Genomic DNA, 124,893 nt, shown 5'->3' on the forward strand with positions numbered 1-124,893 from the left:
CTCATGAGATTTCTAGTGGCCCAATCCTCCAATTTGTCTAAGTCACTCTGGATCCTATCTCTGCCCTTAAGCGTATCTACCTCTCCCCCCAGCTTAGTGTCATCTGCAAACTTGCTGAGGGTGCAATCTATCCCCTCATCCAGGTCATTGTCTACACTCTTCCCTTGACTTCCCTTACTCCTCATACAATGAGGTTTACAATACTTGGAGTACGAAGCCTGTTATTTTGAATTTATTGCTTTATAGATGTGCCCCATGTTATTTCAGAATAACTAACGTTATTCGGAGATAACACTGCTTTGTAGACACACCCTATCACTCTAATATGGTAGAGGAGGCTTGAACTGATGGAGATGTATGATACGGTTGTAACAAGTTCAGAGAGATTTTCTGGTTTAGGGAAAAGCTGCTCCATTGCTTTTTGTTCATTTTAATGAGAGAAAATATTGTTATAAACGTTTAAAAAGTTCTAAAAGGGCATTCTGCAATGAACAATGACTCTCCTGAAGTACTTGCATTATATAAAACACTGCCCATTTGTGTATCCAGGACTTTCACTGTAAATCTGACATTTTACAATTATCAAATGCCATAACCATATTCAAGACTAATCAGACATTACATACAGGGGGACTGACAGCTTCCATGGACCTGTGGGCAAAGTGTGTGTGGAGGGGCCGGCTCCACACCCTGGAAGGTGTAAGGCGTCTGGGAGAAGGAGTGGGGCTGGGGCAGCCAGCCCTCAGAGCTGCCTGGAATGCAGCACTGGACACCTTGCCCACCCACCCTTCCTTCAGTGCTGTACTCTGGCAGCAATTTAAAGGGTCCTGAGGCTCCAGTTGCCACAGCAGCAGTGGTGACAACTGAGAGGCCCAGTCCCTTTTGAATGGTCAGGTCCACAGCAACTGTACCTTTTCCCCGCTCCCACCTTCCCTAGCTGGCCCTCCAAACAATTTCCTTACCCAATGTGGCCCTCAGGCCAAAAAGTTTGCCTACCCTTACTTTAGCAACTCCAAGTGTAGTTGACTCATCACAGATTTTAGTTACAAAATGGCAAGATTGGAAATCTGCAGACTCACAAGTACAGAGTCAGTTGAAGGGGTCCTGGGACTAGGGATGCAGTAGCATCCCCTGGCTTGAAGTGTCTTCTATTATATACAGACATATTTGCAGGGTTTTTTTCAATGGTTTTCGCACCCTCGTTATGGAAATTATTCCATTGCTGCTGATCAGTGGACCCAGTTTCAATTATAAAGGTTAAAGAGGATTCTGTAATTGCATTTCCCTCTGTGTTTTAATGAGATTTCTTTACTCTCCATTCACAGAATGACTTATGGTCCTTTTTGGTGGTCTCTCCTATGCCATTTATGCAAGGCCAAACAGCAAGAATCAAGAACTGCATATACAAAATAAATGAAGCCCTTTTTCTGAAGCTATACTACTCTCAAGCCTTACAGGACTTTGCCTTGCAAGCATAACCTGACAAAGTCCTGTGTGTCCTCACTTCGGCAGGAGATACACTCAATATCTTGAAGGCTCAGACCTGCAGTATTTTGCTCCCACATCTATCCTTTTTGCCTCAGCCTCCAACTCAACATTTTCTCCTCTTGCTCTGAAAGTGCTGCCCAACTGGGGCTCTCATTACTTCTTGTGATTTTGCTTTTTTTAAACTTTCTTTCTCTTTAAAAAATATTATCCCAAGACTCTGTAATGATTAGAATTTAGCTACTTAAAGCTGGAGTTGGGGGGCAGTAAAGGTTCAAAGCTAGCATGACACTAGTGAAGTCCTTTGGGAAACTATAGCTGATGGGCCCTTTTAAAACAAAACAAAACAAAACAAAAAAACCATTTCCCCCTTCACCATGCAATGCTGTTTATTATTATCATGTTCGTCCTGCGTGGTGCGACAGACTCTTTGTGAAGAAACTCAGCCACAATCTGAAGGGGAACGAGAGGGTGTCAGGCAAGAATTGAAGTAGGGAACAACTTCCTGAAATGTCCCACAGGAAGGCAGGGAAACAGCTGCCTCTGGCTGGGTAGCCCATGTTCTGACAGCCGCGAGCTTCTTACAGTCCTTGCTTATTGTGGTCAGGATAGTCTTTAACTTTCATTTTCTATTCAGCCATTTTAAAACATATATAGCAGGTGCAGGAGGAGGAAGGATATGGGCCTTTCTAAATTGTTCTATGCAATGCAAAGTTCAGAGGATGGAACAGCTATGAGTGAGTGAAAGCCATGACTTAAACAGGGCCTAATTCAGGTGGCTTCAGGCCTTTTCCTGTGAGGTGCTGAGCACACTTAACTCCCTTTGACTTAAAGGAGTTGAGGGTGCCCAGCACCTTGCTAATGGTACTCACCACATGGGAAAGAGAGTGAGAATGTTTTGAGGACATGGGCATATACCTGATGCCCCACACAGAGAAGTAGCTGCTATTTTGGATGTCAAAAACACATCCTAAAACCTTAGCTCTCCTTCTGAGTCAGAGTCCTACCCCTGCTGAGTTCACAGTGCTGTAAATAATGGGCCCAGCAGTGGGTAATGGGATATACAGATGGGAAACTACAATTTCACAAGCAGAGCTCCTGCTCTCCTGCCACACCAATCTCTTCTGGTGGATTTTGTGGGGTTTATAGCCTTTTCATCAGTGAGTACTGGATATAGATTGTAAGCAAACTGGGGCAAGGCTTAGGCTGTTTGCTCTGTGTGTGGGACTCCTGAACCCTTCCTGAGGCCTTAAGTACAAATCAGGGATATTAAAATGTATTCAATAAATGTGCAACTGCTGAAAATTTCAGCAGTTACACATGTGTGTGTATGTGTGTACGTGTGGGAGGGGAGAGGCAGTTCCCCGGGACCTGGTGTGCATTGGGAGCCAGCTTTCAAATGGGATCCTCAGGCATACCAGGAGCCTGCATGTAACCATGAAGGTTAATCAATGAGCCCAGGCTCATCAGTGAACTGTGTATACAGTTACACTTTCACATCCCTAGTACAAATAATAACTAATCACCGTCATCACATTCAGTGTAAAGGGAGATGTGGGAGGAATTTTTATAACCCTACCTATTGTCTGTTTGCACTCAGCCCACAGTCAGACTCCTGTTGGGGTAACTGGTGATTTGTTACATCTTGGAAGCAAGGTAGAGCCAGGAAACTTTCATGTCAGCAGGATTTTCTCTTTTTACAGCAGTAATCCCGGATTACTTCTCAAAGCTCAGAATGAGGGTCAACACTTCCCTTTGACTTTCTCTCAGTCAAAGGTCTCAGTTCTGGATTTGGCTTTTTTATGTCATAGTGGTGATCTTTTATTTTCACTTTGCATTTTCTCTGCACTCTGTACTACTGTACAGTAAAATGACCATACAAAAGCTCATGGCGTCTTAAGTAGTCTGTTACAGTAATCACTAATCTGTAACTTATTCTCTAGTTTTCTGTGTTGTGCTGCTTAAATGTGCTTTGTAAGGTATAAATGTGGAACTTTGGAACTGTTACTTCATACTTGTTGCTTGCTTACACTACTTAAATTGCAGATGTACTCAGTTGACGTTTCTTGAAAGAGACTGACTAGGTGGCTATATCTTCCATAGAAATTAATTTTTAAAAAGTGAAGCTATCAGAAAAACAAAGTATTCAATATAACCAACAGCAGACACAAACTCTTTCTGGCACCTTTACCTTCAAGTGAAGAAACTCACTGAACTGTTATTCGCTAATCCACACAAGTGGCTGTTAATACTTCCTCCTTATTTCAGCAAAGATTTAAAAGCTGAATTTTCATAGGTGTGAAGTCTCATATTGACAAAACTTCATTACTTTTCCAAAATACTATAAAACACATTGAGTAGATTCTTTAAGTGTATCAGAAGTTGTGAGAGAATTGGTGAGTGCAAAAGGAAGGTAAGTGAGAAATTAAGAAGGGTAGAGATATTAGAAATTGTAATTGATTTCTTTGTCAGTGTTCACAGTCTTCTTAGTACTCTCTTCAAGCACAAAGAGGATATACTGTCAAGTTGGGGTGGGTTTTATATATATATATATATATATATATATATATATATATATATATATATATATATATATATATATATAGGGAAGGTACTGGAATGAATAAATAAAGAGCCCCAAGTCATCTAGATTGTGCAGTAATATTTCCAAGTGTTCTGAAGGAACTTTGGTGTGCCTGAGCTTCTAACAAATATATGCAATCTGTTAGTGAAATCAGTATTGGAGGGTAGCACAACATAGTATCTATGTTTATAAAAGGTACTAGTATGAGTCTGGAAATTTCAGAATAGTGAATCCTACTTCAGTGCAAGGAAAACTGAGAAAAAGATTTAAAAGAGTATTATAAAACATGAAGAGGAACAGATTGTTAGAAACAAACCTGCAAATGGTTCCAACAAGTAAAATTGTGCTTTTCTAATATGTTAGAAGTCATTGGGCATGGTTAAGAGCTGGTTGACATTAGTTGGACTTTCAAAAAGCTTTTACAGCTTTCTTGTTACAGGGCCAGCTGCACTTCAGCCTCCCTTCACTCCCTCTTGCCTGAACCTTCACCTCAAGTGACAGATTGGCTTCCTGCCACTCTCCAAGAGTGAAATCCTTCAGTCCAAACACTTGTTCTCTGGGCTGAAACTTCCCCATTTCCCATGTTAATATAACATATCTGGTACCTCTAAGTCTTTTTCCTACAAGGTCTTTTGACCAGCAAGCTGATAAAAATAAAAAAGCTTCTTCAAAACAAACCACTGATCAGTTTCCTCACAGGACTATAATATAGCACAAAGCAACAGCCTTGTATGCATATTTCCTCTTACCTAAACTTTAATCTTTTCCTGCAATCATTGGTAAATCCCGTTCCACTCAGTTATTTCTATCTCTAGGTTGAGAGAAGCAAAGTGCACTGCTGCATTCTCTCCCTCCTTTCCTGCCAGTGTTTCCCTCCTGGACAGTTGCTGACAGTGTGAGCTTCTTCCCTAGGCTAATATCTTCAAGGTTTTAACAGTCCTTTTGATTCTAGGTTCTGCCTGGGAAGAATAAATTTTTGCAAGGCGGGAAGGGGAGGGGGGGGGGGTCTTTGATGGTGGTGGGGGTGTGTGTGTGTGGCCAATGACTAGCTTTCTCATTTTTCCTTAAAGACCATTGATATTTTCTGGGACTCTACCTAATCTTTACCATTGTGCTGTTACCTGTTGGTTTCCTCCTTGCAGCCTCCTTTAATTTCTATGCAGCCAGCCAGGACAATATCACACAAGTAAACTGAGATGCAAATGGTATTTATAAACAATAACATTAGTATTTCCTTCATTCTCCATGCTGTGTCTCTCCCAAGAGGAAACACATTGTCTTTGGGAGACTGGTAGAATGTTGTCATTTATTAGAAATTATCTAGGAGTAGAATAGTGATAGAAATGTAGGAAGTGGGTCTGGCCCACGAAAGCTCATCATCTAATAAACCATCTTGTTAGTCTTTAAAGTGCTACATTGTCCTGCATTTTGCTTATCTAGGAGTAAATGGTCAAGTTCTCAACCCAGCAAAAGGCAGAGCAGGTACCCCACAGTTCCCTGGTATAGCCAATATTCTCTAATGTATTTATTAATGATTTGAGAATGTAGGGACTGATGAAGGAGGCACATTTTGCAGACAGCACAATTATTTAGGTTGACTAGAATATTAGCCTAATTAAATCTAACCTGCAATTGTAAAATTAAGGCATCACAGAATGTAATTGATCATTGTATTTATGCTTGCTAATGTAGCCACTCATTCACAAAATTCAGCCATCTTCAGAGCCTCCTGCAGCCATTTGTGCACAAGCCTCACTTAATTCTTAACTACAAAGTGTCAGATTCATCCCTGCTCAGGGACTGAGCTGAATAAGTTTGTGCCCCCTCTGTTCATGAGCTTTTCAGATTCAGGGAACCCCTTCTGTTTCTTCTATATCTTTTAAAAATAGAGTGGCCTTTAGTTTTGCTAACTCATACCCCGATCGCCATGACCAGCTATGGACCACTGCAGGAAAGCAGAGCAGCTGAGGGCAGGTTTGTCTTGGCCAGGCCCCCATGTCCTCTGAGCCAGAACTTCCACCCCTTTCTTCCATCAGATCTTGGAATGCATCTTGTCCCATGGAGAGGAGTCAGAAACAGAGCGATTCCCATGCCGGTCTAAAGGGATGACAGGGCAATAAGGTATTAGGTCTAAAGGAGACAAACAAAACTGGGGAAATGTTAAGAATTTGTGTGACAGGAAAGTTTTAATGTAAGGGAGGCACAGAGCTTAAATAATGAGTTATAGTTACCTCTTTTAACACATTAACTAAAAGAGATGAATAAAAACCTTGTGTTCTGCAGGAGCTGATCCTTTCAGCATTACACCACCTACTACATGTTCATGTCAAAACTGGGCTCTAACTTGTATCTGGATCTCTCTGATTCTAGGTGTTTTTTTACTCACTGCTCCAGGATAATTTTTTTCTTGCTAGTACCTCTGGACTTAGCAAGATTCCTTTGATTTGACACTAAACTTATGTGGATCCAGTTTCCACAAATTCTGAGTTGTTAAAAAAAACTTTTTATGCTAGAATTTTTCTGCCAGCTGTCTGAAGTTAGGATTTCCCAATCACTGACATTTTCCATTATCTGACTTCACTTCTCTTGGGCTATGTCTAGACTGCAAGCCTCTTTCGAAAGAGGCTCTTTCGAAAGATACTTTCGAAAGAGCCTCTTTCAAAAGAGAGCGTCTAGACTGCATGCGGAACTTTCGAAAGAGCAAGCCGCTTTTTTGAAAGAAAGCACCCAGTGAGTCTGGATGCTCTCTTTCGAAGAAGCCCTATTTACATTCAAGAACGCCTTCTTTCGAAAGAAGCACTTTCGAAAGAAGGCGTTCTTCCTCGTGAAATGAGGTTTACCGCCGTCGAAAGAAAAGCCGCGTTCTTTCGATTGAATTTCGAAAGAACGCGGCTGCAGTCTAGACGCAGGCGAAGTTTTTTCGGAAAAAGGCTACTTTTCCCAAAAAAAACCCTGAGTCTGGACACAGCCTTGATGTTTACCATCATAGACTGCTTTTATCTCTGTTAATCCTTCACTGCATGGAGCCTCAGTAGCAGAGACCCCACACAAGCATGGCCTTTGTGTCAGTTAAAAATAAAAACTAATTACCCTATCAAGGTCATACTTGTGAAAATTTTCAAAGCTGGCCAAGAATAATATAAGTGATGAGAGAGAAAAATATCCAAAAGCCAGACTGAACTTCCTAAAAAAAACCAGCTTAAAATAAATTACAACTAATTATGCTAAACAGGAGCTGGGCTAAAAATTTATATTAAGTAAATTAAAATGATGAAAACAGTGCTAATAGATGAAGGTGTAATTTTCCTTTTGTCTCTGAAGCTGATGCTGCTAAAGTGATCCTTCCTCTAGAACTTTAAAGAGCTTTAAATTGAGATGATCAGGTTAAAAATGATCAATTGTTTAAATAGCAAAGGGGCTAAGTATGAGGGATGTAATAGAATAACCGTTTAAATGGTTAACCAATAAGCATGAGCATCGGTTACTGTAATGGTTACATGTTGACCCCAGGCCCTGCACCTGGGAAGTCTGCTGCCATTCCACACTGCTGGCTCTGTATCAGATGCAGCAGCATGGGGCGGCATCCAACTACCCAAGAGCGGGGCTGCAGGTGGGAGCCAACTGCCCCCGTGCTGTGGACTCCGCTGTATAAAGCTTATACTGCAGAGCCTTCACTGTGTAACCATGCACTACTAAGATTTTCAGCCATTACACCGTTACTTAGTTAATCGCTTTTTAACATCCCTAAATACTCAGGCTCAACTGGATCATAAAACCTCCCTAATCAGGCAGCTGGAGCTCCCTAACAGGACAGCACCCCATTCCAGCTTCCCCAGTGAAAGGGTATTATGGTGGAGGTGGGAAGGGATAGTGCCAGAGAGCACTGTACCTGTTTGGAAACCCCATGAATGTAACAGTTTTTATGGGCTGCCACCAATCACTGCAAATTATTGCCGACCTTGGAAGTTCCATGGATGGAGGGGAGGACAAAGTGGTTTAAATCTGTCTTGTGATCCCTTCCTTCAGCTCTCCAGGTACCATGATAAGTGCTGCATGGATGAACTAACCAAAGGAAAGTTACCAAAATAATCAGATCAAGTTTGCAAATCATCCTTTAGATTATTAAAACAGAAAGGATTTTAACATTCTAATGTATTTTACACAATTTGTGGTTTAAGTTTCCTATTGCATTCCATCTACGTTGAATCATTTGGAGGGTTGACTACTTCCCTAGACCTGGATGGACCCAACACCATTTGCCGCAATGGTATAAGATTGGGAAGGCTGGCAGTGTTTCCTGCACACAGACTGTTTGGTTTTATTTTGTTTATACATGTTTTGCTGTTGTTTTTAGTACTCAAGATCTACTACAATGTTTGGGTTGTTAAACCTGCAGGAAACATTCAACTCCAAACCAAAATTACGTTTCCACTGAAATTATGTTTTTAAAGGTTACATTATTTTAAAGATTTTCTTTTCAAAACATAAATATGCCGGGGTGTGATAGCTGTGACTGTCTCTCTAATATCCTTGGACAATATGGGTGAGGAAATATCTTCTACTTGACTAACTTCCATGGTTTAATCTTTTATTATTTTCCTGTGAGAGCTTATCCAGACAACAGTTGGAGGTTCGTTTCATCCACATGACTGCTGGGACATTTAATGCAGTGAATGAGGTCCACTACATCCCTAATGGGCAAATACTTTTCATAAGCAATCACTCTATCCCAGACCTATAAGTCTTCACCCTCAAAGGAAGCCTACCCCGCACAGTCAAAAGATGAACCTGGGATCTTATATTAATAACTTGCTAGCTAGACACTAAAAATCAGGGTCCTAATTCATTACTCTAGATTAGTATCTTATTACAACAAATTTAACTTCTTAACCTCCCTCCCCTTTTTGGCCTATGACTACAAGAGTGTTAATGGGTCATTTCACTTCACCTTGAATAGTCCCTTAGGTTTGTGCTAACTGCTTATGCTAAATTATCAGTTTGACCTTGTATTTTATTAGCTGTGACCCTCTGAGTATCTTTCCCAGACCTGAGGAAGAGTTCCTTGAAGTTCAAAAGCTTGTCTCTCTCCCCTCAGCTGGAAACTGAACCACTAAAAGATATTACCTAACTCACCTTATCTCTCCACAACCAGAATAGCCAGCTTAAATTGCCTTCCGTGTCTCTTCAGATACTCACTGATTCCCTTAACCCCCTATTTTATATACCCTCTGCTCCCTGTCTCCCACCCCCCTCCTTTTTTTCCTTCCCCCCCCTTCTCTCCCATTTATTTTGAGTCTGCACATCCTAAACTCAGAACTCCAGTCATCTGAAGAAGTGGGCTGTGCCCACAAAAGCTCATGATACCATCTACACGTTTTGTTAATCTATAAAGTACTGTTGGACCATTTGTTGTTTTTTTCTGTACAGACTAACTCGGCTACCTAAAGCTTCTTTAAAGAAGGAACCTTTAAGTTCTAAATGTTTGAAGGGTAAAGATACAATTGACTTTCCAGGTATGGGGAACCTACGGCCTGTGGGCTGGATTCAGCCCATGGGCTCTGCCTGGGGGAGCGGGGGTGGAGGGGGGAAGCCTCTCTGTGCACTGCCAATTCCCCTAGCCTCCTAGCTGGGGTAAACCACAGTGCAGGGAAGCTCCATCCCTGTGCTGCTTGCAAGCTTGACCCCTGTTGCTCCCATTGGTGGGGAATCACAGACAATGGGAGCGGTGGGGGCCATGCCTGCAAGTGTAGGGTAGCGCAGCGCAACTTCCCCCTCCCCAAGGAGCTGTGTCAAGTAGGCACACCTTCAGCCTAATCCTGCATCCTATCACCTGCCCAGAGCCTGCACCCTCATCCCTACCCTGCTCCCTGGCAGCCCCCTCCGATACACTGAACCACTCGTTTTTGGCCTCATGCCAGAGACTAGGGGGAACTACAAAATCTACTAGCCCCATACCCCCACCTGGGAGGAAGCCGTGACCCTCAATTTCTCCACCCCTGGGTTGGAGTCCTGGAGCATCAGGGGAACCCTGCTCTCTCCCCCCCCCCCCCCCCCAGTTGCATGAATGAGGTGTTGTTCTCTTTTTTTCTATCAGAGGGGTAGCCGTGTTAGTCTGAATCTGCAAAAGCGGCGAGGAGTCCTGTGGCACCTTATAGACTAACTGAAGTGTAGGAGCATAAGCTTTCGTGGGCAAAGACCCACTTTGTCAGACGATGCATCTGACGAAGTGGGTCTTTGCCCACGAAAGCTTATGCTCCTACACTTCAGTTAGTCTATAAGGTGCCACAGGACTCCTTGCCGCTCTTTTTTTCTGTTTATCAATTGGGGGCCACACTTGTGAGGTGTTTTTTGTTTGTTTGCTTATTTGCGTGTGGCCCCTGGCTGATTTTTTTCCTGTGGATCAGTGGTCCTGACCCAAGAAAGGTTCCCAAGCCCTGACTTATAGAAAGAAATTTAGTTTAAAAAAAGCTTCATAAGTATAGGCCTCAGTTGTGTAAACATTTATGAACACTTAATTTTAGGCATGAGTCAATTATATTTTTTTGAATGGGACTATTAAAAACCTGAAGGACAGGGAACAGAGTTCTCAGACCACTGAGATCCTTGCCACGTTCTTATAATAAAACCATAAGGAATTGGGTGTCTGTGTAAGGTCTGCCAGGCCTTTGTAGAATCCAAACTGCTTTGCTGTGTGTCCTATACCTCATACTGCTAAAGGTCCTTAGTTAAAGCCCTGCCTGCGGTTTTGGAACAGAGCATCCTCTGTACGGCCAGGCAGCCCGGCGTGGCTAAGAGGTTTAGCACAGTGACCACTTAGTGGTCACGGGACGGCTGAGACCTCGCCCTTCCCTGTGGGCTCCTCTAAGCTTTACCCTTCCCTGCCGCTCTCCGTTTGTGCGCAGGTTCGGAGCCAGCCAGAGGCATTACCCTGCCCAAAGCCCGGGCTGTCAGAAGCGGGGGGCAGGCGCGGTGAGGCTGGCGCGGCAGCAAGCAGAAGCCCTACACGCAGCCCGCAACGGGCGGGAAACACCCGGGGCCCAGCCTATTGCTCTCTTCCCGCCCCGGCCCCCGCCCCGGAGGTTGGCACCTGCTGCAACTCCCAGCCCCGAAGCACCTGAGCGCTGGCAGCGCAGGGGTGCCGCGCCGCGGGGAGGGGACTGACGGTCACATGGGCGCCGCCGCGGGGGCCATTGGCTGCGCCCTCAGCCGCGGTGGGCTGGCCCCGGGCTGGGGCTGCGGAGCCCTGGGTGCCGGGTCGGAGCATGTGCTGCGGCGCTGGTAGCCGCCAGGAGCCCCGCGGCTGCCGCCCCTCCCCCCCATGGCTCTCCCGCCGGAGTGACGCGCCTTGCGGCTGCCCGGCGCGCCGCGCCTCTGCCCAGGTTTGTTCCTGCAGCGCGCGGTGGGGGGTGCAGGCCCCCGGAGGGGAGGCTGCTGCAGGCTAGGGCGGGGGGCGAGCCAGAGGGGATGCCCCCCCTCCCCCGGGGAGCTTCTTGGGGTTAATGGGAGGCTGGTGGGGGCGCGCCCCTCGCCTCCTTACTGCGCCCTGCGCACGTGCACGGGGTTCCCCCGCCGCTGTAGGTCCGGCAAGATAAAACCAGCCCAGGGCTCTTCCCTAGGCAACAAACAGTCGCGAACAGGAAATGCTAAGAATAACAATGGTGTCCGTGTCTCCCAGTGAGGGAGCATGTCTGTGTAAGCGGGGGAATGGTCCCGCTATTGTGGGGAACTTTCCTGGCTTCTATACACCCCGGTGAAATGAACCAGCGAAAGGATCTGAGTCCCCGCTCCCACTTCCTTTACCCCACGGCTCCCTGATCCTGAGGGCTCCCCCTCCACTCTCCTGAGTAGCAGAGCCCTTGAAACCCCAACAAGGCTGGGCCCAGGTTTCCTGGGGCTTAATCCCTGACCTTGTAGTCACTAGGGGCAGGAGTTAGGGTGTCCCCACTCCGAGGTGCTCTCTTTACACTGCAGGCCTTCTTGGCCCAGTGATCACTTCATAAGGTTCAAAGCAAATACAATTTATTAAACAACAACGGATTAAAGAGAAAAGAATAAGAAAAAAATGAGAATGGTTACATGAGAACACACAGCTCTGCTCTGTAGCACAGGAACATCAAAACAGCAGCCTGCAGAGTATAAGGACAGTCCACAGTCTCTTTCTTAGAGGCCCTGGATATGCTGCAGGGGGGGCTACAGGCTGGACACGCTAGCTCTGGTAGTGACCACACAGTCTCAAGCTCGAAGTGGCCAGACCCCTCTCCCAGTCCAGAGCCTCTCCCCACACTTTGCTGGTCCCAGGTGCTCACCACATCCAGCTGCAGGCTGTGCTGCTTGGCCAGTTCCAGCTCCTTGTGTTGCTTCTCTGTTCCTTTTGGCTCTCTGAGCCCTGCCAGTCTGCTGCTCAACACAGGGTCTGCATTCCTTGTGCTCTGTATGCCTGGCTCTGCTGCTGCAAAAACTGCCCCTCAGCACAGCTTGCACTCCTCTTAGCAGTGTCTCAGCTCTCTGTTCCTTTTGCAGGACTTCTTCATACAGCTTGCACTGCTCTTTTCAGCTCTCTGTCTTTGCAGGACCTCTTCTGCACACAGCTTGTTTTTTCAGAGAGCGGGAGAGCCAGAACAATCCCAGCTCACAGGGAGGACGGGGCTTGGCCTCTCCCCTCCCTCACTGGCCTGTCCAACCTGTCAATCAGGCTGAGCTGGAGTGTTGGCTGCTTTCCATTGTCTCTGGGGTCAGTCAGTCTCATGAACTCTTCCCCTTCAGATACTGCGAGCTGGCAAACCAAAAACTCCCACAGAGTTTTAGTAAGGGGTAACAGTCCCCTTACATTTGCTTGGACTGACCCGGCACTAAGGACACGGACATGGCGTCCAGCAGATCAATACCCCTGCACCGAAAACTGAACATCTCTTGTCAGCCCTCGTGTCTTCAGATAATGACACAAAATCCCTGTTTGTCTTGGCTGGGAGACCCTTCTAGAGGAGAGCTTGGAATTCATCCAGTACTAGCAGAGCAGGCAGGAATACTGTCCCCAGATTAACACTCAGACATCCCCTCATAAAAGTAGTTCTGTCTTGCCCTGGCAACAGGAGCATCCATGACCACAAGCAATGCCAGCTAGTAGAAACCAGAAAGGTAACTGGTTTTGCAGTTGACTGGAAAAAGTATTATGATTCATCCAGAGATATTTTCCCTTTAAAAATTTTCGTTTTATATATGTGTGTACGTGTGGAGCATTGAATGTCAGTGTACGATACTGAAACAAGTTTTGGGAATGCAAGTTACTTGGGTTTATCTCACTGGGGAATGCATCCAGCTTAAAAAAGCAGTCTCTTTCTGGATCCTTCTTTCTTGCCTTATGAAATTGGTGTGGTTTTTCAATGGTGTCAAATTTTTCTTAGTCATTGACTATGCATAGATAAAGAACTTTAACCTATATGTATTGTAAGTCTCTTAAGCAATACTTATATTTGTAGATAATTCAAGCATGACACCTAGATGTACAGAAACTCTAAAATGTGTCGTATGTACATTTTAAAAATATTAGCTTGTATAAAAACTTTACATGTGCTGCGTAAGTTTATTATAACATTTACTAAATCAGCACAGACAGATTTCTGGTCAATGAACCATTTTAATTCACAGCAGACCCTTACCATTCAGTGGCAGTACTATAGCATGTCTGTAGTGTCTGTTGTCTGGGAATCTCAGAACATTGTGTATTAATTGTTGTAGCCAGACTTCAACCCAAAGAAATTGTATTATTCCTACTTACCAATGTGTTAACTGAAGTGCAAGGTCACTGTGACAGAGCCAGTAATTGTCTCTAGATTAAAGTCTTCTTTAGGTGGTTGACCTTATGGCTTGATAAAATTTAATGTTTTTTTTATAATGCTGTTGAAGATGTTTTTTTCCTGTCTATAGCCACAGCTAAACTACCTTCGGTACTGGTTTGTGATACATATTAATGATTATGGTCAGCAATGGCTTTCTTTCTCTCTCTCAAAATGTATATAGAGAAGGCTTAATTTCTGTGCCACACTTGGTTATAACCATCTGCTCTGAAAGCATTAAAGATAGAAAAAAATCTATACAGCGTAATGATATACAACTATTAAAAAGTGGACAGGGGTGCTAACCTTCTAAAAAGTCTAATCCAGGGTTTCCCAACCTATGCGTTGAGACCCAAATATGGGTCACTATTACATTTCGAAAGGGTCGCCAAGAGTCTCCCCAGGTGGCTCTACCCCCTTTTCTCTCCCCGTTTTTGAATTGGCTTGGGTCACCAAGTCTTCCTGAATTGTCAAAATGGGTCCTCATCTGGAAAAGGTTGGGAACCACTGGTCTAATCTAATGGGACTCTGCCCAGGTGATGGTTTCCCTGCGTGACCTATTAAATACAGGCAGTCCCCGAGTTACGCGGATCCGACATACGTCGGATCCGCAGTTACGAATGGGGCCCTTCCTCTCCCTGGTCTCCAGCAGACCAGGGAGAGGAAGCAAAGCGGCGGAACATGCGGGCAGCGGACAGGGCTGTCCGCTGCCCACGTGCTCCGCGGCTTGGCTCTGCTTTGCCCGCCCCCCCGTCCCCCTGGTCTGCAGACCAGGTGGGGGGGGGACCAAAGCAGAGCCAAGCCGCGGAGCACGCGGCCAGCTGACAGCCCAGACGCCTCTGGGCTGTCAGCTGACCGCGCGCTCCGCGACTTGGCTTTGCTTTGCTCTGCTTTGCCCCCCCGTCCCCCTGCTCTGCAGACCAGGGGGGCAGGGGGGCAAAGCAGAGCAAAGCAGAGCCAAGCCGCGGAGCACGCGGCCAGCTGACAGCCCAGATGCGTCTGGGCTGTCTGCTGCCCGCGTGTTCCGCCGCTTTGCTCCCCGTCCCCCTGGTCTGCAGACCAGAGGGACGGGGAGCAAAGCAGAGCAAAGCCAGCAGGACAGCCACGGCGAGTCTGGGCTGTCCCGCTGCCCCCGTGCTCCGCGGCTTTGCTCCGGACACCTGTGGTACAGCAGCTGGGGCGCTGCCAGTTGGTCCCATAGCGCCGCTCTGGGCGCTACTGGACCAACTGGGCAGCACCCCAGCTGCTCTGCCCCTGGCATCCTGATTCAGCCACTGCTGGTCAGTTTCAGCAGCGGCTGAATCAGGATGCCTGGGGCAGAGCAACTTGGGTGCTGCTGGGTTGGTCCAGTAGCACCGAGGAGCGGCGGCGCTACTGGAGCAACCCAGCAGCACCCCAGCTGCTCTGCCCCAGGCGTTCCCAAGTCAGCCGCTGCTGAAACTGACCAGTGGCTGACTACAGGAAGCGCCTGCCCCGGGCTTCCTGGAATCAGCCGCTGATCAGTTTCAGCAGCAGCTGACTTGGAGATGTCTGGGGTTCTTAAGTTGAATCTGTATGTAAGTCAGAACTGGCGTCCAGATTCAGCCGCTGTTGAAACTGATCAGTTTCAGCAGCGGCTGAATCTGGACACCAGTTCCGACTTACATACAGATTCAACTTAAGAACAAACCTACAGTCCCTATCTTGTACGTAACCCGGGGACTGCCTGTACATGTCATAGAATCATAGAATACTAGAACTAGAAGGGATCTTGAGAGATCACAAGTCCAGTCCCCTGCCCTCATGGCAGGACTACGTTATGGTCTGTATCATCCCTGATAGATGTCTGTCTAACCTGCTCTTAAATATCTCCAGTGATGGAGATTCCACAACTTCCCTTGGTAATTTATTCCAGTGTTTAACCACCCTGACAAGAAGTTTTTCCTAATGTCTAACCTAAACTTCCCTTGCAGCAGTTTAAGCCCATTGCTTCTTGTCCTATCATCAGAGACCAAGGAAAATAATTTGCCCCCCCCTCCTTCCTGTGACATCCTTTTAATTACCTGAAAATATTTTTTAGCTCACTTTACTTCACAAGCTAAAGGTGCATTAGTTTCAAATCTGTTAACTATCTTTCTGCTATTCCAGTCTGTCTACACTCATTTTCTTCATTACTAAATTAAGGGCTTCAACAGTGAACAGCAATTATTACTTTATTTATTCACCATTGCTTCTTGGATCAGTACGCCAAGTCTTACTTTGAGGCCAGCCATAAGATGCTGTGAATAAAATCCATTCTCAGAGATTGATAATTTGTCTGTACACCTCTGATGAAACTTTACTTATGAGGTCTTAGTTTGCGAGTAAGTTATTTTGTTGATATTTTATGTGCCTTTGTGAAGTGTACCAGCAGAGTCACTGTACACAAAATTGGTATTAATATTAAAATAATACAGTAGGGTTAGAGTCTTGGACTCTTCGATCTTGACTTCTAGATCTTGGACATATTGCATGTAGCCATCTTCTACATGGCATGTAACAAACAAGGAATGTCTTGATGATACTGTTGTCTGTTGTCAAGATTGCCTCATCAAAGCAAAGGTTGTATTGACTATGGAAGGTGGGATGAAGGATGGCAAAATAAAAAAAAACATGATTTTTAAAACACCTTGTTGTTAATATGAAGGGAATTCTAAAACCCTTTTAGAAGTGGGATCACTGTCTGTGCAATGTTTTGACAAATCTCCTGGATTTGAAAACAGCAACACTAACAATAACATAAGGAAGATTTGCATGTTGCTACCACATGAAAGTGATATTAATAGAAACAAGCTTGTGAAATGACCACATTAAAAGCTTGATACATTAAAGCAGTCAGACATGCACCCCCCCCCAATCTAACATAGCACTTTTATAACTCATAGGAACATGCAAAATCTGGTTCCTCCATGGTATTCCATTGTTTAGTCTTGCTAAACATTTTACTTCTGTATGACACATGCAGCTTTGCTGGAGGCATCACCTTTACTGAGGCGGCATCCAGCTCACTTTCCTCTGACTACTGAAAAATGACTTTCTTTCCATTAGAAGTCAGAAATAGCTAGGAGATGTGCCAATTGAACATCTTCTTTCTGGGCATCTTTCCTACTTCCATTTCTGGTGCGTCACAAAAAACTAATGCTGTTGCTGGAAGTGCTTGCAGTGCAGGAGAATGAGAAATGGAAAGCATGGCAGCAGTCAGAGAAAACTAGACAGAGGCATAAGCAGACTAAGCAATTGCTTAGGGCTCCAAGCATCTCAACTTCCTCCCCTCCTCCCATCCATTAATTTTTTGGGGGGGGGAAGGGAGAGGAGAGGGAGATATTCCTGTTTAGGGCCACAAGTGTGCTAGCACTGGCTCAGAAACTAGACATTTTTCTGTGGTCAGAAGCACTTGTAATTATAGGAAAAAAATGTAACTGGTTGTTTTAATCCAATAATGTGTCCTGAAAATTCTCAACTGAAATGTGTTCTTTCTGTATATGCCCGCCCAAATTGCCTTATTGGTTCCCGCTGCTTTATTATTGGGCTAATTCAAAGCCTTCTGAATTTAGTGGGCCTTGACTTCAGAGGGCTTTGGATCAGGCCCTGGGTCACTAGCTGGTTCTTTCTCCCTTTCCTGATCCCATCTGTTGCTGTGTCATTTCCTCCTCTTGCAGCCTGACTGGGTGGATGACCAAAAATTTAGTGAGTGCTTCATTCCCATGCTCGCAATTGGTCCCTCTTCCTGTTACTGCACCTCTATCAACTGCACTGGAATTGGCTAGTTTTAATCCAAGGAATTTTAGCTAATCTCTAAGGATTAGACAATGTTTTGAGGATTAAAGTTTTTAATTAGAGCCTAGTGCTGGAGACAGACATCTTGTGGCATACTTTGTGATGCAAGCAGTTTAGGAGCCTAGAGAAATAGACTGTAAATCAGTTTCCAAGATGCATCCCAACAAAAGAACATTTGTGATCATCAGAGATGCTGGGACAATTTGTATATTGAGGATACTGAGAGCTGTTCAACTAAATTATAAGCCTTGTGTATGATGGAAAACATTTGAACTCATGAAGATAATGGAGCAAGTAATTAAGGAAATCATCCGCAAACACTTGGAAGGTGGCAAGGTGATAGGGAACAGCCAGCATGGATTTGTAAAGAATAAATCATGTCAAACCAATCTGATAGCTTTCTGTGATAGGATAACAAGTCTTGTGGATAAGGGAGAAGCGGTGGATGTGGTATACCTAGACTTTAGTAAAGCATTTGATACGGTCTCGCATGATATTCTTATCCATAAACTAGGCAAATACAACTTAGATGGAGCTAATATAAGGTGGGTGCATAACTGGCTGGATAACCATACTCAGAGTAGTTATTAATGGTTCACAATCCTGCTGGAAAATGGAGTTCCGCAGGGGTCTGTTTTGGGACCGGCTCTGGTCAATATCTTCATCAATGATTTAGATATTGGCATAGAAAGTACGCTTATTAAGTCTGCAGATGATACCAAGCTGGGAGGGGTTGTGACTGCTCTGGAGGATAGGGTCATAATTCAAAATGATCTGGACAAATTGGAGAAATGGTCAGAGGTAAACAGAATGAAGTTTAATAAAGACAAATGTAAAGTGCTCCACTTAGGAAGGAACAATCAGTTTCACACATACAGAATGGGAAGCGACCGTCTAGGAAGGAGTACGGCAGAAAGGGATCTAGGGGTTATAATGGACCACAAGCTGAATATGAGTCAGCAGTGTGATGCTGTTTCAAAAAAAGCAAACATGATTCTGGGATGCGTTAACAGGTGTGTTGTGAGCAAGACACGAGAAGTCATTCTTCCGCTCTACTCTGTGCTGGTTAGGCCTCAGTTGGAGTATTGTGTCCAGTTTTGGGCACCGCATTTCAAGAAAGATGTGGAGAAATTGGAGAGGGTCCAGAGAAGAGCAACAAGAATGATTAAAGGTCTAGAGAACATGACCTATGAAGGGAGGCTGAAAGAATTGGGCTTGTTTAGTTTAGAAAAGAGAAGACTGAGAGGGGACATCATAGCCGTTTTCTAAAAGGGTGTCATAAGGACGAGGGAGAAAACTTGTTCATCTTGGCCTCTGAGGATAGAACAAGAAGCAATGGGCTTAAACTGCAGCAAGAGAGGTTTAGGTTGGACTTTAGGAAAAAGTTCCTACCTGTCAGGGTAGTTAAACACTGGAATAAATTGCCCAGGGAGGTTATGGGAATCCCCATCTCTGGAGGTATTTAAGAGTAGGTTAGATAACTGTCTATCAGGGATGGTCTAGACTCTAGAGCAGTGGTCCCCAACCATTTGAGCCTGCTGGGCGCCAGGGGACGTGGCCGGGCGCCAGAGGGTGGGGACTCTTGCGCGCCCGGGGGCGGGGCCTCCCCCCAAGTGCCGCGCGCCTGGGGGCGGTGCTCCCCTCATGCGCCATGCGGGTGGCCAATTCACGGCGCTCCTGGGGCCGGCGCTCACCGTGCGCCCGGGGCTGGCTCCGGCACCATGCATGTGCCACATGCCTGGAGCTAGGCCAGCCCCGAGCACTTGGCGGGCGCACACAAATGCCCCCGTGGGCACCGTGTTGGGGACCACTGGTCTAGAGACAGTAATGGGTCCTGCCATAAGGGCAGGGGACTGGACTCAATGACCTCTCGAGGTCCCTTCCAGTCCTAATATTCTATGAAGTGCTACAGCACTCGCAGGATCTCTAGTTTGAGTACCGAAGTAGATTATTCAATTAAAATGTTTTTTATATTCTTAGTATTTTTTTATCTAAGGTTTTCTTCTGCCTGTTAAGAGACCATTGACCGTGACAAATGACTTTAAGTTCCTTGTCTTCATGCAGTTGCTTCATGTTTCCATGTAGTTTTACAATTTCTAGCATATCTAATAATGAATAGTAATATATTTTAAAGAGTTTTTCACAGTATTTTTGTATTTCTTTCAATAATGAAACTAAAATACTCAGTTTGTGTTTCTTTTAATTTCTATTTACTTGATTCTGCTTTATCGCAATACCAAACATCACAGGCAGAGGCTTATATCAAAATGCCTTTTTCCCCACTGAATTTAGAACCATGGTGTCCAATATGCTAGCTGCTAGCCACGTGTAGTTATTTGGCCAGTTGAGTGTGGCTAGTTCGCTACTTCAGAACTGGTCAGACAGCCTGGGTTTAGAAAATAGAAAAGATAACCACACACCCCTACGTTCCTGGTTATTATTAAGACTTATAAACACATTTATACATGTTAAACTATATGAAAGTGTTTCTTTGGCAAAGAAAACTAAAAACTGGTTTACATGGTTATGACCCAATCCTGCGAAAAGTTACGCACATAATTTTCCATACATGTAGTCTCATGGGTTTGCTTCCATGTAGAGTCTTTGGAGTCTTAGAGTCTTAAGGCTGGATCTGCAAAAAAATTTACTGTTGGCTATATTAGTTGGCTTCCATGGATTCTTGATTGTTGGTGAGTGGTTGCAGGAGTGAGCTCTTCAATTATGTTTGATCGCTGCATTGACATTTTCCAGCATGATAGCTGTCTCTAGCACTAGGCTCAGGAAAGCCAGTTGTAGTTAGTTGTTTTAAATAGATACAGCACAGTTTATTCATGATCACAAGTGCTTCTTACCTTGAGAGAGGCAGTGAGTAAAGTAACACCTTTTATTGAACCAACTTGTATCCTGAGAACATTTTGGGCCCCATTTTCACAGCTGCAACTCTTTTGACTCTATCAGAAGTATATTAGGGATGGATTTTGCTCAGAATCTCATGGGCTGAGTAAAATGGGTGCAGTGTTTCTTTATCCACTTATCAAAGAATAGACACTGATTGCCAGACAAAACCTTTCAGAGATTCCATAGATATTTACTGAAGAACAAAGCCAGCATTCTCAACTTTCAACTTCTTGAGAATTATCATGTTTTTTTTTTTTAAATGATGATGATGATTAAAAAGCAAAGTACATCACAAGCCAGGTTGGCACTTTCTAACACAGTCAGTAAAGTTAATTTCCACATTGTTAATTTTAAAGAACACTACCTCACTCTTTCCTTTCATAAAAGAAAGTTTCAGCAACAATCAATACTCTTTTGAAGTATCTCTGTATTTTTAACAACTGTATTCTTCCAATCTTGCTAACTGGTTTCCCATCTTTTTGAAACAAACAGAGAAGATTGTCTTAGAGCAGAGGTTTTCAAACTATGGGTTGCGACCAAGTACTGGATCATGGAATGTTCGGTACTGGGTCTCATTGCTGCAGGGGGAGAAGATGACCAATGGGAATGCTAAGGCAGGCTTGGAGTTGCCAGATAGTTTCACAAAAAATACTGAACATGGTGGGGGGGGAAATTGGTTGAGCAAAAAAACACACACGGGGACCAAAAAAAAAAAAAAAAAAAGAGTCACGGCCCCATCTGCCCCCACTACACGTGGCAGGGGAAGAATGTAAGAATGTCCCAGGTGACCTTCCATCTGAGAAAAACAGAAAATACCAGCCATTTTACATGTCTGGTGTATTCTGTTTTTTTTTTTTTTTTTTTTTTTTTTACTGTACAGAAGCAGAAAATACCAGACTGTCCGGGCCAATTCCCCTGGCCTCCTATGCAGTGAGGGTGTGTGTGTGGGGGGGGAGCACACAGGACTAGGACTCTGCCCCTGCCCTGAGCACTCCCATTGGCTGGGAACCTGCTGCTGGCTGCTTCTGGGGACAATGGGAGTGCTCAGGGCAGGGGCAGAGTCCTGTGTGCTCCCCCGCCCCCCCACACACCTAGAAGCCAGGCCTGCTATGCAGTCTTTCCCAGCCCCCACTGCTGAGAGTCAGCTGCCTTGCACAGGGGGAAAAGGGTTGCTGAGCCGGCTGTCTTCCTATTCCCTCCCCCGTGTGAGGCTGCCAATTCCCAGCCCATATGGGCTGGGAGCCAGCAGTCCTGGGGGGCTGGAGCAGCTGAAGGCAGAGGGCTGCTCCCAATTAACAGTTAACCGTTACCCAGACAGCATCCCCTGTTAAGGGTGATGCTGACTGGGTAACTGGTTACACGTTCACATCCCTAATATATACTATGACTGTCAAGCAACTAAAAAATTAATCACACTGTTAAACAATAATAAATGATATTCTATTTTAAATATGTTTGGATGTTTTCTACATTTTCAATTTGATTTCAGTTACAACAGTAAAGAGTGTACAGTGCTCATTTTATATTTTTTATTTTTATTACAAATATTTGCACTGTAAAAATTGCATTTTTCAGTTCACCTCAGACAAGTACTGTAATGCAATCTTTATATCATGAAAGTTGAACTTACAAATGTAGAATTATGTACAAAAAATAACTGCATTTCAAAGTAAAACACTGTAAAACTTGAGCTTATAAGTCCATTCAGTACTTTGTCTTGTTCAGCCAATCACTCAAGCAAACAAGTTTGGTTACAATTTGCAGATAATGCTGTCTGCTTCTTGTTTCCAGTGTAACATGAAAGTAAGAACAGGCATTTGCATGGCACTGTTGTAGCTGGCATTGCAAGATATTTGTGATAGATGTGCAAAAGATTCATATGTTCCTTCATGCTTCAACCACCATTCCAGAGAACATGTGTGTCTGCTGCTGTTGCTGGATTCTGCTTGTTAACAATCGAAAGCAGTATGGACTGATGCATGTTCATTTTCATCATCTGAATCAAATGCCATCAGCAGAAAGTTGATTTTGTTTTTTGATGGTTTGGGTTCTATAGTTTCTGCATCACTGTGTTGCTCTCTTAAGACTTCTGAAAGCATGCTCCATACCTCCTCTTCCCAGATTTTTGCCAGTAGTTCAGATTCTTAAACCTTGGGTTGAGCGTTATAGCTGTTTTTTTGAATCTTACGTTGGTACCACCTTTGCATTTCGTCAAATCTCTGGTGAAAGCATTCTTAAATCAAACATCAGCTGGGTCATCATCCAAAACTGCTACAATATGAGATATATGGCAGAATGCAGGTAAAACAGATCTGCATTTAGTCACAAATTTAATTAACACATGGTTTTTTAAATGAGCGTCATCAATATGGAAGCACGTCCTCTGGAATGGTGGCTGAATAATGAAGGGGCATATGTTTGTTTAACATAACTGGCACGTAAATACCTTGCAATTCCGATCATAGAAGTGCCATGCAACCAACCACATCTTTTCACTTTCTGATGACACTGTAAATAAAAATCAGGCAGCAGTATTGCCCATCAGGCTGCACTTATTTGTCTTAGCAATTGGCAGAACAAGAATTAGGACTGAGTGGACTTGTAGGTGCTAAAGTTTTACATTATTTTGCTTTTGAGTGCAGTTACGTAACCAGAAAAGTTACATTTGTAAGATACACTTTTTACGGTAAAGAGATTACATTGCAATACTTGTATGAGGTGAACTGAAAAATACTGTTTCCTTTATCATTTTTACAGTGCATATATTTGTAGTCAAAAGTAATAATATCAAGAGAACATTGTATACTTTCTATTCAGTGTTGTAATTGAAATAATGAAAATGTAGAAAAATACCAACATTTTTAAACATTTCTATTGGTATTGTTTATCAGTGTGATTCATCACAATTAATTTGAATTACAATTAATTTTTTGAGTTAATTATGTGAGTTCACTGTGATTGAGACATCCCTAATGTGTACATTTCAGAATGACATCAATCACTAGTGTGTCACAGGCTGTCAGAAAAGACCTTACTCAGTATGCTTTTATATAATATAGCTCTTTTGTATATAATCAGGTAATCAATTCCCTATCATAAGGCTTAGATCCCCTCTTTATATATCAGGAAACCTTTGAAATTTATATTCAGTTAAAGTTCCTTTTCTCCTGATGGGAAGAGACAGCAGTGGTCTGATGAAGACTTAAAGTAGGTTCCTTCCCATGTTAGGTTGTTGGCTTTGTTTACCTTTTATGTAAATACATCTCCAGTGATTCTCAATTTACCTTCAAGACGTGTTCAGACAGGGAGAACCACATTCCTTTGTCTAGTGTGGGGTACTTTATGCCCTCCCTGCCCTTCATTTTGAGAACGTCAGCCTAACCCTAACATAGTTTTGCCTATGTCATCATTCATACACTACAAAATAACATTAATGGTCAGTGAGTTATGTGTTTTCCAATGGTACATTATATGTCACCTTTTAATGACAACCGTGTTAGATGTACTGCGTATATCAGGCCTAAGAATTGATGACACAGAGTAGTGAACCATTATTGGGCTTCTGGGTCACAAGTATAAAACCCTGGTTATAAGTAGAAAACTAATCCAACATATCACATGCATTTTTTTAGGTTGGCTGTAGATACCCAAGTTGGGGATGAAGGCGAACTTTTACTATTAGCCATTGATGAGAGTCAGAACCAGGGTAAAGCATATGAATAATCTCTTGTGAAGAATCACTGAAGGGAGATGTCTCAGAGGGGTAGCTCTACTAGTCTGTAACTTTTTTTAAAAAAAAAAAAGTCCTGTAGCATATTAGAGACTAACATATATAGTATCATGAGCTTTCATGGGCAAAACCCACTTCCTCAGATGAGAAGTGAGATGGATATGTGTGTGAGAGAGGATCAAAAGAATGATTCTGTAATCTTGCATTGCTTTTAAGTTCGAAGGGAGCTGATAACTGAATTGACATTTAATGTAACTGGTATGTATATTTAAAGTTGTATCTCTTAAATGTTATTTCTAATACAATCAGGCTATAGACAGTTTATCTGTCAAATCTGATTTTATCAGTCAACATCCAGTACACTGTTCAGCAAATAATGCATAAACAGATTATTGTAAATCAAGCTTTCAGGTCAAAGGTATGATATGGGGCATCAGAATTTAATGCAGTAATATTGTTTATACAATAATCATCTGGCTCTACTTACAGTGTCTTGCATTGATGCAACTTTTGACACTGCAGCTTTTGATGTTGCCTTCCTGTATCTGGTTATTGATTAATGAATCTCCGTACTGTATTAATGCAAGCCTCCATGAATGATTAAACAAATATCCACCAACTTACACATTGTAGACAAACAGTGCTTTTTGCAACAAGTTGCCTAAGGAAGTCGAGAACCTTTTTAGTCTGCTATATTGTATATTGACCTGTCACTTGTTGGTTCAGACCAGTGAAAGGAATTATATTCTCTTGCCTTCACTTCTGCTGCTGCCCCCACAAGCACCAGTATGGCTACAGACACTTTTTTTGCATAAATTAGCAATTGTCTCAATCAAAGAGGCAGAGAGAAACTAGACTTCATGCTTAATCTAACTGAGATTTAAAAATGCAAAACCAGAAGCCCACAGAGTTTCTAACAAATAATGACTACTATCCAGAAATGTATATATGCATGCTCCTTTTTTTCATTTTTATAATACAGGCAGTAATTCGTAAAACTTCTCAAACTGAAAGACAGCTAAAGAAAGAAACATGAAAACTTTTGATGCATTTTTTTTCTCTCTAAAGTTTTATTTTAGGTACTTGTTCTATATTCTGTACCTATCCTATTAAGTATTTTATCTTGCCTTACATATAGTAGTGGAAGATGGAGAACAGGTTTGATAATCCTGTTTCTTCAAAAATACCCAAATCTGTTGTACTACAAACACATCTTTCTCTCTGAATATATCTTTCATTACTTCAAAGGTTGTGATTCTAGTAATTTATTCTACCTTTAATCACAGTGAAAAGGGAGTAAGGATGGATTGTACAAAATAACAGAAAAAAGCAATACAGTAATTCCTCAGTTAACACGGTACAGTAAAACTCTATTCAATGCTCCGGGACTCCTGATGGTCCGGCACCATCAGGAACCCGGAAGTGCTGGGGCAGCCAGACAGGCTTCCCCCATTCAGCTGCTGCTGAAACTGTCCAGCAGCTGAATGGGGAAGCCGGGAGGAGAGCAGCTGGGGTGCTGCCAGGTTGGTCTCGTAGCGCTGCCCCTCGGGGCTGCGGGACCAACCCGGCAGCACCCCAGCTGCTCTTGGGGACGCCTGGGGCAGAGCAGCTGGAGAGCTGCCGGGTTGGTCCCGCAGCGCCAAAGGACGGCGCTGCGGGACCAACACGGCACGACCCCAGCTGCTCTGCCCCAGGGGTCCCCAATTCAGCCGCTGCTGAAACAGATCAGCGGCTGATTCCAGGAAGCCCGGGGCAGAGCTGCTCTGCCCGAGGAATCAACCCCGCAGCACCCCAGCTGCTTTGCCCCTGGCATCGGGATTCAGCCGCTGCTGAAACTGACCAGCAGCGTCAGTTTCACCAGCAGGCTGAATCCCAACGCCTGGGGCAGAGCAGCTGGGGTACTGCAGGGTTGGTCTCCTAGCGCCGCCCCTCGGCGCTGCGGGACCAACTCGGCAGCACCCCAGCTGCTCTATTTCAGGCATCCCCGATTCAGCAGAGCCGGACTATCGTAAGGGGGGCTATGAGGGGTCTGGGGTGGCATCCCCTCCCACCGCACTCCAGACCCCTCATAGCCCCCCTTTCTGATAGTCTGGCATATCTGATAATCCGGCACCCCGTGGGTCCTAAAGGTGCCGGATTATCAGAAGTTTACTGTACATACGTTTCAGAGAATGATTGTGTTACGTGAAAACGTGTTATGCGGGGTCAATTTTCCCATTGAAAATAATGGAAAAGGTGGGGTTTGTGTTTCAAGCAGTGGTGTCAAAGTCAATTTTCTGTTGGTGCTGAGTCGACAACGTCAACATTAGATGATGTAGATGGAACAGGGCTATCTTGTTCATCAGATGATCTTTTTTTAGGTTGAACATGAAGAAAACTTTTGATAGAGAGCTGCTTTGCTGTTTTTTGTTTTTCATTGTAAAGTTGCTGGTAGCAAGATATCGCGCTTTCTAAGCTTTTTGCTACTTTTGAGCTCCGTTCGCGATCAGGATCATTCTCATCAAAAATGTTTATTGCATCACTTATAAGCTTAAATGCTTCAGCCATAACTTTCATTGATAATGTTCGAATAACTGGCTCAGTATATTCAGGCTCATTTTCCAGCCGCTGCTCATCCAGAAGCTTTAACTCGTCGATAGACAACTCCTCCCCATGAGAGTCGAGCAACTCTTGCACATCATTAGCATCCACCTCCTCTAATCCTGCTTCATGGGCTAGGGCTACAATCTGCTTTTTAGCTTCAGCTATTTCAGTGTCAAACTCCCTAAACTCGTGAACACATGCAGGCCATATACGGCGCCAAACTGCGTTAAGGCAACTCGATGAAACTTCTGCCCAAGCCTCTGCTATAATATCTATAGCATCTTTAATGTTAAATTTTCTCCAGAATTCCTTGATTGTAGGCTTATTCTCCCCATCTGTCTCTCTTATAAGCCTAGCAAACATACGGCGCAAGTAATACGCCTTGAAAGCAGCTATTACTCCTTGATCAAGAGGTTGAATTAATGGGGTTGTATTGGGGGGTAAAAATAACACACGAATGTTTTCTGACAGATCAGTAAGGCAAGGAGGATGCCCTGGTGCATTATCTAGAAGAAGTAAAATTTTGAAAGCAAGATTTTCTTGCAAACAGTAGTCTTTCAACTCAGCAGTTAGGCGATTGCAGAAATAGTCTGTGAAGATGCTTGCAGTTACCCATGCTTTTGCATTAGATCTCCAAACAACAGGAAGATGATCCTTTGAATACCCAGCTAAAGCTCTAGGGTTGGCGGAACGGTAAACTACTACCGGCTTGAGCTTGCAATCCCCATTGGCATTGGTGCATAGCATCACAGTGATATGATCCTTTGCAGCCTTAAAACCAGGTGCATAAGCCTCATCATGAGAGAGATATGTGCGTGCTGGCATGCGCTTCCAGAAGAGTCCTGTTTTGTCCAGGTTAAACACCTGTTTAGATGAATAGCCACCTTCCTTTATAATAGCTTCAAATATCGCTGGGAATGATTCAGCAGCCTCCATGTCAGCAGCAGCAGCCTCTCCAGTTATTTTTATATTATGTAAGTTTGAACGCTTTTTAAAGCGTTCGAACCAACCATGACTTGCATTAAATGGCTTGGCATCAGTTTCATTCAATTCTATTTTAACGGCATCATATAAAGCTTTGGCTTTCTCCTGAATAACAGCCAAACTCATTGGCATCTTTCGTTGTGTTTGGTCTTCAATCCACATAGACAATAGCCTCTCCATATTTTCCATTAGGTTAGATCGCGTACGAACAACTTTCTTCACGCTTACTGGTGTTGCATTTTTACAACTTTCCTTAATTTTCTCAGCTTGGGCACGGATTGTGCGCACACTAGACTCATGCATATTCAAAGTGCGGGAGATGTCACAATTGCGTTCACCTTTTTCAATTCGCTTAATCACCTCAAGTTTCTCTTCTAATGTAAACGATTTTCTATGCTTCTTGCTTGCAGAAGCAGATGTATCACTTTCCTTACGCTTTCCACTCATGATAAGGGATACAGTAATAGACAGCAAGATACAGTATCTAATGTCGCGGTATGTTAGCACAAGATAAAACACGTGAGTGAGCAGAGGAGCACTGTTACCAGATGTACAGTGTACTCATCTGCTCATGAGTACAGTACAGTAAAACTCCCAATAAGGCATCAGCTGGAACCCAGAAGTACTCTGGTCAGCTGCGCTCTCAGCGGGGCTGCTGAGAGCTGCATGTGCGCTTGTGGCTCCAGCCTGCACTTGTTAGCAGCCGGGACCAGGACATAAGGTTGCGGGAGAAAGGGGACTGAGTTACATCAGGGAGGGGAGGTATTTGGCTCTGGGGAAGGGAAGGGGAGGAGAGGGGACGGGGGCTTAGGTTGGGAGTACAGTATGCTCCTGTGACGGGTCTACCGGGATCTGCGCTGCATCCGACAAGGGTGGGTCACCGGGGAACAGTGCGGCGAGAGGCAAACCCTCCACCGCTTTGCAGGGAGGTGGGGAAAGCCCTGCACGGCCGCCAGCGACAGGCCGGTCGGGGAAACCTAGCTGCTGGCCTGCAAGCAGGGGCAGAGGAGAGGGAGCGAGGCGTCCGGTGGGGGTGAGGAGGAAGTCTCCAGGGAATGGCGTGGCAAGTGGCGAACCCTCCGCCACTGCAGGGAGGCAGGGCAAGCCCTGCGCAGCCGCCAGTGACAGGCCAGCTGGGGAAACCGTGTTATTTTGGGGATGGTTGTGTTATTCAAAAAATGTCCCCCCCCCCCCAAAAAAAATCGTGCTATCGCAAAAACATGTTAAGCGGGCACATGTTGAATGAGTAAAAAGCATTCAAGGCTGTTGGAATGGCACATCTCCGACTTATTGCCCACCCCTGGGCTAGATCATACCATTCTGCAAGTGGAGGGTGTGGGGATTCTGTTTTTTTAGATCTAACCTAATTTCATAATTGGAAATAAGGTCTCCATGTCTAAGACACCATCCAAACATGCGAGTTGCACCAGTTCAACTAAAATCAATTTTAAACAATCCTAATGTAATTAAACTCATGCAAATACCTTGTGTAGATGCACACCACATCATTTTGACCAATATTGACATAGCTTGTATCTACATTTCCTGATGCAAAGTAAATCAATATAAATAAGGTTTAAACCAAACACAATGTCACTAGAGTATTTTGCACCATTTAATTATATCACTTTAAAATTGCCTGTTCAGTTAAACTGGCACTATGGATGCAGAGACCAGGCTAGAGAAACACTGCTTGGGCAGTCTTCAGGGATGCCACCCTCTCTGGATTTCTGTGGATAAAGAGAGAATTGATGGTTTCAACACTTTCATTTGCCACTTCTCCCAAGCATTCTGTTCATATATTTCATGCACCCCTTTTAAAGGCTTCATCAAAGGCAATCACATTTGTCTGACCATATTTTTACCTGCCAGATGACCAAGTTTGCATAGCCTTGCATTGAACTACTCAGTCTGGGGTATAATGTGGTAACAACCCCAAAGGAGGCAGGGAACATGGACTCATTGGTACCTGATTAACTGCAGGTAATTACAGAAGCTGCTAAAAGAACTAGCTAATGGTAACCATTTAAAGCCTTCCAAACCATTCTCTCCCAATACCTTTTAAAATAGTGATGCTCTGAATGTCTTATTTGCCAGAAACAGAGTAAATAAGAATGAGGGATCATGGGGACCCTCTGTAGGGAATGGAGGAACTCACAGATCCCCTAGTGTATTTGACAACACTCTGTATATATAGTCACTTTCCCTGTTTCCTCTTACATCTGTATTCAGTGAGTTTTCCCTGGCAGGAGGAAACCAGCCTTTTTTTTTTTTTTTTTTTTTTTTTTAAAGTGGTAGTAGAACCACAAGCATTGGTGGGTGAATGAGACCGATGGAAGAGCTTGAGCTATTTTTAACATGTTGAAATTTGCTTACAAAATATTTTTGGAAGCTTCATACCTTCCCCACAAAAATGAAATGTTCTTTCCCCCTGCATAAATTACTTCATCAGTGTTTGAAAAATCAGTAGCTATACTTGTACAGTGATTGCTATAAAAATAAGTAGTATTAGCAAACCTAACAAATAGAAAGATTTGATGACAAATGGAAAAATGAATGGCTGTATATATAAAAATCTGAGGACAGGTGTATATATTCCACATGCAGGCAGTGTTATAAAGGAATATATAATAGTTGAGTAACCGATAAGAATTAATGAGGTTACTAGACTATTCAATTAACTGATATTTTAGCATCCCTATAACTCAGTGTATGTTTTAGGTACAGATCAGGGTTATGCCAGTGTAGCCTGGTAGGTATGTGAGTACACCTCCTCCCACCTGCTCTGTTTAATGGTTAAATGAAGTTTAACCGGCTAACTGATTAAATGGGATTTTACATCCCTAATAGCTAGTAGTCTCCATAGTGTAGTAGACATACCTTTAATGGTAGGAACTGCAGAGAAGGCTCTTGCCCTTATCTTGACAATTATGGAAAAAGGAAGATTATTTTTATCGTGAGATTTCTAGTATTTTTCTTAAAGCCTCATGTCCTGCTTACATGAGGCTTTCATTTTAAAATAAAAGATGTTTCTAGCTATGGTGGTTGTGGTCAAACGTTTGATCATGTGACTGAAGAGAACCCTAAAGCCTCAAACACCTGATCACAAATAAAAGAAGCCAAAATGTATTTTAAAAAAAAAAAGCTCATGATATTTTGGGGGCTGTCTTTCATGGCTTTTGAATGTTGGGATTGGCAATACTGGGGGAGGTTTTAGATAAATGTGGGATTAATAAGCCTGGAGCAAGATCATTATTATATTTTTTAAAATAAAGATAAAATAAGGAAGACACTTTTGAACTGGTACCCAAGATTCCTGGGATTATTTGCAGATGGTGATGTGGTCCTGCTTCTTGTTGCATGCTTGATTATTTTGTTAGTTATGTATATTGTAATGGCCCAGTGTAGACACTTATTCTGGAATAGCTACTTTTGGAATACTTCCAAGTGTAGACAAGCTGTGGGGGAAGGGGAGGAGAATGCAGCTGATGACAGCACAAAGGAGGGTTTAGGCAGGAGGGGAAGAGGTCCTAGGGCCTACTCAATGAGGTTGCCTTTTCTACCACAGCTGCAATCTCCCTCCTTCCTACAGTGAGCAGTTGATGCAGCATAACAGGATGTAAAAGGCGTGGATTTAACTGTCACAACAGATTAACGGGCCGTGTTACAGCATTCTCTAAAGAGCTGGGCAGCTCATAAACATGCATCATCTTGCATCTTCCCAGTTCCTGATTTTTTTTTTTTTCATTCTTCAGAGTTCGCGCCTTCTACAAAGCGGTTAACCTATTGCTCGGTCTAGCTTGGCTGCCCTCCTGGGCATGCCAGACCCCTTCAAGTAGAGCGTCTACCACCACTCGCGCCTTAAGCCTGGCCATGCGCTAGCGAGGGCTCCACCGTGCCCCTATGCCCCCGCGAGCTTTGCCAGCGCCGCTCCCGCGCATGCTTGGGCTAGCCCCGGCTGTGTTTTTACAAGCCGCGGCGAGGTGTCCCTGCTTTAGTGTGCGAGTGAGCGTGACTGATGGGTCGGGGAGCGCCCGCGAGCCTGCCCGCGTGCAGCAGCTACGCCTCGCTGTCTGGTGCATGTCTCGGCAGAGCCGGGACCGCTCGCGTGGCACAGGCAGCCTTTGTCTCCGGGGAGCAATTACTGCAGCCCGCTCTGGCGGCCAGCGCCTCGGGGCCGTGACAGCCCCGGCCAAGGCGCTTTGCAGGGTGCAGACGTCCGCTGTTTCCTACCCTCCGGCTCCGGCTGCGCTCCAGACGCGGCGGCTGCAAACTTTAGGGACGGCGCGAGGCGGCGGGGTTCCGTGGCGGGGGTGGGCGCGAGCCCGCGCAGCGCCGGGCGGAGGTAGCGCGGGCAGCGGGAGGACCATGGCACCGCGGGCTTCCTCTCGCTCTCTTGTCGCGCAGGGAGCGCCAGGCTGGCGGAGATGAGGGCGTGACTCGCCGCCGCTGGCCTGCCGGCAGCCCGAGCCGGGGCCGGTTGCAGCAGGCGGCAGGAGCAGCGCAGCCGGATCAGGTGAGGGGGGAGAGAGGGAGGAGCGGTAGATGCAGCCGCTGCCAGCCCCCCGCTCTTTGCGGCCATTCCCGTATTGCTCGGCAGCGGGAGGTCCGTGCCCTTGGCCGCTGCCTTGGGCAGCTGGCGCTGGCAGCGCGCAAGGGGCTGCGCTGGGGGCGGGCGGGCACCTTGTTTTCCTGGCGCAGGACCTCGCACTGAGCATGCTTCTGCCTGCGGCCCGCTCGCTCCAGCCTCTGATCGCCGCCGCAGCTCCCAGCCCTTTGTTCCCGCAGCCTCCCGGAGTAGCTTCTCGCCAGCGGGCCGGCGGCTTCAGGACAATAGGGGGGCGAAGGGGGAGGGGGGCGCTGCGGAGGGAAGAGACACTTACGTGTGACTTTGTTCAGTTTGCAGATGACTGAGCACGGCGCGAGCCCCGGGCTGTCATGTGTTGTTCAGGCAGCCATCTGAGCTAGGGCTGAGCTAGCCGGCCTCGGCTGCCTGTGTGGAAGCAGTAAGTTACCTTTAGTCTTACCCAGGCAGAGCCCAGTGCTTCTGCCTTTCTCAGCTGTCAGCCGCAACGAACTGGGAGTTACAGCCGCGGATCTAGACTTCTCTGGGTTAAGCCGCTGGGTGATTGATGCTCTTTGACCATGCCCTGTTGGGTGCAGTTCTTGTGATGGGCAAGCGACACAGGCCTGTAGGCTCTGCTGTCATCTCCCTTCCACCTGCAGGCTCCCAAGCAGACTTCCCATTCCTTCAGCTGCATGAGGTGGGACCCTGCTTCCCCATCTACATCTTGCCAAAGGCAAAAGTGAGCAGCTTCTCTCTAGAAATAAATTGGAAATAACGATATTTGGCGAGCAGGTTGTGCTGTCCTTTGAAAATCCAGCGTTAGAATAATGGTGATAATGAGTGTGAATAATATGGGGAGGGAGGGTGTTGTAAGAGTTATTCTGAGTGGTGGGAATAAATACATCAGTAGAATGGTGATTACTCTATATGCTCTAAGCAGCATTTGTTATAAACAGGATTGTTATTGCATGGAGTAGGCAATAAAAGGGCATGTAAAATGTGTGGGATTATTCTCTGTACTTTATGGAAAGCCCTATTTAGCATTTTGTTATACAGCATGTATATGGCAGCTTGCCATGTGTTTGGAGGATATTGCAGAAAATATGCTTTATTTATAGTGAAATACATTTAATAAACAGAAGTAAGCACAATGGATGTCAAATAAGCATGCCTATATATTCTTTTCGCTGACTCATTACTTTTCAGAAGTACTGCTTGCTCTGTCTCCTAAATGACACGGAAATGTAACTAATGCAAGGCATGACCAGTGTAAGCGTTAGGAAATGGCTTTGATGGGCACAGGTTTGGTGTACCCTACCAATTTGCATTGGTATACCTACATCAGAGGGTGTGGAAAACCCAGACTTCTGAGCGATGTAGTTATAGCAACCTAACTTCTCGTATAGACGGTGTTATGATGGTGAAAGAGCCTCTCCCATCAATATAGTTACTGCCTTTTAGGGCAATAGTGTACCCTATGCTATTGACAGCATAGGTATTGTCTTCAGTAAGCACTACAGCAGTGCTATGAGAGTAGACAAGCCCATAGGTACCTTTTAAATCTTTTTTCATTCCTTTGTTTGATAGCAGGTATAGCTGTTTCACCAAATTTACTCCTTGGTGTCCAAGCGCTAGATATTCTGTGATAAGCATTTCAGCCATATAAAGCGTTGTGCAATGATTGGAATACTCGTGGGGCATGAAAATGAGAAGAGAATGTAACGTCCATGAAAATGCAATTTGTTGCTGATGTAATCATGATTTACATCTCTTTTAGCTTGGATACAGTTGGATTGCTGAGTGCAGGAGAAGACAGGCTCTTGGCGTAGGTAAAGCAGAGTGAACTGGCAAATAAAAGGAGATGGGTACTCTGTATTGAAGAGTATATAGGGACTGTATATTAAAGATTACATAGCAGGCTTGTGGTAGTGACATAAGGGCAATTCAGTATTATTGCAAGATCTCAAATGTTTGAGTATAGGAGGAACCTAGAGTATTTGACAGCATTATTAAAATTGAGGTATGCTCACCCTTCCATGCCCCAACTTAATTCTGCCATAAAGTTGTTTCTAGGCAATAGGCACTGTTTGCAGCATCTTCAACTCCCAGATTTGCATGATTTTATGATATAGAACCTTCAGTTATTCTTGATTTTTAGGGGGAGCTGTATGATTTTTAGGGGGAGCTCCCAAAAATGAAGTCCATAACATCTAATTTTTTAAGCAACTTGGCTACATTGTCTGCTTGATATGCCCACAGCAGACACAGCTATGATTCCTTTGGTGTACTATATGTTCTGGTGGTGACCTGATGACATGGCCATAACTGCAGAAAGTCCTTTTTGCTGCATCATTGGTGTGTGTTACATCAGTAGGGCCCTGGCCCCCAACTTACAGCATCCCCATGTTCTGTAGCTAGACTTAAACATCAGGGAACACAACTTACATTGGCCACCTCCTTTCATGTCTAATTGACACCTGGATTATGGTAATGCAGTTCACTAGCTGTTTGGATGGCAAAATCTGAATCAAGGCTCTGTTGTCAAATTGTAAGTACAAATTATAAGTTTCAGTACACTTTCATTTGAGAGCTGTTTAAATATTGAAGAGTGGTTTTCTATTTTGTCAGAATTATTTTATTCTGTATGTAATGGGAAATGTACAGCACAAACTTCAGCGATATAATGTTACTGGAGAGTTAAGGAATGTGAAATATAAGAGCTAGAGTGGTGCTTGGCAGTTACAGATCTTTTAGTTTTAATTAAAACGTTTTAGGACAAGAAAAAATGTGTTGTGACTATAAACTAAGAATGTGTGCTTACAAACAAAAGTTTCACATTGCCAGGAAACTTTGTTGGGTTTATCTATGTAGCTGTGTAAACATGATAATCTTGCAGCATAATCCAATTTCTGAAGAAAAAAATTACAAAATAGCTGGATGGTCTCAATTATTTTTGACAGTTGCTATCCCTTTAATTTAAAAAAATCAGATATAATAGTGGCAAGGCTACAGATGCTTTGGCTTAATAGGAACTAGTATGCTTAGGTCCCCATTCTGCAAAGGCTAAGATATGCACTTAATTTGATGCCCATGAAAAGTCCCAAGTGTGTCAATGGGGGGGCTACTAATATATATATATGTGTGTGTGTGTGTGTGTGTGTGTGTGTGTGAAATCTGAGCATAAGTCTTTGCAGGATCACAGCCTTAGTGTACATCTAAGCATAAAAATTTGCAAGAAAATTATCAAGGCACAATGTTTATGGTTTATATACTGTGGGGGGCCCGTTCTCAGTCACATTTTTTGGTCAGACATCCCACAGCATTTTATCTGTTCACTGGATTTGAATTTATTTAATGTTAATTTGGTTCACATGTATATATGTATTTACAGAGATGGTTCATTTAAATGGTCTGTTGCAAAACTTAAGAGCAGTCTACACTAGAGAGATGCCTGATGAATGTGTTCTGTGCTGATGGGAGGGAGCTCTCCCATTGGCATCATAAAACCACCTCTAGGAGAGGTGGTAGTTATGTTGGCAGGAGAAACTTGCTCACATATAATAAGCACATACACAACTCTTAAACATTATGGGGCTAGTTGAAGCATGAGTGAGACAAATTTAACCAACATAAGTGGTAGTGTCTACAAGCCTGTAGCCTTTGCATTTTCAATTAAATTTGCAATTGAGGCCATGTCTACTTATGTCAGCAAAACTTATGTTGCTCTGGGGTGTGAATAAGTCATCTCCCCCTAACCTGACGTAAGTTTTGCCTGCATAAATGGTGCTGTGCACAGTGTTGTGTTGGCAAGAGAGCTGTTGGCATAGAGAAGTTACACGAGTGCTCTTACAGTGCCACAGTTGCATGGCATGGGTACCACTGTGCTGCTGTAAGCTCACTAGTGTAGATATGGTCTCAGTCTCACAGAAGCCCAGTATGGTTAAGGAAAGGCAAGCTCATTTCTGGTACGCACAAAGAAGGCTTGATAGTGGAAGGAAATGGAGAATGCTCTGTAACTGGGGGGAACACAAACTAACATTCTTTTCATTCAGTGACTGGATTCCTGCCCTACAGGGAAGAGGTAGTGGCTCATTTACTTGGAAACATCTGTCCAAGTGACATGGTGGTGTGTCTTAGTCACAGAGTTTGAAGGCAGCGAGAAGGTGTAAGTAAAATAACTGCATAATAGGATGAGGGGATTATTGAATCATTACTAGAACCTATATGTCTATATGCAAGATCTCACGTACTCCACATGCAAGCTGACCTAAATCCTGCAAGTAGGCCCTTTAGCTACTGCATCGGTTTGATGTTGCAGACTGGAAATTCTGCAGCAGAACTTGGATACAAATTGGAGATATTTATTTAAATAAAAATGAATAATGCAGCTAGTTTGTTATACCTTGAGCGAGTTTCTTTGCTTGCTTGCTTTTTTTAAATATGAAAGTCAATGTTATTCTGCCTTTATACAATCTGTATTAAAACTGGCAAGTCAGTTCTGTTGTTGTAAAGCTGTCATGGGAAAAGTGGCAGATTTTTGCTGCTGGGTAGGATACATTTTGGTCATCTTGCACCAGATAAAGCATGAGAGGCAGTTTCAATTTGAGAGAACTACATAGCACATTTTGTTTGCTAAAATGATCAGCAGTGAAAATAAACACTGATATTTAAATAATCACTGTAGGGTTTCAGGATTAACAACCCATTGAGGTACATGGAGCAGTTACATGTATGAGCGAGTGTTTTTCAAACAATCTGCAGATGTGGGAAGACTCCTCTTGGATGGTCTGTTCTGGAAATTTATGTCGACATAGGATGTGATGTGATGTGATCCTTCAGGGATGTGAAAAGTCTGCATTCTTGAGAAATGTAGCTAAGCAGATCTAACTCCCAGTGGAAACAGTGCTAGGTAGACAGAAAAATTCTTCCATCAATCTAGCTGGTGCATCTCAGGGAAGAGGATTACTTATGCTGGCAGGAGAAAGCTCCTGTTGGCGTAGATGGTGTCTACACTGAAGGAGCACAACTCAGTGTTGCAGTTGCACTACTGGAGCATTTTAAATGTAGATGTAACCTAAGGGTGTCCATAGCCGCAGTGATGAGTGTGATTATAAGAATCCAAACAGAAACCAAAAAACAGTGTCAAGTTACATTCTGCTTGTGTGTGTGTGGAGAGAGATTGTCAGTATTGTTATATCAGTTAACTGTGTGACTCTTGTATAACTCTAGTGTTGATGCAGTTATACCACTGTACCATATTTCCCTTCCTGTATCAAAATAAAGTATATTACAATACTGATACAAGTGCATCCACAAATGGGAATTATACTGATTGTAACTATATTGTATATTTGCAGCAATGGAACTTTTTATGTAGAGGAGGCTTTGGAAGGTTTTCTTTGCAACTATATAATTATTAGAAATTTATATTTTAAAACTTATAAAAATGGGCTGCTTCTGTGACTGCAGAATAGTGGCTTTGGAAGTTATCATCAAACTTAAAAAAATCAGTGACCAAATTTCATGTGCTGAAATCTCAGTGGTGGTGGGCTGAGGAAGGTAATAAGAACAAAATGGCCTGTGGATAAAAAGCAATTCTGTCTGTCTTCTGTCACCCTGCACAATGTAAGCTTTCTGCACCTTGTGAGTCTAGGATTGCACAATACAGAATATTGGTATTCCCATGCGAGAGCGAAATAAATCTGATGGTTTGCTTGGTAAATGCATCAATAGCAAAGTCAATGTATATTTGGTGTCCTGAGTCAGCCTTCTGTAATTTGCTTATGTAACACCAATTTTAGTCTGTATTGATGGGCTATTTTATTTCATGTGTCTAAGCCATGTGAAACTTTGTCTGCAAGGAATAGTGAAAATGGAAGGAGATTGTAGTCTGCTAAAACAACAGCTACAGTCATTTGTGCTGTTAACACCAGTTTCCAGAAGAAGGAAAAGTGGTGGAAGTACCGGTACCAAAGATGTATTTAATAGGGCTGTCAAACAATTAAAAATTAATTGCGATTAATCACAGGATTTAAAAAATAATTCACAATTATTTGCAGTTCACGCTGTTAAAGAATGATTATAAATATTTTTTGATGTTTTCTGCACTTTCATATATATTGACTTCAGTTACCACGTAGAATACAAATTATATAGTGTTCATTTTATATTTTTTCATTATGGATATTAATGAAAGATAAACATTCAGTTCACTTAATACAAATGCTGTAATGCAGTATATTTATTGTGAAAGTGTAATTTATAAATGTAGAATTATTATTTTTCTATCACTGCACTCAAAAACAAAACGTATAGCCTGCAAGTCCGGCTCAATCCTTCTTGATTATCAAATCAGGAAAACAAACAAGTTTGTTTACATTTATAGACGATAATTATCAGAGGGGTAGCCGTGTTAGTCTGAATCTGCAAAAGCGACGAGGAGTCCTGTGGCACCTTATAGACTAACTGAAGTGTAGGAGCATAAGCTTTCGTGGGCAAAGACCCACTTCGTCAGATGCAACTGACGAAGTGGGTCTTTGCCCACGAAAGCTTATGCTCCTACACTTCAGTTAGTCTATAAGGTGCCACAGGACTCCTCGTCGCTTTTATAGGCGATAATGTTTCTTATTAACAATGCTAAATGGGGACTGCATCTTATCAGAGCCCACAGCCATCCATTAGCGCTCTGACCACTCCTGGCTCACCAGGGGCTGTATATCAGGTTTTGGTTTGGTGTGAGTGTGTATATATATTGGGGAGAAAATGTGTGTCCATGTTGGGGGGGGTGCAATCTAAGCAGGGCACTCGGAAGCCTGAATACTTTTTCATTCAGTAGCAGTTGTTGGCAGCACTTTCTTCTGAACCAGAAGCAGCAGCAGACAGGCTCTGCCTGTTCCCCAGCCCCAGCTCAGTGGTGACCCTGACATCAGCACCCCCCCCACCCCCATTTTGCACAGCTGATAGGAGTCAAACTCCCAGTTCAGAGTAGCTTGGTTTTGGCAGCTCTGTGGTGGGGGAGCTGGGGGTGGAAGTAGCAGTGGAAGCAGGGTGATGAGAGAAGGGGCACCCTTGTCCATAGCAGGAATGAGACAGCGTAACCATTTACACAGTTAACGTGTACAATTACACGCAGTCCCCTTCTATCCCAGTGTAACTGCTGAATTTTTTTCAGCAGTTACACATTTACTTTAATAAACATTTTAACATCCCTAATCTGTAGGCTTGAAGCAGCACCCTCTCTTCTCTCCCCCCTCGCCCTCCAAGCATGGTGCTTGCTCTGTGTGCTGGCTCTCCACTCCACTATAAGGCTGGCCCTGTCCAGTTGGGAAGGGATGGTACAGGTGAAGGGAGAGGTGGCTGGGCTCCCCTTTTCTCCTGGAAAGTGTTCAGCCAGCTCTCTCAAATCTAAGAGGTGTAGATTCCCAGCTTAGTGTCCAGAGTTTTCAGTTTGGTTAGTTTCTTCACCTTGACTTGTAAGTCACCTGATATTTTGAACTCCCTGATCTGAAGAAGGTGAGGCCAGTGCTGGAGTGTTTTGATAAAGGATTTGTGATTCCTACAACAACGTTCGGAGGGGCTTGCGTCCTGGTGGTGTACTTCTTAAATTCAGTTCGCGGATAGTGAAATATGGACAGTAGTCAACAGTAGTACTTCAGAGGCATGAGCCAGCTGGTAAGTGCCAGCTATAGCTAGTGCCTTGCTTCCTACCCAGCTGCCATCGAATCCTGTCTCCAGAAATGTGCAATTAATTCGGCTTCCATGTAAAATTTTAGTGGTGCGAAGGCAGGTAGATTTTACCTCATTGTAGTGAGTAAAGGTGAACCCCCTCACCTGAAGTTTACTTCATGTCACCATGTCAAGATAAAAACTACCTGTACCTTGTCTTCTCTAGGATTTCACACCAAGATAGCTATCAGTATAAAAATACTCAGTTTTTGCACTGCATTCATAGCCATGTTTCAGATAATAGAGATTTAATTGATCTGTGTTGATTTTGTGTAATGGAGAATGACAGTGGCCTTATTCGCCTGCTAGTCATTGTTTTCATGTTGATCCTTTCCTCCACAGCCAAGAGTTTGATTGTTAATAACAAAGATAGCCGCTCTCCCTCCTAAAGGAGCTAGATGTAACCACCACCACTTCCTCTGGCAATTTATCCAGGCTATCAGCAGAACCAGTTTTATCCGGGTTGAACTTCAGCCAGCCAATTAGATCTTCAAGGCAAGTTCTGGGTCAGTCACTGGGAAGTGTTTGGTACAATAAATGGGTGAGATGAGACTATACAAAAAATGAAGTGTCATTATCAAACTGGTGGTGTCATGTCAAAATGGCAGTTCACTGGCTTCATTTTTAGCAGTGTAATGTATGGCTGCATATTTTGACGGGTATGGAGATGTCATCAAAATGGGTTTACACCAACTCAGTATTCACCCCTTCCCTGAAGGCCCATTTTTATGGGTGACAGTCGAAATAGGGTCTTCCACCAGCTTTCATCCTGGTCCTAAGAAGGGCACACTTCATCAAGTATGGGCTCATGTACTAAGCTGCAGAGGTCCTAGGTTTGGTTCTGCTTGTCGGTGTTACATAGGCACTTGCGACAGTAGCAGAAGGATTTCTTCCTTCACTGTAGTAAATCCACCACTCTGAGAGATGTTCATTAAGAGCTTGTGCCCTTTAGCATTTTAAATGAAGACAACTGGACTCCTGTAACACTTCACTGTAGGTGTAAATGCTATGTATGTTGTATAGGAGACTCTTCTGTTGGCATATATAATCCTTCTCCCTGAGAAATGGTAGCAAGGTCAATGGAAGAATTCTGATGTAGCATACATTGTATGAGCATTAAGGGTATTCTGCTAATCAGCTGGGTATCATTTGGATCTCTCCTGGGTGGACACCTAGTTTAGACCAGCCCTGATCCGCAATGAAGGATTCTTTTTGCTGTATGTGATTTAGTCAACCTCTAAAAGATGTAGGCTGGCCCCACTGAAGTTAATGGCAAAAGTCTAATAGACTTCACTGGGAGTTTTGCAGTTGACTTCAGTGGGCCCGGGATTTCACCTCCAGATTTTTTGCAGAATCTCAATTATGCAGAGAATAGGGCAGTGATGAGAAGAGTAACTAGAGTCAGTGTCCTTTTCAGCAATTGGTGGTAAATGCTGAAATGGATTTCCAGTGCTTTTGCCTAATGATAATAGTATGACACATTTTGCTTTAAAACAGATATACTAATTAATGGGGGAAATGCAGAACTTTTCTTTCAGGGACAGGATCGTAATATTTTGTATGTACTGTATACTGCTGTGTAAATGATAGCTATAATAATAAAAAGAATCAGCTGTCTGATGCTTTGTGTGTGTGTGTATAGGAGTAAAATTTGTGGAAGAGGGAAGAGACCATTTAAAAAAAAAATTAAATGTATTGCTTGCTGCACTGCAACCTAAGGGTAATTCTCTTCAGCGAGTTCTATGCAACCTTTACCCATGTACAGGTCAGCAAGGGTAGACGCGGATCTGCTAGGAACATAAAATCCTATTTAAAATGTTAACCGGTTAAACTGTATGTTTAACTGGCTTGCTGCATCACACCATGGGCGGGCGGGGGGGGGGGGGGGCGGGGGGGGGAGCACTGGAGTAGCTCCTTGTAGTGCAGTGCAGTGGTCCAGGCTGGGCAGGGCCCACTGGACTGCATTGTGGGCAGAGGGCTGGCCCAGCCTAGCAGAGCTGTCCACAACATTGCATGGTGGGCCACTCCAGCCAGGCTAGGCAGCACCCATTGGACTATGGCATGGTAGGTCTGTCCAGGACAAGAGCAGCCCACCGCACTGTGGGCAGGGGTCTGCCCCTGCCTGACCGGTCATGGCCTGCAACATTGCACCACGGGTGGGGGAGCTGGTCTGGCTGGGCTGGAGTGCCCCCCACCTGTGGTGTAGTGCAGTGGACCCAGTTGGGCTGGAGCACCCCCCGCCTGTGGCACGGTATAGTGGACCTGTCCAGGCTGCTTCAGCTGGACACTGGTTAACCTGTTACCTTGGTGAGCATGTTAGTAAGGCAATGCCCACATAGAGAGCTCATTGCAGAACTAGCTCAGTACATCTTTACTTGACTCCTCTTTTGCTGCCCTCATGATTTTGAGAATTTTATATCACAAGTTTGCTTTTTGAAACACTTATTTTGCCAAGGTAAAGTAAAATGCTCATTTACATATTTAAAGGATGAGAATTGACTCGTTTTACAATGATTGATTGTGAATCTCTCAACAATAGTGGAAATTCTTAGATGAGCACTGGGCTCTTTTTTTTTTTTTTTTTTTTTTTTAAATGGGCATCCTTTGTTAGTAATGTAGCATTCTAACCTGTGCAGTCACACAACCTTTCACACTCTTTCTTTGTGTGCTACCCACTTACAGCTCTGATGAGTAGGCATTTTTTTCTGGTATGTCTACTCTAGCTCAAACTGAAGGGAAGTTTAAATAAAAAAGGCATAGTACATATGAGTGGAAAGACAGGAAAAGGAGAACTCTTATTGTTAAACATTTCAGAGCTGACTTCAGCTGCTATTTTTGCTGTTTTCTATTACAGTGTCATCTTGAAAAAGAATTATAGTTCTGCCTGGATATTTTTACCTAATCTTGTTAAAGAAACACTTAAACTTATGTAACTGAAAGAGGTGGTAGAAAGAATACTTCTCATTCCTGATGCATTTGACAACACTTTGTATCTGATTGAACTGTCTCTGCATGATTGTTCAATTTTATTTTTGTTTTTGTTTTGTTTTGATGAAGCTCTTCTACTCAGGAGGTAGGCGAAAGGACCCATTCACATAGTGAAATATGATGAGGCAGGGACTGTCATTTATGGTGTGTTTATTCTGTGCCTGACACAATAAAGCTCTGACCTTTTTGGGGCCTCTAGCTATGCATGAAATATGAATATTTTTATTATTATTATTAATAAAAATCGTACATTAATAAACCACTCAAACTTGCTGAGAGACTCAATAAGCAAGTGTACAGCAGAAACTACTTCATTTGCTTTTGAAATTGACTAGATTTCATTGTGATGGGGTCCCCTTTTTTAGACAAGAGGTTCCCATTCAAAATGTACTGTCAGTAAAATACCATTTTGTGCTAATATATATGTTGATAAAGAACCAACAGCTGCTGCTATTTATTTATTGGAAAGAAAAGAGGCATATTGTGGCTGGTTTGTCTCCTCTGACCTACTTTTCTCTATAGTAACAATATTGCAGTAATTGTTTTGTCTGTTTTTCTTGTTATATCAATGTTTATTGCAAAAATCTACCCACACTGCTATTAGCAAATTTATAGTTATGACTGAAAACAAAACCACAACCCCCTCCCAGACTGTTGTGTGGTCAAGGACAGAGAGCTGTCAGTAACCAAGGACTTGTAAATATTGTGAGAGAAGGTTATGAAAACTAACTTGACAGTAACTTTAATCTTTAGACAGATAATAAATGTGGATGGTGCTGTGTAACAAAATGTCTCCTGTCTTTCCTATGAATAGTAGTAGTTGTATTTTTACTCAAAAATTTTGAATAGTTGAAATTAACATGGTTCTTCACAGGAAGAGGCATTGAGGCTTACTCTTGATTTTTTGATTGTTCTAATAGGTTGATGGAACTTAGGTGGAGTATGAGGTCATGGCATTTAAAAAAAAGGAACCTATTGGATATAATCTATAATCTTCAGTTGGAGAAGTTCTTCAGATAAATCATTTTGGGTCATCTGCTGCCAAGAAGACCAATTATTAGATGGGAAGAATGTAGCTGGATTGATGTATCTAGGATTAAAATATTGTGCATATATTCTGGTTGAAAAGGCTGTACAAAATTGGAATGATTGGTAAACATTTGCTACCAGTGTTTCGTTTGTATCTTTTTTCCATCTGTTTATCTACTGTATCAGAACACACTTGGGATTTACTTCATTTTTAGCATTGTGTAAGGCTCATAAGAAGTACACATTTTGTTTTCAAAGCAGTCAACCAGTCTGCAGTAGCTGACTCACTGCTGTTTTGTAAGACTTGCCTTCTCTTTCATGTTGTTCTGTTTTTTCTTTTATTGGTCCATGTTAACTTGAATTGTCTTTGTGGTGTATAATGCTTTGGTATCAAAGCTGGCGTGTTGAGGTAATATCTAATCTTTTCTACTCAGACTAATTTAATACAGCCACAAACGTGTTAATTTTTGGCTACTTTGTTCCTTTCCAATTGTGCCACTGTTTATAACATGAGGCATGGTGTATAGATAGTTTTATACAGCTATTTATTCTGAAAAGTATATCATGTTGGGGTTTTATTGGCTGGTATTGATGGCTTTATTTTATTTTTGGAAGTTTGACTCTTCTGGGCTTGTTTTCAGCTTTGTTTTGTACAAATTGCAAAATATTTGATAATCACTTGAGTCACAGACTAATTGGCTTAATCAGGTTTCATCTGTATGTCTGAGCTGCGGTGTTTCAGGGATGCTGCAGAGTCGTGCTGGAGCTTGGACTGTGGTGTGAGGGGAGGAGGAAGGACTAGAAGAGAAAAATAAGAGCAGGGAGGTGACTCTGAATGGCTCCCTTCCCTTGTGCCCATTCTTAATAAAGCATACCTTAAATTATGTAACTAGCATTCCAACACTGGGTTATAAAATCACTTAAATGTACTTTCACAGTTTGATAACAGCTGATTCCCTGAGTAAAATGTTGGATACTTGTGAGTGGCAGTCAAAACCTGTAATTTTAATCTTTAAATTTTAATACAAAGCTTGAAAACTCTGTTTTCTTTCTCTTGGGCCAACTGGGGAGTTTGTCATGGTGAGTGAGGGAGGGGACCTACACAGTCACTTTTGGCAGAAGTTAAATATATGTATAAAAAGCCCTTGCATCTGTGGTCGTGAACAGAATTTTCCAAATGTCCACTGAAATGCAAGATCCTGCAGTGCTGGCTCTCTGATGAGTCTTCAGATGGTTCCAGTATTTCTGCTGCTTCTCATACCTTGCCAGGAAATAATGGAGGAAGAAATAGCTTGACTGATTAATTTCACCAATGTGAGTTAGAACCTTGTCCTCCTAGTTATGAATCTGTCAAAAAATGGGTGATTTCCCCACTTGGGCTGCTGCTTATGAAGCGGAGGTAGGGAGTAGAATTGTTCACAGGGAACTCATAAACCAGAGCCTGGAAGAGGAGTATGGCAGGGACTTTTTTTCACTTTTCCAAACTCTGTTTACTGCAACAAGGATTTGGGGGTGGGGTGTGTGACCCTGGCACATGAGTTGTCATCTCATGCTAAGGCCCCTGGGCACCACTGAACACTGACAAATGCAATTGTGTAGTTAAAACCAATATTAGTGGTGTATGAATGTGTTTAGACTTTATGGAATGTTTGTAGGATGCTGCATGTATTAATGTCACTTATGTCTGTATCTGATATAAGGTTTGCTTTGTAACTGTAAAATGTTTGTTCTGAAAACACTCACTAGACAGAAAAAAAATCACCTAATGCAAAATGCTGGATTCCTATCAAAAGTGTTATCTACTGCCCAGTTGAATGGATTGTTGAATCCAAATGAGCCATTGTGGAACAGACTTTCTTGGTAGCTTCCCTGACCCACCCTAAAATAAATTATATGTGGGAGCACTTGTCCCATCAGCATGGACTAGGGGTAAGGTGACAAAAATTCTGACCAGAGGAATTAGGGTCTCTTTATTAGGAATGTTTACACAAATATCCAATAGTTAACAAGTCACCACTTGAATTTTTAGCAGTTAAATGATTATGCTCAGGGGTGCAGGCTCTGTGGGAGGTAGCAAGCGAGGGGTGGGGGCAGGTGGGATCTGGCACTTGCAGGGAGCTGGATTAAAAGCCAGCTCTCCAATCATGCTGGCTCTGTGGAGCCGCCTGCTCCCTGTCCCTTACTGCCTATGTATCAGAGGAAGTGAGGGGCAATGGTAGCGGGGAGTGCTTGTAGTTGATAGGATTACCCGATAAGCTCAGGCTTTATCGGTTAATTGTGTAGTCAACTACATGTTGACATCCCTACCCTTTACGCAGTCTGGACTCTGAGGGGGAAAGATTTCCAACCATAAGCAAGAGATCACCATGCTGATTGGCATAGGTTAGCCCTAAAGGACATATAGACTAGCTTATAATAGGGGCTTATATTGCCTTGTTACATTTCAGACTGTAACTTATTTGTGCCTATATGTTTCCTGTTTTAACCTTGTAAATAATTCTAATTTATTTTCTTAGATAATAAATCTGTAGTTTATTACAGGATTGGTTACAGACATTGTCTTTAGTTGAGATCTGAGTATAAATGACCTAGGGTAAATGATTTGGTCTTTTGGGACTGGAGTAACCTGAAGGTTTTTGTGTCAAGTGACCATCTGTCACACAGTCCAGCTTGTCTGGGTGGCAAGATAAGCCTGGAATGCCCAAGGGTGAGTACCTGCATGGTAAGGCACAGTTACGGTGCTTAGGAGTTCACATTTGTTAGTGGGATGGTGAAATCTAATTATAGAATGTACAGTTAGTTTGGGTTTGCCCATTTTTTTGACAGTTTGCCATGAGTTTGATGCTCACAATTGTGAGCCTTGCCAAAAGGTGTGGCAAAAGGAGAAACAGAGAATAGTGAGACAATAGAGAGGGGAGAAGGCTCTTTATTTCCAGGATGTAGTTTCATATTTTAGACAACTAAAAAGCTGGGGGCTAGGAAAGATGACTATGTGCTGGTAGAAATTGCAGCTGCCTCCCAGCAGCTGTTAGCAGCAGTAGGTGGACTACAATCTGGGTGTTTCCTCTAGGGCTTATTGGTGGAGACCTCCATCCTCTTCTTTCCTGTCTACCTCTGGTTGTAGGTGTTTCATATGGTTTTCTGTCGCTGTTGACAAAATAAGAAAAGAGTGTGGGTGGGAGATATGCAAATGTGTCCCATCATTCTGAAATAATGTTAGTGCAGGAAAGGAGTAAACGGCTTTTGTAGGAATCCAAAATTAGGCTCCAGTTCTGTGGCATAATTCAAGCAAATACTCCTGTAGACTGTGAATAGTCTGTTCACATAAGTATGGGCTGCAGTTTCAGACTGTTCATTTTTCAGGATCTGTAAAGTTTGTAAACAAAGGATTTTACTTCAGGCATGCACTCCTGGAAGTTAATAAGAATTGTCTGTGAGAGGATAACAGGAATTATACCTTTTCATTGCATGTCAATTTGAGGCTATAATTAAGAAGATCTGGTGACATGAACAAAAACAGTTTTCCTTGTGACCCATAGTATCATCATAAAAAATACAACTATCTACCTTATGGCTGGTTTATTATGAGTGACTGCTAGAGATGGAAGTTTTATCTCCTCTTGCTGCTATTAAAAATGTATAGATCCCAAGCATTCCTTTGATATATAGCTAATTCTAATTTCTCTTAGAATTCACTGTTAAAACAGAATTTTATTAAGAAGAACATTTAAGCAGCCTTTGTCATAGCCTGGGTTAAATATTACAGATTACATGGCAGTGTGCTAGTTGAACTATACATACCCCTTTTATGCAACTTTAACTTTGGCAGTGAGAGCGAATGACTCATCACAGGAGGTAGGGTGGATGAAAAGATGCATTAATAATTAATGTATAAAACAAGAAATCCTTCCGCTATGACATGTCCCAAACTGAAGCATTCAAATTATCCTCGGATCCTCACATAGTTTACTCCTTGAGTGACAGTGACAAACACGGCTACATCTCTATGTTTATTTTGATGTCTCTCCCTAAACTGCAGATTTTGCTTCCTCTCTGCATTTGTTCAGGTGCTATTTATAGGGACATAAATGTTGGGCACAATGTTTTCCGTGCTTTGAAGACATTATAGCTCACTCAAACAGCTGAGTATTACCATTGTTTTCATTTTATTTTAGGGCTGAAATTAGATGAAGATTTCTAACTATGGGAGGAGTAGCAGTCTGGAACAGTCTTACACGGGGGCGGGAGAGAACCTAACTGGATTCAAGACTTAGCTTGATAAGTTTATGGAGGAGTTGGTATGATGAGATTGCCTGCCAGGGCACATGGGCCACCTGTTACTGCTAGTTGCAAATATCTTAACTCTGGCAAAGATGGGACACTAGATAGGAAGAGCTTTGAGGGCTGGTCTACTCTACCATGATAAATCTATCTAACTTACACAGCTTCAGTTACCTGAATAATGTAACTGAAGTCGACATTGTTAGATCTACTTACTACAGTAGCTATACCACACTGTTGATGGAAGAACATCTCCCATTGGTTTCCCTTATGCTTCTCGGGGAGGCAGAGTAAACAATTGGTGTGATGAGAGAGTGTTCAACACTCCATCCATTGACTGCAGCAGTGCCAATACTGACAATTGATAACATACCCTGAGTTATTACAGTGAATTCTTTGCCAGGTGTCTGGCTCATGGGTCTTGTTGATATGCTCAGGGTATAACTACTTGCCATTAGGAAGTAATTTCCCCCCAGGTCAGATTGGCATATATCCTGGATGGGGATGTTTCATCATCTTCTACACAGTATGGGGTACAGGTCACTTGCTAGTTTGACCTAGAATAAATGGTGGATTCTCTGTAACTTGGAGTTTTTAAACCATGATTTGACATCTGTGATGGAAGTGGGTGGGGGTGTTAAGAAGCACACAGAATCTTTTTCACTGTGTTTATTGAGAATACAGTAGAGAAGCAGTTAGCATATGCTTTAGACAGACAGACAGACACACCTACCCACATCCTTCCCCCCCCCCCCCCCGCCTCTCCCGCAGATAGTGCGTAGTTATCAGTGCATAGTGGCTCAAGCCAGTCCTACTGGCCAGGCAGGGCTGACTGAGCAAGGAGTCAGGGTTCCTCTGAGACTCTGCGGAGGAGAGGCTTGGCTTGCTGGACTGAAACCAGAGTCCTATGGCAAGAGCTTCCCCCCCATATCCATGTCAGTTCCTATTGGAGTCTGGTTTTGCAGTATCATGCTGCTGTCATCTCCCTTTTGGAGGTGTTCATTTGTGTTCTCTTGATGGTGATTGTCAGGGTTCCCATAATTGTTTTTCACTCTTGGTGAGGTCTCTCTCTGTCTCCAGGGTTCATCAATGCTGCTAATTCAATTCAGCCTCAAGACACAATGGATGTTTCAAAGTTTCCTGTTCTTCTTGATCACCTGGGTATCTGTGATGGCTTTCACTCACACACCCTCCATTCATACCAAACAATGGTATAGAGTTTCAGACAAGATCAATGGTTACTAGGGGTACAACTTAATTTGCAATACTATCAGAGAGCAAGCAAAATGCAGGACTATGTAGCACTTTAAAGACTAACAAGATGGTTTATTAGATGATGAGCTTTCGTGGGCCAGACCCACTTCCTCAGATCAAAAAGTGATCTGGCAAATACTGACAGTATTTTAGAAAATAATTGTTGCCATTTTTAGTTTTCACAAGGACGCACTTCCAATTCTTGTATTTTAGCTGTAATGGAGGTTGGTTGGTTTGCCAGAACCTCTGTCTGAAGCACCCAGCACTTGAACTCCCAATTCACTCATGCCCACAGCAATGTCCATTACACAGATTGGGAGCCCTTTCCTCAGGCTATCTACTCCTTCGGGCAGCCAAGCAAATTCTTTAGTAGCAGCTGTACCCTCATGGGGTCTTGACAGTACTGCCCCTTACAGTAATCACAGAGGGTACGTCTAGACTACATGCCTCTGTCGCCACTTCATTTAAATGGCTGCCGCACTGTGCCGATCAGCTGTTTGTCGGCACAGCGCAGTAGTCTGGACATGCAGGGGTCGACATCAAAGGCATTTGTTGACCTCCCAGGTATGCCTCCTGGGATGAGGTTTACCTGGGAGGTTGACAAATACCTTTGATGTCGACCCCTGCGTGTCCAGACTACCGCGCTGTGCTGACAAACAGCTGATCGGCACAGTGTGGCAGCCATTTAAATTTAAATTAAGCAGCGATTATTTAAATTGCCGCTTCATTTTCCTATGTCGGGTAGCCTAATCTACATGCCTCTGACGACAGAGGCATGTAGTCTAGACATACCCAGAAGGTGTTACAATTGAAAGCTTAAGGACATTGTATGCAATATCCAGGTGCATTCTGCTGGGCTTGCAAGCAAACATTCCAATTAACACTGAATTATTATTATTATTGTTTATAATCTTATAACCAATATTAAAATATACATTTTTGCTACAGGGGAGGGTCTTTTCCCTTCAACATGCGGAAGATCAGACCAGAGGATCACGGTGGTCCCTCCAGGCCTTAAAATCTGAGTCTTTTGTTTTCATATGATCTAGATTGGGGTGGGGAACTTAAGGCCTAGGGGCTGGATGCAGCCCCCAGCTTAGCTGGATCCAGCCCTTGAGGCTTGGAGCAGTCCCCTCAGCACTGGGGAGCCTATGCTAGGGCTCTAGCGCTCCATCATCCTTTCATGGGCTGGCGCACACAAAATCTAGTAGTGCCCAGGTTCTGGTGTGTGAGGGGAATGTGGAGAATGTCCTTCTCAGTGAGGGGCCTCCTCAATGAGGATTTTTTCCCTCACTTGTGTGCGGATCCCGACTAGTCTCTGCTAGCTTCATGATAAAAGGAGATGGTTCTCAGTTATTTGGCACTGGGATGTAGTTACGGCCTTGTGGTGTTTGTATTTATCTTATCCCATTTAGCTGTTTGGACAGAGGTGCATCACCCCAGCCTTGTAAGGAGTTACCTAAATAGTCTGTCTGAGACAAAGGTACATGTGGCCTACTTTAACCATGAACTTTAATTTACCTTATAACACAATTTTAGATTTAGCTGCAGTGCAGAATAAATTCTAGCTATAGCACAGGCGATGTTAACAGACAGGGAAAGCATTCAGGATCATTGTAAATCTATTGTCATAATCAGGCTGGTGGTGTGAAAGCCAGAGTATGGCTCCTTAAATAAAATATAAAATTAATGTTGGTGGCTCCTTTTTAATTTTGTGGGTTTTTTTGTTTGTTTGTTTGTTTGTTTTTAAGCTGAGGACAGCAAATGTGTGTCTCGCTTTTTGTACAGTCAAATTTTACCATTGGGGAACTGGTCTTCTTTGTTCTTGAACTCAGACTTAGGGATCACGGAAGTCTGTTCCATCATAACTCTGTCAGGTAAACAGTGCTTGCTGGGTGCTCAGTAAGTAGAGCTTTCAGGGAAAGGAATGAAACCTCTCCCAAAGTCCCCATTGTTAGATGGGGAAATAGACTTGTTTGATGGAAGAGATGGCCAGCCTACTACCCCAAGAAGCCAGACTTCCTTGGTGAAAGAACAGACCGTGAGATATTCACCTGTGGAAATCAGCTTGACGGGAGGGGGGGGGGGGGGAGGGGTGATCAGTGTGGCAGAGTAATTTTCCCCCGATGGAAAAAGGGAATTAGGCCTGCAGTGGGAGGTTGGTATATCAGAGTACATAGGCAAACTGAAACAGGCTGCTGGGGTGAGATGGGTGAGGATGATTTTCCCCTAATTCACTTGATCTGTGTAGGTATGGGCAGGAGAATGGGGCTGCATTGCTTCCATGCTTCCCCCCCCCCCCACACACACTTTTTTGCCAGGAATGATCCTGTTCCCTTGCCCTCCTCTTTCCTCCCCTTCTGGCCAGGCCAGTGGGGAGCCCATGCACTTATGGGAGCTACACAGACCCTCCACTTTGCTATGTGGAGAGCAAAGAGCAGCCCCTGGCCTGTGTCCCTGTCTGTTCCAGGGCAGGGGGAGGGTCTATGAATCAGTGCTAGCTGTCCATATGGCTCCCCTGACCTGGCTCCAGCCAGAGGGGTGGAGAGGGGTTTCCAAGTTACAGCTCTGGCTGTGGTGAATCCTGATTGAGCAGCTGCAGACCTTTCACCTGTTTGGGGGCTGTTCTTGGCAGACCCCCCTGCATCATGGGGAGATGGAGGGTTTGCATCAGTTCCCTAAAGCTGCCTAGGTTGGTTTTTATCATGGCTGGGCTGCGACTCAGGTCGTGCCCTTCAGCCAGCAGTGAGACGCCTGGATCCCTCCACCTGCCCTGGGTGAGGGGATCCAGGACTGGGGAGACAGGCAGGGGCTACTTTTGTGCTCACCACCACCCCAGGTCGGGGGACAGGGCTCCCTGGCCCTGATCCAGATGCCAGGTTGGTTGGGGGTGGTGCCATAGGGGAGGTGAAATTTGGCCCCGGGCCTCCCACTTTTGAGAAGGCTCAAATGTCCTTGCATTGCACCCTAGCTGTGAAGATCTGTGGGGGTTTCCTGTAGAGGTGGAAATGCCATCAGGAAGCCCTATGCTATGGCTACTCATGCCTGACAGTGTGCCTAAAGAGGGGCTTCATCATGCAGAGGTCTCTGAGCAAAAGTAAATGCAGCTCAAGGCAGTATTTATCTTTTGCTTTTGGAAATCCTCATGGGATTCCTGGTGAGTCCAAAGAGGGATTATTTATGTCTCTCCCTGCCAGCCATTTATTCTCCCTGTTCATGAAAAAATGAGTAGGTCCACAGGTGGAATACCCTTTTTGTGCGCAGCTCTCAGTGAGATAACTTACTTGGCCCCTGTTGTGTTGGGTAGGCAGTGGAGGGAGAGTGTGTTTTTATATATATATATATATATATATATATATATATATATATATATATATATATATATAAAAGCTCTTTGGGGATTCTGTGCACCATTCACACCTCTGAGTATGTGACAACTGCTTAAGCTTCACTTCTTAAAAATGTCAGTGGAACTGAAGCAAAATGCAGGACAATGTAGCACTTTAAAGACTAACAAGATGGTTTATTAGATAATGAGCTTTCGTGGGCCAGACCCACTTCCTCAGATCAAATAGTGGAAGAAAATAGTCACAACCATATATACCAAAGGATACAATTAAAAAAATGAACACATATGAAAAGGACAAATCACATTGCAGAACAGGAGGGGGATGCAGGGAGGGGGAAGGAAGGGAGGTAAGTGTCTGTGAATTGATGATATTAGAGGTGGGGCGAGTGGGATGTTTGTGAGTTAATGGTATTAGAGGTGATAATTGGGGAAACTGGCCCACGAAAGCTCATCATCTAATAAACCATCTTGTTAGTCTTTAAAGTGCTACATTGTCCTGCATTTTGCTTCAGCTACCCCAGACTAACACGGCTACATTTCTATCACTAGTGGAACTGAAAACAGTTTACATTGACTTCCAGGCCTTGGCATGACTTGGTATGCTCAGGGGGGCCAACAGACTTGTCAGGCCCTCAGGCAAGGTGGAGGGATGGCTCCATGCTCCTGGAAGGGGTGGGGCCTCAGGCCAAAGGGGAGGGACTGAGGCAGCCTGCCCCCCAGTAGGGATGTGAATGGTTGACTGGTTAACATCACCCTTGCCAGATAATGCTTACCAGTTATGGTTAACCAGCAGGGCTTCTGCTGGTAGGGGGAGCTCCAGGTTGCCTGCCTGCCCCTGTTTAAGCGTTTAACTAGTTACGTGATTAAATGGGATTTTACATCCGGAATCCCCTGTCAGCCCTCAGAGCTGCCCAGAGTGTACCATGTGGCATTCCAGCAGCAATTTAAAGCTGTCACCACTCCTGCAGTAGTGGTAGTAATAGCCAAGAGCCCTGGGCCCTCTGGAATTGCTGGGGCAACTGCTCTCCTTCCTCCTCCCATCAGCAGGCCTGAGTGTGTTGCTACCATGGTGGTGCTCCATGAGCCAAAAAGTCTGAGATTTCACTGAGTCTGACCTAATTTCTAATAATTACTTCCCCCACTGTAAAAACTAACATTGTTGCAATAGTAAAAACTTAAAAAACAACAAATAGTCTAGTAGCACCTTAAAGACTAACAAAACATGTAGATGCAATCATGAGCTTTCATTGGCACAACCCACTTGTTCAGATGTGGAAGTCCAGATCCAAGAATAAATAGGCGGAAGGGGGAGAGAAAAAAGAGACAGTGAGTAGATAAGCTTCAGAGGGATAGCGGAGTTAGTCTGTAATAGGAAAGACTTAAAAACAACAAATAGTCTAGTAGCACCTTAAAGACCAAACAGTTACAAGAGGCTGATAAGAACCATTAGTTCTTGGAAAGAAAGGTGACCAACACCAGATTCTACACAGACATCAAGAACCATTAGCATCTTCATTGTTTGGTTGGTTGATAATGTGCAAGCCAGCCCATATGATTCATATAATTTGCATGAGAATTAAACTTGTGAATTAAGTTAAGTTCTAATCCTCTTCTGTGTATTTGGCTTGTGGAATTGGTCTGAAACAAAACAGCGATTTGGAGATCTACTGAGTGCCCAGGAAGAGTAAAGTGTTCTCCAACAGGTTTTTGTGTGTTGCCTTTTCGGGTATCTGGTTTGTGTCCATTAATTCTTTCCTGTAGAGACTGTCCAGTTTGGCCAATATACATTGCAGTGGGGCATTGCTGGCATTTGATGGCATAGATCTTATTAGTGGATGTGCAGTTAAATGAGCCTTTGATTTGGTGGCTGATGTCATTGGATCCAGTGATGAAATTGCGGGCATAGATGTGTGTGCAGAGTTGGTACCAGGGCTGATTGCAGGGGTGGGTTCCAAGATGCTTATGATGGAGGTGTGTTGTGTGGTTACCAGAAATAATTTGTTTGAGGCTAGTCTGTAAGCGAGAATTGGCCTTTCCCCCAAGGCCTCTGAGAGTGAGGGGTCATTTTCTACGATAGGTTGTTGGTTGTTGATGATATGTTGGAGGGGTTTAAGTTGTGGACTATAGGTGATGGGTGGAATTCTGTTGTGTTCTCTTCTGGGCCTGTCTTGAAGTAGTTCATGGTTGAACAGTGTGGTAGTTTCCCTAATGATACCCGTAAAGCCAAATGAAAAATTAGTTCTGATTGTTTTTATAGCAGTTTCCCTTCAGCATTTCTGAGTTCACTTCTTGTAATACTGTTTGCTTCTCTTGTTAATAGCAGTTGATTTGCAGTTGAAATTGATTATTGGATAATAGTTCCCTTTGTGATGCAGCTTTCATTGACTATCCTGGACTTGATTTGTGCATACTCTGGAGTTGTTTACATGTTCAGAATATGCTTGGAGCAAGAGGAAGTGAAAAAGCATCACCGGTTTGGGGCAGCTAGTCACTGTAGTGAAGGAGGCCTCACGCTTTGTCATAATACAGACCTGATTTTAGTTGTCTCATGGAATTCTTTTCCCCCCTTACACTCATTCTCTGTCCATCCATGTTCCTGTGAATGCCATGGCAGTTGCACTAATCACAGCGTCTTTTGTTGTATGGCAGTGATCTGTAGCAGAGGCAATGGCACAAGTTGCTGCTTCTTGGTTCCAGCTGCTTTTACAAGCCTTCAGGCTTTCTTTGCAATGAAACAAAGTGGAGGAGTCCTCACGATATAAGTAGCCTGTTCTCTCTGCCCTCTGGGAAGTTTTCTGTTGATCATAACTTTAGATTTCAAGGAGAAGACATTAAATATTTGTGAAAGCCAATAGAAAATTCTTGTTTCCATATCCCTTTTGATATCATTGCTGGTGTTGCTAAAAAATCTCAACTGTTTAATTTTTTCTGTAGCTGTAAACTAGGATTAATATCCAGTGTCAACTTGTGGTCAAATAAATTGCCTTCTAATTGTACATAATTAAAATTGCTCAGTTACTCACCAGAATTTAGGTTTTTGCTTAGGATTTTTTTGTTTTGTTTTAAATTCTAACCTTTTATGGTTGTGAAGAAAACCTTTTGGAATAGTCAGTGTTGATGAGCCAATGTGCGGATATCTGCCTAAGGCATCAGACAGCCTTGAAATAGTAGCTCTGAGAATGGTGTGAAGTGACCTGTTTGTCCCAGTGAGTTGATTCTGAACAATAAATGTCAGCATTAACTATGCCACTACTGGTCATTTTAGCACAAACATCAAATTAATATGCTTAAACTTTCATAGTTGGATATAGGGCAAACATTAGGATGGTGTGCAGTAGGTCAATTCATTGCTTTCAAAGTCTGCTGGAGTAGGAATAAGGAATTCAGACTCCAAGGACTTGTCTTCACTACATGGTGGATCGACGCTTCAGTGATCAATCCACTGGAAGTCAATTTATTGTATCTGCTCTTCTGTTGACTCTGGTATTCTACCAGGATAAGAAGAGTAGCTGGAGTTGACAGGAGAGCAGCCCCTCCAGCCTTACTTCATGGAAGACACCATGGTAAGTATGTCAACTTCAGCTACATTATTTGCGTAGCTGAAGTTGCATATCTTAGATTGACCAGGGACATGGGGTAGGGAAGAGAAGGTGTACTGTAGACAAGGCCTAAGTAACTTCTCTTCCTAAAGGCGATTCTTCCCATCCTGTACTGAGCCTTCTAGATATATTGAAAAAAACTAACCTGCTAAACAACACCTCCCTTGATTCCTCAGTCCTAATGGCTTTAGCTACCCACCTCTGTCCTGATAACTTCTGAAGTTCTTTTTTTATTATAAGAACATAAGAACGGCCGAACTGGGTCAGACCAAAGGTCCATCTAGCCCAGTAGCCTGTCTGCCCACAGTGGCCAGCACCAGGTGCCCCAGAGAGGGTGGACCAAAGACAATGATCAAGCGATTTGTCTCCTGCCATCCCTCTCCAGCCTCTGACAAACAGAGGCCAAGGAAACCATTTTGTCCCCTGGTTAATAACCTTTCATGATCTAACCTCCATGAAATTATCTAGCTTCTCTTTAAACTCTATTATAGTCCTAGCCTTCACAGCCTCCTCTGGCAAGGAGTTCCACAGGTTGACTACACGCGGTGTGAAGAAGAACTTTCGCTTATTAGTTTTAAACCTGCTACCCATTCATTTCATTTGGCGTCCTCTAGTTCTTCTATTTAGGGAACTAATAAATAACTTTTCTTTATCGGCCCTCTCCACGCCACTCATGATTTTATATACCTCTATCATATCCCCCCTCAGTCTCCTCTTTTCTAAACTGAAAAGTCCCAGTCGCTTTAACCTCTCCTCATATGGGACCTGTTCCAAACCCCTAATCATTTTAGTTGCCCTTTTCTGAACCCTTTCCAAGGCCAAAATATCTTTTTTGAGGTGAGGAGACCACATCTGTACACAGTATTCAAGATGTGGGCGTACCATAGTTTTATACAGGGGCAGTAAGATATTCTGGGTCTTATTTTCTATCCCTTTCTTAATAATTCCTAGCATTCTATTTGCCTTTTTGACTGCCGCTGCACACTGTGTGGAAGTTTTCAGAGAACTGTCCATGATAACTTCAAGATCTCTTTCCTGATTTGTCCTAGCCAAATTAGCCCCCATCATACTGTACATATAGTTGGGGTTGTTATTCCCGATGTGCATTAGTTTACACTTATCCACATTAAATTTCATTTGCCATTTTGTTGCCCAATCACTCAGTTTGGTGAGATCTTCTTGGAGTCCCTCACACTCTGTTTCTTTCTTGACCGTCCTAAACAGTTTGCTATCATCCGCAAACTTTATCACCTCACTGCTTACCCCTTTCTCCAGATCATTTATGAATAAGCTGAAAAGGATTGGTCCCAGGACTGACCCTTGGGGGACACCACTAGTTACCCCTCTCCAATCTGAAAATTTACCATTTATTCCTACCCTTTGTTTCCTGTCTTTTAACCAGTTCTCAATCCAAGAAAGGACCTTCCCTCTTATCCCATGGCCATGTAATTTACAGAAGAGGCTTTGGTGAGGGACCTTGTCAAAGGCTTTCTGAAAATCCAAGTAAACTATATCTACTGGATCCCCCTTGTCTGCATGTTTGTTAACCCCTTCAAAGAACTCTAATAGATTAGTAAGACAGGATTTCCCTTTACAGAAACCATGTTGACTTTTGTCCAACAAATTATGTTCTTCTACATGCTTCACTATTTTATTCTTTACTATTGTTTAGACTAATTTGCCCGGTACTGAAGTTAGACTTACCGGTCTGTAATTGCCAGGATTGCATCTAGAGCCCTTCTAAAATATTTAAAAATTTTAAATATTATTATTAAGCACTTATCACTACGTGTGGCACTTGAAAAGGAGGGACAATGTAAAATTAGTCAAGGAGCACAAGGACCAGAAGTAGGCAAGTAGATTAATCATTCTGGATCCTAGCCTCATAAGTTAGGTATAATGCACTGTATAAGACACAGGAGATGTAAATTCACTCATAATGTACTGAAAGAAATTGGACTCTTTGCCCTTCTCTCGTCTGATGTTTTTTAGAGAAAGAACTGAATGGCTAAAATACTGTATTTTGATTTTATTAATTTCTTTAATCATGTAAGAATGTGCTGCCCTCAAAACGTTGCAGAGTTCTTGATGAACAAGTGCCTCACTGTGTTGACTTGAGCCAATGCTTTTTTTTTTTTTTTTTTAAGTTCACTGAAGTTCAATAAAAAGTGACTACCTTGTACAACATTCTTCTGGCTCTGGTCCTGCAACTGAGTGTCCTCTGAGTTCAGAGTTTACATAGATAGAAGGTCCACCCTGGTGTAGGTTCAGTAGCAAGGTGAGCCTGTGCATGTATGGACGTATTTTTAGCTATTGTATATTAATGGCTACCTAGTTGGCTTACACTTGTTAAATTACTTACAAAGGCCCCACACTTTTATGAAGTTGTGTGTTACAGTTTTCTTAACTGCAGTGTAGAATTATGTTTGAGTGTATTGCTCCTTGAAAGATATACTCTTAGATACTGAAGGCTTGTAACTCTATTTTTATGTACATAGCAATGAAAGGACGTGTACAAAGCATCTCATCTGATCAGTCTCAAAGACTGAGATGCTTTAGTGTAAAGCGGGACAGCCAAGACTGGATATAATAGGCATGTGTGACAGACTGAAATATCCTGACCAACCCTCATGAAATTAAGTTAAATGTTATTGACGTAATTTAAAACCTTGTTGAATCATGGTTAATATTTTTGGGGGTTCACTGTATTAAAAATGTAATTATATGTGTTACTATGGCATTGTATGCACCTTCTTTAGTAGGGAAGGGATTGCTAATGTATTCCTCTGTTATAAACTCTGTGAAGCCACCCTCTTGGACAGCTATATGTGTACCAATTCAGACTGGATTCGCCAAGGACAAACAGGAAAAAAAAATGGTTTTAGATGAATTAGCCTGGTTTTAAGCTGACTCAGGTGCTTCTTCCTGATCCAGCAAATGAACAGGATCCCTGGTCCATAGTTCCTCACAGTCCTTCAGTTGGAGAGGAACTAATCCTGCCAGACTTCATGTTAGGGTTGGGGTTAATTCTGGTACCTTTATTAGCATGCATGTAGATATTTTTTTGTATTGCTTTTGAATAATTTTTCTTTGTATTGCTTTTGTATCTTATGAATAAAACAGGCCTGCATTGGAAGTATTGTGTGATTGGTATGCTACAGTTGTAAGCAGTTACACTTACTGTTTCTGAAAAAAAAAAAAAAAAAAGCAAGCAGGCATCCTTGGGCAACCAGTCAGTACTGGGAAATACACAATGAAGCAGGGAGCAGTGCAGCCTGGAAATACACTAGCTTGAACAGGGAGATATGCGGGTCTCTGCCTGAGAGAGGTGACGTCTGGAGAGCTGGAAGCCAAGAGTGAGTTTCCTAGCTAGCTCATTGAGAGGAAATAGAGGTGCACTTGCTCTGAATTGTGGTACAGAGAAGGTAAATCAGAGGTTCTCTTTTGCCACAGGTCCTCCTCCAAATATGGATCCAGGGTGTATATTAGCTGCTCTGGCAGAATAATCTTTTCTTGGACTGGCATTAGCACCAGCATCGCTTCCCTAACTTCATCCAGCAGTTGCTGGCTCTTCTCCAATGGAGATTGTGACTGTGGGGTTATCAGGGTGCTATCCCTGCTCTGCTGATTGTTCTGTGCCCCGTGGGCTCAGTGCTTGCCAAGTTCCTATCACCTGTTGAATGTCTTGTAAAAAGAGACAGGCAAATGGGGAGCTCTCAACAGTGGTGTAGTGAGGGGGGGGGGGAAGGGTGCCAATTTAGTCCCCCTCCGTTCCCCCTATCATCTCTCGGCTCGCCTGCTCCTCTTCCACCCACTGCTGACTGCTGGAACCTCCTCCCTGCCTCTCCGCCCCCAGCCTGACCGTCCTTCATCTTTGCCAGTGGGTTAGTGCATGTGGGGGCCTGGCCCCAAACTGGAGGCGTGGGGGAAGATGCAGTACAAGCTCCCCCACCCCAGGTCGGGCTCAGCTGAGAGCCAGGTTTGGGGCCCTGTTGCATAGCGGTGGGGATGGGGCAAAAATTTGGCCTTTGCCCCCAGGCGCATAACACCTGTGCTACGCCTCTGGCTCTCGATGCACTGTTAACATCTTTGATTTTGTTGTAGCCAGTCTTGAGCTGCTTGGTTCACTCTTTGCATTGATCTCCAGTATGGTTGGTCCCTGACATCACCAGCTGCTTGTTGTGATCATATCTACAAATCTATTTCTTATGCTCTTGCTAAAGTCAAATGTCTTGCTGTGTTCTAGTGGCCAGCCAGTAGCACTTTTGATTGTAGGATTTCTTATTAGTGCTGGCCATAGCTAACACACATGAGGATTAACTGTGTTTCCAGTTGAGCAGTCTGTGTAAAAGAGATGGGAGAAATGCTGAACAGGAAGTTGATTCACATCACTGGGAACTGAGTGGGATGCTTTTGGATGGATGGGCTCAGAAAGAGAGGCTTAAAGGAGTGTTGGTTTGCATTTAGTAGATTGTTTGGACATGAGGCAGGTGACTGAGGATTGAGCTCCACCATACTGCAAATGCCCGAGCTTGAATCTGTGTCACAGCAGGACTTGTGCTTGGACCTATATGTCCCCTGGTGGGTCTGTGGGACCGAGTCAGATGTGTGTGTTGATGTAGCGGGATTTTGGCTTCAATCAGAGTCTGAGCCCTGGTTTGCAATGCTATATAGATGTATCTTGAAAAGCAACCAACATATTTTTTTTAACATAATGTAAAACTAACCTCAGGAGATCTGAGATAACATTGAGGTCAAGAGCTTTAGTAGGGTTCAGAAAAGGATTAGACGGTTAAATGGATGAGAAATTCTGCAGCTGTGTTAGTATAAAACAGGGATATTAAGATCTTTGCGCTTTCAAGCTTACAATCCCTTGTCGGGTTGGGAAGAAACTGACCCTGTTGGGAAGGTTTTTCTATAATTGTCTACTACAGAGCTTCTTGCACATTCCTCTGAAACATCTGGTACAAGCTAATGTTAAGGAAGGCTACAGTAACAGATGGTTTACTAGTCTGAGCCAGTATGAAAATAACTTTAGAAATTTAATATTAAAAAAACCTCTATTCCTGATACTTATTTGTCCTAATAAAACCACTCCATTTTCCCTTTGTAATTTTTCTTTTAATTTGAAAACATTCTCACTATGACAAAGCAAACAAGAAATCTATAATATAATGTATTTAATTCCTATTCTCCAGTGAGATAAGGAATAAAGTTAAATAGACATGGTTAACTAGACAAGAAAATTGTTAAGGAGTCATATCTGTTTGGCAGTAGTTTTGTTGAAGCAACAAACATGTAGATTGGAAAACAAAAGATTTAGTTCTAGCTTTGTGGCAATAACTGAAAATAACTATATATGGATTTTCATGTATCTGCCTTCTGCTGAGAGAATTGATAGTGGAAATTAACATTTAGTACCCATTAGTAACATCAGAGAGACCAAAGAACATCATGGTCATCTGAAGAAGTGGGCTGTGCCCACGAAAGCTCATGATACCATCTACATGTTTTGTTAGTCTTTAAAGTGCAACCAGACTATTTGTTGTTTTTTAAGTTTATCCTGTACAGATTAACTTAGCTCCCCTCTGAAGCTTCTGCTACTTAATTACTTTTTGTCTTTGCTTTAGTGAAAGTCATAGTAATCTTTGGCATCATTTTATAAAACTAATAAGGAAAGTTTTACACCAAGAGTAACTTGCTGTGGCGCTCTGTATATCAAAACAGCACTCTGGAACCCCATGTTTATCCTGTCATATAATTATTATCTAATTCATGCAAAGCATGTCATATGAGATCTATGGAAGATCATGGTGTGCTGAAACCCATTGTTCTGTCAAAATATGTATACCGTTAAGGAGCATCTAGTTATGAGATTTTGCTATATGGTTGTTACTGAAGTATGTTGTAAGTTTGCTAGTGGCAGCAAAGGAGGTGATCCAACCCAAGAGGGTGCTAAATAACTGTTAATCAGCAGGGGAGTTGTAAATAAAGGGATTTACAATGCTGTACAGAGGGCTGACTCTCAGCAAAGGCCATCAGGACATGTGTGGGCTGGTATCTTTTTTTTTTTTTTTTTTTTTTTGGGAGATAAAAATCCTTTATTTGTAGATTCAGCATAAGGATAATACGACATTAGCAAATAATCCTACTGAAGTTGCTTAAATTAATGTCTAGGACTATTCATTAGGGAGCACTTAACTTAATCTAAACTCATATCTTCCTCTTCATCTTTCTTGTCCTTTGATTCTCCATCCTTTTGATCTGACTTGACATTGTTCTGCATTGCTTTGGCAAATGCTTCTACATCACCTTTATTTGCTGCATCTACTGCCTCAGCTGGTAAGCCAAACTGACTCATTAGTGGACCAAGTTGTCCAGAAGCTAACGCAGCACTGAACATGCTCAATGCCTGTTGGAACTGGGGAGATGTCAGAGTGTTCTGAATCTCTTCTGCTGTCTGCGGCAGCGATTCCCCAGATGGAAGATAAGGCAGCAACCGTTCTTGAACTTCAGCATTTGCCAAAATGCTGGTATCTTTCAGGCACATGGACTGAGGATTTAAAATAGGGGACAGTGGCATTGTGCTTTAGCCTTTCTCCTCTCCCACCTGTGCTGGAAACAATAAGAACACTGGTAAAACAAAGACTTGAATGGAGGAGACTGGTCCCACACTTAAAGGGAAGGCTGTGTGTTAAGAACTGTAACTTACCTGTAGCATCCAATGGGGTAAGAAAAACTGCTTGATGCAAATACCACCTAGTCTAATCGGGGGCTAACTGATTATCCAGTAAGCATTAGACCAGTATGCTTAACCTGTAACTGGAAGTCCCCTCCTGCAGTGGCCTGGGTGGCCAGAGCAGCCCTCCGCACTCATGGTGTGGCAGGACTCCAGCCAGCTGTAGCCCTCCTGTGATGCAGCGCACCCTGTCCAGCTTGAGCAGCACTGTGAGGTAGGACCCCTGCTGGCTGGAGGAGCTGCCCACCCACTGTTGGCTATCCAAACCCTGGTTAACTGGTTAAACTATTAAAATTATATCGTTTAACTGGTTAACTTTTTAAAGAGGTGTTTATATTCCTACTTGTCATGTGGGGACATATCTGTTCAGTTCTCTCTGTTATTTTATTCTCAGTTTAGCTACCGCTAATCTTGGTACAGTCCCATGTCAAACTTGGGATGTGAATGATTAACCGATATATATCACCCTTTATGTGTGATGATTACTGGTTCTGATTAACAGTTGAGGGCTGGAGCAGCTCCCTGCCCACCACGGGCAAGGGAGCTGGTGCAGCCCAGCAGGGCCCACTGCAGATGGGGGCTGTTCTGGCTGTCCAGAGTAGCCCTTGCCTGGGCACCCCCCCTTAATTGGTTAACCAATTAAACATTACATTTAGCTGGTTAACCAGTTAAATGGATTTTTACATCCCTGTGTCAAACCCGTTCCTGTTAGGTATTGTGGTATTAAATAAACAAACCCCCTTGATTGACAGTCTTTTAGAGTGTATCAGAGAGAACAATAACTGTCCTTTGGGGGGGAGGGGGAATTAGTAGAGGTGGGCTGGAAATGTTATTGCTACTGTGAATGTCTAATGCCATTTTCTAAGGCAACTAAAGAAGACAAACACACAGAAAAGAGAAAAGAATAATAAACGCAGCTTCTGTCTCTAACTTTTTCACTTGCAACCTCACTGATAGAAAAGCAGAAGTTTGTCACTCTGAGCCTGTCACACTTGTACTAGCAACCAGCTGTTTAAGTCAGTGCTTGTAGTTTCCTCTCTGGTCACGGACTCGTGAGAATGTTACCAAATGGGTAGCCTTGCATGGCTAAGCCAGACACTTATTACACAAAAGGCTAAAGGAGAGAGATAGGGAGGGGGGGAAAAGAAAGAAAGAAACGGGGAGAGGAAGGAAAAGACAGTTTCACATCCTATGTAATGTTTGGGATTTAGCCAAAGCCGATGAAGGTGGTGGTGCCATCTGGCTCCCTTTCACTGGCCTGGTCTGGTCAGGATGTCTTTCAAGATTAGGATGAAGAAGGTCTGAGGTTCCAGGAGGTGGTGGGGGTAGCAGCTCTTGAGGATGAAGCTTGCTCCTTTCCCCTTCTTTCGGTCAGTCAATGTCACATAGCCAACCTTCCCCTCCAGAATCTTTTTTAAGGACCCCAAAATAATGATAGGTGGAATAGTGCATTCCTTCATCATTTTATCCACCAGCGAGGCCAAATTTCCATCACACCAAGTTCATTGACTTCTAGTTTCACACTTCTCGTATTTATTAAGCATGATCTTAAGACACACAGGTATGCAACCCCACAGATATCCACAAACTAGTTTTGTGGATCAGATGCGGATACTAATTTTGGAGTAACTGAGTTTGTTGAGCTGAGCAGTGGTGTAGCTTTCTGTAACAGCTTTGTTTTTTACAGGAGCAAGTCATTCACTCACTGCTAACTCCCTACCAGGAGGATTGGTGGGCTGGTTTTGGTTTGGCTCCTGCCCTTCGACCTATTTGGCCTGCATGGTCCTACCAGTTTTATGTGCCCCACCTCTGCTCCATCCCCACATAACTGTCATGGGAGCACACAAGCCTTCTCACCACTGTCCCTGGGAAGGATTCTTTGAAGGGTAGAACAGTATTTCTAGCTTAACTGAAGGGCATGGATTTAGTGGTTAGTTGCTTTTTAAAAAAAATTTGTTGTCAAAAGCACATTTTATATTTTATCTTGTCAACTCTTTTGTACGGAAGAGCAGAGACTGGAACTCATGCATTCTTGGCTCCCAAGCCACGGCTCTAAATCTTATTTCAAAGATTTATTGGAACAATAAGAGTCATTTTGGGTTTGTCTCTTATGGAGTTCAAGCTCTGTGTGGTAAGCTTGGAAATGATGCTGGAGATTCACTCAGTGCTGGGTGTATGTTTATGTGTTGGGGCAAGAGTCTGAACCTTAATAGAGTTATTCACTGTTGCGCTGATTCCACAGAGTACATGCAGATGGTGTGTTTCAGTGGCTTACAACATAGCCAAATCACAGGGAGAGTGAAAAGCCCTTTTGTGACTTCAGAACAATCTTCTCCATTGGAGTCAAATTTTTATTATTGTCAACTCTTTAGGAGCTGTTCTTAAAATGGCTATATCAAATATGGAACACTAACAAGACTGGCTTTGTTTTTCTTTCCTGGCGCACTTCTCCAACATTGCTAAACTGTATTTGATAAAACTTCCAAAAAAATTCAACCTCAGGCAGACCAAGCACAGAAAATTCAGCCCCCATCATCACTGTTTGGCAATGTTTAGACCCTACTAAAAACAGAGTTGCTATGGAAGGTGTTAGCTATATGTATTGGTAAGGTTACCTTTATATGCTGCCTATCATTAAATAAGCCAGATTACACATGGGTTTTTTTGTCTTTTCTACTCTACAACATGACAAATGTGGAGTGGGTGATGGGCCTTTTTAACTCTTGGAAGAGGATTAGGCAACATGGTGATAAGAGTGCCTGCCCCAATGTTTATGCTACAATTTACAACATTGGTAACACTAGTGTAAAACCCCTTGTTTTCTTCTCTAGATGCATCTTGGAAGGCACTGCCTGTCCTAGAGCATTTTGACATTATCTCCATACCAACATTGCATAAAATTTGCTTGCTGTGGTATAAAAGCAATCATGCTGCCATTGCAATAAGCAAATGGAGTAGACCAGGCTCAAAAGGGAGGAGTGTTGATTTTGAGACCTGTAGAATATATGAGGCAAAAAGACTGCTATAACACTTGGTGTGAGGGAAACTAAGTCTTATTGCATCCCATGTTGGAGCTTCCTGCACATTTTCATTGTCTGCATGGACATGGAATGAAAGTTCTGTGGTTATATTGCAACTCCACAATGCTGCTTGCCCTTCAGTTGTATTTCAGAGTTGCATCACGTCACACCTACTGTATGCTGGCCTGAGAGCAGCTGGGATACTTGGTAGATGTATATGCTGCTTGGTTCCCCACTTCTTCAACTCTTCCTAGACCCTCCAATTTCCAGGGGCGGGGGTGGGGGGTGGGGTGGGGGGAGAATGCAAATAGAATGAAAAATGCAGTGTTGCAGTTACTGTTGATAGACACATCAAATTTTTGTTTGCCTTGCAAAACACAAAGGACAAAATTGGAGGTTAGCAAGCAGGCAGATGTGCTCATGCACATAGACACTTCCCTCCCTTACACCAGAAAGACTTTCTTCACCCAGGATCAGCCACTCCTCTTTGTTGCCTCAGTAACAATACCCCTAAAATGTAAAAAACAGTGAAGAAAAGGGTCCGGAGTTCAAGGTTGCAGAGCAAGAGTACCTGTCTGTCTTTTCCTCGTATGTCCAAGTAAATCCACTAAGCTCATCGGTGCTGCTCAAGCTTCCACTTGTTACTTTCCCCTTTCCCCACCACAGATATATGTCCAGGGCTCCTAGAACAGTAAGTTGCGGAGGATTGAAGGGAACCTTCCTGGATCTTGTCTCAGAGGAGAAGCTGTGTTAATCTGTATCTGCAAAAACAACAAGGAGTCCTGTGGAAGCTTCGAGATGAACAGATTTATGTGGGCATAAGCTTTTATGGGTAAAAATCACTTTGTCAGATCACGCACAAAAGCTTCTGCTCAAATAAATCCCTTAGTCTTTAAGGTGCCACAGGACTCCTCATTGTTTCACTGTATCATGTTAGTTCAGATACAGAACAAAAGAGAATTTTACCTGAACAAGAACATTAAAATAACACAACAGAAGCAATTCCTAAGTATTGAATTAATGGACACTACGCATAAACTCAAGCTTCTTAGTTTCTCAGGCCCACCACCTATCGGTGTCAGACAGGGCTGTCCTGAGAGGGCGCACAACCCAGAACAACCTCTGCTTCATAGCCCCCCCATCCCCAAACTCCATCCCTGCTCTGCCTTAACCCATTTTCCCCTCCCCTGAGCAACATGGCTGGGAATTATGGGACCTGGCATGGCGGGGCAGTGGCAGGCTTTGCTCCTCCCACTCATCATATGGGCAGTAGGAGCCAGAGCGGCCCAGCAGCTTGCTCTGCCCCTACCTCTGCCTCCCAACCCACTGCATCCCTTTTCTCCCGCATCCTGGGGCCAGTGTGCTCTGCTTCCCGCTGCTGATGAGAAGCTCAGCACAGCGGGCCAAGAGAGGGTGGTGTGGCGATGTGGAACAGGCTACAGTGCTCCTTAGGCACCTGCTGCCTGTGTGGTGAGTGTGGGGGAGTGATTCCTGCTTCTGCCCCACACCAGGCCCCATGATCCCCATAGGCTGGTTGGGGTGGCCAAAGTGGAGCCCCCAAAAAGGAGGATCCTGGGGTAGCTGCCCCAATTTGTCTTCTGGACAGGATGGCTCTGGTGTCAGGGATATTGGGATCTGGGATAGCCCCAATGCATCTGCTCCAGGGAGCTGTGTGTTAGATTGTGGGAGAGGTGCAGCAATACAGTGGCCTGGCAACATTTGCCGGACTTGTATGTGGAGCCAGGACACCTGGAATTAATTAGCTAGTATGTGCATGCTGTACCTTTGTAACTTGTTGTGTGTTGCATTAGGTTTACCATTAACCAGCTTTAGCTGTTAATCCCTTGGATGCCCACCAGCCAGAACCTGTGTGGTCCCACCCAGTCCTGGCTGCACTTGGCCAGCTCCTATTTCTGTCATCTGTTAACTGATTAAATGAAATAATTTTAATCATTTAAATGGTTAACTTTACATGCCTAACTGTGGTGGTGCATGTATACTTAATTAGTTCAATTGTTAAAGTGTGGTGATATGATTTGTTCAGTAGAAGCTTTTTTTTTAAAAAAAATTAAAGAGTAAGTTATAAGTAAAGGACATTTAGTTAATTGACCAATCCCAAATATAAACTACATTCATAGTTCTTGGCATTTTTATCTGCCCACAGGAGTCCCAAGAACTGAAAGAGAACATAGAACAGTACAAGAAAAGTGCTGGTGCTTTCATTTTTCATTTGTGGAAAATAAAATGAACTAAGTAATGATATGCATGCGTTAGACAACATGACTGCTGAGATGCAGAAGTGGTCTATGTGGTTCTTCAAAGGAACATATTGGTGAGATTTTGATTTTGTGATGTAAAGCAATCCATACAATAAAAACTAACCGAAAAACGAAAACAAGCTCAGTGTTTTTGTGTATAAATGATTAAAGTCAATTTGTTACCTTACGTTGGTATTATAGGATGGTGATAGTGCAATAAAGTCATAATTTTCTATTCTATAATTTGTTCAGTATAAACTCAATGGACCAAACTCATATGTTCATTTCATTTGTAGTGTGTTGTGAGCTGTAGTTACAGATTATGGAATTGTTAGCCCCCAATTAGCTCTTGCTTGAGTTTTGTGTCGCCATTAAGATGAATGTTTTAATACTTTTTTTAACAATATTGACAGGCAGTGCTCTGTTGGATCAGTATTTAGAAATGCTTGGTGCTGAGTGCTGGTATTAGCTAGTTGACTTAATGTGAGTTCTAATTTAGAGCCATTCTACAATGGTGACAGTTTAATCTACTATATATCTGAGAGTCTCTGTCTGTTCAAAAACTTCTAAATTGAAAGAGCTAGGACCACCAAATTCAGCATACAACTTCCTCTTATCATAACTTAGAGCAAGGTAAAGGTTTGGCTGTGCCAGGAAAATGGGATGTACAGGCAGTCCCCGGGTTACGTACAAGATAGGGACTGTAGGTTTGTTCTTAAGTTGAATCTGTATGTAAGTCGGAACTGGCGTCCAGATTCAGTGGCTGCTGAAACTGACCGCCAGTTCTGACTTACATACAGAATCAACTTAAGAACCCCAGGCGTCCCCAAGTCAGCTGCTGCTGAAACTGATCAGCAGCTGATTCCAGGAAGCCCGGGGCAGAGCTGACTTGGGGACGCCTGGGGCAGAGCTCCTCAGTGCTACTGGACCAACCCAGCAGCACCCCATCTGCTCTGCCCCAGGCGTCCTGATTCAGCCGCTGCTGAAACTGACCAGCAGCGGCTGAATCAGGACCTGGGGCAGAGCAGCTGGGGTGCTGCCGGGTTGGTCCAGTAGTGCCCAGAGCGGCGCTGCAGGACCAATCGGCAGCGCCCCAGCTGCTCTGCCTCAGGGTCCAAAACAAAAGCCTGGTCTGCTGGGGGGGGGGGCACACTAGCTGCGCCTCCCCCCCAGCAGACCAGGGACACGGGGAGCAGAGCCGCAGCGGCAGTGGGGTGCCGCGCCTCTGAGGCTTTGCTCTGGCAAAGTCTCAGAGGCGCGGGACCCGCCGCGGCTGCGGCTTTAGTCCCGGTGCCTGTGGTCTGCTGGGGACGGTCCCCAGCAGACCACAGGCACCGGGACTGAAGCCGCAGCCGCGGCGGGTTCCCGCGCCTCTGAGACTTTGCTCTGGCAAAGCCTCAGAAGCGCGGGAACCCGCCCGGTGCCCCTGGTCTGCTGGAGACGGTCTCCAGCAGACCAGGGGCACCGGAGCAGCTTACGAACGGGGCTTTCTCGCCCCGGAGCTCGCAGGTAGCAATCCGCCACCTCGACCTCCGGGGCGAGAAAGCCCCGTTCGTAAGTGCGGATCCGACATAAGTCGGATCCGCGTAAGTCGGGGACTGCCTGTACCTGGAATGAGATTAGTACTTGTCTATATGGAAAAGCCATATAGAAAAGAGACAGAATCACTGGGAAGGTGAAAGGCGCTGGTTGGGGATAAGGATGTTAAGGGTTAGTTGATTTCCCTCCCTTCTTGCTGCCTCTATCAGATAGAGGCAGCAAGAGGGGGTGGAAGAGGGAGTACTTCAAAGTGGCAGTGCTGCACAACTAATCCCGGGCTCTGTGTGCACTTCCCTTTCGAAATGTCTTGACATTTCAAAGAGGCAGCGCCACATGGAGCTGACCCCAGGCTCCATGTGGCGCTGTCCCTTTGAAACACTACAGTGGTGTTTCAAAGGGGACAGTGCCTCACAGAGACTAGGATCAGCTGTGCGGTGCTGCCCCTTTGAAATGCTGCCACAGCATTTCAAAGCGGCAGCTCTGCGTGGAACCCGGGATCAGCTGGGGACTCGCCAGCTGATCCCGGGCTCCAGTGCAGCATTTCAAAGTGCACAGAGCCAGGGGTCCCCACCTGACCCTGGGTTCTGCGGAAATGCCTCATGTAGCCCAGCATCACCAGGGGACTCTTGAGTCCCCTGCTGATCCCGGGCTCCATGCCAGTGCTTCCACTTTGAAATGCACAAGAGCCCCTGCTGGAGACTGTTGTACATTTCAAAGCAGGCACGCCACGTGCAGCCGGGGACCAGCAGGAATTCCCTCTGACTTGAAGCACCCATGTGGAGCCCAGAATCAGTGGGAGTTCCCGCTGGCCCTAGGCTGCATGCGGAGTTCCCATTTTGAAATGCACAAGAGCCTCTACTGGGGCTCTTGTACATTTCAAAGGAGGAATGCGGAAGTGCCTATCGAGTAGTCGATGGAAACTCCATTGACTACTTGACTAGTAAATTAATCATTATTTAACATCCTTAGTTGGGGGTGCACTCTCCCCCCCCCCCATCCGGGATTGTTCCAAATCCAAACCCAGGCTCTTTAGGAAGAAACCTGAATTTCACCCTTCCCTACTCCCCATTCATACAGGAACATTGCTCGCTGTTCCCCTTCCTTAGGGAGCGAGCTGAAAGTGCACAGTTTGCTCCATTTCTCAATCTGATGGGGGAGCTCAAGGAGCAGACAAACCTGGACCCACCTTAGCCAGGAGATATGCACCCCTCCCTGGCTGTGCCCGCTGGAGCTGCAGTGGCTATGTAAAGGCACTTATCTTCTGGCCCCAAGGAGCTGCAGTAAGAGGGCTGGGGTAGTACTCTCTCTCTGGGACAGCCTGACTACCAAACCATTGATCCCCAGTCGCACCTAAGAGTAATGATTTAAATGAAGCATGTACATTTACATATTATTAAAAAAAAAAAACACAATATTGATTGAGTTGGGGATCCAAGCAATGCCAGGTAAATGTTCAAGTTTACAAATAAATCAGAGTAGCCTAGTTTGAAATAAAATGATATATTATGACATTGGTTCATATTTTGTATCATTTCCCCTCCCCCTTTTTGCCACTATGAGAATCACAGCGTGCTTTTGATATTCCATCTTGTTCCTGGGCAAAAACTTGGCAAAAGGGTAGTTTTAAAGAATCTGGAGTTTATTTTTGTGTGCCTTATTTTTGAGATAGGATCAGAGTGTGGCTAAGCATCTAGGAATGTTGTACTGTAAAGGTATTTACAAAGACACTTTGCTAACCCTCTTCAAAGATGACTGCCTACACAGTGGTTCCCAAACTTTTTGGTTTCATGCCCCCTTTTTGATTTTTGAGAAACCCTCACCCCCCTTCCCTCAAAATAGCAGCAAGGCTGGCTGGGGAGGGGGAAGGAACCGGGGCCGAAAAACAAAAATAGCTGCAAAACATGGGGGTGGGAGGACTGGGTTGCCTCGTGCCCCCGCTGGAATTTCTTCACACTCCCCCCCACAGGGGTACGCCCCCCAGTTTGCGAACCCATGGTGGAATGTTGAATTGGAGTGATTAAGCACATAATCTGTTATCCTGCAGCTTTTTCTGTAGTCTGTGATAAATCCTGTCTTTGTATTTTTGTCTTGTGTAGCAGCAAGCAGCAGCAATGCCTAACAAATGACCCTTTTTAGGTTGTAAAATCTCTAGAACGGAGATTGTCTGGTTTGTGCTACACCCATCATAAAAAAGCCATAATACCAATTAGAGTTTTTGGGCAAAACTATTAAATAAAGATTTGCTGCCGCTAGTACTTACTTTAAACTGGGATCCCACTGAATCAGAAAGTTGGGAAATACTCTGAATGTTAATGTTACTTCTGTGTTGTTAAATCACCGTTACCAGTGTTCTGACTGGTTCATTTGCCAGCACCAATTGTGTTGCGATGGGCCCTTCTGAAATATATTTGCAGGGATAGGAGGTTGCTTTTTAAAACAGGGCTTAATGAGCAAGGAGGCTGCAGATCCAGAAGAAAGCAAATCTGTCAGAGCAGTGTTTTTTTCTTCTTTTACTTCATCGTTTTGTGTAGGAGTTGGAGGAAGTAGATGATAAAAACACAGTTAGTGGTCTGTGGGTGTCAGCAGGTCCCAAAATTAAAAAATACGGTCTCACTCTCTAGTACATGTACAGGCAGTCCCCGGGTTACGTACAGGATAGGGACTGTAGGTTTGTTCTTAAGTTGAATTTGTATGTAAGTCGGAACTGGTACATATTGTAGGAGAAACTCTAGCCAAACATTTCTCCAGAGCTCAGTTTTATTCTCCCACACCTCACTTCCCTCAGTTCTTTATTCTCAAGCTGAGGGGTCTGCTGAGAAAAGCCACTCCGCGTCTCCCTGGTCTGCTGGGGGGAGGGAGGGATGCTAGCTTCGCGTCTCCCTGGTCTGCTGGGGGGAAGCAGCTAGTGCGGGGTTGCCTCACCCCGTTTGTAAGTAGGGATCCGATGCAAGTCGGATCCATGTAACCTGGGGACTGCCTGTATAGTGGGAGAGTATTTTATTTATTTTTGAGTATTGAGAGTGAAGAACACCTAGTGTACCTCACAGTTGTTGTGCTTGGTAAAGATAGGTACAACACATTCTTTGCTAGAGAGAACATGTTATATTTGTAAGAGAATAAATCTAGTAAATTTAAAATAACCACCCCCTGCAGCCAACAAAATGTCACTGAATTCTGAGGGTCCTCTGTCAAATCAATGGAAGGTAGCAGATTTGGGAGGGTAATGGGTCTGCACCCTTGATTTGGCGTGGCCCATGCTCTGGTTTGCTTCCTTACATAAAAAGGGCAGGCAGGAATGAGGCTAGAGGTATCTGCTTACTGAGTGGATCCTCCAGTGTCTGCACACCCGTTTTGAATTGAGTAGCTAGGCCCAAAGACTGTTCCATTTATTGGGCTGTCATGACCTCAAGGGTTAGTGAAAATTCAAGTAAATTTAGCAGACACATTCAGAGATTAGGGTCCTACAGATTCTAGGACTTGAGTGTTTTTTAGATATCTGAAGTGATTTACAGTAAATATAATTTTCCTCTTACCTCTTTCTCCTTTATCCCACTGAACCTCTGTTTTAATGGTGGAGAAACCAAGGTACTTGTATCTCACTAGAAACCAAAGGCGCATCCATTCATGAGCAGGCAGCAGGCTGTATGTATGATGTTTACAGTCCATTGCTCTGGTCATCATAATGGTGAAATACGGATGGAGATGCCCACCCCCTGCAGAAATGTCAGTGTCAAATAGAGAGAAATAGCACATTTTGAAAACTGATGAAATATTTAAATATTGCCTGACTCTCAACCCACGTACATGGAATATAGACTGTCATAACCTTATATGATCATATAATATCCCCAGTCAGTTCAGGTTAAAGGAAGAGCAATCATGTTTAGGGAAGCCTATAAACAGCAACTTTTGCCAAATTCTGACCGTGCTGTGCGCACAAATCCATTCTGTATCTTTATTAATATTGCTGGTTGTGGCATGATAAAATTATTTGGAATAGGATGTGAACTATGGGTATATCTGTACTACAAACTGCTTATGGTAGTCTGTCATATACATACACTACATGTCACCTTAGCACAGGTATAAATAGTACATAGATGGTCTTTACAAAGGTAAAGACACACCTTTAGCTATGGACTCTTCACCGCTCACTGCATATCCACTGTCTACATTGCTATTTTTAGCCCTGTGATGTCCTGCTGGCTTGCCCAGTGTAGCTATAAACTGTAGTGTGGATGCAGCCTGCTTTTCAGCGTGTCAGTATATACCCTACATGCCACTGTCTGTGCTGTGCAGTGTAGAGATTGCCTATCCACAGTCTCAATATAGTCTAACTGAAGATAATGTTGAGCAGCTAATTACTGCGTAAGTTGTGAATGGTCATTCATAATTTCACTTGTGAATGTATTATTTAACTTGAAAGCAGTGCTACTTCTGTTCTCTCTGCTCAGATATTTTTCTCTTGTAAAAGGTGAGTTAAACTGGTACTCTTGTAAATGAGGGACATTTCAGCAATAGTCTGGGGCTGTGCATAGCTCTGGTGTATTGTCAGTCTTAATTTGCAGCACCTAGTATTCTTCTGGTCTAGGTGTGGTGCTGGTCCCTGAGATTGCCCTGACACAAATTAGGAAGACAGCACGCCTGTCCCTGGTATCAAAAGGTAGAGAAACACCAGTCTTGGAGATATCTTTGGTAAACATTAACTGTGCAGTTTGAGCATTGTGAATGTTTCATATTATAGATGAGCAGAAATTAAAAGCATCACATCAAATTTGTTTCCTAGTGACTGAGACTAGAATTTAATTCCAGATATGCAGAGGTGAAATGTTGGTACACTAGCCCATTGTGTGGCTTATTTCCACTAACAATGTCTGTTAATTGTGTGTGTGTTCTCCTTTCCGAGGTGGTGAGGCTCATACTGATTAAAAGCATGTATGGCTTTTAAAAACACTGACTTCTAACCTCCTACAGGTTGAAACTCTCTTAACCAGGACTCTCTGGCCAGACCATAGATGTTCCAGGACCAGAGAATCCCACTGGAGGTCTAGTGCCTAAGAGACCTGCAGGCTGGCAGGGCTTCAGGAGTCCCAAGCACAACTGTGGGAGCCCCAGGTGCGGCAGCAGGAACCCAGCGCAGAGGCCGAGGGCCTACCCAGAGTGGCAGCAGGAGCCAGGCTCTGCAGTGGGAACCTGGCACGTACGGGTGGCGGGGCTGCCTGGTGTGGCAGTGGAAGCCCGGTGAGAAGAGGTGGTGGGGTTGCCTGGTATAGCAGCAGGGGCAGGCAGGCCAGCTGGATCAGTGAGATTGGGGGAGCCAACTGGGAGGGCAGTAATCGGGCCACGGCAGGAAGGGACTGGCGGCTGGGGGGGCCAGGAATGACCTTCCTTGGTCCAGAAAAATCTGTCATATGGGATTGGTCAGGCCCCAAGGGTGCCGGACCAGGGAGGTCCAACCCGTAGTTAGATTGTAAGCTTTTTTTCTGTGCTTATATAGCACATTAGTGACCTTGTCTGTGGCTGGAGCTCCTAGGTGCTATCATAATACAATTAATAACATTTAGCAAAGACATGGGAGTCTGCAGTAAAGAGAGTGTTAAGTGTTTGTTTGTGTGTTTTAACAACTGCATCTGGAAATATTTTCTACTCCCTCCCCTCTCTGCACTTTATTATCCTCTCTATTGATTAGCTATTGGGTTTGTGCATGAATGAGAATAGTGAATCTGATTAGTATGAAACTAATGTTGAGAGTCCTGTTAATGAACCTCAATCTCTACCTTTTCCTTTGCTCTTCATGGCTCATTGTTTTGCTTCCTGCTCCTTAGGCTTTCAACTCCTACTCCTGTTCTTCAAAGCTTTTGCTGTCTTCCTACTCTGAGATTCCTTTTCCCACCCCCACTGTTTGGGCATCTTTTATGGCCCAACTGGGGATGGGAGAGGGCACACAGCAATTTCAACTGGAATACTATTTGAACCCCTGCCTCGTGTGCCTCTGGCTGGACAGCTCTCCCCATATGAAGGGGTCACCCTTTCAGATGTGTGCTGCTCATCTGGTTTGACATTTCTTTTGTTTGCTTCTGTGATCATGGAGAAGGCATGAGATCGGGACCATTACATAAAGGAACCTTTGCATATTTGAGAAACAGGCTCATAGGCATTCTCTGAATTGTTGTTCATAACGCAAAAAGAACACTGTCAAATAGTTTAAACTTAATGGGCCAAATCCTGAGAGGTGCTAAGCATCTGCAGGTCTAACTGAAGCCTGTTTTGGACCAGAATGAAGAGAAATGTTAGAAAACTTTTTTCCCTTTGGTCCCTGTAACTTTCCCCTCTGGTGTGAGAAACACAAGTTTGTACATGAAGTACAGAGAAGGTAACCAATTGCTTTCCAGGCTCAGTGAAAAGTAAACCAGCTTAAGGTGAAATGTAAATTAGATGTTTAGCATGGCATATTAATTATGCTTTTAACTAGTAAGAGACTTTAAAGTGGAATTTTTTATCTCAAAAGTGCTCCTTAAGCAAAATATTCCCTAAGGGTATGCCTGTACTAGTTTGAACTAGGGTGGCTAATGTAGTCATTCGAACTTGCAAACGAAGCCCAGGATTTAAATATCCCAGGCTTTATTTGCATGTTCCCGGGCGCCGCCATTTTTAAATGCCCCGTAGTTCGAACTACCTGCCCTACACGCAGCACGGGCTAGGTAGTTCAAATTAAAGCTCCTAATTCGAACTACCGTTACTCCTCGGTAGTTCGAATTAGGAGCTTTAATTCGAACTACCTAGCCTGTGCCGCGTGTAGCCGCGGGCAGGTAGTTCGAACTACGGGGCATTTAAAAATGGCGGCGCCCGGGAACATGCAAATAAAGCCCGGGATATTTAAATCCTGGGCTTCGTTTGCAAGTTCAAATGACTACATTAGCCACCCTAGTTCAAACTAGGGTGGCTAGTGCAGACATACCCTTATAGTGATTAACTAGAGTGAGTGAGTGGGATATGGTCTTATAATGTACTCTTAGGAGCATGAATAATTTTATTGCTCTAAACATCAGCAATATTGATTAAACCCACATCTATGTATGGTCTCAATACTTTCAAGCAGTTATTAATTAAATGGGTGGTATGCAGGGAAGCTAGAAGGTAAACAGGAAATTAGCAGGATCGAAAGAGACATTACAAAGTGTTATGTAACCAGAAAAGGCCTAGCTTTAAAGGACAGAGAATTTATGAGGGGGGGGGGGAAAGAGAGGGTTTTGTAGGATTTTTTTTTTTTTTTAACAAAAATATTGAGCAGTAGGCTGACATTGTTTATAAAACAGGAATCCCATTTTTGGCACAAGCTAAAGAAACTCAAAGTTTACATACCCAGCATACAAAGAATAATAGAAGAGGGTGGTTTAGTTTAGGATAGTCATTTATTGCCCCCTATTAGCATGTTTACTGCTGTTCAGAATGAGGAAGATAATGGCTTTGGGGCATTTTTATATAATCTAGCCCAGACCAGCATACTTTTCAGACCCAGTGATATGCTGGGAGACGATCTAGCCCTGTAGCTATGCAGTTACCTTTAATTGACTTAATAGGGTCTGGTTAATTAGTATGATTCTTTTTCTCTTCTTTAATCTTCAGGTACAAGCTGTAAAGGTGGTGTGGGATTGGGTAACAGTGTAATTTCCTCCTCTTTTAAGGCTAGATTGAAACTGTCATTCCTAATTTTTGAATTGCTCTTTGTTTTAGAAGTCTTTCTTCAACTTTTCTGAACCAATATTTTTCTTGCCCATGTGGCCCCAGTTGTTTTTTTTTAATTAGTATCTCATGCTTTATCGTATAGCAGGTCTCACAGAAGTGCCTGGCAGCTGTATAGAAATTTAAGATACTGTAGAATAATAACTTTAAAACATACTAAATTAAATGAATATAAAAGAATTCCATCTTTCCATCCTAATTTGTCTAGCCTGAAATGTCTAAGAAAATTATTCATAATGCTAAATTAAAAGACTAACGGAATTTTTTTTAAAATTAAACAAAACATATCCAAATCCTGTGAAATTTAAGTTCTAATGGCTCTTAAAGCTATGTCTGCACTGGGAAGGTTTGGCGGCAAATGTGCTGTTGACATTCAAAAGTCATCAAAAGTGAAAACTGGTCAAATCAGTTTTTCTGTCTCCCATTGTTGACATTTCATGGCTACATTGCTTTGCTCTTATCTGTCAACAATGTGGGTAAGTATTTCAGAGAGCAGTGTTATGGGAGGCAGAGCTGATCCAGGTGCCTTTTGGGATTCCCTCCTAGCTCTGTGAACTCTCCATGCTGAGGAATGTCAAAGGAGCACAACCCTCTCCAGCCCTCTCCTTGCAGCTTTAGAACAGGAGCATTCCAATGATTTGTTCTTTGTTCCCCAAAGAGAACAGTTCACTCAGCTGTCAGATACTTCCTGGAGATTTGAAAGGGTGTGCGTGTGCATGCCTGCTGGGCAGCAAAAATCACCAAACACTGAGCACAGGTACCCGGAGAGGCATTGTGGGATACTGGCAGAAGCCAGTTCTCTCTGACAAAACAAACAGCAGAGTCCACACTGGCTCTTTGTTACAATAAAGGGAGGGGGAAGACAAAAATCTTTCACAGGTGTGGAAGTTTTTTGTGGCCAAAATTGGGTAGTTTTCCTCAACAAAAGTTGCATTGTAATGTAAACGCTCTCACCGTTTTGTCGACACAATGTACCAGTGTAGACAAGGCCTTCAAAGGCAGAAAGAGGGAGTGACATCACAAGCAGCAAAAATCTCATCGCAGCTCTTGCACTAGAGAAAGAGAGTGAGGGCGAAAGAGAGAGTGTTTTGTTTGAATAGTTGCTTTCTGAGGGCTGTCAATGAAATTCCTGAGCTGTTAATCACATCTATCAGAGGCTGTGCTAATACTTACTTTTCAAAAACTAATTAAAGGGAATTTAATTGGGCAGGCAACACTATTTATGTAATAACTGTTACAATTGTTGATTTAACGAAGCCTGTAATTTAGATCAGTAGTATTATTATCTTTCTCTCTGTGCATCTGTAATTGCCAACAGTTCTCATTCTGCTCTGGTTGCTTTAACTGCAAGTAATTTCTTTGGTCTTTTAAAGTCACATATAAGAGAAAGCGAGACTTTCTGGAGAATATATTTTTAAATAAAAGTACAAGTACATATACTCAGACTAGGCTGGAGCTTTTAAGTACTAGTAAACTGCCCTGATGTCTACTTAGCGCTCTCTCTCTCTCTCTCTCTCTCTCTCTCTCTCTCTCTCTCTCTCTCTCTCTCTCTCTCTATATATATATATATATATATATATATATATATATTCAAAATGTTTTTCCTGCAGGGCGACAGAGTGATATCACGACATCATCAGTGTTGCTCCCCCACAGCCCGTGTTTAGCTCCAGACAGGGCATCTCACTAGCCACTCCAGGCAGCTCCTCTGCCCTTACATTGCTCCCCCACAGGGAGGTCATCATAGGGCATCATCAGATTCTGTCCCCACCCTCTGGCCCCAGCCACTTTCCTCACTGATCGGCCGTTTTTCCTGCAGCCCTACCAGCTACAGCCTTTACTGATGCAGTGCCATGTTTCTATCGCTGGTGCCCTGTGGCCCCAGCCGCCTTTCTTGCTGATTGGCCTCTTCTCCCCACAGCCCTACTAGTAGTTTGATTTCTCTGGGCTGTAATGCTGCTGGAGTGGCCTTGCCATTGGCTGGGGAGAGGGGGGGCCTGCTGCCCCCACAGCTGTCGTTTGGGCTCCACAGGCTGCAGACCTCACAATGCTCCCACCTCAGAGTGGCTCCTGCAAGTCCCCTTTGGCTTGTCTGCCCTCCCAAGCATTTTGGTGGGGAGGAGGGGAAGACCTTGGAAACAACCACATTCTCCTGAGACCCAATTCCCCCTGCCCCAGCTGCCTCCCAGCATACACCACATGTCCAGCCCCCACCCCCTTGTGCTTTCTGCTTCTCCTCCGGTTGGGCCTGCTCCTCCTGTGCCCAAACAGCTACAGAGCAGCAGGAGCCGCCCAAGCGTTCACTGCCCTCGGCTGCATCTTGCCACACACCCACCTACCTGCATCAACTGCTGCCAGATCTTGTGCTGGCACCAGAGCTGGGACCCCCCACGGACAGAGGCTGCTTCATGGCAGCCTCTCCTCCATTCCCCCCCCCCCCCGCCCCACACTGTTGCCTCTGATAGAGGCAGCAGTGAGGGGTGGTGGAGCAGGTGGAACCACACAGTGTTGGGGGGAACTGGCTTTTAGGCTGGCTCTCCCCAGCGCCGCCTTTCCTCTCCCGAGTAGTTGACCATCTGATAAGCTTAGGCCACAGAGCGGGAGTGTTGGTGAGAGTAGCGAGCAGGGGGCATAGCCCTCTAGTATAATATAATTTATTTTCAATTCTAGACTTCCAAGTCATCTTATAAAAACATAACATAAGAACATAAGATCAGCCGTACTGGGTCAGACCAAAGGTCCATCTAGCTCAGTAGCCTGTCTGCCCACAGTGGCCAGCACCAGGTGCCCCAGAAGGTGTGGACCAAAGACAATGATCAAGCGATTTGTCTTGTGCCATGTGACAAACAGAGGCCTGGGACACCATTCCTACCCCCTAGCTAATAGCCTTTTATGGACCTAACCTCCATGAATTTATCTAGCTTCTCTTTAAACTCTGTTATAGTTCTAGCCTTCACAGCCTCTTCTGACAAGGAGTTCCACAGGTTGACTATGCTCTGTGTGAAGAAGAACTTTCTTTCATTAGTTTTAAACCTGCTACCCATTAATTTCATTTGGTGTCCTCTAGTCCTTATATTATGGGAACTAATGAACAACTCTTCTTTATTCACCCTCTCCACACCATTCATGATTTTATAGACCTCTATCATATCCCCCCTCAGTCTCCTCTTTTCCAAACTGAAAAGTCCCAGTCGCTTTAGCCTCTTCTCATATGGGACCTGTTCCAAACCCCTGATCATTTTAGTTGCTCTTTTTTTAACCTTTTCTAATGCCAAAATATCTTTTTTGAGGTGAGGAGATCACATCTGTACACAGTACTCAAGATGTGGGCGTGCTATAGTTTTATTCAGGGGCAGTAAGATATTCTGTGTTTTATTTTCTATCCCTTTCTTAATAATTCCTAACATTCTAATGCCCTTTTTGACCGCCGCAGCACGCTGTGTGGACATTTTCAGAGAACCATCCACGATAACTCCAAGATCTGTTTCCTGATTTGTTGTAGCCAAATTAGCTCCCCTCATATTGTATGTATAGTTGGGGTTATTTTTTTCTAACGTGCATTACTTTACACTTATCCACATTAAACTTCATTTGCCATTTTGTTGCCCAATCACTCAGTTTGGTGAGATCTTTTTGAAGTTCTTCACAGTCTGCTTCTGTCTTGACTATCTTAAACACTTTAGTATCATCCGCAAACGTTACTAATCTTCATAATGAAAGGGGAGTTGGAGCACTTATGTTGCCTGTGCTTTGAAGATTTCTCCTAAGATTTGAGGAGGAGATGATAGCAAAACTGAGGTTCCTAACCAAGGTAACCATAATTTAGCTGAAGAAGAGAGAATTCTCACAAAATAGGGCTTTCTGAATTGGGACTTGGCACTGCTGATAAACAATGATACAAGGGGATAAAATTAGATCATCTTGACTCCTGTAGATTGGCTAAGTCAATTAGTATTTTGTTGAAAGGTTGAAGGGGGCTATTCATAAAAATGCAGGGTTTTCATGTAGATGTTTTACAAATGTATTCCTGTTATTTATGTAGTGTTAAACTGTCGTGTACCAATAGTGATAATTGAAATGTCTAGTTTTACATCAAAATTGAACTGACCCATATTGTCTTAAAATAAGTGTCTGGCCACTAAATTCTGCACTAGGAATTGAAAATCTTTTTTCTTTGGGAATCAGGAATTTTTTAGTTTCAGTCCTGAACTATTGTGTCAAAAAAGCAGTGCTTTGATTGGGAGACTGGAGGCCTATTTTACCTTTCAGTGCCATACAAGGGCTAAAAGCAGGTTGGTTTTTACCACATGAAATCTGGTTCTTGGCTTTTCAGTGGAATGGTATTATGTGTTCTCCACATTCCAAGGCACTAGTCTAGATAATATGTTGCCCTGGATCTTTGCACAGAACTCCCATTCACTTTAAGCCTGCTCAGTAGTTCTAGTGTTTATGACCCTAGTTTTGTAACTCTAGGCCACATATCCACATTTAAACTATAGTTTGTCCCCCAATGCAGAATGAGTTTGATATTCCTACATTATACTTATCAAAGTAGTTCAGTTTCTGCCTTCCCATTAAGCCTATCCCTATCCCCAAATGAAGATGAAAAATGGTTGTGAAAGAAAATGTTTTTCATTTGATGAGAGGGTATTACAGATTATAGAACAAAAAATATTTTAAATCTGTGCAAGTACTTAAAGCTGGCCTTTTTTAGTAGAAGAATCATAAGGGTGGGTTGTATTTGGCAAACTTGTCATGACTTCCTTTTAAGTCTCAAGTCTTCCAAGCTTTCAATATATGGAATATGAAAAATTAGTATTGAAATATGAAATTCAACTTTTATGGTTATTTGTTTGAAATTGAGTAGATAGACTTACTGTGAAGTATATTAAACGCACTTGCAGCTTGTTAGAATGTGGCTTATGAAGTGTGGGGTGTGTGTTTTTGTTTCTGTTTTTAATTGAGGATGCCTAAATATTTTAGAGGTGGGGGAAGAACAGCTTCTTTTAAGTTCATAGTTCAGACTGTTGGTCTTTCGTTTTATGATATATTGAATTGTAGATTGTAAAACTGTGCAGTTTTCCATGTTTCATAATTGCTGAAGTCTTTTGCAACAGCAGTTCTGTGGGTTCCAGAACCTTGAAAAAGACCTTTTCAGAAAGCTGAATGTGTTGTTCTTGTGTAAAGCTCTTCTTACATCACACTGGCTGCAGGCAACAGTAAGAGGATTACAGCAGCTATCAAGTTTACTGAAAGTTTTGTGCACAGGACAAAAGTCTGTAAAAGATTATTTAAAAACAACTTTTTGAACTGTTTGTTGTGTCTCTCTGTTTCACTCATTTCTCTCCCAGCCCACTTATGACTCTTCACTTAGTGATAGTGGCCAATTTACAGTGTTTGTACAAATGTGCTCATGGCAAAAGGCTTTCTAAACTGTGAAATTAAGCCCATAGTGGCAGTGATTTTAGCAACAGGCTCCCCTGAATTGAAAATGGCTTCTGCCAGCATTGACTATTTTCAGCATAGTAAGTCTATGTTTGCATAAGGAAGTTTTTTTGAGAAATGCTATTGTATTACCACCAATAGCAGAACACAGTGGTAGGAACGGTCGAAGAAACTGGCGGTTAGTTCTCTGACTGCTTCATCAGCTGACCATGCTCAGCATAGGTCTGTCTGACAATGGACAACCTACTAGTAGCTGTCAGTGGTCTGTCCTTGCTAGTTGTAGAACAATGCACTGCTATCGTGCATTGACAGAGAAATTTTATAAAAATGCTAGTGCAGACCAGACCTTGTAGAGAAAGTATCTGAGACCATCCAAGGTCTTGTTTCGAAGCCTCTTTGAAAGATCTGTATGGGAAAAAATATTCATATTCTTTTCCTCTCCTGCACTGGGTGGCATGGCAGTTGTGCCACATATGACCCCAGCCCTGGGAAGGATTGTTATATGTTTATCTACACAAATACAAATGACTACCATGCAGTGTCTGTTTCTGGTCCCATTGACATCAGTAAGAGTTTTGTCATTGATTTTTTTTCTGGAGCGGTAGGGGGCCTTACCAGCCTGGGAATGTAGTCATCTTAGGAGGAGGTTTCTCCCTTTGGAACCCCCAAAGTAATCATGTCCACAGGATTCCCTGGTTGATGGCATCAGTGAAGGCTAGCATCAGTCTGGAGGTACTAGGTCTTTAAGGAAATGACCTTGGGCATCCCATGGAGTTCTGAGGGGTCCACCAGGTTTCTGGGTGAACCCTACATCTTGTTTTGATGGGGGAGGGAAAGAAAGGAACACGGTGTCCTTGTCCCTCCCCCCTCCCCCCCCTACACAATCTCATGGAAGACTGCCTCTCTCAGAGCTGCCTCCTGTAATTTTTCCCCATGGGTGGGGTGAGCTGGACCATGGTCTTTGTATCAGGGCTGTAGTGTATGCACTTGTAGCAGCATGACTATGACACTTCCATTCTGGGTCTCTATTTTCAGGTGCCTATAGCTTTCTGACTAAAATTTAACTTTGGCTGAAAAGCCTCCTTCTTATTCCCTGCCTAAAGCTGAACTCAATAAAGGAACTTGGCCAAATAGAATATGGTCAGTTTTTGAGTTTTGCACTATTCAGTGTCTTAAAATACAGTCCTGCTATAGACTCTGTCCAAGCTTACTTGACATGTATGAAGAAATTTGGATTAGAAATGGGCTGTGCAAGTATACTTGTGACTGTACCCCCTGCTCAACAAATAACAAATGGAGGTGCCTGTTTGCACAGACCTGAACTGCCACACAGTTCTCTAGCTGGTCCATTCTAGCCTTTTCTGCTTTGCATTCTCCTAGTGTCCTGCCTGCCCATTCTCACCATTAGCTACTCCTTCTAATCCAGACTGGTTATTATTATTTATTATTAATTTTTTATTTTATTTTATTTTAGTTATTAATAGGAAATCTCTATTTGATGGGCAGTAAACTATTCTGTAATAGCGATAATCTGGGAATCCAAATTAAATTTACAGTTCCAGGTATCAGTGGATAAAAGTTAATGCAAAAAATAAGCCTTGCGAACCAATTTGTGTATAAACTGGTTTCCAGATAATTACCTTTTTATTTTCATTAACTGAAAAATATGAGATTCTATTTGTTTTCCAAAATAAGCATTTTAAATAATATAAATATCTCTCTGAAAAATAAATCAAACTATTGAACCACTTCTTTTCATTCCGAATTTTATATAGTAGTTGAAACATCAACATTGCTAAGATGTAAATTGATGGTACCTAAAGAAAAAGACCTGATAACAAGGACCTGATTTTAAAAAAGGACTGAAATGTATTGCTTTTTTTTTTAGCTCATTTGAATGAATAGGAAATGAGATGCTTTGCTACGTAGAATACTAGAACTGGAAGGGACCTCAAGAGGTCATCGAGTCCAGTCCCCTGCCCTCATGGCAGGACCAAGCACTGTCTAGAATAGATCATCTCTAATAGATGTCTGTCCAACCTGCTCTTAAATATCTCTGGTGATGGAGATTCCACAACCTCCCTAGGCAATTTATTCCAGTGTTTAACCACCCTGACTGTTAGGAAGTTTTTCCTAATGTCCAACCTAAACCTCCCTTGCTGCAATTTAAGCCCATTGCTTCTTGTCCTATCATCAGAGGCCAAGGAGAACAATTTTTCTCCCTCCTCCTTGTGACAGACACCCTTTTAGATACTTGAAAACAGCTATCATGTCTCCTCTCAGTCTTCTCTTTCCTAAACTAAACAAGCCCAATTCTTTTAGTCTTGCCTCATAGGTCATGTTTTCTAGACCTTTAATAAATTTTGTTCTTCTCTGAACCTTCTCCAGTTTCTCCACATCTTTCTTGAAATGTGGTGCCCAGAACTGGACAGCATACTCCAATTGAGGCCTAATCAACACAGAGCAGAATGACTTCTTATGTCTTGCTCACAGCATTTCTGTTAATGCATTCCAGAAGCATGATTGGGTTTTTTTTGCAACAGTGTCATACTGTTGAGTCATGTTTAACTTGTGATTCGTTATGACCTCTAGATCCCTTTCTGCAGTATTCCTTCCTAGATAGTCGCTTCCGATTCTATATGTGTGAAACTGATTGTTCCTTCCTAAGTGGGGTACTTTGTATTTGTCCTTATTAAACTTCATCATATTTACCTCAGACCATTTCTCCAGTTTGTCCAGATCATTTTGAATTTTGACTTATCCTGCAAAGCAGTGGTTCCCAACCTTTTTTATGCCGGGCACTGGCAAAAAGATTCACAAATTCTTGGTGGACCGGTGACATTTTATTTGCATATTTGCCTATTCATTATTTGTATATGAATATGCAAGTATGGAAATAAAATGTTGGTGGTCTGCCTAGCCCCTTTCTCAGAGTGCTTAATATCCTTTGACCCCCACTCCCACAACCTATTCCCTTTGACCCTTTTAACCTCTGACCCCTACAGCCCATGCCAACACCATGACCCCCACTCCCACAATCTATTCCCTTTGACCCTTTTAACCTCTGACCCCTACAGCCCATGCCAACACCATCACCAATCACCCCTTTTTCTCCCCCCACCCCACCGCACTCTCCAGAGTGAGGCTGCCCCTTGTAGGGAGCGTGGCTGTTACTGCCATGTAGGCAGGGACAGTGGCCCTCCTTTGTGCCCACTCCTACCCCAAGAGCATCTTGCAAACCCATGGGTGGGTGGGGGAGCGCGGAGCCCGGGCCATCCACCATTAAGGATGGGGGGAGGAGAGAGATGCCTTCTGCTCCGCCTCATTCTGCTGCTGCCTCAGCCCCAGCACTACTGCCAGCAAAAATGGCTGTGGGCGCCGGGGGGGAGGAGAGGGCGCCTACTGCTCTGTCTCCTGTTGCTGCTACTAGCAAAAGCAGCTGCATGGACAGAAGGAGAGGCAGTTGGTGGTGTGCCTGCCTCCCTCCTTCTTTGCACCCCCTCCCTCTCCACACGTGTCTTCCCTAAACACGGAGGGGAGAGGAGGGAGGGAGGCGCCTCCTCCTGCCACCTGAGCCCGCATGGCTGCCGGAGCTGAGCTGCCAGGAACAGCCGGCTTGAGCTCCAACAGCCACCGCAGTCTGGCAGCTACTGGTTCATGGCTCGGCAGTGGGCCACAGCCTGGAGGTTGGGAACCACTGCTTCGAAGCACTTGCAACCCCTCCCAGTTTGGTATCATCTGCAAACTTAATAATCGTACTCTCTATGCCAATATCTAAATCATCGATGAAGATATTGAACAGAATCTGTCCCAAAACAGACCCCTGCAGAACCCCACTTGTTACGCCCTTCCAGCATGATTGTGAATCGTTAACTACTCTCTGAGAATGGTAATCCAGCCAATTATGTACCCACCGTATAGTAGCCCCATCTAGGTTGTATTTCCCTAGTTTATTCATAAGAAGGTCATGTGAGACCATGTCAAATGCCTCACTAAAGTCTAGGTATAATATGTCACTGCTTCTCTCTTAGGGTGGGTCTGCACAGCAGGGCTTAACTCAAAATAAGCTACGCAAATTGAGCTACGTCAATTGCGTGGTTTATTTCAAAATTGGGAGCATCTACACCGCACTTATTTTAAAAATAGAGCACTCTTCATCTGACTTCCCTTACTCCTTGTACAATGAGGGTTACAGGAGTTGGAATAAAAAGTGCTCCAGCTTGACACTATTTTGACATTATTTTGAAATAACTGCTTGCTGTGTAGACGCAGACTAAATTATTTCAAAATAATGCTAGTCATTTAGAAATAATGTTGCTGTGTAGATGTACCCTTATCCACAAGGCTTGATATGCTATCAAAGAAAGCTATCAGATTGGTCTGACGTGATTTGTTCTTTACAAATCCATGCTGGCTGTTACCTATACCTTACTTTCTTCCAGATGTTTGCAGATGAATTCCTTAATTACTTGTTCCAGTATCTTCCCTGGTGCACAAGTTAAACTGGCTGGTCTGTAGTTTTCTGGGTTGTTCTTATTTCTCTTTTTATAGATGGGCACTATTATTTGCCCTTTTCCAGTCTTCTGGAATCTCTCCTGACTGCCATGATTTTTCAAAGATGATATCTAAAGGCTCAGATACCTCATCAGCTCCTTGAGTATTCTAGGATGCATTTCATCAGGCCCTGGTGACTTGAAGACATCTGACTTTTCTAAGTAATTTTTACCTTGTTCTTTTTTAATTTTAACTTCTAAACCTACCCCATTTCCACTAGCATTCATTGTTAGGCGTCCCATCACCATCAAACTTCTTGGTGAAAACTGAAACAAAGACATCATTAAGCATTTCTGTCATTTCCAGGTTTCCTGTTATTGTTTCTCCCTCTTCACTGAGCAGTGGGCCAACCCTATCCGTGGTCTTCCTATTGCTTCTAATAGTAGAATGTCTTCTCGTTAGCCTTTACGTGTCTCGCTAGATTTAGCTCATTTTGTGCCTTTGCCTTTCTAATCTTGCCCCTGCATACCTGTGTGGTTTGCTTATATTCATCCTTTGTAATTTGATCCAGTTTCTACCTTTTCTACAACTCCTTTGTGATTATCCCATTATTATCAGAGCTCTAAAAAGTACTATATTGGGCAGAGGGGTTAGCAGATTTTCTATTTTTTCTGTTTTAAAATATATTTTTAATTGACATAAATACATTGTCACATGTTCAGAGTGCACCTTTCATACACTTTTGCAGAAACTGATTTTTGCAAGATATATTCTGTGTTCTCTTCAGGTTTTTAAAATATACCAACAACAACACTCTGTGGTTCAGGTATTTATATCATACAGTGTAGACCTTTATTTCTTGTTGTGTTATGTAATAGTTTTCTCTCTCTCTCTCTCTCTCTCTCTCTCTCTCTCTCTCTCTCTCTCTCTCTCTCTCTCTCTCTCTCTCTCTCTCTCTCTCTCTCTCTCTCTCTCTCTCTCTCTCTCTATGTATATATATATATATATATATAATTTGATGGTAAGTAAATTTTTTTGGTTGTTTTTATTATTCTAAAGACACCTGATTATTGTATATACACTCTTGAAAGGATCCTGACTTACTTGCTTCCATTTAAGGGGTGGTGTACAATAGCGTGCAATTCAACACAATAGAAAGATCAGTAGAAAACATTTTTAGGTTTTATGTCGTATGATGATATGCTGTTGAGTAGAAAAAAATCATAGCTAGTCTGTCAACAACAAATGATAGTAACTTACATTTTGTTTTGTTTGTTTTGTTTCAGGAATGTTTACCCTTGCAGAAGTTGCATCGCTTAATGACATTCAGCCAACTTATCGCATCCTGAAACCATGGTGGGATGTATTTATGGATTATCTTGCTGTTGTTATGCTGATGGTTGCTATCTTTGCTGGAACCATGCAGCTAACCAAAGATCAGGTGGTCTGCTTGCCAGTGTTGCAGTCTGCTGTAAATTCAGGCATACAACCCAGTACATCAGGAAATGCTAATGATATACCAGGATCTGAAGCAACCACTGATCAAGATAAAGGAATGAAAATGAGAACAGTTTCCTTTGAAAATGCACCTACCATAACACCAGACACACCACTGAGCAGATCTACCTATTCTCAGTTGCAATCTACTGAATCAAATCAGGAACTGAAGAATGAGAAAAAGGATTCTTTAGGCCGAAAAACCAATTTGGATTATCAGCAATATGTATTTATTAACCAGATGTGTTATCATTTGGCTCTTCCTTGGTATTCAAAGTATTTTCCCTATCTTGCTCTCATACATACCATTATTTTAATGGTTAGTAGCAATTTTTGGTTTAAATATCCCAAAACTTGCTCAAAAATTGAACATTTTGTATCTATATTAGGAAAATGTTTTGAATCCCCTTGGACTACGAAAGCACTATCTGAAACAGCATGTGAGGACTCTGAGGAAAACAAACAGAGACTAACTGGTACCCAATCCCTTCCAAAGCACGTTTCCACTAGCAGTGACGAAGGAAGCCCAAGTGCTAGTACTCCTATGATTACTAAGTCTGGCTTTAAGTTTTCAGCTGAAAAGCCAGTTATTGAGGTTCCCAGCATGACTATTTTAGATAAAAAAGATGGAGAACAAGCCAAAGCCCTGTTTGAAAAAGTTAGAAAATTCCGTGCCCATGTGGAAGACAGTGACTTGATTTATAAACTCTATGTCGTCCAGACAGTCATCAAGACTGTCAAGTTCATATTTATTCTTTGCTACACGGCTAACTTTGTAAATGAGATTCGTTTTAAGCACACCTGCACTCCAGAAGTGGAGCATTTGATTGGCTATAAGAAATTTGAGTGCACACACAATATGGCTTATATGTTGAAAAAGTTGCTTATCAGCTACATTTCTCTCATTTGCGTGTATGGTTTTGTCTGTCTGTACACACTCTTCTGGTTGTTTAGAATACCCTTAAAAGAATATTCCTTTGAGAAGGTCAGAGAAGAGAGCAGCTTCAGTGATATTCCTGATGTCAAAAACGATTTTGCATTTCTTTTGCACATGGTAGATCAATACGACCAGTTGTACTCCAAACGCTTTGGTGTCTTCTTGTCAGAGGTAAGTGAAAACAAGCTGCGTGAAATTAGTTTAAACCATGAGTGGACATTTGAAAAGCTTCGGCAGCATGTCTCCCGCAATGCACAGGATAAACAAGAGCTTCATCTCTTCATGCTGTCAGGGGTCCCTGATGCAGTGTTTGACCTGACTGACCTGGATGTGCTGAAACTTGAGCTGATTCCTGAAGCAAAAATCCCAGCTAAAATCTCCCAGATGACCAACCTTCAAGAGCTTCATCTCTGCCACTGTCCTGCTAAGGTTGAGCAGACTGCTTTCAGCTTCCTCCGTGACAACTTGAGATGCCTTCATGTGAAATTCACAGATGTTGCAGAAATTCCTGCTTGGGTGTATTTGCTCAAAAATCTCCGTGAGTTATATTTGATAGGCAACTTGAATTCTGAAAACAATAAAATGATAGGGCTTGAATCTCTCAGAGAGTTAAGACACCTTAAAATTCTCCATGTGAAGAGCAATTTGACCAAAGTCCCCTCCAATATCACAGATGTGGCACCACATCTAACAAAACTGGTAATTCACAATGATGGCACCAAGCTTGTGGTACTGAACAGCCTTAAGAAAATGATGAATGTAGCTGAATTAGAACTACAGAACTGTGAACTGGAAAGAATTCCACATGCCATTTTCAGTCTAACTAATTTGCAGGATCTGGATTTAAAATCAAATAGCATACGCACAATTGAAGAAGTCATCAGCTTCCAGCATTTAAAAAGACTTACTTGCTTAAAGTTATGGCACAATAAAATAGTCAACATTCCTCCCTCCATTTCCCATGTAAAGAACTTGGAGTCACTTTATCTCTCCAATAACAAACTCGAATCCTTGCCAGTAGCAGTGTTCAGTTTACAGAAACTCAGATGCTTAGATGTAAACTATAACTCAATTGCGGTGATTCCAGTGGAAATCGGATTGCTTCAAAATCTGCAGCATTTGTATATCACAGGAAACAAAGTGGATATTTTGCCAAAACAGTTGTTTAAGTGTGTGAAATTAAGGACTTTGAGTCTGGGGCAAAACTGTATTACCTCGATCCCAGATAAAATTGGTCAGCTCTTGCAGCTAACTCACTTAGAACTGAAAGGAAACTGCTTAGATCGGCTACCAGCTACACTAGGGCAATGTCGGCTTCTCAGGAAAAGCGGCCTTGTTGTGGAAGATCACCTCTTTGACACATTGCCTTCAGAAGTTAAAGAAGTATTGAATCAAGACATTACCTTTGCTAATGGGATTTAAACACAGGTGTAATTCTCAAGTAGCTGACTTCCAAGCAGCAAATGCTAATGTACAAGTTACTACAAGATCATGAATTTTAGAAATACAAGAATCTTTGTAAGAAAGAGCTAGCAGGATGATAGGTGATGTAACTGAGTGTTCAGTGTTTGTAGCATTTTAAATGATTTCAATTTTTTTGAAAGAGAAAGTCCTTAATCTCAATTATTTTTCTTTTAAATTGTTTGTAACATGAATGCTGCCGCTTTTGAATGTTTACAAATTGCTTGCCTGCTTAAAGTAAATGATTGATTAAATTGATGACATTTTTCTTACTATATAACCTATTTTTAATGTCTGGACTTTATATTTTTTCCCAAATACTACTAAAGTGCTGCTTCTTTGTCCACAGTGCAATTTCTGTTGAGAAGTAAAGACCTTTCCCCATTCCAGAACTGATTTGTGTTGCCCGAGTGTGGTCCCAGACACTGCTAATCGGAGTGTTGATAAGATGGCCAAATGTAATTGGATTGGCCCTAGGGTCAGGTCATTTTGAATTGCTTTGCAGGGTGATGATGGAAAGTCTTCAGATAAGTTATTTTACTACTGCTGCTTTACTCCCCTACAGCGCTTTCCATCTAGGAATCTCACAGTGCTCCATAGCAGCGGTTCCCAACCGCCGGCCCAACAGCAGACCTCTAGCTCCCGGGCCATGGTGGCTCTGGGGGGCCAGGACTGAAGGAACACTGCTCTCACCGTGGCTCTTGGAAGAGGCGTGTCCTGCTCTGACTCTCAGCCAACCAGTGCTGGGCAGGGTCTCTTCCCGGCTGCAGAAGAGTGCTTCCCCCCCAAGGCCTTCTTACAGTTCAGGGAAGTCCTCTTCTGCAGCTGGGAGGAGATAAATAAATTGAGAAAAAACTGTCAGCAGAGTGTATTATTATCCAATTGACTTTGAATTGACTGAATCACTGCAGAAGTGTAAATTTAATCTGCAGAATCACCTACTGCAAAACGTGTTCACTTCAGTGCCATCTCTATGTAAATAATTACTGTGCTGGGAGAGCTGAATACAAATTAGTCTCATGTAATGATTAAATCAGTTCTCTGCTGGTGACTTGCTAGATGCTGAACTGTGCTACAGCTCAGCTAAAATCCAAGGACCTGATTCTTCAGATGCACCAATGATGGTGGAACTCCACTGACTTGAGTAGAGCTAGTCCTGATTCATGTCACTGTAAACAAGGCTATGTCTGCACTTGAGACTTTCTGCTGCTTTTGCATATCTGTGTTAAGTGATCTGCAACAAGTGTTGCATGAGCTGTTAGGACTCAGGACATTACCTAATTGATGAAGGTAGTTTTGTGTTATATCATTGCTGCCATCCAGGACAGTAGTATTTTGAAATAAGCATTCAGAATTCTGGTCAGGTACCCCATGATGCATTGCTCTGATTCTGTGCACAGTGCTTTCAGGGTGTTCCTTTTCTAACACAAGATACCAAGTGCCTTTAAACATTTCCCAGCATGCCCCCTGCCACAGAGGAGTTCTATCCTTGACAGGCAGCCACTTCCTCCTCCTCACCTTCAAGACTATTCCTCCAGCTCCAGATGAAGAGTTCAGTTTCAAGTCTCTCTTTTTCAGAAAGGCTCTTTTTCTTCTTCTTCAAGTGATGTTCCCATGGGTGCTCCATTGTTGGTGTTGGGCTTGTCCTGCACCGCAGATCGGAGATTTTTTTTTTCTAGCAGTGTCTAGTTGCGCTGTGCATGCGTGAGAGCGGTGCGTGCCGTTTGTGCCTTTGGCATTCACACATATGGCCTGACTCGCTTCAGTCCTTTGTTGACCATCCTCGGTCACAGATGGAGCTGTAATCCTCTCCTCCTCTTCAGTTCTCTGTAGATAGAAATTATAGACTCATAGACTTTAAGGTCAGAGGGACCATTATGATCATCTAGTCTGACCCCCTGCACAGTGCAGGCCACAGAATCTCACCCACCCCTCTTAGAATAATCCTCTCACCTATATCTCAGATATTGAAGCCTTCAAATACTTTGAAGACCACAAGATGCAGAGAATCCTCCAGCTGTGATCTGTACCCCATGCTACAGAGGAAGGCGAAAAACCTCCAGGGTCTCTGCCAATCTACCCTGGAGGAAAATTCCTTCCCGACCCCAAATATGGCGATCAGCTAAACCCTGAGCATGTGGGCAAGATTCACCAGCCAGACACCCTGAAAGTTCTCTATAGTAACTCCTATCATCCCTCCATTGACCTATTTCCCACTGATAATGAATGGTCAATTAGTTACCAAGATCATGTTATCTCATCAAACCATCCCCTTCATAAACCCATCTAGTTTAATCTTGAAACCAGATAGCTCTTTTGCCCCCACTACTTCCCTTGGAAGGCCGTTCCAGAACTTCACTCCTCTAATGGTTAGAAACCTTCGTCTAATGTCAAGTCTAAACTTCCTACTAACCAGCTTATATCCATTTGTTCTTGTGTCCACATTGGTATTAAACTTAAATAATTCCTCTCCCTCCCTGGTATTTATCCCTCTAATATATTTAAAGAGTGCGATCATGTCCCCCCTCAGCCTTCTTTTGGTTAAGGTAAACAAGCCAAGCTCCTTGAGTCTCCTTTTATAAGACAGGTTTTCCATTCCTCGGATCATCCTAGTGGCCCTTCTTTGTACCTGTTCCAGTTTGAATTCATCCTTCTTAAACATGGGGGACCAGAACTGCACAGTATTCCAAATGGGGTCTCACCAATGCCTTGTATAATGGCACTAACACCTCCTTATCTCTACTGGAAATACGTCGCCTAATACATCCCAAGACCGTATTAGCCTTTTTCATGGCCATGTCACAATGGCGGCTCATAGTCATCCTATAATCAACCAGGACTCCAAGGTCCTTCGCCTCCTCGGTTACTTCCAACTGATGTGTCCCCAGTTTATAACTAAAATTCTTGTTATTAATCCCTAAATGCATAACCTTACACTTCTCACTATTAAATTTCATCCTATTGCTATCACTCCAATTTACAAGATCATCCAGATCTTCCTGTGTGATATCCCGATCCTTTTCTGAATTGGCAATAGCTCCCAACTTTGTGTCATCTGCAAATTTTATCAGAACACTTCCACTTTTGGTGTCAAGGTCAGAGATAAAAAGATTAAATAAAATTGGCCCCAAAACTGATCCCTGAGGAACTCCGCTAGTAACCTTCCTCCAACCTGACAGTTCACCTTTCAGTATAACCCACTGTAGTCTCCCCTTTAACCAGTTGCTTATCCACCTCTCAACTTTCATATTAATCCCTATCTTTTCCAATTTAACCAATAATTCCCCATGTGATACTGTATCAAATGCCTTACAGTCGAGGTAGATTAGATCCACTGCATTTCCTTTATCTAAAAAATCTGTTACTTTCTCAAAAAAGGAAATCAGGTTGGTTTGGCACGATCTACCTTTTGTAAAACCATGTTGTAATTTGTCCCAATTGCCATTAGCCTCAATGTCTCTAACTACTTTCTCCTTCAAAATTTTTTCCAGGATCTTACATACTACAGATGTCAAATTAACAGGCCTATAGTTACCCGGGTCGCTTTTTTTCCCTTTCTTAAAAATCGGAACTATATTAGCAATTCTCCAGTCAAATGGTACAACCCCTGAGTTTAGAGATTTATTAAAAATTTTTGCTAATGGACTTGTAAGTTCATGTGCCAGTTCCTTTAATATTCTTGGATGAAGATTATCTGGGCCCCCCAATTTACTCCCATTAAGCTGTTCAAGTTTGGCTTTTACCTCGGATATCCTTAGTCCCATTTGTTATGTTACCATTATCCCTAAGCTCTTCATTAGCCTCATTAAAGACTGAAGCAAAGTATTTGTTTAGATATTGGGCCATTCCTAGATTATCCTTAACCTCCACTCCATCCTTAGTAATTAGCGGTCCTACTTCTTCTTTTTTTCTTTTTTTCCTATTTATATGACTATAAAACCTTTTACTATTGGTTTTAATTCCCTTGGCAAGGTCCAACTCTACCTGACTTTTAGCCTTTCTCACTTTGTCCCTACATGCTCTAACCTCAATAAGGTAGCTTTCTTTACTGATCCCTCCCATTTTCCACTCCTTATATGCTTTCTGCTTTTTCTTAATCACCTCTCTGAGATGCTTGCTCATCCAGCTTGGTCTAACACACCTGCCTGTAAATTTTTTCCCTTTTCTTGGGATACAGGCTTCTGATAGCTTCTGCAACTTTAACTTAAAATAATTCTAGGCCGCCTCCACCTCAAGATCCATAATTTCTTTAGTCCAATCAACTTCCCTAACTAATTTCCTTAATTTATTAAAGTTAGCCCTTTTGAAATCAAAAACCCTAGTCTCAGATTTATTTTTGTTTATCCTTCCATTTAATTTGAACTGAATTAGCTCATGATCACTCGAGCCAAGGTTGTCCCCTACGACCAATTCATCTATGAGGTCCTCGCTACTCACCAAAACCAAATCTAAAATAGCATCCCCCCTTGTTGGTTCAGCAACTACTTGATGAAGGAATTCATCAGCTATCACATCTAGGAAAATCTGAGCCCTATTATTATTACTAGCACTTGTTCTCCAGTCCATATCTGGAAAATTGAAATCTCCCATGATCACACAGTTTCCATGAGTATTTACTTAATTAAAAACATTAAAGAGATCTCCATCCATATCCAAATTGGATCCTGGTGGTCTATAACACACCCCAAGCACTATCCCAGGGGAGGATCTGATGTGATCTGATCTTTCCCAATGTGATTTTTGCCCAAACAGCCTCTGTCTTCTCCATGCCATCACTTTTTATTTCTTTACAGTCTACCTCATCTTTGATTTACAATGCGACTCTACCACCTTTACCCTTATTTCTGTCTTTCCTAAACAGCACATACCCTTCAATACCTGTACTCCAGTCATGCCTAGTATTCCACCATGTTTCTGTTATTCCTATAATATCTGGTTTCACTTCCTGGACCAATAGCTCTAGTTTCTCCTTTTTGTTACCTAGGCTCCTCGCATTGGTGTACAAACATCTTAATTTTTGCTGTTTGGCCTCATTCACATTCTTTACCCAATTTGGCACGGACATTGTACCTCCAATATGACCTATTTAGACTAGTATCCACCCTACCCTTCCTCATGTACATTCTCCTACCCCCAGCTATATCCTTTCTTACTTCGTTTTCCTCCCTCTCAGTGTTAAAATCCAGCATAGAGATTACCTGGACATCTCCCAACCGTCTCCCCCAAATTCCTAGTTTAAAGCTCTCTTAATCAGTTGAGCCAGCCTCCATCCTAGAAGTCTATTTCCCTCCCTACTTAGGTGAAGTCCATCCCTAGAGAACAGTCCTCGGTCCATAAATGCCTCCCAGTGACCATACATCCCAAAGCCCTCCTTATAGCACCACTGCCTAAGCCATCTATTGATCATCATAAACCTGTCACATCTTAGTTGCCCTTCTCTAGGAACAGGCAGAATCCCACTAAAGATCACCTGAGCCTCAATTTCCTTGAGCGTCCTCTCCAGCCTAGCATAGTCTCCCTTAATTTGTTCCAGCGAGAATCTAGCCGTATCATTTGTTCCTACATGAAGGATGATCAATGGATTCCTTCCTGCTCCCTTAATAATCCTCTTCAACCTCAGTTCCACATCCTGTATCTTAGCACCTGGCAGACAGCACACCCTTCTATTCTCTGGATCAGCTCTGGTTACTGGCCTATCTATTCTTCTCAATAAGGAGTCCCCAATCACATAGACCTGCCTTTTCCTAGTGACAGTGCGATTCTCTGGTCTATCTCTTGGTTCCTCTGGCTGCAAGTCCTTGCTATTCCTATTTTCCCTTGTAATCCTCTTTAACCCATCCTGTATCCTCCTAATGTTCATTATTGGTGTTGTTTCCATTAACTCTTCCCCTTTATCTATGGGACTAGCCACTCTTCTCTTTTTCCTTACCCTTCTATCTTCATTATCTACCTGCTGTACCCCTTCTTCATTCTCCAGCTCCACATACCTGTTCTTGAGCTCTATTTTTCCTTCACTGACCCATCTTTTCCTCCGCCTGGTTCTCTGAGTCATATGCTTCCACTGTCCATTTTCTTCGCTCAGCAGTCCCCCCTTTGAGGCCCTTGGTCCTGCTTCCATCTGCATATTTAAGCTTTCCCCTTCAGCCACGTCATGCCTTTGCCCCATCATCTGCTCAAACCCCCTTCTAAACTCAACCAGAGTTTCCACCTGCATCTCCAGTCCTCGGATCTTTTCTTCCATCAGCTCTATCAGGCGGCACTTCGTGCAAACAAAACCACAGCTACCACATCCAATCATCCTCCTTGTGTTCTTTACTACTTGGGCCATTGCCACTACTGCCTCTGTGTTTTATCTACTTTCTCACCAAAATCCTGTTAGTCCGGTGAACACAAAAACAGACCAAAACACCCCCTCCACAGCAAAAACAAACCCCAATCAAGTTCCAATATCCAAACTCCCACTCAAACTCCCCTGTTTACAGCTCTGTTTGCTGGCTCCTGTGCTGCTGCAGCTATCTATGCCGCTGCCTGACTAGAAGGCTACCTTTATAGGACCCCTAATCAAGTAAATTGACTTGTAATTAGTTAAAACTGTTAGTTCTTTCTCAATTTTATAGTTCGTATTAGTTTAAAAAAAAAAGGTTTTCATTTCATAGTTGCTGTTAATAGTTAAGGCATAGCCCCTGAGGGGCAGTGCGCCGCCAGCCGCGAAGGTTGCGGTCTTCAGGCCTCTACTTAGTTTAAAAAAAAAAAAAGAGAAAGAGAGAGAATACTAAAAGAGCAGAGAAGACAAGCAGGACACACTGACCATCCTTGAAAAACTTAGGGTATGTCTACACTGCAAAGTTAATTCGAAATAACAGCCATTATTTTGAATTAATTTTAATGTCTATACATGCAAACCGCTATTTCGAATTTAATTCGAAATAGTGAGCCCTTAATTCGAATTTGGTAAACCTCATTCTACAAGGAGTAATACCAAATTTGAAATAGCTATTTCAAATTAAGTGCTGTGTAGACATTTAATTCGAAATAGGGGGTCTCCAGCCCTTCCCAGGGAGCCCTGGTGGCCACTCTGGGCACAACCAGAAAAACTTACTCTCCTCTCCACTAGCCCCGGAGCCATTAAAGGGGTAGACCCTGGCCACAGTGCCTGTGCCAGGTCCAAGCCTGCCAGCCCAGAGCTAGCAGTGGCCACCAGGGCCCCTAACTCAGTGGCCCCAAAACATGGCCAGCAAGCCACTGGCAGCCAGCCCTCCACCACTCCCCAGAAGCAGTCTGCCAGCTCCCAGGAGCCTGATGGGCTGGAGAAGGTAGGCGCCTTCCTGGTTCAGGGTGGAGAACATGGGATCTTACTCAGGTTGTGGGGGGATGCCCCCAACGTCCATGATCTCCACACTAGACGGAAGAACGCAGCCGTCTATGGCAGGATAGCTGCCAGCCTGACCACCAAAGGCCACGTGCGAACCCAGGAGCAGGTTAGCATGAAAGTCAAGTTGGTCCGGCGAAACCCCCAACTCTGAGCATCCCCTCCCCCATCTTCCCCTTGCTTCCCCCTTCCAGCTCCCTTCTCTCAGGTTTCCCCCTCCCCTCTCCCACCTTCTCTCTTCCCTTCTCCCACCTCCTTTTCCCAGTCTCCCCAAAGGTTCATCCTCCCCCTCCACCTCCAATTTTGTTCAATAAACCAAGTTTCTATTTTTGAACATATGTGTCTTTTATTTGACATCAGGAAGGGGGGCTAGGGAGGGGTAAGTGGAAGGATGTGAGGGAGGAATGGGGCACGAGCCCCTGGTGCGGTGGCTTTGAGGGCTCCTCGTGGTGGACGCTCTCCCTCAGGACCTCCTGGATCCTGACAGCCCCCTGATGGACCTCCCGGATGGCAACCTGCAGCAAGTGCAGCTGGGCTGATGGCAATGACCCCATGAGACGCACCGGTGTGCCCAGGGGCAGCTCTGGCTCCATGTGGCCGAGTGCTGTGGTGTCCTGAGTTTGGGCACTCGGGCTCTCCAAGACAGGACTGCTTTGCTGTCCCTCATGAAGGTAGACAAGCAAGGGGGGAACCCTGAGAACTGTCTGTCCGGGATGGGGGTAGGGTCCCTTTAAGCACGGAGCTCAGTTAGCCTCAGGCAGCAGCCCCACATACTAAGTCCTAACCTGATGCCCTGCCGGTACTGGTTCCGGCTAGTCTTAACTTCGGTTCAGGGTCCACTCAGTGTGGACGTGCTATTTCAAAATAGCAAAATGCTATTTCAAAATAGTTTTTGTGTATAGATGCGTTATTTCAAATTAGCTTAATTCAAATTAACTATTTCGAATTAAGTTCATTCGAAATAGCGCTGTAGTGTAGATATACCCTTAGAAAATAAGACCCACCGGGCACTCAGCTACCGATGTGCAAAAAAAAGGGCGGGGGAGGGGGAGACAAAAGCGGGGAAACAGCAAATTGCCTGGTTTCAAAAAATGTGAAAAGTGCTGTGACCCTATGCCCACTTCAGGTGGCCATGGGTTTTGTATTCTTCAAGACTGTGTCTAGGAGAAGCACACGTTCCCCAGAAGTGCATCCATTGCTGTAGCCTCACAGCCAGAGCTTGTAAGGAAAAGGAACTCAGGCTACGCTTATTATTATTTGATAGGGCGCTTGAGCTGCAGATGAACACCAATGACACCAATCAGTGTGATTCTGCCACAACGCAAAAGAAAAACCTCAAGCTCTCCATCACATAAGGCCTCAACCAGAATGCCCTCTCCAGCCTGCTCCCTACTACTAGGGGTTAGTACAGGAGACAGACCTGGCACCTTGGGCACTGCATAGCTATGTGTTACATCGGACAGATCCAAAATTGTGGTCTGAGGAAACTACAGCACCAACTACCATGGCATTGAAGAGACTCAGTGCCAAAGAACAGACTAAGACTTTGACACCACCGGCTCCAAAGCTAGGTCACAATCAGCAAAACTAGTGTTGTGCACACTAAGTCCAGAGTCGGTGTCATCACCATCTGCACCGATGCCATCTCCACTGCACTACCTGGCATCTCAGGAACTGGCTCCCAGCCATCATTGCCCTGCTGCGCCAACACAAGAATATAATCCACCAGTGCTGCATATGGAACCAAGATCTAGATCCCCGTATGCTCCCTCTTTCGGGCACCACTCCCGATCCCCCTTCTCAGATTGTGGCTCTCCTCCCCCACCGCAGTCACCAGTACTGTTACACTATAACTACTACAAAGGGAACGTCAGAGCGTATTGTCATCCCCGCACTCTTCTCCAACCAGACTGCATTCACCCTATGATTGGCACCAGGTACGCTAGTCTCACCATACTTTGGAGTATCCTCACTGGTCCTATCAGCCACATCACCCACTCCTCTAGTCTCCATACCGTCATTGGGCATTCACACGTCACCAGCCTACAGCACTATCAATGCCAGCCCACAGGTACCCCTTTCACATCCTCACACCTCTCCCTCTCAACTATGGACATAGACACAGAGGAGAGCCAGATCATCGACGACCCTGACACTAACTAACCTGATGTTGCCAGCTGATAAATCCTCATCATCACTAGATGAGGCAGTTATCCCCAATGATCTGTCACCAGTGGATGACCTGAAGCAATTCCAGGACTTGTTCAAAAGGGTTGCTATCAGCCAGGAGGTCATCCTGGTTTCAGAAAACCAACACAAACTTTTGAAAAACCTTTATCCTTCTATTAAGTCAAGGATTGCACTACCTCGAGACGACATATGATGTACTGCTACCTGTTCTTCTAATCATACTTTCATGAAGCACTATGCAATTTCTACACAAGCGGACACACACTCTGAGGTAGTCCTTTCATCTATATGTAAAACCTAGCTGAAGCCAACCTTCCATCTTTGGGGTAGTGTTGTATGGACAATGTACTGTCAGTGTTCAGTATCATCAGTCAGGGTATTTGGGGTTGTCCCGGTGCACTCCTGACAGGACCCTTTACTCCGTCGGTGATGATAAATTTTTGGCTGCGTGCATGCGTGTGCTCCCTTTATCTAGAGCAGGGTTTCCCAGCCTATGGGTCAGGACCCAAATATGAGTTGCCATTAAATTTCAAAAGGGTCACCAGGTGCCTCCCCAGGTAGTTTTTAAGGAGCCATTCACAGATTTTTTTTTGAATTGCCCTGGGTTACCAAGTCTTCCTGAATTGTCAAAGTGGGTCCCCATCTGGAAATGGCTGGGAACCGCAGATCTAGAGTGTTAGACCCTGTGCACTTGGGTCAACAGAGGAGATTTCTGAGAGCCCCCAGAAACAACAGATTCAGGCAAGGGTAAAATCAAGCAGGTTTATTGTCAAATGTGATGCGCTAACAGTTATCAGAAATTCTCAAATGCTAAGCCACTGTGCATTTGGCCCTCGTTGACAATGTACCAACACATAGCAGGCCTATTGCCATATAACAGATTAACAGCGGTTAGTTAGAGTTAAGCCACTGTGTATTCTGTAATTCTAGACAATGACACCTGCCATGTCAGACACCTAGTGCCCCCCCCCCCCACTCCCAAGGTCAGTTGGAGAGCACCCTTTGCAGTGTCCTTTTATAGACCGGTACAAACAACTTACATCACTTTTTATGTACCAGGTTGCTACCCTCTGTTGCCTAGTTACCACCCCTCACCTTATGGAAGGGGGGCTTATCTTCTATCCTTCATCTGGTCAATTTCAACCTGGTCCTGAACCCAGATCGTTATGTTCATAGTTTTTAGGGAGTGTTTGTATCGAGACTTTCCTTAATATGATGTTCTTTTGGCTTACAGTCTGTTCCTGGTGCCTCCCTATGTCCTTTCATGCTCCACCTAACTTACATAATTACACAGTTATCAATGGGGCCTCTTTCTTGGTTCCTGTGTTGCTGAACCAAAGTATTGCTCACTAGATTGCAGGCCTGTTGCTGTTTTCATGTTGCAGGCCTCTACTCAGACCTGTATCAGAAGGGTAGCCGTGTTAGTCTGGATCTGCAAAAGCGACAAGGAATCGTGTGGCACCTTCTAGACTAACAGATGTATTGGAGCATAAGCTTTCATGGGCAAAGACATGCATCTGACAAAATGGGTCTTTGCCCATTAAAGCTTATGCTTCAATACATGTTAGTCTATAAGGTGCCACAGGACTTGTTGCTTATTCAGGCCTGCTGACTCCATGTTACTGACCCTCCACTTACTACCAGTAGGTAGTCACCAACAGTGGAGGACCCATGGGGCCATCACTCGAAGAAGAAGAAAGGAAAGTTCCTCACCTTGTGCAGTAATGACGGTTCTTTGAGATGTGTCCCTGTGGGTGCTCCACTACCCACCCTCCTCCCCTCTTCTTCAGTTTGACATTCTCTTGAGAGGGCATTAATGAAGAAACTGAGGAAAGTTGGGCCACATACAACAAACTCCAAAGGCACAAATGGCACATGCTACTCTCATGCGTGGGTGGCCCGACTAGACACTGCTAGAAAAAGTCTCCAATCTGTGGTGCAGGACAAGCCCAATACCAACAGTGGAGCACCCACGGGGGGAGGGGGGGGGGAAGCGGGGAACACATCTTGAAGAACTATCATTACTGCACAAGTTGAGTAACTTTCCTTTTTTTTCCCCTCCTGGCAAGGTGACCATGGTTACTGGGTGGGGAAATATATCTGGGCTGCTTGTTTTCCCATTAACTTTATTGGCCCACTGTTTCTTTTTCTGGGTTGTACAAATGCTAAGTGTTTACAACTTGGTTCATTGGGTTGGAGAGGCAGCCCCTCCCTACCTAGCTAACCACTGCCCTCATATAAGGTGAAGGTAAAGCTTTATGAACCCAGTTCTCTATATACATACATTCATATCTACAAATCTCTATACATATCTTGTAATGACCCTTGAGCTCAGAACATATGTTTCCATAAAAGACCCTACTTGATATTTTATATGCAATAGCATTGTATAAAACCAGTTGATTCAATTATTTATTTTTTGGGGTTCCTATCCCTGAAAGCGTCTGGACTCTGATTGCCATGGGGATATGTATCAAAAGGCACTAGAACTTTGCGGCTTGGTTCAACCTAAGTAATTGTCATGACTCCTCATTGTACATTGGGCTTTGCAAGCTAGTGCCTTTCTTTAATGCTCTGTCAGGCAGCATGGTGGAAGCACTGGTAAACTCATAGTGGTGACTATAAACAGGCTACTACAAGCCTGTGTACAGTTGTGCAGCGATTTCAGAACCAGGCAGTAAGGCATCTGAGGATGAGGTTACCATTGAGCTGAGAAGACACTTCTTCTAGACCTTTACATGGAATGCTTCATTCAGTGGACTGCTGTTTTTTTAGACTTGGCCAACAGGCATGGACTGATGGGACAGGATAGTGTTGCAAACACAAGATGACAACAAATGACTTCAAAACTTCAGAAGATGGCAGCAGATCTTCACAAGGACAAATGCCACATTCCTAAAAAATTGAGCAGAGCTCACCCTAGAGCTGTAGACCACCTACATGAGCGCTCCATAAGGATAGCAAATCCAGATGGCTGTCAATCATCTGGAAGTTCGCAAATTGTAAGCTATCCAGAATCTCCAACATTCCCACTGCTACAGCTCACAGTTAAAACCCCACATAGCTTCTATAGATAGAACTAGACTGTTGGCTTGACCTGAGAGCTAATTCTTAACTGAGCCTTGGCACTCAACTTCTTTTGAAACACTCAGATTTTTTAGGGGGAAGTGATTTCAATCCTGACCTTTACTTAACAAGCAGTTCTTAATCTAAAGGGAACCTTTTCAGAGGAGAAGGAAAAGGCAGTCTTCCTAGTCATATAAAAATGCTTAGTTTTCCCCATTATTTTCTCATTTCTAATCTGACTTTGTCCTGCTTAAAGCCTTGAAGTTCAGCCCTCAGAAGGCACATAATTTTTTGTTTTAAAAAAAACATGTTACAAAACATTACCCTGTCTTTTCTATTATGCACAAATATGTGTGTCGATTCAGTCAAATCCTGTTTCAGATTATTCTAATCCTAGAGAATATTTTGGTGTTTCTAAATATAAACAGGCATGGAGAGTTCTTTACTATTGTAGACTTCAATATTCCCTTTTGTTTTTACAGTAATAAATGAGACTGAGTATTTCTCGAAGGTTTTGGCAACAAAATAGTCTAAACAGTATTACTTTTTGGTAACGTTCCCATTGCCATGTACAAGAGCCCCTGGAGGCCGCCATCACCACTGTATTTACCTGCTCAGCTGCAGGTATAGGTGCTTGCAGTACCCATTGGTCATGGATTACCCTTCCCAGCCAATGGGAGCTGCAGCAAGTGCTATCCTGGTCTGAACCACTTCCCGCAGCTTCCATTGGCTGGGTACAGCTGTCCATGGTCAATGGGAACTGCATGCACAACTGTACCTACAGAGGCTCAGGTAAATGAAGCGGCATTGGTTCTCCAGAGCCCAACCGAGGCGAACCACTTCATCATATTGCCCACCCCTGAGCTAGAGGATTATTTTCTTCCTCAAGACAGTGCTCATGACCCAAAGGACTGACAATATAATTTAAAGATGTATAAATGTAAGTAACTTCTCTGGAATTTTTACTCTGTTTCCAGATTCTTCTTTGCTGGACATGCAGCTTTCCCACTGCAAATGTAACAGGCTGCCAAGATGAAGGGTGGCTCAAGCAGAGGTCATGTTTTTTACAAACTAGTTTGACTGACTCCCTTGCAGTGAAACCAGAGACTCAGGATGCATAATTGCAGTAGGGCACCCCATGAGTTTGATTTAGTGAATCTTTACTAGACCCGCTACATCAAACTCCAGAAGATCGATCACAGCAGCGATCTTCCCCCAAATGAAGACCTGGCCTCAATCATCTTCAAAGTCCTCCATGGCTGTGTCTAAACTACATCCCTTTTCTCAAAAAAGGGATTTAAATTAGACACTTTGAAATTGCAAATGAAGCTGGAATTTAAATTTCCCATGCTTCATTTGCATAATGGCAACAGCGTTTTTTTCGAAATGGGGTTTTTTGAAAGAAAAACGGCTGTTTAGATGAGGATTGATAAAAAATAAAACCCTTTTTCGAAAGATCCTGTACTCAGTTTTTCAGATCTTTCAAAAAAGGGTTTTATTTTCGATTGATCCCCATATAAACAGCTGCTTTTCTTTTGAAAAGCCCTGTTTTGGAAAGAAACACAGCCTCCATTATGCAAATGAAGCACGGGAAATTTAAATTCCAGCTTCATTTGCAATTTCAAAGTGTCTAATTTATATCCCCTTATCGAGAAAAGGGATGTAGTTTAGACACAGCCATGGCGGGCTAATGGGGAAGATGATTGAGGTCAGGTCTTCATTTGGGGGAAGATCGCTGCTGTGATCGATCTTCTGGAGTTTGATGTAGCGGGTCTAGTAAAGATTCACTAAATCAAACTCATGGGGTGACCTACTGCTCCTGAAAGGAGTGTGGGAAACTGACAGGAGCATTTATTCTGCTCGGGCTCCCACTGTGGGGATGGTGGGGAAATGTAGCTAGAGTTGTGTATCTTAATTTGATCTTTCCATTTAGTGAAGATCTGACCTCAAATCTTGAATTTGACATGCTATTTTGGTACAAAAGGTAGAGCATGGGGGGGGTGCCCATAGCACCCTGTGTTGCTGAACTTATGGACTGTTGTTCTGAACTGCCTGTGTCTCCGTTGTCTAGTACAAAATAATCTATTAATTAAGCATGTGGGTCCATGCAGGTGTGGATCATTATGGTGAAGTCCAGAAGCAGGTAAGAAGGACGGCCTAGTGGATAGAACACTGGATTTGAGTCTTAGCGTCTTTGTGCATTTCCTAGATTAGCCACAGACTTTGACCTTGAGAAAATAATGTGTTTTCTTCTGCTTGAATTCCCCAGAGTTAGTATTTTCTTAACACACCAGTCTGCCCTGAAGATAAAATCCGTTAATGACTGACATGCTCAGATACTATGGCAGTGAGGCCATGTAAGTGCCTGTATAAATAAAAATCCGAGTTTTCTTGCTATTTGCAGACAGGGGCACCATTTCAGATGTGTGGGGAGGCTGTGCGTGAGGTGATAGCGGGGGCAGACTAAGGGCAGTGGCATCAGCAGTGTTACTGAGTATTCTTGGTACAAGCCAACCAGCAAATTGGGAAGGGGGAACCGACCCTGTCCACACTCCCGCGCATACACATCACCTCTTTACGGGTGCTAAGGTGCTTAAACTCTAGTGTTTTGGCAGAAAACAGATAGCTGACAGGAGCACTGTTTCTAATTCGTATTGAAAATAAAGAAAAATAAATATTAGACTCTCAGCTCAAATACATATTCTGACATCTTGATGCAGTCACATAAGGGACACTGGTTAGGCTTAAAATTGTAACTGTATATTTTTCATTACTAACCATGTGGAAAGACACTGTCAGTCCATCTGGACTCCATCTTGGCTCTAGGAGAGGAGCGGGGCCTTTTGGGTTACAGCAGGTGGTAGATACATCTGGGTTCCATACAAGAACATCAGAAGGGCCACACTGGGTCAATCTAATGGTTCATCTATCCCAGTATTCTTGTCTTTCAGCAGTGGCCAGTGTCAGGTTATTCAAAAGGAATGACCAGAAAAGGCAAGCCTCAAGTGATCCACCCCATCGCCCATTCCCACCTTCTAGCAAACATAGGCTAGGAACACCATCTCTACCCATCCTGACTTGCAACCCTTAATGGACCAATTCTCCTCAAACTTACTTCATTCTTATTGGAACCCTGTTATAGTTTGGACCTTTCCATCATCCCAGGTAAAGAGTTGCACAGATTGACCAGGAAGAAATAATTTGTCTGCTTTAAATATGCTGCCTATAAATGTCTTGTGTTATGCTGGTGAAGGAGTAAATAACATTTCCTCATTCCGTTTTTCCACACCATAATGATTCTATAGATCTTTAACATACCCCCGTCCTTCAGTCATTTATTTTCCAATCTGAAAAGTCCTAATGCTTTTAATCCCTCCTACTATGGAACCTGTTCCTTACTTATTATCATCTCTGTTGCTCTTCTCTGTACTTTTTCCAAATCCAACGTATCTTTTTTTTACGTGGGGCATCCAGATCTGCATGCAGTATTCAAGATGTGGGCATCCGATGACTTGAGGCAATATGATATTTTGTGTCTTATTATCTATTCCTTTCCCAATGATTCCCAATATCCTGTTTGTTTTTAGATTGCGATTGCACATTGAACAGATGATTCCAAGATTCCAAGATCTCTTTCTTGAGTGGTTACAGCTAATTTAGACCCCAACATTTTGCATGCATAGTTGGAATTATATTTTTCTTTGTGAATTACTTTACATTTATCAACATTGTCATCTATCACTGTATTGCCCAATCACTCACTTTTCTGAGATCCCTTTATAACTCTTTACAGTCAGCTTTGGACTTAATCATTCTGAGTAATTTTGTATGATCTACAAATGTTGCCACTGATTATTTACCCCTTTTTCAAGATAATGTATGGGTGAGTTGAACAGGACTGATCCCAGTAGAGACCCCTGGCACACAGGACTATTTATTCCGACCCTTTCCCCCACCTTTAGTTTAAGAGGAGTACCTGGCAATGTTTTCATAAACATCTTGCCATCCTTCAGTTACTTTAAAAACAAACCCCTACAGCCCTTCCTCCCCTCCCGCCCCCTCCTGCCCCAGTCCTCCTAAACGGTGCCCTGGACAGCAGAGTCCATTTGCATGGTTGTATTTGTAGCTAATGTGAGGCCAACTCTTATTGTGAATAAGTAAAGAAACTATTATTTGATTTAGGTAATAAAGTACCATGGTCATAATAGATTGCTGCCTACCTGCGTTGGGCTTGGGCCATCCCATTCCAAGCAATTAGAATCTTGGTGCAATAGAAAGACAGATTTACTGGTTGAAACTGCATGAAAGCAGCTAGAGTTCTGTTTGGAAGTACTTAGATACAAGGGAACAGAATGTTTACAGATTTTGCTGAAACTGGATGCACAAATTAATATAGCCTATAGGCAGGGTTAAACTGCAGAACTGGCAGTTGCCCAGCAAAAAGTCAATCAAGGTCCGGTTACTTAAATAAATGTTGTCTAATTAAGAATGTTGTACACATTTCTCTTACAAGTAATCTTTATGATGTCCAGAACTGAAAGATGGGGAAAAAAGGCAAATCTCATTTTTTGTCCTAGTTGTTCTGGTTCTTTTAGTCCACGTTGATAGCCAATGTAAACTGCTGCACATTTAACTTTCATCTTAGGAAAATCTTTGCCACCCATCACGTTACCAGTTGATACTGGATAAATGTGGCTATACAAATCTCTCTTGAGTTCTTGAACCAAGGAAATATAACATTTCTGACTTGTGTATGTGTGTGTGTATGTGTGAGTGAGAGAGAGAATGTAACATGAACAGACTGCAATTGCAAAGTGGAATTTGCACAGCTAATCAGACTCCCTTTAACCATGTTGATGGATGTCTATGATTCTTCTTCGAGTGATGTCCCCGTGGGTGCTCCACTACAGGTGTCGGGCTCGTCCCGGCGCCGCAAACCGGAAACTTCTTCATAGCAGTAGCCCCCTCCGGAGGACCGCGCGTGCGCAGTGTGTCCCGCGGCGTTCGCGCCTTTTCTGCGTCGCGCGGTCCGACCCGCCAGTTCCTCCTAACCGTCCACGGCCGCAGACGGATCTGGAACACGCTCCACTCCTGAGGAGAAATCGTTTAGTCAAAAAAATCAGATATATGTTCAGTTGTTTTCCCAGTTAGCCCCTTCCCAACGTAGTGTTAGTCAGTGTTATATCGTTAGTTAGTTAGATTGGTTAATTGTTTTAAAAAAAAAAAAAAAAAAAAAAAAAAAAAAACCTGTTACTTCAACCCCCTGTTTTAATCCCGGGGGTTACACCCGCACAGCGAACCATGCCCGGTTCTCCCGGGTTCAAGAAGTGCGCATCATGCGGCGAGGCTATGCCGGTGTCGGATGGCCACTCCCGCTGCATTCGCTGCCTAGGGGAGGGCCATATCCCTCAGAAGTGTGGCCATTGCGCCAAGCTAACGGCGCGCACGAGGCGTGACAGAGAGATGCGCCTTAAAATGCTCCTCTTCAACAAGGCTCTTCAGCCGCCGACGTCAACGGAGCGAGAGACCGAGGGTACGCACAAGACCAAAGAAAAGGCCTCCGCTTCGTCCAGGAGCCTAAGTGCGGCAGACTCGAGAGCCGTGTCGGGCCACCCACAGGCGATGGAAAAGCCTTCCAAAGCCCGTAGCACATCGGCGCCGAGCCCCGCACTCTCTGTGGCATCGGCCCCGCCAACCCGTCCGGAGTCGGCACCATCATCAGCGGCACCGAGCCTCCGAGCGGCACCGCAGCCGGATTCGGTGCGGTCCTCGGCACCGAGGCAATCGGCACCGTCGGCGCATGACCGTGCCCCGAATAAGACGGCACCGGTGGCCGGCCCGGCACCGAAGCCTAAACAGGCACCGAAGCCTAAGCCGCAACAACCTAAGGCACCGGACACGGCACCGAGGAAACACTCGGCACCCAGATCCCATCCAAAGCCTAGCGACGCAGCCACTCCTCATCCTCAGGGCGCGTCGGCACCGCACCGCACCGACCGATCGCTGGAAGTGGAGGAGCCGTCTCAGTCTCCCGTTTCGGCACCGGATCAGACGACCTTACACCCTCAGGTGTCGGGACAAGAAGTGCTTCCGCCTTCCTCGCTTCCTGCGCCTCAATCACCATGCCTTCCAGGGGAAATCTCTGATGGGGCCTCACTTATCTCGATCCCAGATAGCCCGGTCCCCCATACTTCTAGAGCGGTACCGACGAAGGCACAGAGGAAAACACACCACCCTCGTACCCCTTCTCCAGGTTCGGACAGGGCAGCCTTCTCGCCTGGACCTTCGATTTCACCTCAAAGACGGCGGAGCCACTATCACGAGTACTCTCCTGCACGCCGCTACTATAGATCCCCGAGAAGGTCCATCACACCGCCTCACTATCACCGATCATACTACTCCAGATCGCCGTACCGTTACTCGTACCGCTCTCGTTCCCCTCGATCACCTACCCGCTCCCGCTATTATCGTCATAGGAGCACTCTGTCCTATTCTCCACAATACTCTCATCGTGCGTCTCGTCACCGCTCACCGCATTCGGAGCGTTCACGATCAATATCGAGGCGCTCACCCTTGTCTCCGAGCCGACAGCAAATATATTCGCCAACGACCCAAGGCTCTATTCCACCGGCTCAACGCCCACCAGCGCCTACGGGAGATGCGTCCACGACTTCGGTCCCACAGGACGATACCACTCAGTCACCAGTGGCGGAACACCAGTCAGTGGCCTCCCCGACAGATGTCGCTTCCTCTTCTCCTGATGATGCGGTGTTTAACGACGAACCCCCTCTAGCAGATGATTATAAGCAGTTCCATGAGCTTTTTACACGGGTAGCGGATTCACAAAACTTACGCACCTCGGGGGCGCCTCCAAAACACCATCCGCTGCTCAGAAATTTACAACATTCTAGTAAATCCAAGCTAGCTCTTCCTTTCGATGCCGCGATATTGGAGGTAGCCAATGACATCTGGCAAACTCCGGCGTCTATGCCTCCTACCAACAAACGCACGGACAGGAAATATTTTATCGACGCCAAGGATGCAGAGTTTCTCTTTACCCATCCTGTTCCAAACTCTATCGTGGTTGACGCAGCACAGCAAAAGGCGAGATCCGCGCAGGCGAGAAATTCTATCGCGGACAAAGAGGCCAAACGCTTGGATTTGCTAGGCAGAAAGGTCTATTCATCTGCTACGGCCACATTGAGGATGGCAAACTACTCTGCCCATCTTGCCAACCACGACTTCGACAACTATTCGAAGTTAGTGCCGCTCATACAGCATCTCCCACATTCCCAAAGGGAGGTACTGAAGGCCATAGTACAAGAGGGGTACACAGTGGCCCGTAATGCGCTCCAGATATCCCTCGATATCGCGGACTCGGCCTCCCGCACTACCGCGACGTCCATCGTCATGCGACGAGACTCTTGGCTCCACCTGGCTTCCGTGCCAAAGGATCTACACCCTAAGGTGGAGGACCTCCCATTTGACCGAGCATCCCTGTTCGCTCAAAACACAGACCAAGTGTTCCACTCAGGAAAAGACTCTAGAAATACGTTAAGAACTCTAGGGATGTACACCCCGCCCTTCAGGCGCAGCAGAGCCTGGCCATATAACAGGCAGAGGCCGCCTCCTTCTTCGGCTTCCTACTATACCAACCAACGATTTAGGCCATACGACCAGCATAGACAGAGACAGCGCCCCCAACGTCGCCGCCAGCAACCTAACAAGGCCAACAACCAGCAACAATCTAGACAGCAAGTTTGACATACTGATCGAGAGTCTGCGAGCCATCCCTCAACTAGAACCCAACGCGAGAGTAACCAAACTCTTCAACCGCCGTCTGTATCCATACTCCCTTCGTTGGTTTGCCATCACCACAGACCGCTGGGTCAGGGAGATTGTAACCTCAGGACTCACCATTCCGTTCTCCACCTTGCCTCCCACCAACCCTCCCTCCCCACCCCTTTTCAGGGACCCCTCCCACGAAAATCTGTTACGACAGGAAGTAGTACACCTACTTACCATAGGTGCGGTGGAAATAGTTCCTCCCGAATTCCATCGCAGGGGGTTCTATTCCCGATACTTCCTCACAGAGAAAAAGTCGGGGGGATGGAGGCCGATACTAGACCTTCGCGGTCTCAACCGCTACCTGCGAAGATACAGATTCAAGATGGTTACTCTGGGTTCCATCATTCCAACACTACAAAAGGGGGATTGGTTCGCGTCTCTCGACCTGCAGGATGCATACTTCCACATTCCTATCCATCCAGCTCACAGGAGGTTTCTGCGATTCACCGTCGGAGACGACCACTACCAATATGCGGTACTTCCCTTCGGCCTATCCGCAGCTCCGAGAGTATTTTCAAAGACCATGGCAGTCATAGCGGCATACCTCCGTCGAGCGGGGATCACCATCTTCCCTTATCTCGACGACTACCTCCTCTCAGCACCTTCGAGAGAACAAGCCGAGATGGCAGTTGCCACTACAAAAGGCATCTTCGAGACCCTTGGCCTAATTATCAATCTGCCAAAATCTACTCTAACTCCGGCCCAGTCCATCGTGTTCATTGGGGCCAGACTAGACTCTACCACTGCTATGGCGTATCTGCCTACGGACAGAGCCGACACCATTCGAGACCTATCGAACGTCTTGCTCACAGCCCCGAAGGTCCCTTACCTTACCTGCCTGAAACTATTGGGCCACATGGCCTCTACCACATACGTCATAGCCCATGCTCGCCTCCGCATGCGATGTCTGCAACATTGGCTCCTCATAGCCTACAAACCGGGCATTACCAATATCAACACTTTCATAACCATCCCTGCCCGAGTCAGGAAATCGCTCGTTTGGTGGACTCTACCTGCCAATACTCTAGCAGGCGTTCCATTCCGGATCCAGCCCCCATCCATTCAATTGACCACGGACGCGTCGCTAATAGGCTGGGGGGCGCATATGTTGCACCACCGGATTCAGGGACTGTGGTCCCATCAGGAATCCCTACTCCATATAAACTTCCTGGAGCTCAGGGCAGTCTTCAACTCATGCCGCCACTTTGTCCAACATATACAGGGGACCACCATACAAGTCCTTACCGACAACATATGCACGGTTTACTACATCAACCGGCAAGGCGGGGCCCGGTCCAGGACTTTGTGTGCGGAAGCAGTGCGCCTGTGGAACTGGGCGATCCGCCACAGGATCGCGCTCGTAGCTTCCTATCTCCCCGGCAAAACCAATATAATTGCGGACACGCTCAGCAGATCATTCCACTCCCAACACGAATGGGAGCTCCTTCACTCTGTAGCCCTCGATCTGTTTCGGGCATGGGGTTACCCAGAGATCGACCTCTTTGCCACTCGCGACAACAGGAAGTGCCGCTCTTACTGTTCGAGAGCGGGGATAGACAACCAATCCTTGGGGGATGCCTTCCTTCTAAATTGGGGGGCGTACCATCTCCTCTACGCTTTTCCCCCAATCCCGCTGATACCGCGGGTAATACAGAAAATACTATCAGACTCGGCGACAGTAATCCTGGTGGCTCCCTTCTGGCCGCGCCAGACTTGGCTCACGCAACTCATGCAGATGTCGGTGTCCAGACCTCAACGTCTTCCACGGATCAACAACTTGATCTCACAACAAAACGGCAACTTTCTCCATCCGGATGTCGACCGCTTGCACCTGACAGCTTGGCTCCTAACTGGCTCCAGGGCCTAGAGTTAACCTGCTCCCAAGCAGTCATGGATGTACTCGTGCAAAGCAGACGACACAGCACCCAACGATCGTACATCTATAAGTGGCGTCGCTTCTCAGCTTGGTGCCGGCCACAAGCCATTAACCCCCTAAATGTGCAGATCCAGCGTATTCTGGACTACGTCCTGCATTTACACTCCCAAGGATTGGCCGCTGCTTCGCTAAAAGTACACTTGGCAGCTATTTCGGCTTTTCACGCTCCCATAGAGAGCTTTTCCGTTTTCTCTCATCCACTTACGAAGAAATTTCTCAAGGGAATTTCCAATATTTGTCCACCACACAAGCCTATCCCGCAGCCATGGGACCTTGGCCTTGTACTGGACACCCTTACCCGCCCACCGTTTGAACCACTTGCGACTTGTGAGTTACAAATTCTCACGATAAAGGTTACCTTTCTCCTGGCAATAGCCTCAGCTTGGCGAGTTTCAGAGCTTGCAGCACTCTCAGCGGACCCGCCATACACGATGTTCACTCAGCAGGGAGTCTCACTGAGATGTCACCCATCCTTCTTGCCAAAAGTCAACTCGTCCTTTCATGTCAATGAACCTATAATCTTCCCTACTTTCTACCCCAAACCACATGCTACACCGGAGGAAGCCCGCTGGCACACTCTGGACATTAGAAGGGCATTGGCATTTTACCTTGACAGAACACGTCCATTCCGGAAGTCTCCCCGTTTGCTATTATCACTCGCTGATCGCTCTAAAGGTCATCAGCTGTCGTCCCAACGTATTTCCAAACATATAGTTAACTGCATTACCCGTTGCTACACTCTCAGGGGGAAATCTCTGCCCTGTCCGCTAACAGCGCATTCAACCAGAAGTATGGCTGCCTCCACGGCTTTTATGAAAAATGTATCTCTTACAGACATATGCAGGGCAGCGACATGGTCGTCCGCATCCACCTTCGCTAGACACTATGCCCTTGACCGTCTCAAGGTCGCAGACACAGCAGTCGCTCAAGCAGTCCTTTCGTCCGTGCACAAGTAAATCCGAAGCACAGTCAGTGCGAGGGTGACTGCTTCATACTCACCTGTAGTGGAGCACCCACGGGGACATCACTCGAAGAAGAAGAAAAGGTTACTCACCTTGTGCAGTAACTTCTGTTCTTCGAGATGTGTGTCCCCGTGGGTGCTCCACGACCCGCCCTCCTCCCTGCTTCGGAGATCTCTCTTGTATCTTGCAGATGTTCCGGCTAGGAGGAACTGGCGGGTCGGACCGCGCGACGCAGAAAAGGCGCGAACGCCGCGGGACACACTGCGCACGCGTGGTCCTCCGGAGGGGGCTACTGCTATGAAGAAGTTTCCGGTTTGCGGCGCCGGGACGAGCCCGACACCTGTAGTGGAGCACCCACGGGGACACACATCTCGAAGAACAGAAGTTACTGCACAAGGTGAGTAACCTTTTCTTTAACAACATTCCTTCCAATAGTTCTATTTGTAGCATAGGTAGGACTTCAGAACTACATTCACAAATAAATTTGCAAAAAGACAATTTACAGTGTATATTCCAGGATAAAGGATGGGTGTACAGCACATCTAAAGGAATAACTCTTACTTTCTTATTAATAAAATGTAACCAACTCTAGTAAGCAATTTTGGCATCTAATGAAGTACACCAGAGGCTTCCAGCCTTTTGAGCATATAGACCTTTTTCAATCTATTAAAATTTTATGGACCACCCAAATAATACAGCTGTGCCTGCAGCCTGCATGTCCCTCAGCCTGCGCTGCTTCCTGAGACATGTCCCTCAGGCTGAGAGGCTCCATGTCGGCAGCCAACACGTCCCTCAGGCTGTGTTGCTTCCCGCGGCTTGGAAAGCAGCGCAGGCTGAAGGACTTGCTGATTGTCAGCATGGAGCCTCTCCGCTCAGCTGAGAGGCTCCATAGAGGCAGCCAGCATGTCCTTCAACCAGTGCTGCTTCCCAAGCTGTGGGAAGCAATTCAGGTTGAAGGACAGGCTGGCTGCAAGAGGCTCTGTACATTTATTTTCATTTCTATTTTAAACTTTCCGCGAACCCCCACAATACCATCGTGGACCACCAGAGTCCTCTTTAACACAGGAGGTGAAGAATGCAATACCTGTTTAAAACCACATGTGGAATTTTTGGCAGTGAGAATAGAATTAAGCAAACTGGAATTCACACTGAAAATCTTTAATAACTACATGAGCTTAGTTTTCTGTCTGATCTAAAGTGGATGTCTCCAACATCACATTGCCTCCTGATGCCTGGGGAAATGCTGGGTGATGGGTATAGTGATGACTGATTGGGAAGAATGCTGCCTGGTAAATCATCTCCAGGATGTCCTGTGGCAGGTCATTCAAGCACAGACTTTAAATTGATGAGACCAGGTGCACACACAGGAAAAAAGCTCTAGTTAGGATTTTTTCCAACCTGAATCACCATTTGTATTACAAATAAATATGCATGGGTGAATGATCTGTCAATAATCAATTCTATATGTTTCTGCTCTTCATTTCACCTTACCTGGAACAGACCCTTGAAATATGTGTTAACTACTCATGCGCAGCCACCTCTTCCATCTCATATTTAGCTATGATCCTCTTAAGTTTCCCAGAACTGAAGAAGAGCTCTGGGTAAGCTTGAAACCTTGTTTCTCTCGCCAACAATAGTTGATCCAATAAAACCCAACTCGTCACTGCTCTTTCCTACAAGCCTCTCTCTCTGCCATTACAAAATGCAGGACAATGTAGCACTTTAAAGACTAACAAGATGGTTTATTAGATGATGAGCTTTCGTGGGCCAGACCCACTTCCTCAGATCAAATCGTGGAAGAAAGTAGTCACAACCATATATACCAAAGGATACAATTAAAAAAAATGAACAAATATGAAAAGGACAAATCACATTGCAGAACAGGAGGGGGATGCGGGGGGGGGGGGGGGAGGAAGGAAGGTAAGTGTCTGTGAATTGATGATATTAGAGGTAGGGAGAGTGGGATGTTTGTGAGTTAATGGTATTAGAGGTGATAATTGGGGAAACTATCTTGGTAATGGGTGAGATAGTTCAAATGTTTGTTGAGTCCTTTTTGGAAAGTGTCGAATTTTAACATGAATGACAGTTCAGAGGAACTGGACAGAACTGGAGATAGGTTCACGCAGGGATGCACCCTACACGCTTGCTCAAGTTGCAAAATGAGGTAAGTAAGAAGCTGCATTTTTGTACCTGCTGTGATGAGGAACAGTTTGTTTTGAGAACTGATAAGGAGACTTCCTGTTTCTGTTCTCCCCCTGTTTGTTCCAAACTCCCTGTTTATGTTCTCCTTTGGCCATAACAAACTGTCTCCTTGTTGCCCAGTACCTGTCTTTTGGGCTGATAAGAAATTGCTGATGCATTATGAATTGCTTAAGGCCATGATGTATAGTTGGCCAGGTGTGCATGGGTATTAAAAGTTTCTAACTGATAAAGGGGGGTGGGTTGCTTGGGCAAATAGTCTATGACGCGACGGAACTGTCTATATAAGCCTACCTGTTAATGAAATTGTGGCTGGTTCACTTTGGAGACGGGCTGCTCTCTATTGTAGTGCGCACTATTCAATAAAGAGCTTGTGATTGGATCTTGCTGGTGTTGCCTGTCTCTTTGCGGTCAGACAACAAATGGAGGCCATCCGGGTTAAAGTCCCCGACAACCCTTATTCCTGTGAAGTTCAGCTCGGATGAACTGTAGCGCCAATTGCACAGCGCTTCAGATGGCAGGGCTGCATATGATACCTGGACATGCACAAACCTGTAAATGTACTGGGGCCTCACCTCCTCCCTTGCCCCCTCCCCCACAAAGTTCAGGTGTACAGTCCATGCTGCATTTATAGTCTGTTTCTAATAAATGAAATTATTGGATTTGAAAACAATTTTTATTCCATTACATGAAAGCAAGCAGTCAGACCCCAGCAAAGCAACGGGCATTTTTCTAATAAGTCATCACAGCCACTGTGCTTGCATGCATGGCAACAGATACTAGTGGCTTTCAGCATCAAATTGTTGCCTCAAGGCATTCCTAATGCTTATGGCTCTGTACTATGCTCCTCTAATAACTCTGGTCTCAGGCTGTTCAAACTCAGCCTCCAGGCTTTCTAAGCATCTGTGGTCCTGGCTTCAGCAAGGTTTTCACCCTTCCCTTCACGAATATTATGGAGGCTACAGCACATGGCTATAAGCATAGGGAACGTGTCATCAACCAGGTCTCACTCCCTGTACAAACATTGCCAGCGGGCTTTTAAATGGCCAAATGCATACTTCACAGTCATTCTGCAGCTGCTCACCCTGTTGTTGAACCGCTCCAGGCTGCTGTCAATGTATGGCTTCAGAAGCCACAGCATTAAGGGGTAGGCAGGGTCTCCAAAGATCACAATGGACATTTCCATTTCCCCCCACAATGATCCAGGAAAAAAGTGTTGCCCGGTGTCATGGTCTTTCAGAGCATGATGCAATTAATGGCCTGGTTCACGTCAATCAACATGAATCCAGCTATTAATTTCCACACTCCAAAGTGATTGAGCACCGATCAGTAGCTGTCTGGAGTAGCCAGCTTCCACAGTGTGATTGCCAGGCATTTCTCCACTGGCAGAGCAGCTCTCATTCGTGTGTCCTTGCTCCACAATGTGTGGGCGAGCTCAGCACACAGTCCCATGAAAGTGGCTTTCCTCAGTCATCATCCCAGGCTTGCATGACGAAGTGATCACACCACCAAGTCCTTGTTTCCTGAGCCCAAAAGTGGCGTTCCACTGTGGTCAGCACCTCCATGAATGCCACAAGACATCTCATATCAAAGCTAATACATGTGGCAAGATTAGTGTCCGACTCCTCATTATCACTTTGTAGCTTAAGGAGTAACTCAACTGCCATTCATGTTAGTGAGACCTATCAAGATTTTCTTTAACAACTTGGGATCCATTCCCACAGACTGAAGAGACAGAGAAAGCAGCACAAAAACCTTGAAAGATGGTGCCAAATGTGGACAGAAGCACAGAGGTTACTGGGATGTGAAGTGGTGCACCATGGGGCATTGGAAGAGGACCCAGGATGCTCACCGACTCCCACCCTTTCATCTTCCCACAAGCCTCAGCGGCAGTTGAAGAGGTGCTCTGTGAGAGAGTGCGCTGTTCCGAATGCTGTTGCAAGTGCCACAAGTGTCATGCTACTTCTCTAGTAGCTAACCATGTGGACTGACAACAGCGATTTCCCTGCTGGACTCTGTGAGCAGCACTGTAACTACTAGCTCTTTACAACTGCCAATGTAGACAAAGTCACAGTTAAGCCAACACAATTTTCTAGCATGGGCCAGACTTGCGTGTCCATGAAAGGAAATTGTACTGATATAATCAGATATATCTGAGGCCTGGTCTACACAAGGAATTTACATCAGTATAGCTCGTATATTGGGTGTGAAATAGCTACACCTTTGGGAGGGGTGACTATATTGACCTAACCCCTGATGTAGGCAGCACTAAGTTGAAGGAAAAGTCTTCTGTCAACCTAGCTACCAGCTCTCATGGAAGTGGATTTAGTTACTACAGAGATGGGAGAAGCCCTCTTGTTGGTATAGGTAATGTCTACACTGAAGTGCTGCAGCACCACTGCAGTATTTAAAGCGTAGACATACCCTAACCAACGTAGTTAAATTGGTACCATTTTCTCATGTAGCCAAGACCTTACCAATGCAATGAACTCTTCTAGCATATTGTAGGCCTCAGGGTTGTGGTGGCTTTGTTTATCTTCCTACTCATGTTGGTTTGCTTTAGCTGTTTGTTTACTTCTAAATGTTTTGTTTAATTGAATGTTTTAACATCCACTGTCTTTCTAAAAGGCTATTAATTGCTGACTCATTCAGTGGACCACAGTAACGGGAGGTGTAAAGCAGGGAACATCTGGGAAAGCTGGAGAATCCATATGACTGAAAGCTAGTACAAGGATAAAACAACCAGCTGTTTTTATTTTTGAAAAGTTCAGCATTAAAAGATTCAGAAATTGTTTTCTCAGCTTGTAGAGTAGTGATTCGAAGCTGCTGCATTCAACTTGACAATGTGATTAGCACTTAAGATTCAAGTCCCTGTTGCAGCTTAAAAGTCTGAATAGCCAGAGAAGGAGCAGGCTCCGGAATGCATCAGAGAACTTGGAAAAGGTCTAGATGGCTCTGCAGGTGATGATGACTTCTCTCCAATTCTTGGACATTTATTCACATTGAGTAGCATTTACCCATCTGAGCAGTTTCTGGAATTCCTTGGGAGAGTTAGCGATGCTCAGTGCAACCACTGTAGAATTAGACACGGTCGTTGCTGTGGACATTTTCTGCCATAGCATCATGCTAGATGCACTAGTGTAGTCAGGGCTTAGACTTTTTTGCCACCATGCTGTCTGCAGCTGCTCTGAGCAGGTTTATGCTGGTAAACGTGCCTTGCATCCTGGATACAATCTTGCCCTCCGCCTCACTGCCACCCAGGGAAGCTGGCTTGATTGCTGAGGAGGGCAGTGAAGTACATGCACACTAATGCTAGGGAAGCTATTCTGTGTCACCCAGCTACACAAAGCATGCCCACAAAATATGGAGGATAAATACTCAACATAAGTTACTATTTCAAATAAAAATGTAATTTTCTCTTTTTATGGGTTTTTACATGAACCGAAACCAGACCTAAACACATTGTCAGAACTGTCCCTTCCATAGGATGGTTGCCCAGGCTCTGCGCTTTCTGCTCTCCCCCCCCCCCCCCCCCCCCCCCCCCCGCGGCCACCTCAACAAGCTTAAAGGCAGGGCCCAGGATGGCCTGGGGAATTACCTAGGGGGCTTGGTGCAGGACAGCAGCAGGGGTCGCTTCTCCCCCACACATGCACCACAAAGAGACCTGGCAGCCTGCTCTGCTCCTCTGCCCATCTCCTAGCCTGCTGTGCTCCACTTCACCGCAGCAGCAGAAAGCAGAGCCCCCCTGGCCCCAGGGCACTCTGCTTCCTACCACCCTGGTGAAGCAGAGCACAGTGAGCTGGTGGAGTGGGGGGTGCAGCAGAGCAGGCTGACAGGTTGTGACAGCTCCTACTGCCATGGTGAGTGTGGGAGGGGAGGCCAACCCATGCTGTCGCCCTGCTCCAGGGTCCCCGGTAGTCCTCTGGCTTGTGTTGCTCAGTGGAGGGCAACCAGGGGGGTAGAGCAAGGGCTGGGCTTGAGGGAAGGGGTAAAGCAGAGGCGGGGCAGAGCCTGTGGCAGGGAGGTGCCTTAGGCCCCCCACGTCTGGGGCACAGCAGTGGGAGAATTGCCTCAGGCGGGTGCCCCCATAGGGATGGCCCTGCACATCATGAAAAGCAAAGGAATGTGAATGCACAGCACCTGGGCATTCAAAGTGCTAACACAGTGTGTTGCAACTCTAACATGTGAGGTGTATAGTTAAATGAGCACCACTGTATCGGTCTTCCAAGAAACCTGGGCTATTTCTTAGAACTTGATCAATAGCTGAGATACAGTGGGTGAAATATTACAGCCCTTCCCCCTTTAACCTTTTTTTTTATTTCAGTTTCCAAGGCTCACTCCTGAGCCTTTATAGTCCCTAAGAAATGGTTCCATTCTTTTTCCAAATGCCTCTTTCGAAATTTTTACACACTTGAACCATTGTGCAGAGAAGCTCCAATTTCAACCTTCTAAAAGTCTGACGGCACTTGAAATACTCTCTCTGAAGTCTTTATTTTTTCCTCTCTGTGATTTTGTTTTTTTTACTTCCAAAGATTTCTTTGTCATATCAGGTTAACTCCAGTCTCTGAGACCTTTGTTAGACAAAAGAACAGAAAGCATTTGGAGTGGCCCTTTATATACTTCTGAATTCCAATGATCTATCCCATGAGAAACTACATGCTATCTTGAGGTGCTCAAATCAATGACTTAGGAAAACACTTTCCCTTCTTTGTGGCTGGCTTAGAGCTGTATAAGGAGGAAATATTTGGTCTGACCCTGCTCTCACTGTGGTCTAAGTCTAAAATTCCATTGATTTCAGTGGGATCATTCCAATTTTCTGTCAATATTGATCACAGAGAAAATGTCAGTTTTCTTCCTAAATTACTTTACCACACCTCTACGGTGACTACACCAGAAGCTTCAGGAACCTTTTAGAATTTGAGGTAATATGGCAAAATTCCCATGATTTGATAATCTAATTTGCTGGGGAATCAGAAGTCACAAAATTTGCTTCAATGGAATTACTTGCACAAATAGGTGTTCGCCATTGTGAGTAAGAGTTGCACAATTTAACACACAGATTCTGTAAAAACAAATTTTAATAAAGCCTAAAATCAACAGAAAAGTTTCCATTGTCTTTTTATTCCAATAGAGACTATTGTTTTTTAAACAAATAAACATTTGCTTGTAGTATTTTCCAGTCAAACACTGCAGCACTGACTCTTTCTAAATGAAACTGAATTCACTGATTCTTATTGCTCAAGAAACTCACAGAGCAAATAACAACACTTAGCATTGATTGTAATTTAAATTGTATTAAGAAAGCCAAAGGTGCAAGTAGTAACATAGGCAAAGAAATGTGTTTACAACATTAATTTGATGTTGTCCCTTTTATTCACAAATCAAATGCAACACGATGTGAACTTTTTATGCTGTGCCATCGTTTTGTGCCTCAGCTCTGAACTGGAGAGAGGCCATGCCTAGAACAGTTCATTCTTTCTATCCATGGACATCTTTTTGCTGCAGCTACCAAGAAGAGTCAAAAGACACCATCTGAGACAAAAGTTTTATGATGTGGACACCAGCCTGTTGGGAACTAGTCTGAGGCCATTGATTTATTTCAGATCCAGCTGGCCATTACACAGCTGCTATGGTAGCAGGAGTATAAGTAAGGGAGTGCGCAGCTCTGGCAAGAACTGGCTGAGCTTCAGCAAAAGCCAGCAGGGAGCTATTTAAAGAGCTGGCAGCCAGAGACCCGGCTGCGATAGGACAATACCTGTAAGAAATTTCCTTTCATCCCTGGATGGTAAATTGGTAGCTGGTAATCTGTTCTGTATTACTGATTTAGATGTGAAAGGCCCTGACTCTTGATCCCTAATTTGGCCATTTTTAACTACCTTTTAGACAGAGAGCTTAGAAACTGCCTTGAATGGGTAGCTAGTGATTCCCCTTAATTAGGGAAATCTGAGGTGGATGGAAAGATGTTTGTACAGCACTTGGTATAATGGACTTCTGGTCTATGACTGTGACTCAGAGGTGCTACAGTAATACTACTAATTAATAATAATAATTATGATGGCTCTATGCCACTCCCATCTAGTCATCTGATGTACAAGTGTGCCAAGGATAATCCTAGACTTGCAGAATGGTCCCTGAAGCATTGTTTCAGGAGATTTAGGATAGAGAAGCCTTAAAACTTTGCTAATTAATGCTGGATGCCAAACTAATCCCCAGGGGTATGTCTACACTACAGCGCTAGTTCGAACTAACTTAGTTCGAATTAGTTAATTCGAACTAAGCTAATTCGAACTAACGCGTCTACAACTAAAAACTAGTTCGAATTAGCGTTTTGCTAATTTGAACTAGCAAGTCCACATTGAGTGGACTCTGAACAGGGCTTAAGGATGGCCGGAAGCAGTGCTGGCAGGGCATCAGAGGAGGACTTAGAGCATGGAGATGCTGTCTCAGGCTAGCCGAGGGCTGCGCTTACAGGGTCCCGACCCCCACCCCGGACAGACAATTCTAAGGGGTGTCCCGCTTGCAAAGAAGTTCTGGCTTGGAGTGCCCGGAGTACCCACACTGGGCACATCACACCACTCGGCCATCAGCCCGGCTGCACTTGCCGCAGGCTGCCATCTGGGGAGAGGGGGCAATTGGGGGGCTGCAGGAGAGCTTCCACCCCCAGAAGCCCGCAGAGCCAGCCCAGTCCTCCCCATCGGGGGCTCGTACCCCATTCCTCCCTCACCTCCTTCCACTTACCCTTCCCTAGCCCCCCTTCTTATTGATGTACAAAATAAAGATAACGTTTCTTCCAACATTGACTCTGTCTTTATTGAACAAAACTGGGGGAGACTGGGAAAAGGAGGTGGGAGAGGGGAAGAGAAAGGCTGGGAGAGGGGAGGACAACTAACATGATCAGGGGTTGGGAACAGGTCCCAGATGAAGAGAGGCTACAGAGACTGGGACTGTTCAGCTTAGAAAAGAGGAGATGGAGGGGGGACAGGATAGAGGTCTCTAAAAGCAGGGGTTGGGTGGAGAGTGTGCATTCAGAAAAGTTCTTCCTGAGTTCCCATAAAGAAGGACTAGAGGACACCAAAGGAAAGAAATGGGTAGCAGGCTTGAAACTAGTAAGAGAAAGTTGTTGTTCTTCACAAAGCAAATAGTTAACCTGCGGAACTCCTTGCTGAAGGAGGCTGTGAAGGCTACAACTAGAACAGAGTTTAAAGGGAAGTGAGATCAAGTCATGGAGGTTGGGTCCATGGAGTGGTATTAGCCAGGGGGTAGGAGTGGTGTCCCTGCCCAAAGTTTGTGGAAGGCTGGAGAGGGATGGCACGAGACAAATGGCTTGGTCACTGTCTTCGGTCCATCCCCTCCAGGGTCCCTAGTGTAGTCCGCTGTTGGCAGACAGGCTACTGGGCTAGATGGACCTTTGCTCTGACCCAGGACGGCCATTGTAAGCTCAGGGCTCAGGTTCGGGGGTCTCAGTGGACCCCCTTGATTTTCATGCACACCTGCTCCTGGGTGGCC

The 124,893-nt window shown here is 44.1% G+C and overlaps 1 protein-coding gene across 6 annotated transcripts; it reads left to right on the forward strand.

Annotated features, from left to right (window-relative positions):
- The first annotated feature begins 11,033 nt into the window (after window positions 1-11,033).
- LRRC8D (leucine rich repeat containing 8 VRAC subunit D) lies at window positions 11,034-97,907 on the forward strand. Of its 6 annotated transcripts, none has more exons than XM_075936448.1 (4): window positions 32,383-32,408; window positions 32,792-32,898; window positions 68,608-68,775; window positions 89,209-97,907. In XM_075936448.1, the coding sequence occupies exon 4, from the start codon at window positions 89,211-89,213 to the stop codon at window positions 91,776-91,778; it is 2,568 nt and encodes an 855-aa protein (XP_075792563.1). In that variant the 5' UTR covers window positions 32,383-32,408; window positions 32,792-32,898; window positions 68,608-68,775; window positions 89,209-89,210; the 3' UTR covers window positions 91,779-97,907. The 6 variants fall into 6 exon arrangements, with proteins under 6 accessions (XP_075792565.1, XP_075792567.1, XP_075792566.1 ...); XM_075936449.1 differs by lacking the exon at window positions 68,608-68,775 and adding an exon at window positions 75,215-75,481 and having other exon boundaries at window positions 32,391-32,408; XM_075936450.1 differs by lacking the exons at window positions 32,792-32,898; window positions 68,608-68,775 and adding an exon at window positions 11,034-11,448 and having other exon boundaries at window positions 32,300-32,408.
- The last annotated feature ends 26,986 nt before the right edge of the window (window positions 97,908-124,893 follow it).

This window comes from Pelodiscus sinensis, chromosome 9 (genome assembly GCF_049634645.1).
Source record: "Pelodiscus sinensis isolate JC-2024 chromosome 9, ASM4963464v1, whole genome shotgun sequence".
In the NCBI taxonomy this organism is placed as follows: Eukaryota; Metazoa; Chordata; order Testudines; family Trionychidae; genus Pelodiscus; species Pelodiscus sinensis.

What these genes read in the sequence shown, in the direction of transcription:
- LRRC8D (XM_075936450.1), top strand. Translation starts at nt 89,211, where the DNA reads ATGTTTACCCTTGCAGAAGTTGCATCGCTTAATGACATTCAGCCAACT.